A 144179-nucleotide genomic window follows, 5' to 3' on the forward strand; every position below is an offset into this window, starting at 1 on the left:
GGCCCAGGATATGATTCATCCTTGGGAATGTTTCTTGTGCATTTGAGGAAAAGGTGAAATTTTTTGTTTTGGGCCAAAATGCTTTCTAGATACCAGTTGGGTGTAATTGGTCCATTGTATCATTTAAAGCTTGTGTATCCTTGATAATTTTCTTTTTGGTTGATCTATCCATAGGTTCAAGCTGGTTTTACAAAAGTCAGAGCAACCAGAGATCAAATTGCCAACATCCATTGGATCATCAAAAAAAGCAAGAGAGTTCCAGAAAAACATATATTTCTGCTTTGTTGTCTATGCCAAAGCCTTTGACTGTGTGGATCACAATAAACTGTGGAAAATTATGAAAGAAATGGGAATACCAGAGCACTTGATCTGCCTCTCAAGAAACCTATATGCAGGTCAGGAAGCAACAATTAGAACTGAACATGGAACAACATGTTTTGAAATAGGAAAAGCAGTACGTTAAGGCAGTATATTGTCACCCTGCTTATTTAACTTATACGCAGAGTACATCATGAGAAACACTGGGCTGGAAGAAGCACAAGCTGGAATCAAGATTGCCGGGAGAAATATCAATAACCTAAGGTATGCAGATGACATCACCCTTATGGCAGAAAGTGAAGAGGAACTAAAAAGCCTCTTGATGGGAGTGAAAGAGGAGAGTGAAAAAGTTGGCTTAAAGCTCAACATTCAGAAAACTAAGATCATGGCATCTAGTCCCATCACTTCATGGCAAATAGATGGGGAAACAGTGTCAGACTTTATTTTGGGGGGCTCCAAAGTCACTGCAGATGGTGATTGCAGCCATGAAATTAAAAGACGCTTACTCCTTGGAAGAAAAGTTATGACCAACCTAGATAGTATATTCAAAAGCAGAGACATTACTTTGCCAACAAAGGTCCATCTAGTCAAGGCTATGGTTTTTCCTGTGGTCATGTATGGATGTGAGAGTTGGACTGTGAAGAAGCCTGAGCGCCGAAGAATTGATGCTTTTGAACTGTAGTGTTGGAGAAGACTCTTGAGAGTCCCTTGGACTGCAAGGAGATCCAACCAGTCCATTCTGAAGGAGATCAGTTCTGGGATTTCTTTGAAGGGAACAAAGCTGAAGCTAAAGCTCCAGTACTTTGGCCACCTAATGTGAAGGGTTGACTCATTGGAAAAGACTCTGATGCTGGGAGGGATTGGGAGCAGGAGGAAAAGGGGACGACAGAGGATGAGATGGCTGGATGGAATCACTGACTTGATGGACATGAGTCTGAGTGAACTCCGGGAGTTGGTGATGGACAGGGAGGCCTGGCATGCTGTGATTCTTGGGATCAAAAGTTGCACACGACTGAGAGACTGAACTGAACTGAACTGACTGATCCATAGGTGTGAGCAGGGTACTAAAGTCTCCCACTATTATTGTGTTACTATTAATTTCCCCTTTCATACTTGTTAGCATTTGCCTTACATATTGCAGTGCTCCTATGTTGGGTGCATATATATTTATAATTCTTATATCTTCTTCTTGGATTCATCCTTTGATCATTATGTAGTGTCCTTCTTTGTCCCTTTTCACAATCTTTATTTCAAAGTTCATTTTATCTGATATGAAGATTGCTACTCCTGCTTTCTTTTGGTCTCCATTTGCATCAAATAACCTTTTCCTGACCTTCACTTTCAGTCCGTATGTGTCCCTTTGTTTGAGATGGGTCTCTTGTAGACAGAATATATAAGGGTCTTGCTTTTGTGTCCATTCAGCCAGTCTTTGTCTTTTGGTTGGAGAATTCAACACATCTACATTTAACATAATTATTGATAAGAATGATCCCATTGTGGAGAAGACGATGGCACTCCACTCCATACTCTTGCCTGGAAAATCCCATGGACAGAGGAGCCTGGTAGGCTGAGGTCCATGGGGTCGAAGAGTGGGATACGACTGAGTGACTTCCCTTTCACGTTTCACTTTCATGCATTGGAGAAGGAAATGGCAACCCACTTCAGTGTTTTTGCCTGGAGAACCCCAGAGACGAGGGAGCTTGGTGGGCTGCCATCTATGGGTTCACACAGTCGGACATGACTCAAGTGAATTAGCAGCAGCAGCATGACCCATTGCCATTTACTTTGTTGCTTTGGGTTTGATTTTATAAACCTTTTCTGGGTTTCCTGTCTCAGTTCAGTTCAGTTCAGTCACTCAGTCATGTCCGACTCTTTGAGACCCCATGAATCACAGCATGCCAGGCCTCCCTGTCCATCATCAACTCCCAGAGTTCACTCAGACTCACGTCCATCGAGTCCGTGATGCCACCCAGCCATCTCATCCTCTGTCATCCCCTTCTCCTCCTGCCCCCAATCCCTCCCAGCATCAGAGTCTTTTCCAATGAGTCAACTCTTCGCATGAGGCGGCCAAAGTACTGGAGTTTCAGCTTTAGCATCATTCTTTCCAAAGAAATCCCAGGGCTGATCTCCTGTCTAGAGAAAACTTTTTAGCATTTGTTGAAGAGCTGGTTTGGTGGTGCTGAATTGTCTCAGGTTTTGCTTCTCTGTAAAGCTTTTGATTTCTCCTTCATATCTGAATGAGATCCTTGCTAGGTATAGGTTTTTCTGGATTGTAGGTTTTTCTCTTTCATCACTTTAAATATGCCCTGCCATTGTCTTCTTGCCTGAAGAGTTTCTATTGAAAGATCAGCTGTTTTTACCTATGGGGATCTCCATGTAGGTTATTTGTTGCTTTTCCCTTGCTGCTTCTAATATTTGCTGTATCTGTTTAATCTTCACTAGTTTAATTTATATGCATCTTGGGGTGTTTTGCCTTGCGTTTATCCTGTTTTAGACTCTCTGGATTTCTTGGACTTGGGTGGCTATTTCCTTTCCCATTTTAGGGAAGATTTCGACTATTATCCCCACAAGTATTTTCTCATGCCCTTTGTTTTTGTCTTCTTCTGGTACACCTATGATTCAAATGTTGGGGCATGTAATATTGTCCTAGAGGTCTCTTAGGTTGTCCTCATTTCTTTTAATTCTTTTTTACTGTCTGCTTCATTTATTTCCACCATTCTATTTTCTACCTCACTTATCCTCTCTTCTGCCTCAGTTATTCTACTGTTGTTTCACTCCAGAATGCTTTTGATCTCAGTTATTGCATTATTCATTATTAATTTACTCTTCTTTATTTTTTCTAGATTCCTGTTAATCATTTCTTGTATATCCTCAATCTTTGTCTCTAATCTATTCATCTGTAACTCTGTTTTGTTTTCAAGATTTTGGATCATCTTTACTATCATTATTGTCAATTTTTTTTTTTTTTTCAGATAAGTTCCCTATCTCTTCCTCTTTTGTTTGGTTTGGAGGGTATTTATCATGTTTCTTTACCCGTTGAATATTTATCTGCCTTTTCATTTTGTTTAGATTGCTGTGTTTGGGGTGGCCTCTTCTGTAGGCAGGTAGTTCATGGCTCCCCTTTGTTGCAAAATCTGCACCCTGTGGGTGGGGTTGGACTAGTGGCTTATCAAGGTATCCTGGTTGGTGGAGCTTGCATCTGTGTTCTGGTAGATGGAGTTGGATCTATTCTCTCTGGAGTTCAATGAAGGGTAGAGTAGCGAGTTTTGGGGTGTCTGTGGGTTTGTCATGGCTTTGGGTAGCCTGTATTTTAATATTCAGGTGTGTTTTCCTGTTTTTCTGGAGAATTAGCCTGGTATGTCTTAACAGGAATTTGCTGACTCTTGAGTGGAGCTTGGTTTCAGTATAGGTATGAAGACTTTTGGGTGAAGTCTTATCTGTTAATGGTCCCTGGAATCATGAGTTCTTTAATGTTCTCAAGTTTTGAAGTTAGGCCTCCTGCCTCTGGCTTTCAGTCATTCTCTTACAGTAGAATCAAGTCTTCTCCATGCATACACCACAGAGGATAAAACATCTAGGTTAATGGTGAAACAATCCTCCACAGCAGGGGACACCCAAAGAGATTCACAGAGTTACATAGGGAAGAGAAGAAGGAGGAGGAAGATAGAGGTGACCAGGAGGAGAAAATGGGGAGTGAAAAGGGGAGAGACCAATCTAGCCAGTAATCAGTTCCATTAGTGTTCCCCACAGCCTAGAACAACCAGAGACATTCACAGAGTTAAGTGGAGAAGATAAGGGGGAGGAATGAGATAGAAGTGGCCTGTGGGAGAAAAGGGAGTGTCAAAAGGGGAAACAACAATCAAGCCAGTAATCAAACCCTTAAGTGAAAATAAACTGTGAAGATTAGATTATTAAAGGTATAAAATTGATAAGTAATACCAAAAAGCAAAGATTAAAAATCTAGAAGAGAGGTTAGACTCTCAAAATTACACTATAAGAAATACAAAACAAAATCAATCATAAAAATTAATATATATATTTATATGAAATTTGTTTTTAAAATAAGGTGTTTTTTTTTACAAAAAAGTAGTAAGTTATAGAAATAAAAATTAAGAGTAATTAAGAACTTAAAAAAGTTAAAAATTGATAATAAAACCTATATGCAGGTCAGGAAGCAACAGTTAGAACTGAACATGGAGCAACAGACTGGTTCCAAATAGGAAAAGGAGTACATCAAATCTGTATATTGCCACCCTGCTTATTTAACTTATATGCAGAGTACATCATGAGAAACACCGGGCTGGAAGAAGCAAAAGCTGGAATCAAGATTGCTGGGAGAAATATCAATCAGCTCAGATATGCAGATGACATCACCCTTATTGCAAAAAGTGAAGAGGAACTAAAAAGCCTCTTGATGAAAGTGAAAGAGGAGAGTGAAAAAGTTAGCTTTAATCTCAACATTCAGAAAACTAAGATCATGGCATCTGGTCCCATCACTTTATGGGAAATCAATGGGGAAACAGTGGAAACAGTGTCAGATTTTATTTTGGGGGGGCTCCAAAATCACTGCAGATGGTGATTGCAGCCATGAAATTAAAAGACATTTACTCCTTGAAAGGAAAGTTATGACCAATCTGGATAGCATGTTGAAAAGCAGAGACATTACTTAGCCAGCAAAGGTCCATCTAGTCAAGGCTATGGTTTTTCCAGTGGTCATGTATGGATGTGAGAGTTGGACTGTGAAGAAAGGTGAGTGCTAAAGAATTGATGCTTTTGAACTGTGGTGTTGGAGAAGACTCTTGAGAGTCCCTTGGACTGCAAGGAGATCCAACCAGCCCATTCTAAAGGAGATCAGTCCTGGGTGTTCATTGGAAGGACTGATGCTGAAGCTGAAACAACAATACTTTGGCCACCTCATGTGAAGAGTTGACTCATTGGAAAAGACTCTGAAGCTGTGAGGGATTAGGGGCAGGAGGAGAAGTGGATGATAGGATGAGATGGCTGGATGACATCACCGACTTGATGAACATGAGTCTGAGTGAACTCCAGGAGTTGGAGATGGACAGGGAAGCCTGGCATGCTGTGATTCATGGGGCTGGGTGGGCGGGGCGGGGGGGCGGTGGGTACGGTCACAAATATTCAGAAACGACTGAGCAACTGAACTGAACTGAATGGACTGATTATTAAAAATACATCTGAGAATTTCTCTGGAGCTGTTTTGTGCAGTGTAGGGTCAGTTCAGTTTCAGATAATTTCTAGTTCCAGCTTCAACTGGTTCTCGATGTCTATAGGTCCCCTCCAATGCACAGTCAATATTAACTGGAGGGCTTTAATCTGTTGCACCTATCATTTCTTGAGTGATTTCCTCTTCTTTGTTTATTTTGGCTTCCTCTGTTTGCAAGTCTCTACAGCGTCTATTTTCCACCCTGAAACAAGGGGGCGAAGGTGCTCACTTATTTAGGCTCACTTGTTCAGTTGAGTTGTGGAGACAGAGGAACACTACAAATACCCTTGGCATGTGCTGGGAGAGCTCACAGTTTATGGAACACACTGGGTTAGTCACAGATCAAGGCAGTGTGTGCTTCCCAGGTCTACACTGATCATACTGCAGGGTTCTCTGCAAGGGCACTGTCCCAAGTGGGTCCTACGTTTTGTGCACTTCCCAGATGTTGCCTCTCAGGTTTTTGGGTACTCCACAAGGGCACAGATTGGGTTGGGCTGTGTGTTTTGTGCCCTTCCCAAGTCAGAGCAGCTCAGGCGAGCGGATGCTTGGTGAGCACACTGTCCTAGGTGGGCCATGTGTCTTAATCAACTCTCTGTTCCCAGCCAGTTGGTTTCCGGGGTGTACAGCAAGAGCACCATCTCAGGTGTGCTGTGTGTATCCTCTGGAGAGCTGATCTCAGGTTGTGACACTCCTGGCAGATGTCAGCCATTCAGGATCCCAGGGAGAAGTGGCTAGCAACTGGGAGCCTGCTCATAGTTTGGTGGAAGATGCCATCTCTGTGGCCAAGATTGTAGCAGCCCCTCGCCTTCCTGCTCTGGCTGTCACAGGTCTGCCTCTCTGCCTCTGTGGGAGAGGGGCCTATACAAATCCGACTGGCTCTCCTTTGATATTCACTCAGTCCTTTGTTCTGTGAGCATGCCAGGTTGTGCATTAGAGCCTTCCGCAGGACAGGTCTTTTTTCTTTTTTTTTTTTTTTTTTTAGTCTCTCTGGCGATCCCACAGTTTGGGTTGCTATCTCATGTTAGCTCCCTCAGATTGTCCTTAGGACATTCAGGCCTGGTCCTTACCCTGAGGACCGATGATGCACCACACCTCCCTGCCCAGCACCCACTCGCTGGTGGCAGATGCAAGGGTCTGGGATACTTCTCTGCTGGGAGTTGCAGTTAGGCATGTGTTCTATGGTGTTTTGTTTTATTTTCCTCCCAATTATGTTGCTCTCTGAGATGCCAAAACTCCTTACAGACCTAGCTGTGAGAGGGTTTCCCACTGTGTGGGGACCATCTCCTCCTTCACAATTCCCTCCCCAGAACGGGTCTCCATCCCTAAATCTTTTGTCTCTGTTGCTGTCTTTTATGTTTTGTCCTACCTCCTTTTGAAGAGAATGGGCTGTCTTTCTGGGTGCCTAGTGTTCTCTGTCAGCATTCAGAAGTTGTTTTGTAGAAGTTGCTCAACATTCAAACTTTGATGAATTTGTTGGGGAGAAAGTGGTCTACCCATCCTATTCCTCTGCCACTTCGGGACCACTCTCTGTGGAAAATTCTTGAAGAGATGGGAAATCTGGACCACCTTATGTGCCTCCTGAGAACCCTGTATGCAGATCAAGAAGCAACAGTTAGAATTGAACATAGGACAACAGACTAGTTCAAAATTGGGGAAGGAGTACATCAAAACTGTATATTGTCACCCTGTTTATTTAACTAATATGGAGAATATATTATGCAGAATTCTGGGCTGGATGAAACACAAGCTGGATCAAGATTGCCAGGAGAAATATCAATGACTTCATATATGCAGATGATATGACTCTTGTGGCAGAAAGTGAAGAGGAACTAAAGAGCCTCTTGATAAAAGTGAAAGAAGAGAGTGAAAAAGCTGGCTTAAAACTCGACACTCAAAAAATCTAGGATAATAATGTCTTGTTCCATTGCTTCATGGTATACAGATGGTGAAACAATGGAGGCAGTGATAGACTTTATTTTCTTGGGCTCCAAAATCACTGTGGACCATGATTGTAGCCATTAAATTAAAAGATGCTTGCTCCTTGGAAGGAAAGTTATGACCAAACTAGACAGCATGTTAAAAAGCAGAGACATTACTTTGCCAACAAAGGTTCCTATAGTCAAAGCTATAGTTTTTCCAGTAGTCATGTTATGGATGTGAAAGTTGAACCGTAAAGAAGGCTGAGGGCCAAAGAACTGATGATTTCAAACTGTGATGTTGGAGAAGACTCTTAAGAGTCCCTTGGACTGTAAGGAGACCAAACCAGTCAATCCTAAAGGAAATCAATCCTGAATATTCACTGGAAAGAATGATGCTGAAGCTGAAACTCCAATATTTTGGCCATTTGATGTAACGAGCTGACTCATTGGAAAGGTCCCTGATGCTGGGAAAAATAGGAGGCAGGAGAAGGGCATAATAGAGGATGAGATGGTTGAATGGCATCCCCAACACAATGTACATGAGTTTGAGCAAGCTCTGGCAAATGGTGAAAGACAGGGAAGCCTGGTGTGCTACAGTCTATCACTGTCTCCATTGTTTCACCATCTGTCACAAAGAGTGGAACATGACTGAATGACTGAACAATAACAAGTGAATTTTCGATTGCTAGAGATTATGAATATGCATGAGTAATATGTCAAGATATCTCAGGAATTTGGAAGAAACTAGAATTTCCAGTAGCCATAAATTTTTGATCAGATGACTTCTGAGGAAGAACAGGGCCTTTTGTTTCAGAAAATGCAGGAGACCAGAAATCAAGGTCCTAACTTATGACAATACAAGTGAGGTAAATAGATCAGAGCTTTGGCTCATTAGCTGGTTGTGAAGTCAGAAACAAGAGTTGGTTGTTAGATGCTTCAAATCATGGGGATTTCTGAGTTCATGAACTGTGTTAGCTTTGAAAATAATCTAGTCACTTTTTTCACTGCTCTGAATTTGTAATTCAGCTAGAAGTATGAAGTTAGACTCAGTAAGTTAGGACTAGAGGAAGACTTCCTCAAAAATTCTATCACTAACATTATACTAAAATGATGATAAACTCAAAGCTTTCCCACAAAGAACAGAAAAAAAGTAACATATTCTCCCTCACTACTCCTTGTGGTAATTGAAGCTAATACAATAAACACGAAAAGAAAATAAAAGGTTTATATAGATTGGGAAGGAAGAAATAAAACTACTTTTTCACAGATGACATGAACCATCTGTCAATGTGAAGAGTCATTAGTAACAATAACAAAACAACTCCTAGAACTAATAGGCACTATTACAAAGTTGTAGGATATGATTCCTATATAAAAGATAACCACTTGTCTGTATAACAGCAAAGAATAAGTGGAATGTAAAGAGCTTCCCAGGTGGTGCAAGTGGTAGAGAACCCTCCTACCAATGTGGGAGTCATAAGAGTTGCAGATTCAACCCCTGGGTTATATAGATCCCTTGGAGAAGGGGATGGCAACCCACTCCAGTACTCTTGCCTGGAGAATCCCATGGGCAGAGGAGCCTGGTTGGCTACAGTCCATAGGGTTACACAGAGTTGGACATGACTGAAGTGACTTAGCATACATGCAAAGTAGAATAAGTGGAATGTTAAAGATACAATATCATTTACATTAGAACCCTCCAAAACGAAATACTAAAGTATAAATCTAACAAAATATGGACAAGGCCTATGTAAGGAAACATGCAAAGCTCTGATGAACAAAATGAAAGAATTAATGCAGTGATATTTCATGTTCATAGATATGAAGACACAATATTTTAAAGATATTAATTCTTCCCAACTTGTTCAATAGATTCAATGAAATCCTAATCAAAATTCTAGAATTTTGCAGATATTGACAAAATGATTCTAAAGTTTATATAGAGAAGAAAAATTCTCACATTAGCCAAAGGTTGGGCAAATAGGATACTTTGTACCAGCAATACTTTTGGGTACTTGCTCACTCAAAAATATATTTGTGTGTATTTAATGATGACTTTTCCTTTCCCATATTTTTTTTTGTATTTTACCCTTTTAAGAGCAAGAAAAATGCCCCCACACATTGCCTATCAGATATCATCTTCTGTCTCATTGGCCAGAGTTGTGTCACCTACTTTTAATGAAATCATGTAAGTAGTTGTACTTACATCAGTAAAAATATACTTTAAGCCTAAGACTGTATTAAGTGTCAAAGAAGACCACTGATAATGATAAATAGATAAATTCAACAACAATATATAGCATGTGTAAATACGTATATACTTACCATGCTGCTGCTGCTATTTTACCATAGGAGTATATATATATATATATGTATATATATGTATATGTATATGTGTATATGTATATGTATAAAGTAAATATTAACTTATTTGAAGGAATAAATAGATAACAGTACAATACTAGGGAACTTTAATACCTGAGTTTCAAGAATGGATAGATCATCCATATGGAAAATCAGAAAGAAACATTGGACTTAAAACGCACATTAGACAAGATGGCCCTAATAGCTATGTACAGAGCATTTCATTAAATAGAAGTAGAATATTCATTCTTTTCAAGAGCATATTGTACATTTTTCAGGATAGATAACATGCTATGCACAAAACAATTCTTAATAAATTTAAGAAAATTGAAATTGTGCCAAGCTTCTTTTCTGATCACAATAGTATGAAATTTGAAGTCAATTACAAGAAGAAAAAGTGGAAAAATCCCAAATATGTGGATATTAAACAATGTGTTTTAAAACAACCAATAGGTCGAAGAAGAAATCAAAAGAGAGAGAGAGAAAAAAGTATTTTGAGGAAAGTGAATTTGGAAACACAACATAAGAAAAACTTATGGGAATTGGCAGGAAAAAAGTTATAAAGGAAAGTTTATAGCAATAAGTGTCTTTATTCATAAAAAAGAAAAATCCAAAATAAACAACCTACCTTTGCATCTCAAGGGAGTATAAAAAGCACAAATTAAGTATGAAGTCAGTTGTAGGAAAGAGATAACAAAGATCAGAGCAGATCAAAAAAACAATAGAAAAGATTAATGAAACTGAGTTGTTTTTTTTTTTTTCTGAAAGCATAAATAAAATAGAAAAAGTTTTCTGAAGCTTACCATGAAAGGAAGAGAGATGACTTAGATAAATAAGAAAGAGGAGACATTACTACTGATACCACATAAATAGATATGGTCATTTAGACTAGTATGAACAATTTTATTTTAACAAATTGGATGACCTAGAAAAAATGGTTAAATTCCTCAACAGGCCATTTACAAGTTTTTTTTTTTTTTAAAGGAATGTGTAATAATAAAAAGAAAACAAAACTGCCAAAAAAGAAAATCATATAACAAGATACTCTCACAGTTGAATTCTACCAAATACTTAAAGAAAAAATAATATCAATCCTTCTCAAAATTTTTTGTTGTTTTTGTTGTTGTTGTTGTTATAAAAACATTTCAGACAGGAACAGAATATTTTCAAATTGAGTTTACAATGGCAGCAGTCTCCTAATACCAGAACCAGAAATCTATGCTATAGGCATGCCTAAGTGATGTGTGGGTTCCATTTCAGACCACTGCAATAAAGCAAGTCACATGTATTGTTTGGTTTCCCAGGGTGAAATTTCCCAGTGTAAAAATTATGTTTACATTATAGTATAGTCTATTAAGCACAAAATAGCATCTTGTCTAAAAAAATGTACATTAATTGAAAAATACCTTATTGCTAAAATAAATGCTAACCATCATTAGCCTAATCACCATAAGCCTTCAGCAAATCTTAATAGTAATGCAAAAATCAATGATCACAACAGTTGACAGGATGGCAGAGGAGTAGGCGGACATGAAGCATATCTCTCTCTACAGATGTATCAAGAATATATCTTCAGATGTTGAAGATCTCACAGAGCACTGAGTACTGGCAGGAGTCCCTGATGATTGGGAAAGAACATATAGATCCATATAAAGCTCTGTGGGACAAAGGAAATGATGGGGAAGGAGGAGGAGAGCAAGTGGGACTGAACCTGCGTTTGGGAGTGGGGGAGCTGAAGCAAGGGACAGACCTCTGAATTTAGGGCAATTGATTTGGATAGAATGGAGGCAGTAGAGGCTGTCAGAGAGTGAAGCAACTTGTCTGTGACAATCTGAATGGAGTGAGAGTCACAAAGGTGATCTGTGATGTGGCCCCAGGCCTTGGACGGGGACGTGAGACCACCAGAAACTACAGTGACTGGGAGCTGGAGTGTAGGGATGGGAAAGCAATCCCAAAGTGAGGACTTCTATTGACTGTGGAGAGATAATCTGAGGGGAGAGGTAGGAGGAAATCCAAGGTGGTGAATGCTTTTGGAGGAAAGCTGCACAGCCATGAAAGCAGGGCACTATTGCTGAGTCACATACAGGGGATAGAACATCATTGTAGTTTCTTTCCACATATACCAGTGCCAGCAGCTGAAAAATAGAGAAAGATCCCAGAGAAGAGGGTTCTTTGAACACCTCATGCACCTGGCAATAAAGAAGGAACCCAGCCAGGGATGACCTTTGAGAGTCTGCTGCACCAAACAATAGAGAAGTGTCAGTTAGGGAGACCTTTTAAGCACCAGCTACCAGAGGATAAGAAACAATCCTAATAGAATCATATCATCTATACCCATGGCTTCCAGCTTCCCTGTTCACTTGGCACCACTAGGGTCCGTGTAATCTGAGCAGCTGCACCACCTATACTCCTGGTCCTCACTGGAGCAGAGCTGCCAAAGCCTAGAAATGAATCCTAATAGAGCCATATCTCCTGGGTCTATGGCTGATGTCTTCCCTGTGCACCTGGGGCCACCGAGTTTCCCATGAGCCAAGTAATCATAACACTTCCATGCCTGGTTCTCACTGGAACAGACCCTAGTCATCCAGGGTACCCTCAAGAGCAAATTCCTATGGATGATCAACATGCAGTGGTAGGAATATAACCACAATTGAGCTCCAGAGGTGAAGTAACCAAGAAAGGGGATCAAAGTATTTTCCACAAGCTCTACAAGATTCAGATTAAATCCACATGCTAAACTAAGTAGACTCTGTCTATGGAATATATTTAAAAAAAAAAAAAAAAAAACAATGAGTTCTCATGAAAGAAGGTGCTATAGTGCTGGCAGCTGTGGACAGTGGAGGAAACTACACACAGGAATAGGGCCAGATTAGAATCTGAGCTGTTCCTACAGCAGGTCCAGAGACCAGTCCTCCCCAGTATTAGAGGGGTCCTATGGGGTGGAGGTAGGCTCTGGCTCACCATCAGAGAAAAGATACTGAAAGCTGAGATCTGACAAAAAAACATGTATCATTAATCTTAAGTTTTGATTCCTTTTGTGAGGTGGCAAGAAGACACCAAACTATGAAAAACTTCCAAGATGGCTCAAATGGTAAAGAATCTGCCTGCAATGCAGAAAACCTGGGTTCAATTTCTGGGTGAAGAAGATCTCTTGGAGAAGGAAATGGCAATCTACACAAGTATTCTTGTCTGGGAAATCCCATAGACAGAAGAGCCTAGTAGGTGAGAGTCCATGAGGACACATGACTGAATGACTAATGCTTTCATACACTTTCATACAAAAAAAAAAGTACATAATAACACAAATAACTATGATGGTGTGGGCACTAGCCTAGAGCCAGATTACTGGAGTGCGAAGTCAAGTTGGCTTTATTCCTAAGCATCACTACAAACAAAGCTAGTGGAGGTGATGGAATTACAGCTGAGCTCTTTAAAATTCTAAGAGATAATGTTGTTAAAGTGCTGCACTCAATATGCCAGAGAAACTTGGAAAACTTAGCAGTGATCACAGGACTGGAAAAGGTGAGCTTTCATTTCAATCCCAAGGAAAGGCAATGCCAAAGAATGTTCAAATTACCATACACTTGTGCTAATTTCACATGCTAGCAAGGTAATGCTCAAAATCCTTCAAGCTGGTTTCAACTATATGTGAACTGAGAATTTACAGATGTACAGGGCAGATTTAGGAAAAAGTAACAAAACCAGAGATCAAATTGCCAGCAGTCACCAGATCATAGAAAAAGCAAGATAATATCAGAAAAATATCGACTTTTGCTTTATTGATTACACTAAAACTTTTGACTGTGTTGATCACAGAAAATTGTGGAAAATTCTTAGAGATGGGAATAGCAGATCACTTACCTCCCTCCTGAGAAACCTGTATGCAGGTCAAGAACAAAAGTTAGAATCATACCTGGAACAAAGGATGGGTTCACAATTGGGCAAGGAGTGTGTTGAGGTTATATATTGTCACCTGCTTATTTTATACATATGCAGAGTACACAATGTGAAATACTGAGCTGAATGAATCACAAGCTGGAATCAAGATTGCCAGGAGAAACATCAACAACCTCAGATATGCAGATAACACCATTCTAATGGTAGAAATGAAGAGGAACTAAAGAACTTCTTGATAAGGGTGTTAGAGGAGAGTGAAAAAGCTGGCATAAAACTCAACATTCAAAAAACAAAGATTATGGTCTCCTATCCCATCATTTCATGGTAAATAGATGGGGAAAAAATTGAAATAGCAGTGGATTTTACCTTCTTGGGCTCCAAAATCACTGTGAATAGTGACTGCAGTCACAAAATTATGACATTATGACATTTTTTTCTTGGAAGGATAGCTATGACAATCCTAGACAGTGTATTAAAAAGCATAGCCATCACTTTGCCAAAATCTTGAAAATAGAATGAAGAAATGAAATAAACATTTAACACATTTAATAAGGACCTGGAATAAATAAAGAAAAGCAACAACAAGCAACACAATCACTGAAACTGAAAATACTCTGGAAGGAATCAATAAGAGAATAACTGAGGCAGAAGAAGAGATAAATGACCTGGAAGATAAAATGGTGGAAACAACTGCTGAAGAGCTGAATAAAGAAAAAGAATAAAAAGAATTGAGGAGATTCTCAGAGATCTCTGGGACAATATTAAATGTACCAGCATTCAAGTATAGTGGCCCAGACAAAAGAGAAGAATTTGAGAAAATTTTTGTAAAGATTATAGCTGAAAATTCTTAACTAGGGAAAAGAAATAGTCAATCAAGTCCTAGAAATGCAGTTTATACGATACAGTATAAACACAAGGAGAAGCATGTCAAGACACACATTAATCAAACTAGCAAAAAGAAGCACAAAGAAAAAATATTAAAATCAGCAAGGAAAATGTAACGTACAAGGGAAATCCCATAAGGTTACCTGCTGATCTTTCAGCAGAAACTCTGCAAGCCAGAAGAAAGTTGCATGATGCATTTTAACTAATAAAAGGAAAAAACCTACAACCAAGATTATTCTACCCAGCAAGGATCTCATTCAAAACCAAAGAAGAAGTAAAGTTTACAGAAAGCATAAGTTACAAAAAAGTTAAGAAAATTCAGCATCATCAAGCCAGGTTTACATCAAAAGCAAAAGGTACTTGTCTAAGCAGGAAATAATGTTCTTGCTGTTCAGTAGCTCAGTCATGTCCAATTCTTTGTGACCCCATGCCGGATTTCCCTGTCCTTTACCATGTCCTGGAGCTTGTTCAAAGTCATGTCCACTGAGTCAGTGATGCCATCCAACCATCCCATCCTCTGTCACCACTTCTCCTTCTGCCTTGCATCAGGGTCTTTTCTAATGAGTAGGCTCTTGACTCAAGGTAAATTGGACATGGTCAAAAAGGAGACTGCAAGAGGGAACATCAACATTCTATGAATCAGTGAATTAAAATGGACCAGAATGTATACATCTAGGGCTTTCTTGGTGGCTCAGACAGTAAAGCATCTGCCTGCAATATGGGAGACCCAGGTTTGATCTCTGGGTCAGGAAGATCCCCTGGAGAAGGAAATGGCAATCCTCTCCAGTATTGGAAAATCCCATGGATGGAGGAGTCTGGTAGGATACAGTCCATGGAGTTCTAAAGAGTGTGCATTTAAATCAGATGATCATTATATCTACTACTTTGGGCAAGAATCCCTTAGAAGAAATGGAATAGCCTTTATAGTCAACAAAAGAGTCCAAAACACAATACTTGGATGCAGTCTCAAAAATGACAGAATGATCTCTGTTTCTAAGGCAAATCATTCAATATCATAGTAAGTAATCTAAGCTTATGTCCCAACCACTAATGCTGAAGAAGCTGAAGTTGACTGGTTCTATAAAGACCTACACAACTTTCTAGAACTAACACACAAAAAAGATGTCTTTTTCATCATAGGGGACTAGAATGCAATAGTAGGAAGTCAAGAGATACCTGGAGTAACAGGCAAGTTTAGCCTTGAAGTACAAAATGAAGCAGGGCAAAGATTAACAGAGTTTTGCCAAGAGAATGCACTGGCCATAGCAAACACCCTTTTCCAACAACACAAGAAACAACTCTATACATGGACATCACCAGATGGCCAATATTGAAATCAGATTGATTATATTCTTTTCAGTCAAAGATGGAGAAGCTCTCTATAGTCAGAAAAAATAAGTCCTGACTGACTGTGGCTCAGATTATGAACTCCTTTTTGCAAAATTCAGACTTAAATTGAAGAAAGGAGCAAAACCCTCTAGGCCATTCAGATTTGACTTAAATCAAAATCCCTTATGATTATACAGTAGAAGTGACAAATAGATTCAAGGGATTAGATTTGTTAGACAGAGTGTCTTAGAACTATGTATGGAGGCTGAAAATCATCCCTAAGAAAAAGAAATGCAAAAAGACAAAATGATTGTCCCAGAAGGCCTTACAAATAACTGAAAAATAAGAGAAACCAAAGACAAATGCATGGAGATTAAAAAATATGCTTCTAAACAGACAACAGGTTACTGAGGAAGTTAAAGGGAAAACTTAAAAATCACCTAGAAGCCAATGTCAATGAAAAAAATGATGGCCCCAAATCTATGGGGTACATCAAAAGCAATTCTAAGAGGGAAGTTTATGACAATACTATCCTTCAAGAAATGAGAAAAACGTCCAATAAAAAACTTAACCTTACATCTAAATCAACTAGAAAGAAAAGAACAAACATCCTGCAAAGTTAGTAGAAAGAAAGAAATCATATAGATCAGAGTAGACAAACATGGAGAAGAATGAAGGAAACAATTGCAAAGATCAATAAAACTAAAAGCTGGTTCTTGAGATGAAAAACAAAATTGACAAACTATTATGCAAATTTATCCAGAAAAAAGGGAGAAGACTCAAATCAACAAAATTAGAAATATAAAAGGAACCATTATAATAGAAAACATAGAAATGCAAAGGCCCATAAGAGACTACTGTAAATAACTATATGTTAATAGAATGGACAACCTGGAAGAAAAGGACAATTTCTTAGAAAAGTACAGCCTTTCAACACTGAACCAGGAAGAAATAGAAATTGTGAGCAGATAGGTCTCAAGCACTGAAATCAAAACTGTGATAAAAAATTTCCCCCCAAAAAAACCTCCAAAGCCAGAGAGTGTCACAGGCAAATTCTATCAAACATTTAGAGAAGAGCTAATATCTGTTCTTCTCACACTTTGAAAAACTTGCAGAGGGAGGAACATCTTCAAATTCATTCTGTGAAGCCACCATCACCCAAACACAAAACCAGACAAAGACATCACAGAAAGTGCAAATCAAAACCACAATGAGGTACAATTTCATGCCAGTCAGAATGGCTGCTATACAAATGTCTACAAGCAATAAATTCTGGAGAGGGTGTGGAGAAAAGGGAACCCTCTTACACTGTTGGTGGGAATGCAAACTAGTACAGCCACTATGGAGAACAGTGTGGAGATTCCTTAAAAAACTGGAAATAGAACTGCCTTATGACCCAGCAATCCCACTACTGGGCATACACACCGAGGAAACCAGAATTGAAAGAGACACATGTACCCCAATGTTCATCGCAGCACTGTTTATAATAGCCAGGACATGGAAGCAACCTAGATGTCCATCAGCAGATGAATGGATAAGAAAGCTGTGGTATATTTACACAATGGAGTAATTATTCAGCCAGTAAAAAGAATACATTTGAATCAGTTCTAATGAGGTGGATGAAACTGGAGCCTATTATGCGAGTGAAGTAAGCCAGAAAGAAAAACACCAATACAGTATACTATCGCATATATATGGAATTTAGAAAGATGGTAATGATAACCCAGTATGCAAGACAGCAAAAGAGACACAGATGTATAGAACAGTCTTTTGGACTTTGTGGGAGAGGGAGAGGGTGGGATGATTTGGGAGAATGGCATTGAAACATGTATAATATCATATATGAAACGAATCGCCAGTCCAGGTTCATTGCATGATATAGGATGCTTGGGGCTGGTGCACTGGGATGACCCAAAGGGATGGTACAGGGAAAGAGGTGGGAGGGGGATTCAGGATGGGGAACATGTGTATACCTGTGGCAGATTCATGTTGATGTGTGGCAAAACAAATACAATATTGTAAAGCAATTAGCTTCCAATTAAAATAAATAAATTTATATTAAAAAAATAAGAGAGTTACAGGCCAATATCACTTCAAAAATCCTAAACAAAATACTGTTAAACAGAATCCAACAACACATTAAAAAGATCAAGGGGGGTTTATCCCAGGGATGCAAGTTGTTTTTTTTTTTTTTTTTCTCAACATATGCAAATCAATCAATGTTATACACCATATTAACTGAATGAAAGATAAAAATCTCTTGATAATCTCAATAGATGCAGAAAAGCTTTCAAAAGTTCAACAAGCATTTATGATAAAAACTCTTCAGAAGATAGTCATAGATGGAAGCTATCTGATCCTATACAACACAGCCACAGCAAATATTATTCTCAATGATGAAAAACTGAAAGCATTTTCTCTAAGAAACAAGGCAAGGATGCCACTCTAACCACTATATTCAGCTTAGTTTTGGAAGTCTTACCATGGGAATCAAAGAAAGAACTAAAAAAAAAAAAAAAATCCAGATTGTAAAAGAACAAGTACAATTCTCACTGCAGATGACATCATACTATACACAGAAAATCCTAAAGATACCATCAGAAAATTACTAGAGCTAATCAATGAATTTAGTAAAGTCATAGGATACAAACAAAACACAGAAATCCCTTGCATTCCTATACAATAACAATGAAAATTAAGAAAGAAATTAAGCAACAATTCCATGCAACACTGCAACAGAAATAATAAAAATACCTAAGACTAAACCTACCTGGGCTTCCCCCATGGCTCAGCAGTACAGAATCTCCCTGAAATACAGGAGATGCAAGTTTGATCCCTGGGCCCTGAAAATCCCCTGGTAAAAGAATGGAAACCCATTCCAGTACTTTTGTATGGAAATTACCATGGACAAGAGATCCTTATAGGCTACAGTTCATGGGGTCCCAAAAGAGTCAGACACAATTGAGTGATGAAACAACAACAACACAAACCTACCTATGGAGACAAAAGACTTTCATACAGAAAACTATAACACAGTGATGAAAAAGTCAAAAGTTGACACAAAGAGATGGAGAGATGTATCATGTTCTTAGATTGCAAGATCAGTAATGTGAAAATGACTATACTAGGCAAATCAATCTAAAAGATCAATGCAATGCCTATTAAATAGTTAATGGCCTTTTACATGGAACTAGAACAGAAAATTTCACAATTTGTATGGAATCAGTAAAGGCCCTGAATAGCCAAAGCATTGTTGAGAAAGAAACTGGAACTGGAAGAGTCAACCTTCCTGACTTCAGACTATACCATAAACCTATAGTCATCAAGACAGTATACTTCTGGTATGAAAACAGAAATATACCTCAATGGAACAAGATAGAAACAAATCCATGAAGAGATAAACCCATGCAGCTATGGACACCTTATCTTTGATAAAGGAAGCAAGCATATACAATGGAGAAATGACATTCTCTTCAAACATTGGTGCTGGAAAACTGGACAGTTCAGTTGCTCAGTCGCATCCAACTCTTTGTGACCCCATGGACTGCAGTAGGCCAGGCTTCATTGTCTATCACCAACTCCCAAAGCTTGCTTAAGTTCATGTCCATTGAGTCAGTGATGATATCCAATCATCTCATCCTTTGTTGTCCGCTTCTACAGCTTGCTCAAACTCATGTCCAGTGAGTCAGTGAAGGCATAAACCATCTCATCTTCTGCCAGCTCCACCTTCTCCTGCCTTCAATCTTTCCCAGCAACAGAGCCTTTTCTAATGAAGTCAGCTCTTCGCATCAGGTGGCCAAAGTATTGGAACTTCAGCTTCAGCATCAGTCCTTCCAATGAATACTCAGGACTGATAACAATTAGGATTGACTCGTTTGACCTCCTTGCTTTCCAAGGGACTCTCAAGAGTCTTCTCCAACACCACAGTTCAAAGGCATCAATTCTTCAGTGCTCATCATTGTTTATGTTTCAACTCTCACTCATACATGACTCCTGGAAAAACTATAGCTTTAACTAGATGGACTTTGTTGGCAAAGTAATGTCTCTGCTTCTTAACATGCTATCTAGGTTGGTCACAACGTTTTTTCCAAGGAGCAAGTTGTCTTTTAATTTCATGGCTAGAGTCATCATCTGCAGTGATTTTGGAACACAAGAAAATACGTTTTATCACTGTTTTCATTGTTTCCCCATCTATTTGGCATGAAGTGATGGGATCAGATGCCATGATATTAATTGTTTGAAAGTTGATTTTAAGCAAGCTTTTTCACTCTCCTCTTTCAATTTCATCAAGAGGCTCTTTAGTTCTTCTTCACTTTCTGCCATAAGGGTAGTGTTATCTAAATATCTGAGATTATTGATATTTCTCCTGGCAATCTTGATTCTATCTTATACTTCATCCAGTCTGGCGTTTCACATAATGTACTCTGCATAAAAGTTAAATAAGCAGGGTGACAGTATACAATTTTAACGTACTCTTTTCCCAATTTGGAATCAGTCCATTGTTCCATGTCTAGTTCTAGCTGTTGCTTCTTGACCTGCATACAGGTTTCTTAGGAGACAGATAAGGTGGTCTGGTATTCTGATCTCTTTAAGAATTTTCCACAGTTTGTTGTGATCCACACAGTCAATGGCTTTAGCGTAGTCAATGAAGCAGAAGTAGATGTTTTTCTGGAATTCTGTTGCTTTTTCTATGATCCAATGGATGTTGGCAGTTTTGATCTGCTTCCTCTGCCTTTTCTAAATCCAGCTTGAACATCTGGAAGTTCTTGGTTAACATACTGTCAAAGCCTACAAGGCACACAAAAATCACAGAGTAGTAGGATGTGCATTCATCTTCTGTGAGAACTTGTAAATTGCAACTGGCTGCAGAACAACCATTGACAGTAAAATGCTGGATCCCACCAAAAAAGATACTCCACATCCAAGGGTGAAGGAGAAGCCCCAACAAGATGGTAGGTGGGGTAAAATTGTGTTTAGAATTAAACCCCATATCCACCAGAGACACTCAGAGGGCTCAAACAAAACCTTGTGCATGCCAGGACCTAGGGACCCTGCAAGAGACTGAGCCAGACCTGCCTTTGAGTGTTTAAGTGTCTCCTGCATGAGCAGCAGTGGCCTGCTGTGGAGACAGAGGTCCTTGCTGCAGCAGATCTGGGAGATGCAGAATCCTGCATAATTCCTCTTGTAGGAGTTCACCATTGGCCCCACCATAGAGCTATTGTAAAGACAACCCACAAACTGCAGAACAATTATACCAAAGAAGCTCTCACACTCCTGTGAAAGTTCTAGGGCTGATTATTGATTTCCCAACCTGGGGATTCAGTAAAGGGACTGAGAACCCCCAAGGAATTTGACTTTGAAGGCCAGTGGGATTTGATTACTGAACTTCCACATGACTGGGGGCACAAACTCTTGGAGGGCACAAACAAAACGTTGTGCACACCAGGACCAGGAGAAAGGAGTGGTGACACCACAAGAGATTGAGCCAGACTTGCCTGTGAGTGTCCAGGAGTCTCTGGCAGAGGTGTGGACCAACAGTGGCCTGGCACGGGGTCAGAGGCACTGAATACAACAGTCCTGGGAGCCACAGCTTGCTAACATAAGTCCTTTTGAAGGGGGTCAACATTATGGCTATTATCCCTACCACAGTTTGGCCTCAGGCCAAACTACAGGGAGGGAACACAGCCCTACTCACCAACAGAAAATTGGATTAACAATTTTCTGAACATAGCCCCACCCATGTCCATCAGAGCAAAACAAAGATTCCCCCACAGCCAGTCTCTCACATGAGGAAACTTCCACAAGCCTCTTATCCTTATCCATCAGAGGGCAAACAGAATAAAAACCACAATCATAGGAAACTAACCAAACTGATACATGCATCACAGTCTTGTCTAACTCAATGAAACTATGAGCCATGCCATGTAGGGCCACCCAAGACAGATGGGTCATGGTGGAAAGTTCTGACAAAAGGTGGTCCACTGGAGAAGTGAATGGCAAACCACTTCAGTATTCCTGCCTTGGGAACCCCATGAACAGTAGGAAAAGGCAAAAAGATATGACACTGAAAGATGAACTCCCCAGGTTGGTAGGTGCCCAATATGCTACCAGAGAAGAGTGGAAAAATAGTTCCAGAAGTAAAAAAGAGGCTGAGTCAAAGTGAAAACAACACCCAGTTGTGGATGTGACTGATGATGGAAGTAAAGTCCAATGCTGTAAAGAATATTATTGCATAGGAACCTGGAATGATAGGTCCATGAATCATGGTAAATTAGAAGTGGTCAAACAGGTGAAAGCACGAGTGAACTTGGACATTTTAGGAAAACTGGACAGCAACATATAAAATAAGACTTACAGATTCCTTCAAAGAAGATATACAGATTGCCAATGAACACATGAAAAGATGCTCGACATTACTCATAATAGAGAAAAGGAAATCAAAACTACAATGAGGCATCACCTCACACCAGTCAGAATTCCCATCATCAAAAACATACAAACAACAAATGCTGGAGATGATGTAGAGAAAAGGGAACCCTCTTGTACTATTAGTGGGAATATAAATTGAGATAGGGAATGTAAAGGAAACAGTAGTTTCTCATATAGTTTTTTAAATGAAACAATATGGAGATTTCTTAAAAAACTGGGAATAAAATTGACATGTGAACCAGCCATCCTACTACTGGACATATACCTTGAGAAAATCACAACTCAAAAAGACACATATATTCCAATGTTCTTTGCAGCACTACTTACAATAGCTAGGACATGGAAGCAATCTAGACATTTATCAACAGATGAATGGATAAAGAAGTTTGGTTCGTATACACAATGAAACATTACTTAGCCATAAAAAGGAATGAATTTGAGTTAGTACTAGTGAGGTGGATGAGCCTAAGATCAGTTATACAGAATGAAGTAAGTCAGAAAGAGAAAAGCAAATATCATATATTGATGCAGATATATGACATCTAGAAAAATGATACCATTGAACCTATTTGCAGGACAGGAATAGAGATGCAGAGATAGAGAACAGATTTGTGGGCAAAGCAGGGGAAGGAGATGGTAGGGTGAATTGAGAGAGTAGCACTGAAACATATATATTACCCATATGTAAAATAGCTAGTGGGAAGTTGCTATACAACACAGAGAGCCCAACCCAATTCTCTGTGAGAATCTGGAGGTGTGGGCTGGGGTGGAGTGGGAGGTAGGTTTAAGAGAGTGGGGACATATGTATGCTTATGGTTGTTGGAAGAAACCAACAAAACATTATAAAGCAATTATCTTCCAATTAAAAATAAAGTAAAAAAAATCTGGGACTTTTAAAAGAGAAAAAAACAATCGGTGATCACAGATCAGCATAACAATATGATATTATTTTGAGGAAGTTTGAAATATTATGGAAATTACCAAATTTGAGCAAATACTGTTGGAAAAATGATCACTAATGACTCATTCATCATAGGATTCCCACAAACCCTAAAACACAAACTCTGTGAGTCACAATAAGATGAAACACAAGAATATGAGTTATACTTGCACAGAGAAAGAAAAAATGACAGCCAAATGTATGTTAGAGTATTCAGCAAATAGAAAAGTGCTACCAAAATATGAGCTACCATTATTATTATTATTATTACTATATATTCACAGACTCAAAAATATGACCCATATTTTTACATTGCAGAGTGCCACTGAGGATTGTTTGTTACATAAGGCTGTCAAATTATAATCTTCTGAGTGTTTTTATATGTAATTATCACACCTATTCATTTTCCTTCTTGCCTTAACCATCACCATCTCTCAGTTGGGTTACTACTAACCAATAGTGTCCTAACTGGTCCTACCCACTCATGTCTGTTCTGTATGCTGCTGCTAGGCTGCCCCTCTGCCATCAGATTTGATTTTATGATATTTCTGCTTTAAACATGAAAAGTTATCATACTGTGTTGAAGACAGAGATCAAGCATCTTAGCCTGGTCTGTACAGATCGTCCTTATTCTCCTTTTCTAATTCACTTCACTGCCTTCTACTTGCCTCCTCACATTCTCCACCATAGAAATAATGAACTAGTTACACACTTGCAAAAACTTTCAGTATCCTTACAGCTTTTGTTTTTACTTGTTCCTCTGTCTGGACTCTTTTCCAACATCTGGACTACCTAGTGCTAAAGCAGAACAGACCAGATAGTAACATTCCCTTAAGCTTTACCAGTCAAAGCCAACACAACTTCCCATAAACTCCTGAATCTGTCCCCATTATTACACCACATGGTTTACTTGCCCCAACTAAGTGAAAGCTGCTTGAAAACATGGATCATGTCTTTTTTTAATCTTACGTAATCAGAATTTAGCATGTCTGGCACAATTCTGATACACAGCAAACTGCTTCAAATAACATAGTAAATGAGTAAATACATGGATAAATAGAAAGGAGGAAAGGAAAGAAAGGAGGGAGAAAGTAGGAAAAGACTATATAAGGAAGAATGAAAAATTTGTGTTCTCTTACTCAAGAAGAATATAAAAACTTAATAACCTTGGTTTTGGGGGTATGAGGATGGGATCAGAAGCATATGCTTCTGTAAGTTCCAAGTGTTATTTTTAGAGAAAATAAATTATAGTGTGTTTTTGTATAGTAAACTGTAAACCTATCACCTCCTGCTGTAAATCTGACCCTCCATGGAATAAATCTTTCCTGTAATCTCAGTGTTTTCCATAAGATGGTATTCTATTCTTTAGAAGAGTAAAATGATCTAATCTGTAGTTCCAAAACTTCACTTTAAAAAAAAAAAAGGATTATTGAAATTTATAGCTTTGGCCATGGCAAAATGGCATTTATGTTTTTCAGAGTTAAAATGAAATAAAATATATAACTTGTTGGATTTTGCTTTCATGACAAATAGGCACTGACAAATACATACCACATTACCATCCTTGATTGCTCTGATGGAACTCATTTTCATCTTGTGTTCCTCTAATTACATGAAAATTGCATACTTTTTATGCATGACACATTTTGCACAGCTTTAGCAAAAGGTTGTGAAGAGAGGGGAAAAAAAAAAAAAAAACATTTATCAGTTTGTACCCCTTTCACAGTGGCAATTGATCATCTTCCCAGCAATCAATCTTGCTTTATGGGCCTACTTTTCTCCACTATTGTTGTAACCAAGTGGCAGCAGAAAAGCACTGTACACAAAAAAATATGGTGGAAGTTTTTAGATGTTTTTCTTTGCTCTTAATAGATGAGATTTAGGATGCCCTTGCTTTCCAGTGATTTTTCTGAGTTGTTTTCTCTGCTCTTGGTTCCCCTCTCTGCTTGGATTTGAAGCTTTCACCATAGAAAGAGAAGTAGGACTCCTTCCTGTCTAAGAATGCTGCCCCCCTTTACTTTTCATTCAAACTACTTTACATTTACAGAGAATATTAAACATTTGAAAGCACTTTCTTATCAATTTTGTCCATTTTAGTTCCATAATTAAATGGGATATATTTAGAGAGGATCATTTTAATCCTCATTTTAAAGATGGGGAAATTGAATGATTATATGACTTGTGACTTGCCTAAATTGATGTGATTTATTTGTTATGAATCTTGCAGTTAACTCAGAAGTCCTGACTTCCAGTCACAGCTTTTCCCAGAGGATTTGGCTTCTCTTTAATAAAGACTTGGGAAAATAATTTTTCTGCTACCTATCCTTAAAATGCATACAAAGAAGACACAAATAACAAATACCAGAGCAAATTACAGGCAATCAATTGGGTGTTTCTTTTCCCATTCTTTATTTCTATTCTTTCTGAGAAAGAAGGCATTGGCATTCACAGGAAGCTCAGCATCATTGTATTTAACTCGGAAGGGATTGTAGAAGGCACATCTCATTCCTTGATAATAGTGACAAATTATGCAATTTTTGTTTTACCCAACTAGATTGAAAATGCCTGGGGAATAGCCAAGCTGCCTGGCAAAGGGAGGCATTCGATGTTCGGGGCTTTCGAGGGGGGGCAGCGGCACTGCTTTTCAAACAGGTGCAGGCTCCTAAAGCCTCCCTCGATTCCCTTGTTTGGACAGGCTCAGCACCTGAACAACTTCGGGAGAACAAAGCCTCCATCTGGACCGAAGGGAAAGAGAACTGGTCACCAGTGGAGCCGCAGATAACAAGACTCTGATTCCCTTTGAAGCACTGGTGTTCTTCTTAATCACCTGGCAAAGTCTTAATTTAAAGAGGGTCTCTATGACAAGCAGGGGATCTGAAGTATAGTTGACTTTCATATCCAATCTACTTAACTTTCATCAGGTTTATTAAAATTGGTGATGTGTTCATTGTGAATCCCGTTTGTATCTGGATATGAAGTATTGCCTTTAGGGTCTCCCTTGCTACTTGCTTGGTCCTGCAATGCAGTCACATTTCTGCTTTGCCATGGTGTCATTATTTCTGGGGATAAATACTGTGATGTCAGGCATACTGGATTATAATTGTTGCAGGGTAAATGCAAGGGGACTTTAGGTTCTAAGAATGCCTAATTAGATGACAACAAATGTATTGTGTGATAGCTAAAAAACACAAGCCTAGGAAGTATTGCATTTTTCATCATTGGATATATACATGCATTGATGCCCTTCATATCTTTACTTGTATGAAGTAAATATTCTAAAGGAATTATCTAACTTTTTTCAAAAGGTACCTGAATGACTTACTTTGGGGAAATACACACAATTCATAAAACTATAGGCTCAGGATTAATAGTCAGTTTCATACAGTGCATGGAGAATGTGACCGTAATTCAAGTATACACACTTCAGCTAAATGCCCTGTTTTTTCAAAAAAGTGAGGGGATGTGTGATCTCTTAATTTTATACACAGAAAGTAGGCATGTGTTGGGAATACAAGAAACACGAGGAGTTCTTCCCATAAAGAATTTGTATTTTATGTGAGGTAAATATAATCATCTGAGAATGCATCTGTAAAAATAGAATTAAGCATTAAAGAAGACAATGCGAAATCAGAGTAAGACAATTTTAGTCAAAGAAATAGGTAGCAGTATTCAAGGGATTGTAGTTTGAGATCAGCTTTTTTTTTTTTTTTTTAGTTTTTATTTTTTAAATTTTAAAATCTTTAATTCTTACATGCATTCCCAAACATGAACCCCCTCCCACCTCCCTCCCCATAACATCTTTCTGGGTCATCCCCATGCACCAGCCCCAAGCATGCTGCATCCTGCGTCAGACATAGACTGGCGATTCAATTCACATGATAGTATACATGTTAGAATGTCATTCTCCCAAATCATCCCACCCTCTCCTCTCCCTCTGAGTCCAAAAGTCCGTTATACACATCTGTGTCTCTTTCCCTGTCTTGTATACAGATCAGCTTTAAAAGTTCCATAGAATACCAAAGAGAGGGATATGGATGGTGTGTCCTTAGGGTTAATGAACTAAGAGAGAAAATGTGTGTAGGAATAGACCAGCAGTATCTACTGGGGACTCAAACTATGTTACAAGGGAAGTTAAACTCTGGAGAAATGGAAAATTAAATCTAGGCGGTTATCAGATTGGAAGTTAAAGATGACATTTCACTATTAATTCTGAGTAAAGTCTGTGTGTGTGTGTGCCTGTCTATGTGTACATGTACACACATATCAAAGTCCTTGCCCTCTTATCACCTCATTCTACATATTTTCTTGAAGTTCTACGCTCAAATACAACCTGTTGGCCATTGGTCCATATTCCAAAATGTTCCTCTTCCTCCATCATATCAGTCTTTCCCTTCGGGGCTTGTTCCCAGTTGATAGGACAGGAAAAGACCAACAACATGAGTTTACACCAAGTTGTATATTGAAGACTGCAGTAATGCATAGCACTTCTCAGGTCTATGAAAGGGTATTCCTAACTCAAAGAACCAGTGGAATGTCCCTTCAAAGAGTGAGCAACTGAGGAGCACACTTGGGGGTCAAGAGAACATCCCAGTCTCACTCAATTCTCTCCATTTAAATGGCTGTCTCCACACTGAAATTCACGTTAGGACAGAAAAGGACTTATTTTTCAGCCCTACAGACATTTACAGGCCTGTAAACAATGATGCCTGTCACATTGGGGGTTGGGAGTAGAAAGATGAGTGGGGATGTGGTGCTCACAAAATCCCATTTAGTGAATTATTTATTATTCTAGTTTGTAGTTTATGCTTATAGCATCTGTAATAAATAAACACACTCCAGAAGAAAGCACAACTTAACAAGGAGTAGATGAGATTGAATGTGACGACTCCAGCCCTGAACAAGAGTCACTGGCCCATTAAATGAATGTGTACAGTTACTTCTTAATGCTTTCCCTAAGTAATCAATTTCTGAAAATACCAAATAATTTTAAAACAACCCTGTCTGACCTCACTCTCCAGTGATGCTGGACCAGCCCTTGCTGATTTGCCTACCTAGTTTTTAATCAATCAGGTTTGACATTTGTGGTTGTGTGTTTCTTTCCCTTGCCTACTCCTGCACCTTTTCCCTTCCCTTGGCAATATTAAATGGTACCTGCCCTCATTCAAGGTTAGGGCCCTAAAATATAACTTAATATTTATAGGTTTGGGCATCTTTTTGAAATAGCAGTGGAGGAATCTAAATGCCATTGCAAGAGGCTAAACATTCTGATGATGTACTTGGATTTGATTTCTATCCAGGTAAAAAGACCCAGGATGCCCAGAGTCTGAGCACAGATGGAACTTGAAGAAGAGAAACTGTCAGCCTCAAATATTTTCTATCAGACTTTCAACTCAAATGTGATTCAGGGGAAAGGTTTTTTTTAAAAAATATCCTATTTGAGCCTTCTTTCTCTTTTTGACTACTAAGTAAGTTCTCCAGGTCAAAAGTAATATTTGTAGTTTCCTAGCTTGTAGGATATAATATTTTTGAATGAGTTTTATATATTCTCAGTTTTAAATATAAAATGCCTTCCTATTTGATTATTTTTGCTCTCCACTCTCTCTTAGTGTTTTCTTCCTTTCTTTGTTGTTCTCATCCTCTAACTCCCTCTCTTCTTCCTTCCTCTTGTCATCATCTTTGTTTTGAAAATAAGTATATGCATTAGGTTTGAGTTGAATATTTGTGTCCCTCTCCAAAATTCATATGTTGAAACTGAATCTCCAATATAACAGTGTTTGGAGGCCTTTGGTAAGTAATTAGATCATGAGGGTAGTGCCTCCATGAATGAGGTTAGTGCTTCCATGAATGAGGTTAGTGCCCTTATAAGAGGCCCAGAGAGTCCTCTCACCACACTCTGCCATGTAAGAACACAGAGATGATGGCCATCTATGAACCAGAAAGTAGGCCATTTCCAGACACTGTATCTTCCAGTACCTTGACCTTAGACTTACCAGCCTCCAGAATTGTCAGAAATAAAATTATTGTTTGTTAGTGACCCTGTATATGGTATTTTAAAGTAGTAGCCTAAACAGACTAAGTCAGAATAACAATATATCTTAGAAAGTATTCAGACTGAGTCAGAATAATTATGTATCTTACTCCCAGAATAATTGAGTTTTGGGAAAAAGAGTTACCATAGAAAATTATGAGAGTTCATGATTTCATATTGGGGAGGAGGACAATTTAGTAATAGTAATAAGATTAAAAGTGATACTCTGCTAAAAACATTAAAATGCTTTAGATAAAGGAAGAAATTGCTTTGACAAAAAAGGAGATGGCAGTAAATGGTTGTCAAATCCTGGATCATACAAAGGTTCTATATTTGTTCTAAAATTGCTAGAAAGAATGGGCTAAACTTTTTGCCTGTTCAATATACACAGCCTTAACAAGCATTAACAGTTTGGATATAGCTAAAATAACTTCTAGAATAAAGTAATGATGTGGCTGTGATTTATCCAAAATAATGAATTACACCAGGACAACTATCAATGAAAACAATCCACATAAGGTTCGTATAAAATGTCACCCAAATAAGAAGTTGAAATGGGTGATAAACTATAGCAGGAATCAGCTAACTCCATCCTGTGGATTGAATCCAGCTGTCTGAGTAATTTTATGTAGTTTTTGAAGTTATTGGTTCATAGTTTTAAGTGGTTTAAAAATTTTCTTTTGTGACACCAAAAAATTATGTGAAATTTAATCTTCAATGTGCACAAAGATTTATTAGATCATCTCAATGTTGTTTTTTATTTTTAAATCTGTGACTGCTTTCATGATACAGTGGAAGAATTTAGTTGTTGCAACATAGATTATATGGTCTGCAAAGCCTAAAATATTTTCAACTCCTCATCCATGGGTTCTGACTTTTGGGGATATTGGATCCTTGTCCACATATTTAATTCAATCTCAGTTCAGTTCAGTCACTCAGTCATGTCTGACTCTTTGTGACCCCATGAATCATAGCATGCCAGGCCTCCCTGTTCATCACCATCTCCCGGAGTTCACTCAGACTCACGTCCATCGAGTCAGTGATGCCATCGAGCCATCTCATCCTCTGTTGTCCCCTTCTCCTCCTGCCCCAATCCCTCCCAGCATCAGAGTCTTTTCCAATGAGTCAACTCTTCCCATGAGGTGGTCAAAGTACTGCAGTTTCAGTTTTAGCATCATTACTTTCAAAGAAATCCCAGGGTTGATCTCCTTCAGAATGGATTGGTTGGATCTTCTTGCAGTCCAAGGGACTCTCAAGAGTCTTCTCCAACACCACAGTTCAAAAGCATCAATTCTTCGGCCATCAGCCTTCTTCACAGTCCAACTCTCACATCCATACACGACCACAGGAAAAACCATAGCCTTGACGAGATGGACCTTAGTCGGCAAAGTAATGTCTCTGCTTTTGAATATACTATCTAGGTTGGTCATAACTTTCCTTCCAAGGAGTAAGCGTCTTTTAATTTCATGCCTGCATCACCATCTGCAATGATTTTGGAGCCAAAAAAGATAAAGTCTGACACTGTTTCTACTGTTTCCCATCTATTTCCCATGAAGTGATGGGACAAGATGCCATGATCTTTGTTTTCTGAATGTTGAGCTTTAGGCCAACTTTTTCACTCTCCACTTTCACTTTCATTAAGAGGCTTTTAGTTCCTCTTCACTTTCTGCCATAAGGGTGGTGTCATCTGCATATCTGAGGTTATTGATATTTCTCCCGGCAATCTTGATTCCAGCTTGTGCTTCTTCCAGTCCAGCGTTTCTCATGATGTACTCTGCATATAAGTTAAATAAGCAGGGTGACAATATACAACCTTGATGTACTCCTTTTCCTATTTGGAACCAGTTTGTTGTTCCTTGTCCAGCTCTAACTGCTGCTTCCTAACCTGCATACAGATTTCTCAAGAGGCAGGTTAGGTGGTCTGGTATTTCCATCTCTTTCAGAATTTTCCACAATTTATTGTGATGAACACAGTCAAAGGCTTTGGCATAGTCAGTAATGCAGAAATAGATGTTTTTCAGGAACTCTTTTGCTTTTTCCATGATCCAGCGGATGTTGGCAATTTGATCTCTGGTTCCTCTGCCTTTTCTAAAATCAGCTTGAACATCAGGGAGTTCACGGTTCACGTATTGCTGAAACCTGGCTTGGAGAATTTTGAGCATTACTTTACTAGCATGTGAGATGATTGCAATTGTGAGGTAGTTTGAGCATTCTTTTGCATTGCCTTTCTTTGGGATTGGAATGAAAACTGACCTTTTCCTGTCCTGTGGCCACGGCTGAGTTTTCCAAATTTGCTGGCATATTGAGTGCAATTCAATCTAGCAGGTATTTATTGAAAGTCTACTATTTCCAGTAATACTGTAATATTTGAACTTACATTGTTATTGTTCTTTTGTGAATTCATTGATAAATAACAGTTATTGTAAGCCTTTATCATAGATAAATAACAATTATTATAAGCCTTTGGAATGATACAAAGAGTTAAACATTTGGAGTCTATGTAAGTTTTCAGGGTTCAGATAAAGTGAGGGTGTGGTAAAAGAAGTGCATGCTCTGAATTTTGGACAAGAGGTGTCAGAAAACATGGCACCTGCCAGTAGCGAGAACACATTTGATATGATTCAAACATGGATTATGTGCAGACTGGAAAGGCAAAACCAAGGCTAAAAGAAAAAATCGATCTGACCAGATGATGAGGAATTTCAAGTGATACTGAGAATGTGGATTTTGCCTGTGGTGAAAAGATGATTTTTTAAATTTTAGATCCATTGTGAAGGAGAGTAAAATTGATATGTTTTAGAGAAAGGATCAATGACCTTAGCTACAACTTGGTGTTGATGATGAGGAGACAGATACAGGGAGGGTCCTGGATAGGGTAACTGCATGGATGATGGTGAGTCAGTGTGGGGAGAAAGAGGGTGAGGAGAAGAGGTTTACCATGTAGGCTTCCTTGGCCCACAGAACATTCACGGCACAGAATAAAGCGCAGGAAGTGGATAAGTGGATAAGAAGGGTTGAGAATTCTCACTGCATAATGGGAGCTGAAGTCATGGGGGAACGGGACTACCAGGGCAGGCAGATCAGGTTCAAAGAAGGGGGAGTAATTAGGAAAATAATACTATTAAAGAATTCTCAAAGGGATATAACACCAAATCTTCCTTAAGCCTCCTTAAGATTTAAGACCTTGTGGCACTGAGAACACGGCTACGTGCCTAAGTGCACAAGCAAAAGGGAAAAATATTTGTAAATGGCTACATTTGTTGTTGTTTAGTCACTAAGTCATGTCCAACTCTTTTGCAACCCCATGGACTGTCGCCCACTAGAATTCTCTATCCAAGGGATTTTCCAGGCAAAAATACTGGTGTGAGTTGCCATTTCCTTCTCCAGAGGAGCTTCTTGACCCAGGGATTGAACTCATGTCTCCTGCATTGCAGACATTCTTTATCTCTGAGCTACCAGGTAAGCCCTAAATGGGTACATGCATGTCCCCAAAGATGACTCTAGCCACATTCATGGCTTTGGTGAGACTCCTTCCTATACTTCTGATTTCCTAATTATAAGCTTAATTTCCTAAAGCTAAAAATAAAAAGCTTATACAAAACAGGCTAATAGGAACTTGCCCACTCTTCCTGGGACAGCAACCTCTCCTCCAGTCCCAATTAGTTACATTATCCTTTCTTGATTCCTCCCCCAGTTTCAGAAGCTGATCATATTTTGTTTTCCACCATCTCCCTTTATGTCTTCCTTTGCCAGTTGCTAAGCACTCCCTTGTTGCTAAGTGGGATATGAGCACTTAATTTACTCCATTCTTTTTTCTCGTACCAGATTTTAGAAATTGCAGATCCTGTTTAATCAATGTGTAAATGCAATGCTTTTGATGTATTTTTCCTAAGAGCAATATTTTGATCATTCTTAATGATACTTAATGAAGTCACCGCATGATTTCTGATTGTACCTAATTGAAGCTTGTGACTTGCATTTCAATATTATCATCTTACAGCTTTAGGTCTATGAGATGAAATTTTTTCAGGGCCCCAAAATATTAGAAAACATGAAGAATTTATGTTTTATTTTAAATAAAAAATTATTCCAGAATCGATGTATATGCATGTGAATGTGAATGTTTATGCTTAAATAGAAACTGAAATTTCTCAAAATGAGTTTTATATGTTGATGGAAAAGGGAACAACCTCTTTATAAAGATGAAGTTGAACCACTAGTTTTAAGTCTGATAAAGAAATCCAAAGGCCCTTACTAATAATACTTTTATATGAACCCCATTCTGAACTACTCGTGGAATCCAACACACAAACAAATCTGAAACTAAGTTCCTCTGCAAAGTTTATGATTAACTTCTCTATCAAAACTGTTATTTTCTTTCATGTTCAACATCTGTTCCCCTCAAGATTGAGGAGTATTAAAGAAGAGAAGGGATTGAAACTGAGCAGAAACTGGCCTTTTCAGGTATAAAAGCCAAAAGCCTTTTTTCGTGTCCCTCAGTTCTTGTTTGTAGGAAAAATGTTTCAGCCTCCTAAAGCTTCCCTGAGTTTCAAAGCGCAGATCCAAACCTTTACTTATTATAAGAATGAGGGCATGCAGAAACAAAGGAAAGGCATCAAAATAATAGTGCAGCAATGGATTAGGGTCCAGATTCCTCCTCAGGAGATATCTCTGAATTATTCTATGAGAATGAAGACCCCCACCAAGGTAGAGGACAGTAACTTCAGGCGGAGCACAAGTACTTGGGCCTTGGCTGGAAGACAGGATTGAGACTCTGGGAACACTGTCCTGTTACCTCACTACAAACCAATCAGAAGAAGGTCACACACCGTAAAGACCGCCTCCTCACCAATTTTGCCTATAAAAACTCTTTCCACAAAATCATCTAGATTTTAGGTTTCTGAGCTTGAACTACTTTGTTTTCATTGCCTGGTCCTGCAATAAACCTTTCTCGCCTCTAAACTCCACACCAAAGCTTTAGTTTGTTTAGCTACACAACACATACTGACTCTTGAAAAAGATAATGAATTGAGTATTTATCTTTCTTGAAGTCTCTTCTAGAGACCCAATCTCAATGATTAAATGCCCAGAAGCCATGATATCAAAATTTTAACTAGCCTCAGACTTAATCTCATGCTGTTAATTTTGCTTCTCTTTCGTCAAAATTAGTCCATCATATAACCCATTCCCCCAGGGTCCTTTTCTTTGGTATAAGACAGTGGGTGGTAATGGCTTAATCAGAGACAATAACCCCTGCTAATATGTTAACTATATAATATATGAATCCTCCTAGCATAACACATTAGCCTTGACCCAACCTTAAAGAAAGCTCTACTAGATACCCTTAAGGAATAATACCATTACAGAAACTTAACCTCATGGCAAGCCAGTGGGGGAGCTACTTAAGGACAGCTTTTAACATCCTTGATATCATATGGTTTTCTCCATATTGGGTCAATTGTAGAAATAAATAGCAATCATGGTGCTAAAAAATCAATTCTCCTAGTTTCTTCTACTACCTCTCTCAGGAATTTCCATGAAGAATCATAAAGCATACCAAAGCAAAGATTGTGCAAAATATACTTATAAGTATAGAGAGACCACCAGAGTCAAAGGAGGAAAATGCTTATATTATCATCATCACTTTTCTTCTTTGTGCTTTACCTAGAAATTAAAGGTTTACTAAAACATAGCTAATAAATATGCATTTTAAAATCAACTAGGGAGAATGTTGGCAATTCTTCCCATGTTATAAATAAGGTAATTAGACCCAGATAATTTAAATAGAGTAAAGTTGGAAATTTAGTAAATATGAAAGCTGAGACTCAAATTTAAGACTTTTATTTACAAGGCAGGGGCTTCTCTTTATACAAATATTTACCATCTTACTCCTCAGAGAGTTTGGTGGAAACCAGATATAACCATTCCATTTTCATATATGGAATCTGTTAACTGAAAAATAATGACAAAGCCTGAATTTATGAATTGTTTTATTTGGTGGATTACTGAAGACTTAATCCAGATTATAGCCTCTCAGATAGCTCTGCAGACTCTTTTGAAGAGGTAGAGGAGAAGCTAGAATATAGAGGAAAAATTTGTAAAAATAAACTCCTAAGTAGTCAAATACCAAAAGATTGCTGCTAAAGAAAAGCAAACATCTCAAGTTAATGAATTTAACATTTTTTCTGTACATGGGAAAATGCAAGTGTCCGAACTTAATGAAATTATTCATGTGATATTCCCCTTAACTATCCAGGGCCCTTGTCCTGTTTTTTTTTTTTTTTTTCCCTCCATCCTTAATTCTTTCAGGTTGCACCATCCAAGTGACTACATGGCTGATGTCTTGAAAATGCAACATCCTTTGCTTATTTATATGGTGACATTCTTTGTCCACAAATCATCCCAAACAGGCTGTGCTTGATTTCTGGAGCACTGACTCCCACCCTCACCTCCTTCCAGTCTCTGTCTTTCAAACTCCCCAGAGAAAGAGACATTATGTGATATCACTGTAAAAGGTGGTTAGACACTATAGTTTGCCTAGCAATAGTAGTCTAGTGGTCATAGGAGTATAGAATAACTATTAACATCCTTATCATTGCTTGGATATGCATTTGTGGATTAGGTTAAGATTCTACTGAAGAAAGCATTTCAGCTCCAAAACAGTTCCACTTACGGACTTTAAAAAATAGCCTGATTATGCCTTAGGAGATGCCAGCATTAAATAGTATTCTTATTATCAAGGCGCACAGAATATAGATACAAAAAGTCTGTTATGACCCAGAGCAAACACTCTAAATAAAAGCATTGTAAGAATTCAAGAAAGGAAGCAAATATTTACCACATTTAAGGCTTTACAAATGTGTGTGTGTGTATATACACACACACACACACACACACACACACACGGGTTACCTTATTTGATCTTCCCAATAAAGGTAGGAGACTAGTACTATTCAGTTCAGTTCAGTTCAGTCGCTCAGTTGTGTCCGACTCTTTGCCACCCCATGAATCGCAAAATGCCAGGCCTCCCTGTCCATCACCAACTCCCAGAGTTCACTCAGACTCACGTCCATCGAGTCAGTGATGCCATCCAGCCATCTCATCCTCTGTCGTTCCCTTCTCCTCCTGCCCCCAATCCCTCCCGGCATCAGAGTCTTTTCCAATGAGTCAACTCTTCACATGAGATGGACAAATTACTGGAGCTCCAGCTTTAGTTAGCATCATTCATTCCAAAAAAACACCCAGGACTGATCTCCTTTAAAATGGACTGGTTGGATCTCCTAGCAGTCCAAGGGACTCTCAAGAGTCTTCTCCAACACCACAGTTCAAACGCATCAATTCTTCAGCACTCATCTTTCTTCACAGTCCAACTCTTACATCCATACATGACTACTGGAAAAACCATAGCCTTGGCTAGATGGACCTTTGTTGGGAAAGTAATGTCTCTGCTTTTCAATATGCTATCCAGGTTGGTTATAACTTTCCTTTCAAGGAGTAAGCATCTTTTAATTTAATGGCTGCAGCCACTATCTGCAGTGATTTTGGAACCCAGAAAAATAAAGTCTGACACTGTTTCCCCATCTATATCCCATAAAGTGATGGAACCAGATGCCATGATCTTTGTTTTCTGAATGTTGAGCTTTAAGCCAACTTTTTCACTCTCCTCTTTCACTTTCATCAAGAGGCTTTTTAGCTCCTCTTCACTTTCTGCCATAAGGGTGGTGTCATCTGTATATCTGAGGTTATTGATATTTCTCCTGGCAATCTTGATTCCAGCTTGTGCTTCTTCCAGTCCAGCCTTTCTCATGATGTACTCTGCATATAAGTTAAATAAGCAGGGTGACAATATACAGCCTTGACGTGCTCCTTTTCCCATTTGGAACCAGTCTAGTATCATCTTTATTTTACAAATGAGGAGACTGGCACTTCTAAGATAAGCAAACAGCTCAAGTCAACTGGGAGTTAAGTGATCAGGGCAAGATTTGAAGGCAAGTATCAAACTTCTGAACACGGACTGCATTCATCCTCCCTAGCCTTGCCTCACATTCACTCAAATTAAGAGCTGGAATCCGACTGGGAAGAAATAAAAAGGAACATTTGTTAAAAATTCTTATAATCTACTACAAGAGAGGGGTGGAACATTGTTTAAAGCACAGTAGGATTAGGTGTTCCTATATTGTGCAAATGCAGAGACTTTATTAACTGGTCATTACTGATTTGGAAGCAATTCTCCAATGTGTTTTATTGATTAATATTTTGCTCAGCTCTGCAAATAATGATTTAGAACCTCTCAAACTTCAATTTGCCTCACTTTGGTAATCTGCTAAAAACAAATTCTGGTTCAGTAGATCTGAGATGGAGCCTGTGAAGTGACTGAAACTCATTCAGTCAGTCACGTGTGACTCTTTGTGAGCCAATGGACTATAGCCTGCCAGGCTCTTCTGTTCATGGAATTCTCCAGATAAGAATACTGGAGTGGGTAGCTGTTCTCTTCCTCCAAGGGATCTCTCCATTCCAGGGATTGAACTAGGGTCTTCTACATTGCAAACAGATTCTTTACAAGCTGAGCTACCAGGGAAGCCCTTCCCTGGTGGCTCAGAGATGCAACCTAAGAGGCTGAATTTCTAACAAGTTTTCAGATGATGCTGATACTGCTGGTTCACAGGTCACACTTTAAGGACCAAGGTTGTAGAAGATAGATTATTCTAACAAGCAGATGATGGAAAATAAGTTGTTGTTGTTCAGTCGTTCAGTCATGTCTAATTCTGCCTCCCCATGGACTGCACCATGCAGGCTTCCCTGTCCTTCACTATCTCCTGGAGCTTGCTCAAACTCATGTCCATCGAGTCAGTGATGCCATCCAACCATCTCATCCTCTGTTGTCCCCTTCTCCTCCTGCCTTCAGTCTTTCCCAGCATCAGAGTCTTTTCCAATGAGTTGGCTATTTACATAATATGGCCAAAGTTTTGGAGTTTCAATTTCAGCATCAGTCCTTCCAATGAATACTCAGGGTTGATTTCCTTTAGGATGGACTAGTTTGATCTCCTTGTTGTCCAAGGAACTCTCATGAGTCTTCTCCTGAGCACCACAGCATCACAGTTTGAAGGCATTTGTTCTTTGGTGCTCAGCCTTTTTTATTGTCCAGCTCTCACATCTGTACATGACTACTGGAAAAACCATAGCTTTGACTAGACAGAACTTTCTAGGGAGAGTAATGTCTCTGCTTTTTAATATGCTGTCTAGGTTTGTCATAATTTTTCTTCTAAGGAGCAAGACTCTTTTAATTTCATTTCTGCAGTCGTGATCCATTTATTTTGGAGCTCAAGAAAATAAAGCCTATCACTTTCCATTGTTTCCTCATCTATTTGCCATGAAGCGAAGGGATCAGATGTCATGATCTTCGTTTTTTGAAAGTTGAGTTTTAAGTCAACTTTTTCACTCTCCTCTTTCACTTTCATCAAGAGGCTCTTTAATTCCTCTTCACTTTCTGCCATCAGAATGGTGCTATCTGCATATCTGAGATTATTGATATTTCTCTCAGCAGTCTTGATTCCAGCTTGTGCTTCATCTAGTCTGGCACTTCCCATAATGTACTTTGCACATAAGTTAAATCAGCAGGCTGACAATATATAGCCTTGACATACTTCTTTCACAATTTTGAAACAGTCTGTTATTCCATGTTCAGTTCAAACTATTGCTTCTTGACCTACATACAAGTTTTGCAGGAGGCAGGTTAGCTGGTCTGGTATTCTCATCTCTTTAAGAATTTTTCTCAGTTTGTTGCCATCTACATAGTCACAGTAGTAGAAAACTAGTAGAAAAGTGAATTCTTGAACTGTTTCAATTACAAGAAGTTTAAATGACTTTAAGATTTTGAAACCACCTTAAATATATGCAGTAATGTGCCCAAACTAAAAAGATAACATTTAATTGAGACGAACACATAAAAAGGTGTTCAGGGCCTTGCTTAAAAACAATGAATTAGTGAAAAAACTGATTTCTTAACAAAGTATCTCAAAATCTCTTAACCTGTGACTGGTCCAGCTGGATTCTAAACCCATTTAGATCTGACTCTAGAGTTAATTATCACACCAACTGTGAAACTCTCTCTAAAAGTTCATAAATTGGGGTATGTGTGTACACTATCCTAGGACATGGAGTTTATTCAAAAGGCTAACAGCATGAGAGAGGAGAAATGAAGTGGCATAATGCCAAGAAAAAATAAACATAAAATAAAAGTCAATAATAGTTATGTTAGCCCTTGCACTCTCACTTACCAGATTGCATCTAGAGTGTTATATTTATTTATGAGTCACTGTTTAGGTAAGATATTCACAACATGAAATATGTTCAGATAAGAAGAAACATCATTTTGGAGGCTGTGGAAATGCCATAAGAGCTATTGAAAGAACCAGTGATATTTGGATTGGAGAAGAACATAGTTACTCAGGAAAGTGAGAACAAACTTACTGATAATACAGTTTAGCAGGAAAGAGTGAAGAAGGAAGAATTATTCTATGTATGTTCAGAGAATATCATTAGAACTAAGGCATAGAGGTTGTAGCAAAATGATTTTTACCTGAGTATGAAATATCAGCATTGAAAGTATTCAACCAGAGCCCCACCGAAGCTCTTCTGATAATCACACAGTTGAGATCCAAATCTTTTGTGATAGGTAGGATTGGATGACCTACAAAGATTCACTTCTAAGTCTTCCTGTTTAAATTTTATGAACTTTAGAATCATATGGCTGAGTCTCTCCACAATATTGTACTTGAGAACCAGTTCAGCTGCCAGAAGGAGTTTAACAAATAATTTTGTTATTTAGTTACACATCTTGAAAGATGTTGAAGGAGGTCTACTTTATGACCCACTGAAAACAAACAAACAGACAAATACTGTAAAACTCACTCCCCTTTTCTCTAATACTTTTATACCTCACAACTATTAAAAATATCCTACATACTGTAACCACAGATATTTCTGCTCCAGATGGGCCACTAATAGCATCTGTTTTCCCTCTCTTCTCATAGCAAGATAAGATAGAATTCTTCCTTTTTAGAAGGAGGAAAAAGAGGAAGTGGATCAGGGAAGGTTTAAAAAAGAAGTTTCCTTTAGCTGGATGAAAGGGAGCAGTTTGGACCCTTCACAGGAGTCCACAGGTGGAAGATTTGGAAAGACTTTCTTCTTGTTTGCTCTGACTGACATCCAGCTTAAACCCCTATGTATTTTTCGGTGGAAGGATAGTGTTGTAGGAGAGATTAGGGGGAGGAGCATGTGGAGAGTTGGTTTGCTCCCTCTCAGATTTATAGGACAAAAATAGTATTATCACTAACAAAACAGAATCCTCATTTCTTTCAACTCTACCACTACACACACACACACACAACAGCAATCTAAAAGCCTGTAACTATCAAGTTGCCTTCCTTTGCTTGAGGACTTAACTCACTTCCTTGAAATTGATCGTCATTTGATGACCAAAGAATTTCTCCTTGACTATAAAACAAAATCTGCAGAGATTGTGACAGCTAAAAAAAAAAAAATCAATATTTCAGTCAATTTGCCGAGTACTACTATGTGTTTTGTCATCTAATTGGTGTCCTGAGAGGATGCAAGAGAAAGAAAAGACCTGGTTTTCTGTGGGCTGTGATTTAAGTTCAATGCTAGTTTTGCAGTTAAATTCTAGTTCCAAGATCTTGAAAATGTGATGTCCCTGAGTTTGTATGTGATCTTGTCTTTATATGTGAGTATGTTTGTGTATATGGAAAGGTAGTAATGAAACAAAGCCAAAATCACACTGCAGGATTCTTTTAATTACCAGCTTGGTATGAGACATCAGTTTAAGGGTTGGAATTAGAGGCCCTACTTCTGGAAATCTATGTGCTTGTTTAGCAAGAAACTTCTGTTTTTTTTTGTTTGTTTGTTTTTGTTTTTTTGTGAGTAAATTGTTGTTGATTTCTATAGCACGTGCAACTATTTGGCAATGTACCAATATATGCATCTCCCCAGAACTTGGGGATAGTGTCTTTTGTAATGGCTCTATTGATAATAGCTAATGGACTATCACCAAAGCATCATATAGACCGTGACAGATACACCTACTGTATACATAATGCTGAATGAGGATTGCACACTGTATGGAAAATGGCTCATAAAAATCCCAGATGTCTTTTTTGTCCTCTAGTCTTTCTTTCTTTCTCCACATGTGTTTGTTCACGGTGTCACTGCTCTATGTAAATAACTGCACGGGGCATGTGATGGATGAATGAACAGATGGATAGACATCCTTGTCATTTTTGTTGATAGTTCTAGAGACAATTCCCTTGAACAATGAAAAGTAGAAGTTTAGATGGTCCAATGAACAAAAATTGTGTGCCAAATTTAAAAGAAAAATGAAGACAATAGAAAACAGATAACATTCCTGAGGTCTAATTTGTTAGGCTCTGTGAGACAGCCCATGATGTAGTGGAGGACGCTGGGCAGAGAGTTTGAACACCTGAGTTTTTGTCCTGGGTGGCTATCAAAGTACTGGTGTGACCTTGGGCAAGCTGCTTAACTTTTGTGAATTTCAAAATCTCTAAATCTACTCTGGTTTTTATAGTCTTCGTTTTGGTTTGTTGATTCTATCAAGAAGTCATTTAGCAAGCATTCGCTGATTTTTTTTTTTTTTAAGTAGTGTCCTTTATGGTATGGAAAGTATTAAAAGTAAAATAAAGGTATTAAAAATAAAGTAAAGTGTTCTTGCCCCACTTGAAATATAATTCATTAGATAAAGTATAAACCCAGAAATCACAAAGTATATAAAAAAGGCTTCTGCTTGAGTCCAGATAATATCATGAGTGAGCAACGAGGCGGCTGTTGTTTAGTTATGTTTAGTCGCCAAGTTATGTCTCTTATGTGAGCCTATGGCCTGCAGTTTGTCAGTCTTCTCTGTTCACGGAATTTCCCAGGAGAGAATACTGGAGTGGGTGGCCATTTCCTTCTCCATGGGATCTCCCTGACGCAGGGATGGAACCCTTGTCTCCTGAATTGGCAGGCGAATTCTTTACCACTGAGACACCTGGGAAGCCTGGGCATTGAGGTACCAGACAGTGATAAACATGGTAGAGACCTGTGTGGAGGAGGCTGATTAGAATAATTCAGGCATTCCAAGTGTATGAGAATAATTCAGGCATTCCAAGTTTATAACTTCCTCTAGTGAGCACTGTAGAGGGAGCCTGTGAGAAGTTCCTTGCCTCTGATCTCGATGTCCAACTTTTCTGTGAAATCTCTCTTCTCCACAAAGTAATTTTCTCTCTTACTTTCTTCCATACCATGTATCTTGGTCATCAAAACACTTGCCTGATATTAGTCATTTATACGTTGTCATGGAGGAACATGTTAGGAACACTATTCCTAGCCCTATTTTTAGTACTCTTATGTTTTAGAGAAGTTGATGCTGTGAAAGTGCTGCACTCAATATGCCAGCAAGTTTGGAAAACTCAGCAGTGGCCACAGGACTGGAAAATGTCAGTTTTCATTCCAATCCCAAAGAAAGGCAATGCAAAAGAATGCTCAAACTACCTCACAATTGCACTCATCTCACATGCTAGTAAAGTCATGCTCAAAATTCTCCAAGCCAGACTTCAGCAATACATGAACCATGAACACCCTGATGTTCAAGCTGGTTTCAGAAAAGGCAGAGGAACCAGAGATCAGATTGCCAACATCCGCTGGATCATGGAAAAAGCAAGAGAGTTCCTGAAAAACATCTATTTCTGCTTTATTGACTATGCCAAAGCCTTTGACTGTGTGGATCACAATAAACTGTGGAAAAATCTGAAAGAGATGGGAATACAGACCACCTAACCTGCCTCTTGAGAAATCTGTATGCAGGTTAGGAAGCAACACTTAGAACTCAACATGGAACAACAGACTGGTTCCAAATAGGAAAAGGAGTACGTCAAGGCTGTATATTGTCACCCAGCTTATTTAACTTCTATGCAAAGTACATCATGAGAAATGCTGGACTGGAAGAAGCACAAGCTGGAATCAAGAATGCCGGGAGAAATATCAATAACCTCAGATATGCAGATGACACCACCCTTATGGCAGAAAGTGAAGAGGAGCTAAAAAGCCTCTTAATGAAAGTGAAAGTGGAGAGTGAAAAAGTTGGCCTAAAGCTCAACATTCAGAAAACGAAGATCATGGCATCTGGTCCCATCACTTCATGGGAAATAGATGGGGAAACAGTAGAAATAGTATCAGATTTTATTTTTGGGGGCTCCGAAATCACTGCAGATGGTGACTGCAGCCATGAAATTAAAAGACGCTTAACCCTTGGAAGAAATGTTATGACCAACCTAGATAGTATATTCAAAAGCAGAGACATTACTTTGCCGACTAAGGTCCATCTCGTCAAGGCTGTGGTTTTCCTGTGGTCGTGTATGGATGTGAGAGTTGGACTGTGAAGAAGGCTGATGGCCGAAGAATTGATGCTTTTGAACTGTGGTGTTGGAGAAGACTCTTGAGAGTCCCTTGGACTGCAAGGAGATCCAACCAGTCCATTCTGAAGGAGATCAGCCCTGGGATTTCTTTGGAAGGAATGATGCTAAAGCTGAAACTGCAGTACTTTGGCCACCTCATGTGAAGAGTTGACTCATTGGAAAAAACTCTGATGCTGGGAGAGTTTGGGGGCAGGAGTAGAAGGGGACAACCCAGGATGAGATGGCTGGATGGCATCAGGGACTCGATGGACGTGAGTCTGAGTGAACTCTGGGAGATGGTAATGGACAGGGAGGCCTGGCGTGCTGCGATTCATGGGGTCACAAAGAGTTGGACACAACTGAGCGAATGAAATTAACTGAACTGAACTGAACGTTCACAACAAAATTGTGGGGAAGGTGCAAAGATTTCTCATATCCTCGCTGCTCCTACACTTGCACAACCTCACCCAATATCAACATCATTCAAGACAATGGTATCCCTTTTACTGAGGAGCTCACACTGATACATCACAATCATTCAAAGTTTATAGCTTGTCTTAATGGTGCTGGACACTCTCTGGGTTGGGAAAATGTATGAAGACATACATCCATCATCATATCATACAGAGTATGCTCACTGTCCTAAAAGTCCTCTATGCTGTACTGACCCATGTCTTTCCCTGCACTCCCACTATGTGAAAAGTGAAAGTGAATGTGAAAGTCATTCAGTCTTGTGTGACTCTTTGCAATCCCATGGACTATAGCGTCAATGGAATTCCCCAGGCCAGAATACTGGAGTAGGTAGCCTTTCCCTTTTCCAGGGGATCTTCCCAACCCAGGGATCAAAGTCCCACATTGCAGGCAGAATCTTTACCAGCTGAGCCACAAGGGAAGCCTAGGCAGCCATGGGTGTTTATATTGTCTCCATCCTTATGTTGTTTCGATGGTTTTGCCTTTTCTGGAAAGTCATATAGTTGGGAACATACAGTATGTAGCTAGACTGTTTTTTTTTACTTATTATTACCCAGCTAAGTTTTCTCCCTGTCTTCTCATGATTTTATAGCTCATTTCCTTTTATTACTGAATAATATACCATTGTCTGGATGCACCAGTGTATTTATCCATTCACCTATTGACATCATGCTTATCTAGCATTATTTTACTGTGTGAAAATTTAGACATTAGCAAAGGATTAGTGATGTGACTTGGGAGCAATAAACCACTGAAACTCTAGAAATCACACAATGGAATCAACAGGCTACATATATATACATATATATACATATATATATGTATATATATATATATATATATATATATATATATATATATATATATATATCCCTACTAGTAGGATACAATTTTTTGGATTGCAAGTTAATGGGTGTAAAATTAAATCCAGATATTCAGTTCTCTCCTGGGGTAAACTGCTTATAAACAGAGGCTTCTACCTTACACAAATTTTATGTGATAGAGTTTAAGAAGGCTGATCCTGTGAACCAGAACTATTGTGAGGCCTTCAGCACAGGCCTAGAAGACTTATTATGGTTATTATTATATTATGATTGTGGTTCCCTCTTGGTCAAAATCTTATGGATACTCTCCCAGGACCTGTCAGAATATTAAGGAACTGTGGGGGCTGCAGCAGTCACTTAATAAAGCTATATTGTTGCTGCTAATTTTTACTCACTTCCTTTCTCCTCTTGGCTGGGAAAGTCACCTAAATTCCAACTCTTCTAGCATGTTACTCTTGAATAAGAGTATATTCGTTTCTTCTCTTCTATTTCAGAATTATGCTAAGCATGGTTAAGAGAGAATGTTTACTCATAACATCCTTTTCTTGTGGTGAACTTTTATATATATATATACCTTTCTAAATTAAGTTTCTCTCAGTTCTTTATTAAGCTTTTGTCTCTGTCTCTTCCTCCTTTCTCTCTCTCCACACACATACACACATCACAAAGACTCAATGCTTTTGCTTTTAATCAAGGCCAATCCCTTGCTTTGGGTTGCCTTTATGGCATATTTTACCTGCTTTTGCTACTCTGTCTCTCTTCTAATTATTCTCATTCATGCCATGAAAACTTATTCAATCTGTAATTTTGTTAATTAATGTATCTATTCAATATACCAATTTAACAATCAGGAGATATTAAGTGGGTATCTCTTCAGTACAAACTATTTTGCTAGGCTCTGTAGTATTCTAAATATGTACCATTTCATTTATTCAAGACTATATATTTAATTTAGAAAAACCAGAGCACATAAATGAAGAGTAAATCATTTCCTGGTTATCAAGAGCTCTCATAGACCTTCCCTCTGTAGATCCTCAAAACTCTGAGAGAGTTATTATTATTCTCATCTTTATATTATAGATCAGTATAATTCAGCCAATGATAAATGAGGTACTTGAAGATGATAGACCAACAGACAGTACAATCTGTTGTCTATTAATACCAAAGTTTAAGTTTATTTCACTGTTCTGCCTAGAAAATAATAAACAACAAAAATCATACCAGCCAGTAGTTTACAATTAAGCTGCAACAGAGGGGCTATTGATAATTCTGTGCATTCAGAGAAGAGAGACACCTCTATATGTTTGAAGGGTCAGGGAAAGCCTCTTGAACCCAAAGGAAATCAAATGAAGCATGTGCTATCAATATTATAAGGTAGGAGAGCTTTTCAAAAGAAAAGAGAATGTAATAAAAACAATGAGGCAGGAATATATGATTAAGTAATAAAGAATGCCTAATGTCAATTGATAGAGAAGGCAATGGCACCCCACTCCAGTACTCTTGCCTGGAAAATTCCATGGACAGAGTCTAGTAGGCAGCAGTCCATGAGGTCGTTAAGAGTCAGACACGACTGAGCAACTTCACTTTGACGTTTCAATTGAGCCCTACTTTGTTCAGGTTGCATTCCAAAAGTCCTTCTGGAATGATCACTTTTCTACAGATAAGGGATCTAAGGAATAAGAACTCAATGTTTCACAGCAGAGTGAGAGTTTCAATTCAGGGAGTCTGGATCCAGAGCTGGTGCAAGTGTCAGCTACAGCCATTCCACACCACTTCTCCAACAGTTGATGAGGTAGAATACATCTTCATCTGAAAAAGAATCTAAAACATTGCCTCAGTTTACATACTCTTACTTTTGTTCTCCTGAATTTATCAATGGCTTTTAGATATCTATACTAGCATTTTTTTTGATGTAAGTGGTTAGATGACTTAAACATTTTACTAGCCATATTCATACATTGCAGTGCATTTATTTCTTACTAGAATCCTATAATATAGAAAACTCAGCTACTATTCCAATTGTAATGGCAAGTAGAATAGATGATATACCCAAGGGTCATGCAGTACGTACTTTGCTCTCTGATCTTCACTGTCTCTCACACATTGTCAGCTGGCTGAATCACACTCTGCTAGGAAATGCCATCATCTCAGTCTTTCCGTCTCACTTTTCTCTTCTGTCTCCATATCTGTCTCTAATGTGGTCCTCTCAAGATACAGCATATCTGAGAGAGGATTGGAATGCATTCACTTAAATTGTAACTCTGAGTGAGGCAAAACAGGAAAAGATGAGGAAAAAGCAAAAGATGGGGAAAGTGTTTATTTCCAGAGGGCCCATTTGCAAGCACCTATTGGACCTGAGAGATTCAATGGCCCAAAAATTCTTCTAGAAGGCTGAACCACTGCATCCCAGACAGTCATTCCACTGACCAGGGGATGGACCCTGCAGGAAACTGCAGAAAAAAAAGCTATTACTTATGAACAAAATAAGCTGCACATCTAAGCTTTTGACTCGTTATCGACTCAATTGGCTATATCCCCTACAGAATTTCGTGTTTCAATTAAAAGCTGAGAGGAAGAGAGAGAAGGGGGATAAAAAGTATGAAACCTTAGGAGATTTCAAGCAATAATAGACTTTCACCCTATTAGCAGGTCTAATTTTCAGGAGCTTTATCACCTCCACAATCTGTCAGGGCTGTTTTTCTTTCCTTTCTTCTCTTGGAACAATTATAGGAAAGCAGTCCGGAAGGGTAGTCACGCCTGGCTGAATGGCATCTGGAGGCCAAGGCTCCATGTTCAGGGCAAGATCTGGGTATTCACAACTAAGCAAAGGTTTCCATCTTCATACTCATTACCACACAGTCCCCTTTAAAGCAGAATTGCCAGCCAAGCCCCAAGTACACACATCCCATAATGAAGACAAATGTCCCCTGGAACTAAGCTCAAGCTGGAATTTGTTTTGCCATGGAATTTTATTGCCTTCTAATTAGAGTGACATTTGGTCATTCTTGTTATATCTGGAATCAAATCAGACTTGGAGGTAAAAGCCCCTCTATCTCTGGCCCTTTCCAGAACTGATTTGTTGAGTAGGGGTGAATAGCATACCTTGTTGATAAGTTCTCATCTTCATGGTCTGACTGTTACTGAGGTTGTTACTGTTAAGATTATAGAACTGAAAGCACTTCCGTTATTCTGATCTGTCTCTTAAAATGTGGTGAGTCTTGACTCAGCTTTCCACCCACATTCCCAAGCCAATTTAGGGGTGCATCTTCGGCGAGGCTCTTTCCTTGCCTGCCTTCCACAAGGAGTGTAGCTATGAGGTAGCAGTGACAGAAGTCAAACAACAAGGGGCACATTTTCCTTTGATAAGCAAGTAGCAGGAGGAAAGAACACAGGGCATTTTCTTTGGCTATTTGTCTTCTGGAGAATTCAGATTGCAGCACTTAAGTTAGGTGGAAAAAAAAGCACTTAGGGTGTTCTTGCACGTGGAATCCTAGATTTTTGTAGGATTCCAGTTCTGGAGGGTTAAGGGAGTAGATCTTCAAATATTCCTAGGAAACTTACTTAAAGAGAAAGGGAGAGAACTATCCAAGGACAGGGTTGGGGAAGGGGGAGGCGCACATTTCCTTTCCTGTGAGTGGCAATTTGGTGCCTTGGTTCTCAGGTTCCTTATGGTTCTTGGGTAAATTTCACCTCCAGACTCACCTTGCATTTAGTAGGATCACTTTGGCATCAAGCTCACCTGTGAAGTCAGCTTGGCCTCAGAGTCCTCACACTCTAGGATAATTTTGTGGATTTCCGCCTTCGAATGGCTCTCCTCTTCTTAAGACCTTCCTTTCTCTACCCAATGATTGGGATTCTTTGGTCCAAGTTCAGTCAAAAATTTACAGTGGTCAGTATATAAGACAATAAGATTACCATGGACATGACTCAGAGAGGTGACTGAACAACAACAACCTAGGATTACCTATCCAATTGATAAATTTCCAGACTATCAAGAAACATCCCTTTACGCTAGTGTCCTTAACATATTCATCATAATTACTTTAAATTCCTAGGCTAATAATTTCAACACTGCTGCCATGTTTGAATCTGGTTCTGGTAGTTAGCGCCGTCTCTCCAAACTGTTTTTGTTTTTGTTTTTTTGGCATTCCAGCAAGATCTGTAATTTTTTTGTTGAAAGTTGGATGTGGCATACTGGTTAAAAGGACGTGTTGTAAATGGGTCTTCAGTGATGTGCTGTTGACGTGTTGCGGGAGGTACTGTAGAGTGGAGAGAAGTATCGTATAGTCTTACATCTAGGACTCAGTTTTTCACTGAGTTTGTGTCCCTGGACTGTGAATTTCACAAATGCTTCTCAGTTTTGTTCTGTTTTGCTTTCACTCTTTTCAGTGGAACAGGATGACTAGAGTGAGTTGTGTAATTCCCTTCTGCCCAGTTGGTTAAGCTCCAATAAAACCTTTTAAGTTAGGCTCAGGTAAATGAGGACAGGCCTTGTGAAGAAAGGATGCTCTGATCAATGTCAACATGGTTGCTGTTTCCCTTCACCTGTGGGCAGAATGAGGGACTTTTTTCTCCAGTCATTACTGAGAGAACCGGTTAGAGCTCCTTGGAGTAAACAAAAGCCCTTCTTGAGGGCTCACAAATGTGTGTCTCTAGCCCAAGGGAGGCCCCTGAAGGCTTCAACTCTCAGACTTGTCAATACTGAACCTCCAGGAATTAATCAACCCCTGTTTAGTTTTTCCTACCTTGGTCCTATTTCCCATGGAACTTGTGACTCATGGGTTCCTACTTAGTTTCTTTCAGTCACTCAGTCCTGTCCGAATCTTTGCGACCCCATGAATTGCAGCATGCCAGGACTCCCTGTCCATCACCAACTCCTGGAGTTCACTCATATTCATGTCCATTGAGCTGGTGATGCCATCCAGCCATCTCATCCTCTGTCATCGCCTTCTCCTGCCCCCAATTCCTCCCAGTATCAGTCTTTTCCAATGAGTCAACTCTTCACATAAGGTGGCCAAAATATTGGAGTTTCAGCTTTAGCATCAGTTCTTCCAAAGAACACCCAGGAGTGATCGCCTTTAAAATGGATTGGTTGGATGTCCTTGCAGTCCAAGGGACTCTCAAGAGTCTTCTCCAACACCACAGTTCAAAAGCATCAATTCTTCAGTGCTCAGCTTTCTTCACAGTCCAACTTTCACATCCATACATGACCACTGGAAAAACCATAGCCTTGACTAGATGGACCTTTGTTGGCAAAGTAATGTCTCTGCTTTTCAATATGCTATCTAGGTTGGTCATAACTTTCCTTCCAAGTAGTAAGCATCTTTTAATTTCATGGCTGCAGTCATCATGTTCAGTGATTTTGGAACCCAAAAATATAAAGTCTGACTCTGTTTCCACTGTTTCCCCATCTATATCCCATGAAGTGATGGACTGGATGCCATGATCTTCGTTTTCTGAATGTTGAGCTTTAAGCCAACTTTTTCACTCTCCTCTTTCACTTTCATCAAGAGGCTTTTTAGTTCCTCTTCACTTTCTGCCATAAGGGTGGTGTCATCTACATATCTGAGATTATTGATATTTCTCCCAGCAATCTTGATTCCAGCTTGTGCTTCTTCCAGCCCAGCGTTTCTCATGATGTACTCTGCATATAAGTTAATAAGCAGGGTGACAATATACAGCCTTGACGTACTCCTTTTCCTATTTGAAACCAGTCTATTGTTCCATGTTCCTACTCTGGTAAGTTATAGTGCTCTGTATCTGCCTGTCTGTTTCTATAATTTTGGGGAAAGCTGCTTGTCCTGTGACCTCAGTTCTCTGACATATCTGAGAAGAGCTGTTCATTTTCACTTCGTTAAGCTTTTTACTTGTTATTAGGTGGAGTGACAAGTTCTAATCTCATTACATGCTGAAACAGAAACTGAAGGTATGACATCTTTTAATGTTCTTGTTGATTTAATCCTCCAGTATTGCTACATTGTTTTGCTAAAATATGTTTAAAATTTTCCATCATATATGGGTTGCACTAGACTCCCCTATAATAAAGCACTTGTATTCATTCCTCACTTTTTTCTGTATTGCCAGTTCCAGAAGTTTTCACTCATGGTCTGGAAATGATACCAGTTGTCTGTATGACTGAGTAAAGCCAAGTGTATTCTAAGGTGTTGGGAAAAGAGAAGATGCCCACTGGGGCCCATACTGCTCTTATGTAACATGAGCAATTTATATATCTTAGCATTACTATCTCAGTAATCATTGCCATTATTGGAGCACTCATCCTGTAGGGTGTTACACTTTTGATTCTAAGGCTCTCTGTGGGTCTAAATACTTGAGTTCATGTATAGAAAATTTAAATATCCAACTAATCCAAGCAGATAAGTATTTAAGCCTTTCAGGGTACCTCTGGGAGAAGTCTGGCACTCATATTCTTGCCTGAAGACAGCAGTACTACTTAGCTTCAAGGCTCATTGTTTTGAAAGAAGTGAGTCCAACTCTTTCTATATCATCAGGTATAGACCTTAGTGGGGTCCCCTTTGTGCATCCCTGTTTAAAGGCAGTACAGTAAAACTGCGGATACTTTCCCCACTTTAATGCTTTTTACACAATAATTTAATTCTCCACGTTGAAAATAATTAAATTGATAACCATTTATTCTCAAGTGCTGGACTTGAGAGTAGGTCTTCTTTAAACGATCTGCAATCACATTGACAAAGAATAGTGTCAGTTATTCATAGAACCAGTTATTCATTCTGTGTAGCTCAGCAAATGGTTATTGAACTCCTATGAGGCAATCATTGTACTCTGTATAGCAGGTTTAAGATTAGAAATAAAATGTGCCCCTTTATTAAGTGGGCTTCCCTGGTGGCTCAGAGGTTAAAGCGTCTGCCTGCAATGTGGGAGACCTGGGTTCGACCCCTGGATCAGAAGATCCCCTGGAGAAGGAAATGGCAACCCACTCCATTATTCTTGCCTGGGAAATCCCATGGATGCAGGAGCCTGGTAGCCTACAGTCCACGGTGTCGCAAAAAGTTGGACATGACTAAGCAACTTCACTTTCACTTTTTTTTATTAAATGCTTTATGCATATGTATAGAGTAGAATATTATACAGCTGTTGAAAAATGAGATTTTTATATATCCTAATATGGAACAATTTCCAAGATACAATATCAAATGGGGGAAAAAGCAAAAGATGCATATATGTTACCATTTTCATTAAAATGGAAAAGGAATATATATTTTCAGTTTTTGTAAACATTAAAAATCACTTAAAAAGTACAGAAATTGATAAAACTAGTGCCCTGGAAAGGAGAATTGGGAAAGTAAGGGACAGCATAGGGAAAAGTATTTTTACAAATTCTACAAATGTTATCCCTTAGTTTGATTTATTTTATTGTGAATTATGTTAATAAAATGGCCAAGATAAGATATCCTTTTTATAAAAAAAGCTCCATCAGGGATTATTCTGATCACTGACTTAGATAACTTGAAGGAAAACACAGAAAGACATACTGGAAGCACTTTCCCTCTGACCCCAACAAGCTCGTATGTTTCTAAAACTCAATAAGTAAATAGAAAATTAGCAGTATGCAAATATATTTCAAAAGAAAGGCTCTCTGTGGCACGGGCAGCTTTTATTTGTAAGAAGCAAGCATCATAAACTGTGACGCAAATCCCAAATTGAATTTTCTTGGTCCCCAAAATGTATTCTGGCTGACCTGCTGGTGAGAGACCAGGGGAGCCACAACAGAAATCTCTTAGCTATTCATAAGTTCTTTTTTTAAAAGAATTGTTGTTGCTGTTGTTATAAACACAAGAGTGGAGATGAACTCCAGAGCTCAGAAACCATTTTCATGCAAAACCAGGCAGCTCAGTATACAAATAAAGACCTAGATGGGAACCCTGAACAGAGCAACATAAATGCTCACATCTGGTATAAATAAACAACAAGATACATTGTTTTACGATTAATGCCCAGCTCATGAATAAGTACACACAATGGAGATAGAAATATTTAATTTGTGTTGTAGAACATAATTAGAAATTATTAAACAAAGTCAGAACACAGTAGAGATTTCTCAAAATGCATAGGCCCTGTGTGAAGTCTGTGTTTGGAATCAGTTTTGTCCAACATCAGGGTTTTGCTTTTTTTTTTTTTTTAAGGATAAACAATCAAGAAAAGCGTCAACCGAAGTGTTTCTTTAAATAGTTCAGAGATTCTCTCTCTCTCTCTCTCCTTTCCTGCTTCCTTCTGGGAGTTTAATGCACTGTGATAAGATAAATATCTGCCTTTTAATGATGATCATACCGTATTAAAATGTCTCACCCTGTTACCGCTAATGCATGAGATTATGAAAGATGAAAAAAAGTAGAAGTCCCATTTTGTCTCCCCTGCTGATGCTGTTTGTTTACCTTTTGCATTTCTCTAGTTCAGACAGTGAAACAACAGTAGCTAATTTTACTGGATTTCTATTTGTTCCACTCTGATTTTTCACATAGATGAAACCCATATCAGTTTTATTTTTTATTTTCTTCTTAGATCAGGGATCATAATTTTGTTTCATTAACCTTGACTGGACATATCACTTTAGCCTGCTTTAATCAACCAGGATAACATTGGGTAGAAAACAGGACAAATTACCAGGGTTCATTAAAATAACAGAGATGACCCCGTCTTAAGACGTGGAGAAGGACAGATCAACCACTACTGTTCTGAGACATATACAATTCTGTGTGATTACCAACACACATGGACAGCTTTGCTCACAGAATCAATGGAGTGATTTTTCTTTTGATTCTAATTGTTAAGAAGTGCTCTGAATCAAGAGGGTGGAAATTTCACTCAGACTGTATTTTTAACTTTTAGGAGTAAACAAGTCAAGAAGAAGCAAAGCTGAAGAATAACCAAGGAGACAAGTAGAAAGAGCTCTGTGGTGAGATAAAATAAGCCCAAACAGCGTGATTCTCACCTTTGCTTTGCCAGATGATGGAAAGCAAAAATAGGGTTTTTTTTTGTCCTCAGAGAGAACTGTCTCTTGCTCTGACTTTCTGTCTGAATAACCTTTCTAGCTGATTTATCACTTTCTTAGAGACCAAAATGATAAGGATACTGAATCTCTTCCTCCTGGCCTTTTCTCTACTCCCCTGCTAGCAACTTAACTCTTATTTGTTTTGAAAATTAGCCATTTAACAGGGCATTGCCTTTACTGGCTATTTGTTCTGCTGACCTATGGGAGAAGCTGGAATCTACTGCAAATGGGCTCCTCTAACAGGTCTGTTATTGCGTTATTCCTTTATGGGGGCCTCTGTGTAATTACACCAAATGTTGTTATAAATCCCACCGGAAGCCACCTCTCGCCTGAAGTCTAGAGGACACTTTCAGTGTATATCTCCCTCATCTGCCATTAGCGTGGCTCCACATTCTTCCCAGTGTATTAGAGGACATGCTGAATGGGGACAAGGACTACATGATCCAAATGGAGAGTGAGCGATTTGACAAGAAGCCAACTAGCACTTGGAGCAAAACTAACTGCCATTGAAACATTGCCTCCACAACAAAGGTTGAATCAAAACCCTATTCCCCTAGCATATGAATTAGAAGAACAATTGTCTGATTATGATTAAAAAAAGAGCATTACATTTTATGTTCAGCCATAATTGGTATTTATGACAATTTATGTAAACAGTAATGAAGCCTATGTGATTTTTGTGGGGAAATTGCATTATGACACCAATGATCGTTACTGTTAATTTTCCTGAAGATGATGGCAATCAGCAGGCATAGTTTCATTGTAAATAGGTTAATTTAAAATTCAAACACTGCTGGTATTTCAAAATGAGTTCACATTTGATATCTGAAAGCTTTGGCCCAGTCTTTTTCTGTGTCAAGATAAAAATGCATGGATCACGTATATCAACATGCAAAACTTTTTTCTTCAGGATTGTGTTTATAAATGTGTGAGATATACATGAATATATATATGTGTGTGTATATATACATACATAAATATATATAAGAATGTGAGTCTTGAATACAATACATCCTTTTAAACATTATTGTTTTTGTGCTATAGGAATGAATATCAAAAATTTACTACTAATATAATCAAGAAATAATTTTCTAGCTTTATAGAGAAGTAAGGAGTAACATATCAGTATATTCTATTATTTCTATTGTGTATTTGAAGATTACATAATCAAATTTTTAACAAGATATTTAAATGTAAATGTATCTCTCTTTATTGACCTTGGGTTTCTGGCTAGTTACTGAGCTAAACTGATATTCTGTCAGCACATATTTCAGACCACATCAACCAGTTAATTTTTTTTTTTTCTTTCTAAGATATATGCTTCTGAGTATTTAGATCAATTCCTGCCAACTTGGCCAAGCAAAGTGAAAGTGTCTAATTTTCACTTTTGACACTTCTAAAAAATGGTAACTATCTTAATTTTCTTATTTGTATATATATACATATATAACTGTGTGTGTGTGTGTGTGTGTGTGTGTGTGTGTGTGTGTGTGTGTGTGTGTACTTAGTTGCTCAGTAGTGTCTGACTCTTGCAACCCCATAGACCATAGCCTGCCAGGCTCCTCTGTTCATGGGATTCTCCAGGCAAGAATACTGGAGTGGGTTGCCATTCCCTTCTGCAGGGGACCTTCCCAACCCAGCAGTCGAACCCAGGTCTCCTACATTTGCAGACAGACTCTTTACCAACTGAGCTATGAGAGAAGCCCCATAGATATATATATATAAAATTTTGTTTTATCTTTATATATATATATATATACACAAAAATGCTTGTATATATATGTATAAATACGCATATATATATAAACAGAATAAATGTCATCACAAAAGGCATTTGGAATTATAAGAAAATTATAAGAAAAAAAGAAAAGACGCATTTTAAATGGTGGCCTGTTGTCTGCTTTTTAAATCAATATTTAAGTAACTACAAAATGTATTTTCACAGATTTTGTAAGTATGATAATATAAAAACTATATTAATGTAAGCTACTAATTTTTCTTAAAAAATAAAATATTGTCGACTATGTACATTATCAGGATATATTTTATTGACAATAGAAATGAACCTTTTCTCCAAATGGCTTCTCTCTCTCTTTCTGTCTCTCTTTCTCCTTCTTTTTAAAGAATTTCTGGGTGGTCAACCAATTGCTCATAGCTCGTTAATCTAATGAGTGAAAATGTAATTATGAATATTCAAAATGTAATTTTGATTAATTCTACCAGTTTGATCTTGAAAATTTCTTTTTTTTTTTTTTTAGAAATGTTGTATGCCTATGCCCATATATCACAGTTCTAATTAAAATGGTATTTCAAAAATAGTACTCAAATAGTTTTGGCCTGGAACACTTATTTAAAAGAATAAGAATTGGAAAACATAGTTTAGATAAGCACATACCTAGAAAACTGGAGCAAGTGTTTTCAAATTAGATGTTTGTAGCCCTAAGTTCATTTTGTTTTGTATTGAACATAATAAAAAATCAAAAAATTTTATATGGATTTAAATTAATTTATTGAAAAAGAAAATATACATATGGCCCTATATTAATGTATCTACTTTATCACCTCATCCAGTTATGTATGCTTCCCTCAAGAGAGTAAAATGCAATATGTTTAACAGGCTTCAGGTGCAGTCAATTCTAACATTTTCAGGGGGAAATTAAGGAAAGAAATGTTAAAATTAAGAAAAAATTGTATTTATTAAATATTCTGAGAATTGGGTGAAGGTCATTTTTACATTATTTCCTGTAGCAAGTATCCCTTCCATGGGCATTTATATTGAGTATTACCACCCTAAAATATCATCAAAATAACCTCAGTCTGTTACTGAATAGATTTTTTAAAAACAATTTCAAATTTCATCAGCAATTCTTGGATGAAGCTAGATTCCTCTCTGGTTCCTGGGTGCCTCTTATTAACTGTGCTTCCATTCCAACACAGGATTACTCCTAAATCCAGAAAAGGACAAGTTCCTTAGTCAGAAACAGTGAAATGCTTAATACAAACCCATCAACATATTTTAAAAACAGAATTGATACAAGAAAATAAACAGAAACATATATACTGTTACTGAGAATTCACTAGCACTGAGTCTTTTTTTTGTTTTTGTTTTTGTTTTTTTTCATATGAACAGTAAGGGCCTGTAGTTTCCCCATCACAGAACAGTTTTGCAATAAAATTTCAAGACTCTTCAACTTTTCAAACTTTCTGTAACTCCGCATCTCCTAGGGATTTACTATTAATAAAACTTAGTTGGATTATTGCTAAAGGAAAATGGGTTCAGCCTTACTGACCTGTCTGTTAAGCATCTCGTTTATTAAGTAAATAGGAATTAATTTGGAGTAGGACTATTCACTTCAAATTGATTATCAAATAACAAAAGAAATAGGTAAAAGAAAAGAGGAACAAGAAAGGAAACATCACCTAATGCGAAATGTCACTGTGAACTAACTCTAGAAAGTGATCACTGTATCCTTTAACATGTTTTCTTTGTGTATACCTATGACTGAGTATCCAGCTTGCTTTTAGGATACCATAAATGGGTTCTGAATCTTAGTTTAATATCTATGCAGGTTGTTATAATTCATCTTATAGACTATCTCTCTAGTTTCAGTGAAAATATATTTCTAAGTTTAAAAATGCACTGTGCCTATAAAACTGGCCTTAACTAGGTCTGCAATCTCACAGAAAGGTATGGGTCAATAAAAGAAGAAAATATGGTATCAGTATATAGCCATTCTTTCAATTAAAGAAGGAAAATCAAAACAAAAGTGGGGGAAACAAACAAACAAAAAAAAAACTCTCACTACCTGTACTATAGAGAATATGAAGAAATAGATATCCTATGTGAATTTGCTTGTGCAAGATGTTACTGTTCAGCTCTTTGTGGATATTTAACCAGCTTCCTGTACCTGTGTGAACAGAGTTGAGATCGGCAGCATCTGGGATATATGGCACAATTGGTAGAAACAAAAATATCTATGAAGGTTTTCTTCAGATATGAGTCTCTTGATGATTTGTCCATTAGCAGGGCTTCTCTTGTGGCTCAGCTGGTAAAGAATCCCACCTACAGTGTGGAAAACCTGGGTTTGATCCCTGTGTTGGGAAGATCCCTTGGAGAAGGGAAAGACTACCCACTCCAGTATTCTGGTCTAGAGAATTCCAGGGACTGTACAGTCCATGCGGTCTAAAAGAGCTGGACACGACTGAATGACTTTCACTTTCAACTTTTCAGGATTTCAAAAATGTTTACTGGATACAGTTGATGAATTATTACCTTTAAAAGTTGTTACACATGATAGACCTTTTTAAATTCTGTATTTTGATGAAAAGAAAATAACATGCCACCAGGTACCCATGCACTTGTCCTATTGAAAAAGATTATGTAAATATATTGGATATAGCATGCAGGTAGGATTACTGATATGTTCCACAAATCACGTCCACACTGATCAGCTGGTTATTCATAACCCTAATTACTAATATGTTGAGGTGACAGTTTATTTATTCCAATTAGGTAAAATCAGCTCTCTGTTCTAAGGGGGAAAAGTGGCTTACAAACTGATTTAGTTCTGGAATTTTTGATCTAAGGATAGGCAGAGGGAGTCTAATTCCATTTGTTAATATCTATCATCATTTGTGGCTGATGAGAAAGAAAGAAATCGCATTCAAAAAGTATTCTTTATTTTGAAAAGGAAAAAAGAATTTGTCTACAAAGATGACAGTTATAATACTTTATCTTTAAGGGGCAACCTTTGCAAGATGACTCGTTCATTCTGAAAATGCAGGCATTACTTTTTTCTTTTGTTCTCTATTAAGAATTGTGCACGAAACCACTCAGAGTAGATGGGGACTAAGGGTCAACAGAACAGTTAGAAAGGTGACAAACAGCAATTCATTTCACTGTTTATTTTCTAGATGATGGCTGCCTTTTTCTCCTGGTGCTCCATGTTTCTGGGGTGCTACACAATGAGTTCTATGTCCTTTTAAATAGGGGCAGAGCTGCCACAGTGTAAACTAATAAATAGCACAATTGAAGTTTTCCTGGTCATGAAATACAATGGATTCCTCTCAGTTACTTTATTCTTTTTTACAATTATCTTTTAAATAGAGAAAAAAAAAAGAATTTATTTTGTGACTTTATTCTTTACATTTATGGATTAATTTTTTAAGATAGTGCTGTTTTTCTATGTCTTTCAGGAAGCACAAATTTGTATTGCTTCAGTGGCCAATAGCTCATCTATCCTTAGGACCCTGCAACAAAAGAGTTCACATGTTCACTGTGAGGCTGGAGTGGCTGTGTTTCACAATATCTTTACTCAGTTAACTCACTAGTATCTGTCTGTGACATTGCTTGGTTTATGACCAAGGAAAAAGTGAGTACAACAATAAATATATATAATTTCAGTTTCCATTAACTGGCCAAAAGACAATTTGGAGGGAAACTAAAATAAAATATAACCATTATCACAGAAAAGTCAGCAAATATTGAAACTGGTAAGTAATTTAGTGCAGGGTATTATGGAAAAAAAGACCAGTGCGGAATTATGATGATAGAACCTGGACTTTAAGTTGAGTAAGAAGGGATGTAAAGCTATCAGTGAATGACATCTTAAATCAATGTATTAAGAACTATATTTGTCCTAAAAAACCACCAGGTTTTATAATAGGGCTATTTGAGAAAAGGAGCTAGAAGACACAAGAAAATTTGATTAGGAAAAGAAAAAAAGGATGATTAGCATTTTTGGAAGAAATATCCCAAATCATAATGTCATTTTCTTAGATTTGGCATTCTAATATTCATCACTATCTCAGAAATTGTGGTGTTTAGAGTATGCCAACATGAGCACAATTAATACACACTGGAATGCTGTTATTCCTTAGTGGTTTTCAAAAAAGCTTAACAATCAATACAGACCTCTAAATGTGTATATGATAGACTGACAGATATTAATTGTAAATACAACTGAAATTAGTGTATTGATTAAATAGAATTCTTTTTTTGTGTGTGTGTTTGGAGATAAATTTGGTATCCAGATTGGGTTAATCTTACAGAAATCTCTAGAATGTATTCAGATTGGCTATTTGTTTTTTGCTCAGTTGTCTCTTTAAAAATATGAATAAAAGTAAAATGTGAAGGCCATTCACCAGAAATAATCTAATCACTAAATCAACGACCCCAAAAAAATAAATAATAAAAAAAATAAATAAATCAACGACCCATTTCAGTTCAGTTCAGTTGCTCAGTCGTGTCCAACTCTTTGCAACCCCATGGAATACAGCATACCAGGCCTCCCTGTCCATCACCAAATCCCAGAGTCTACTCACACCCATGTCCATTGAGCCGGTGATGACATCCAAACATCTTATCCTCTGTCATCCCCTTCTCCTCCTGCCTTCAATCTTTCAAAGCATCAGGGTCTTTTCTAGTGTGTCAGCTCTTCCCATTAGGTGGCCAAAGTATTGGAGTTTAAACTTCAGCATCAGTCCTTCCAATGAACACTCAGGACTGATTTCCTTTAGGATAGACAAACAGCTGTGAAAAGAAGAGAGGCGAAAAGCAAAGGAGAAAAGGAAAGATATAAGCATCTGAATGCAGAGTTCCAAAGAATAGCAAGAAGAGATAAGCAAGCCTTCTTCAGCAATCAATCCAAAGAAATAGAGGAAAACAACAGAATGAGAAAGACTAGAGATCTCTTCAAGAAAATTAGAGATACCAAGGGAACATTTCATGCAAAGACGGGCTTGATAAAGGACAGAAATGGTATGGACCTAACAGAAGCAGAAGATATTAAGAAAAGGTGGCAAGAATACCCAGAAGAACTGTACAAAAGAGATCTTCAAGACCCAGATAATCATGATGATGTGATCACTAATCTAGAGCCAGACATCCTGGAATGTGAAGTCAAGTGGGCCTTAGAAAGCATCATTATGAACAAAGCTAGTGGAGGTGATGTAATTCCAGTTGAGCTATTTCAAATCCTAAAAGATGATGCTGTGAAAGTGCTGCACTCAATATGCCAGTAAATGTCGAAAACTCAGCAGTGGCCACAGGACTGGAAAAGGTCAGTTTTCATTTCCAATCCCAAAGAAAGGCAATGCAAAAGAATGCTCAAACTACCTCACAATTGCACTCATCTCACATGCTAGTAAAGTTATGCTCAAAATTCTCCAAGCCAAGCTTCAGCAATACATGAACCATGAACTCCCTGATGTTCAAGCTGGTTTCAGAAAAGGCAGAGGAACCAGAGATCAAATTGAGAACATCTGCTGGATCATGGAAAAAGTAAGAGAGTTCCAGAAAAACATCTATTTCTGCTTTATTGACTATGCCAAAGCCTCTGACTGTGTGGATCACAATAAACTGTGGAAAATTCTGAAAGAGATGGGAATACCAGACCACCTGACTTGCCTCTTGAGAAATCTGTATGCAGTTCAGGAAGCAACAGTTAGAACTAGACATAGAACACCAGACTGGTTCCAAATAGGAAAAGGAGTACGTCAAGGCTGTATATTGTCACCCTGCTTATTTAACTTCTATGCAGAGTACATCATGAGAAACACTGGGCTGGAAGAAACACTAGCTGGAATCAAGATTGCCGGGAGAAATATCAATAACCTCAGATATGCAGATGACACCACCCTTATGGCAGAAAGTGAAGAGGAGCTAAAAAGCCTCTTAATGAGAGTGAAAGAGAAGAGTGAAAAAGTTGGCTTAAAGCTCAACATTCAGAAAACGAAGATCATGGCATCTGGTCCCATCACTTCATGGGATATAGATGGGGAAACAGTGGAAACAGTGTCAGACTGTTTTTGGGGGCTCCAAAATCACTGCAGATGGTGACTGCAACCATGAAATTAAAAGACACTTACTCCTTGGAAGAAAAGTTATGACCAACATAGATAGTATATTCAAAAGCAGAGACATTACTTTGCCAACTAAAGTCCATCTAGTCAAGGCTGTGGTTTTTCCTGTGGTCATGTATGGATGTGAGAGTTGGACTGTGAAGAAGGCAGCGCTACTAAGAATTGATGCTTTTGAACTGTGGTGCTGGAGAAGACTCTTGAGAGTCCCTTGGACTGCAAGGAGATCCCACCAGTCCATTCTGAAGGAGATCAACCCTGGAATTTCTTTGGAAGGAATGATGCTAAAGCTGAAAAAAGTGCTCTAGTATTTTTGACACCTCATGGCAAGAGTTGACTCATTGGAAAAGACTCTGATGCTGGGAGGTTTTGGGAGCAGGAGAAGAATGGGACGACCAAGGATGAGATGGCTGGATGACATCACTGACTCGATGGATGTGATTCTGAGTGAACTCTGGGAGTTGGTGATGCACAGGGAGGCCTGGCATGCTGGGATTCATGGGGTCGCAAAGAGTCAGAGACTACTGAGCGACTGACCTGAACTGAATTGAGACTGGCTGGATCTCCTTGCAGTCCAAGTAACTATCACGAGCCTTCTCCAACATCACAGTTGAAAAGCATCGATTCTTTGGGGTTCGGCTTTGTTTATAGTCCAATTCTCACATCCATACATGACTACTGGAAAAGTGATAGCTTTGACTAAATGGACCCTTGTTGGCAAAGTAATGTCTCTGCTTTTTAATATACTATCTATGTTGCTCATAACTTTTCTTCCAAGCAGCAAGCGTCATTTAATTTCATGGCTGCAGTCACCATCTGCAGTGATTTTGGAACCAAGAAAAATAAAGTCAGCCACTGTTTCCACTGTTTCCCATCTATTTGCCATGAAGTGATGGGACCAGATGCCACGGGCTTAGTTTTTTGAATGTTGAGTTTTAAGCCATCTCCTCTTCCACTTTTATCAAGAGGCTCTTTAGTTCTTCTTTGCTTTTTGCCATAAGTGTGGTGTCATCTGCATATTTGAGGTTATTGATATTTCTCTCTGAAATCTTGATTCCAGCTTGTGCTTCATCCAGCCCAGTGTTTCTCATGATGTACACATGAAACTATCACAACATTGTTAACCAGCTATTCTTCAGTATAAAATAAAAAGTTTAAAAAAAAAAATGACCACTGGATTCTCTGACCTTCTAAATGCAAGAGTCAAGATGAGAGAACTTCTCAGTCAGCAATAAGGATGTATTCCCCAAAGAAAAATGGAATGGGGAGAGATTTTTCAGGCATTAAAGGCAGCTATTTAGGGATACCCTAAAAGCCCTGTTATAATTCTGCTCTTCAGAATGTCGGGGCTACTATAGAACAGTGACACTGCATGTCTCTACCCTCATTCTCCAGATGGGGGTGTTTATTGCAGTTGTTGCATCATGATTCAACAATGCATATGAGGAACTAGATAACTTGACTTTTGGAATCATAAATTTCTGGAGCTGAAAAATCTAATGTAGATACCATTCTAAGATCTTGGACTTGAGTCTGAAGCCTTGGTAAGATCGGATGGTTGTGGTTTCTTTTTGAGATAGGGCAAAAACTAGTTGTTTTTTTTGTTTTTTTTTTTTAAGGGAAGATTGGGTTTAAACACTTTGTGTCCTGAACTGCAATTATTTATATATTCCTGTCACATTGGCATTATATTTGCCAATATAACTTGTGATACTCTTGCCTATGAGTTTATATTTATCCTTATCTTTGGTATCAGGCTTTTTCAGATGACTTGCTTTGGCAAATACCATGAGAGAAAAAGCCACTTGTGAATGAAAACTTTAAGAGTACACACCAAAAGTCTGTCTTTACTTCTGTCCAAAACACTAGAAATATCGGCAGTGGTAGATGCTCCATTAGCCTGATATTAGAGTATCTCCCAGTTGCTATGTTATCATAAGCCCCTGATTTATCCCCCTTAGAAGCCCTCATTCTGAATTTATGAAATCATTGTCCTTCTCTTTGCCAGTTTCCAATCTATTTTTTGTACTAGGGAAAAAAAAAAACCTGTAATTTACCATCACTGTAAAATTAATAAACTCCAACCTAAACGGGGTGATCAGCACTACAAAAAAAATATCTTACTATGGGATTCTACTCTTTAGAGCAGCTGCCATTCTGTGTATTTTTTTGTGTACTTTAACAAATATTTTTATTAAGTATAATTGACATAAACTCAACTGTAAATAGCATGCACAATTGAATAAGTTTTGACATGTGTGCATAATTTGAAAACATCACCACACCAAAATAATAAACACATTCACAACCCACAATTGTTTCCTTGTGCTCATTTATAATCCTTCCTTCCTGTTCCTCTTCCAATTCAAATGAATCACTTTTCCTGCTTTCTATCACTACAGATTAATTTGCGTTCTCTAAAACTCACAGAAATATAATCATATTACACAGTATGGACCCTCTCAATTTTTTTGGTCTCATTTCTTTTACTTACTTATTTTGAGATTCACTTATGTTGCATATATAGTAAAGCATTTTTGTTACAGAATAGTATTTCATTTATAGACATTCCATTCTTTATCTATTAATCTGTTTATAGACATCTGTGTTCTTCTGTTTTTATCTATTAAAATTAATACTATTAAAACATTCATACTTCACTCTGTATAATAGGTTCTAGATTCATCCATCTTATTAGAACTGACTCAAAAGTGTTCCTTTTTATGGCTGAGTAATATTCCATTGTGTATATGCACCACAACTTCTTCATTCATTAATCTGTTGATGGACATCTAGGCTGCTTCCATCTTCTAGCTATTGTAAATAATGCTGCAATGAACAATGGGATATATGTGTCTTTTTCAATTTTGTTTTCCTCAGGGTATATACCTAGGAATGGGATTGGTAGGTCGAATGGTGATTCTATTCCTAGTTTTTTAAAGAGTCTCCATACCATCTTCCATACTGGCTGTGTCAATTTACATTCTCACCAGCAGTCAGAGTGGTCCCTTTTCTCCACACCCTCTCCAGAATTTTTTGTTTATAGACATTCTGATGACGGCTGTTCTGACTGGTGTGAGGTGATATCTCATTGTAGTTTTGGTTTGCATTTCTCTGATAATGAGTGATGTTGAGCATCTTTTCATGTGTTTGTTAGCCATCTGTATATCTTCTTTGGAGAAATATCTGTTGAGGTGTTTTTCACACTTTTTGATAGGGTTGTTTGTTTTTCTAGTATTGAGTTGCATGAGCTGCTTATATGTTTTGGAAATTAATCCTTTGTCAGTTGTTTCATTTGCTATTATTTTCTCCCATTCTGACAGTTGTCTTTGAAGTAAGTCAGAAAGAGAAAGATAAATGTCATATTCTAATGCATATACACGGAATCTAGAAAAATGGTACTGAAGAATTTACTTACAGGACAGCAATAGAGAAACAGATATTAGAGAATATAGAGAATATTGTGGACATGGGGAGAGTGGAGGAGAAAGTGAGCTGTATGGAAAGAATAACATGGAAGTTTACATTGCCTTATGTAAAATAGATAGCCAATGGGAATTTGTATGGCTAAGAAACTCAAACCGGGGCTCTGTATCAACCTGGAGGGGTGAGATGAGGAGGAAGATGAGAGGGAGTTTCAAAAAGAAAATTCATGTTGAGGTTTGACCAAAAACAGCAAAATTATATAAAGCAATTATCCTTCAATAAAAAATAAATTTAAAAAAGTCATACTTAGGGTGTGTGTGTGTGTGTGTGTATACACATACTCTTGAGTAAATACCTTATATATATATATATATGTATAATATGTATATATATATATATATATATATATATATATATTTACTCTTGAGTAAATCCCTAAGAGTAGAACAGTCTGAATCATATGATGGTTATATGTTTTGTTAAGAAACTATCAACTATTTTTAGAGTGTTTATAGTAGTCTTATCATTTTACGTTCCCACCAGGAGAATGTGACAGTACCATTTCGTCAACATTCTCTTCAATAGTTGATTTTAAGCATTTATTTTAGCATTTAATTTCAGTTATTCTAGTAAGTATGTAGTGCTATTTAATTGTGGTGTTAATTGTACTATTAGTGTAATGGCTAATGATGTTGAGCATATATATTCTTTGAGTGGGGTTTATTCAAATCATTTGAGCATTTATTTATTGGATTATTTGTATTCTTGTTTTTCAGTTTTGAGATACCTTGTATAATGAATACAAGTCTTTATTTTCTCTCAGATTTATGCTTATATGTATTGTCTCTCCATCTGGGGCTGGTCTTTTCATTATTCTCTCTGGATTGTCAAAGAGCAGAGGTTTATCTTTTCGATGAATCCCAATTGATCAGTATTTTCTTTTGTGTATCATGCTTTTGGTGTCAAAGCTGAGAATCTTTCCCTAACCCATGGGTAAATCTTCCTTTCTATGAACTTTACAGTTTAATTTTATTTTTAGATCTATGATTGAGACTGAGTTATTTTTCAGTATATGATGCAAGATATGGATTAAAGTTTATTAGTTTGTATAACAATACTCAATTTTTCAATATCATTTGTTGAAAGAAGCGTCCATTCTTTACTGAGCTGCTTTTGTAGTTTGGTCAAAATTCAGTTATATATGTGTGACTCCATTGTAAACTCTGTTTTGTTCAATTGTTTTATTTTTCTGTATTGCTACCAATAACACATTGTATTTATTACTGTAGCTTTATTATAAGCCATGCAATAAGATCCTGTTGGCCTTTTAATCTTGTTTTTCTTTATTAAATTCGCTTTGGTTACTCTACCTTTTTAATTTTTATGTATTTTAGAAATAGCTTAACAGTTACCTTAAAAAAAAAAATAAGTTGCTGAGGGAAAAAAAAAAAAAAAGTTGTGTTTGGCTTTGCACTGATCGGTTTGGGAAGACTGACATTAAACCAGTATCAGTGATCAGTGAAAGTCGCTTAGTCTTGTCCAACTCTTTGACCCCTTGGACTATACAGTCCACGGAGTTCTCCAGGCCAGAATACTGGAGTGGTAGCCTTTCGCTTCTCTAGGGCACTTCCCCAATCCAATGACTGAACCCACATCTCCCACTTTGCAGGCAAATTCTTTACCAGCTGAGCCACAATATAGAGCCTTGCAATCCATGAACAAAGGTGTGTTTCTAATGATTTTGGACTTTTTAAATTTTTGTTAGTAAAGTTTTGAAATCTTCAATGTATAGTTTTGTACAGTTTTTATCAGGTTTATTACTACTATTTAGCATGTTTGATGCTATTGTAAATGGTAGCTTTATTTTAATTTGTTTCTTCATTGCTATCAGGCAGAAATAATATTAAATTTTACACATTCATTTTAGTTCCTGTAATTTTGCTAATAGCAGTATTAGTTCTGTTAATTTTTATGTATGTAGTGATATCAGATTTTCTATGTAGATAAGTAGCATTCTGCAAGTTAAGACAATTTTTATTTCTTTGTCTCTAATCTGGATGCCTTTTATTTCTTTTTCTTTCCTTATTGAACTGAGTAGAACTTCTGCTACATGTAGAGTAGATGGTGAAAGTATACATCTTCTTTTGTTCTTTTTTAAAATCAATCAGTTCATTTTTATTGAAGCATAGTTGATTTAAAATGTGTTAGTTTCAGATGTACAGCAAAGTGATTCAGTCATATCACATTTCAGATTATTTTCCCATATAGGTTATTACAAAATATTCAGTTTAGTTCCCTGTGCTATACAGTAAATTTTGCTGTATCTTTTTCTTGTTCTTAATCATCAAAGGAAACATTAGTCTTTAACAAAACATTACACCTTAAAAGGCACATACATTTTCAAATATTAGGTACAATGTTAGATATTGGCTTCCCTGGTAGCTCAGTGTGCAAAGGATCTGCCTGCAATGCAGGAGACTGGGGTTTCCATCTCTCAGTCTGGAAGATCCCCTTGAGAAGAAAATGGCAACCCACTCCAGTATTCTTGCCTGAAAAATCTCATGGACAGGCTCGATGCATAATACAGGGTGCTCAGGGCTGGTGCACTGGGATGACCCAGAGGGATGGGATGGGGAGAGAGGTGGGAGGTTCAGGATGGGGAACACGTGTACACCCATGGTGGGTTCATGTCAATATATGGCAAAACCAATACAATATTGTAAATTAAAAAAATAAATTAATTAATTAAACTAAAAAAAAAAATCTCATGGACAGTGGAACCTGACTGGCTAGTCTTTGGGGATGCAAGAGTCAGATAATACTTAGCAACTAAAACAACACATAATGTTAGATGTAGGTTTTCATTGTCAAATTGAGAATAGCTTCTTCAGTTCTTACGAAACAGAGTTTGTTTGTTTGTTTTTTAATCATTAATGAATGTTGAATTGTATTCTTTTCCTCTTTTTATTTTTTAATTCCATGGATTAAGTTGAATAATTTTCAGGTTAAATTCTGAACCTCTGGAATAAATCTTACTTGTTCATGTTATATTAATATTTTTATGTAATTTTTGGCTTTCACTTTCTAAAACTTTGTAAATAATTTTTTTCATCTGTTTTTATGAGGGATGTTGGTCTGTAATTTTATTTTATTTGTAATGTCTGTGCCTAGTTTCACTACCAGGGTAATGATAATCTTATAGAATAAGTTGAGAAGTATTCCCTTCTCTTTATTTTTGTGGTAGTTTGTGTAGAATTGATATTGTGCCTTCCTTAAATATTTAGTAGAGATTGTCAATAAAAATTAAGTTTAGAGTGTCTCTGTGGCATAGTTTTAAACTATAAACTCAGTCTATTTTATGGAAACAGAGGTATTCAGTTTTAGCCTCCTTTTTTTTTTTTTTTTAGTTCGGTTGGTATTATATGTCTCTTAAGATATTTATTCATTTCACCCTTATTATTAAATATTGACAAATTTGTTCATCATATTTCCGTTCCTTTTAATAAAGGTATAATGATCACCTTATTTTTGTCCACAAGAAACACGAATGATTATTGATGTTCCATCTCTCACCCTCAATATTGTTAATCTGTGTCTTTTCTAATTTTTTACTGATTAGGCTGACTAGAGCTGTATCACTTTTATTGATTCTTTTCATAGAATTGGCCTTTGGTTTCATTGATTTTTCTCTATTATTTTACTGCTTTCTATTTTATATTTTGGTTCTGATTTTTATTATTTCCTTCACTCTGTTTATTTTTTATTTTATTCTCTTTTTTTATTTTTTAAGGGGTAAGCTGAGCTTATTAATTTGAGACCATGATTTTGCTCTAATATAGGCTTTTAGTGTTAGTGCTGTACATTTTTACCCTTTTTAAAAGACATATTTGCTGATTATAGAATTTTAGGCCTAGAGTGTTTCTTTTGGTACTTTAAAGAAGCTTTCCATGTTTTCTTAGTTGCTTTGTTTCTGATGAGAAATCTTTATCATCCTTTTACTTTTTTCCTTTTGGCAAGAAATAACATGGTTTTTGGTTTGTTTGCTTTAAGCTACTTTTAACATTTGTTTTTTGTAAGTGGTTTAGAAGAATTTGATTAGCATATTTCTTAATGTAGTTTTTCCATGTATCTTTTGCTTGCTGTTAATTGAACTTCCTGAATTTTTGGCTTTATATTTTTCAACAAATAGGGGAAATCTTGGCCATTATTGCTTCAAATATGTTTTTTAAATCTTCTCCTTTCTCTTGTTTGCTATGTGTGTGCTCAGTTGTGTCTGACCGTTTATGACCCCATGGATGATAGCCTGCCAGGCTCCTCTGTCCATGGGATTCTCCAGGCAAGAATACTGGAGTGGGTTGCTATTCCCTTCTCCAGAGGATCTTCTCCACCCAGAGAAGGAATATGCCTCTCTTGTATCTCCTGCATTGGCAGGGGAATCTTTATCACTGTGCCTCCTGGGAACCTTCTTTCTCTTCTTCAAGGACCCCAGTTGTGTACTGTAGTCACTTGAAAATATTCTAGAGCTCAGTTATTCTTCTTTCTGTTTTTGATTATTTTTCATCTCTGTGTTTGTTTTTACTGCAGTATATTTAATCAGCTTAAGTAATTTTATCTCTTCATCTTGCTAAATCCTACTCACCTTTCTCAGATCAAAAAGGACTATTAGCTCAGTTGGTAAAGAATCTGCCTGCAGTGCAGGAGATCCCGGTTCAATCCCTGGGTCTGGATGATCCCCTGGAGAAGGAAATGGCAACCCACTCCAGTATCCTTGCCTGGAAAATCTCATGGACAGAAGAGCCTGGTGAGCTGCAATCCACGGGGTCGCAAAGAGTCAGGCACAACTGGGCGACTAACACTTACTTACTTTCTCAGATCAGGGCTTTTTCAAAGGAACAGCATTTGATCCCTTGATTTCAGTCATTTTCCACAATTATATCTCACCTCAATTTCTCTGTTTATGACATAATATTTATCAGTTAAGTTGTAATATAAGTTGTTTCTCCACAAAGAAACCTTCAAAATATAATAGTTAAAAAGATAGAGATACTTTCTAATTAGACTCTGATTTTGTTTCATGGGGGAGCTCTTTATGCCTCTTATTTATATACTCTGGGAATTAAACAGTTCTTCAATGATTTCTATAGCCATATCAGAAGTACAAATTTTGCTAAAGTCCTCCTAGGATCTCCACAGAGCTTTCATACTTCATAAGTTTGATGACCTAAGGTTTGTTGTTATTTGTTTTATTTGCTTTTACCTAATGCCTTTTCTTAATTTCCTAATAATTAATATAATTTATCAAAAAGTTGGTAGACTTTGATTTCTTGCTCTTAGAGACTGGCATGTACTATTACATGTTGAAAAGTCATTCTCTATGAGAATATAATAATTCTACACATCTTGCAACCAGAGTCATGGACTGCTTTTACCCTTAGTCTTTTTCAACATAGCAAAGAGTCATGACAGTTGAAGATAGCATCTAGATCTGAAGCAAAGAACAGACTTATCTGTAGCCTTAAGATATGGTATCTACTCCCAGACAGGACTGGCATGTTTACTGTTGCTGCTGCTGCTGCTGCTGCTGCTGCTGCTACTGCCAAGTCCCTTCAGTCATGTCTGACTCTGTGAGACCCCATAGACAACAGCTCACCAGGCTCCCCCGTTCTTGGGATTCTCCAGGCAAGAACACAGGAGTGTATTGCCACTGCTTTATCCCAGCATGCTTACTATCCAGTACAAAATATTTGGATTCCCAAAGATCAAGTTCACGTGTTGCAGTGAAACCCAGTTTGCATGCAGTTGTCTTCTCATTGTCTTGTAGGAAATGAGACATAAGGAAACGGTGGAAAAAAATAAAAACTCAAATCTTTAGCTATAGCTATTGCTATAAGTAAATGTTTGTCTTTGACTCAACATTCTTGCATCTTCTACCAGCATCCATTAACTGACCAAACTGTTCAGTTCAGTTCAGTCTCTCAGTTGTGTCCTACTTTTTGCGACTCCATGAATTGCAGCACGCCAGGCCTCCCTGTCCATCACCAACACCGGAGTTCATTCAGACTGACGCCCATCGAGTCAGTGATGCCATCCAGCCATCTCATCCTTTGTTGGCCACTTCTTCTCCTGCCCCCAATCCCTCTCAGAATCAGAGTCTTTTCCAATGAGTCAACTCTTCACATGAGGTGGCCAAAGTACTGGAGTTTCAGCGTTAGCATCGTTACTTCCAAAGAAATCCCAGGGCTGATCTCCTTCAGAATGGACTGGTTGGATCTCCTTGTAGTCCAAGGGACCCTCAAGAGTCTTCTAAACACCACAGTTCAAAAACACCAATTCTTCAGCACTCAGCTTTCTTCACAGTCCAACTCTCACATCCATACATGACTACTGGAAAAACCATAGCCTTGACTAGATGGACCTTAGTCGGCAAAGTAATGTCTCTGCTTTTGAATATGCTATCTAAGTTGCTCATAATTTTTCTTCCAAGGAGTAAGCATCTTTTAATTTCATGGCTGCAGTCACCATCTGCAGTGATTTTGGAACCCAAAAATATAAAGTCTGACTCTGTTTCCACTGTTTCCCCATCTATTTCCCATGAAGTGATGGGACAGGATGCCATGATCTTCATTTTCTGAATGTTGAGCTTTAAGCCAACTTTTTCAATATCCTCTTTCACTTTCATCAAAAAGCTTTTTACTTCCTCTTCACTTTCTGCCAAGAGGGTGGTGTCATCTGCATGTCTGAAGTTATTGATATTTCTTCCAGCAATCTTGAGTCCATCTTGTGTTTCTTCCAGTCCAGCGTTTCTCGTGATGTACTCTGCATAGAAGTTAAATAAGCAGGGTGACAGTATACAGCCTTGACGCACTCCTTTTCCTATTTGGAACCAATCTGTTGTTCCATGTCCAGTTCTAACTTTTGCTTCCTGACCTGCATACAGATTTCTCAAGAGACAAGTCAGGTGGTCTGGTATTCCCATCTCTTTCAGAATTTTCCACAGTTTATTGTGATCCACACAGTCAAAGGCTTTGGCATGGTCAATAAAGCAGAAATAGATGTTTTTTTCTGGAACTCTCTTGCTTTTTCCATGATCCAGCAGATGTTGGCAATTTGATCTCTGGTTCCTCTGCCTTTTCTAAAACCAGCTTGAACATCAGGGAGTTCACGGTTCACGTATTGCAGAAGCCTGCCTTAGAGAATTTTGAGCATTTCTTTACTAGCCTGTGAGATGAGTGTAATTGTGTGGTAGTTTGAGCATTCTTTGGCATGGCCTTTCTTTGGGATTGGAATGAAAACTGACCTTTTCCAGTCCTGTGGCCACTGCCGAGTTTTCCATATTTGCTGGCATATTGAGTGCAGTATTTTCACAGCATCATCTTTCAGGATTTGAAATAGCTCAATTGGAATTCCATCACCTCCACTAGCTTTGTTCGTAATGATGCTTTCTAAGGCCCACTTGACGTCACATTCCAGGATGCTTGGCTCTAGATTAGTGATCACACCATCGGGATTATCCAGGTCATGAAGATCTTTTTTGTACAGTTCTCCTGTGTATTCTTGCACCTCTTCTTAATATCTTCTGCTTCAAGTCCAGACCATTTCTGTCCTTTATAGAGCCCATCTTTGCATGAAATGTTCCCTTGGTATCTCTAACTTTCTTGAAGAGATCTCTAGTGTTTCTCATTCTGTTGTTTTCCTCTATTTCTTTGGATTGATTGCTGAAGAAGGCTTTCTTATCTCTTCTTGCTATTCTTTGGAATTTTGCATTCAGATGCTTATATCGTTCCTTTTCTCCTTTGCTTTTCACTTCTCTTCTTTTCACAACTATTTGTAAGCCCTCCTCAGACAGCCATTTTCCTTTTTTGCATTTCTTTTCCATGGGGATGGTCTTGATCTCTCTCTCCTGTACAATGTCATGAACCTCATTCCATAGTTCATCAGGCACTCTATCTATCAGATCTAGGCCCTTAAATCTATTTCTCACTTCCACTGTATAATCATAAGGGATTTGATTTAGGTCATACCTGAATGGTCTAGCAGTTTTCCTACTTTCTTCAATTTAAGTCTGAATTTGGTAATAAGGAGTTCATGATCTGAGCCACAGTCAGCTCCTGATCTTATTTTTGTTGACTATATAAAGCTTCTCCATCTTTGGCTGCAAAGAATATAATCAATCTGATTTCAATGTTGACCATCTGGTGATGTCCATGTGTAGAGTCTTCTCTTGTGTTGTTGGAAGAGGGTGTTTGCTATGACCAGTATATTTTCTTGGCAAAACTCTATTAGTCTTTGCCCTGCTTCATTCTGCATTCTAAGGCCAAATTTGCCTGTTATTCCAGGTGTTTATTGACTTCCTACTTTTGCATTCCAGGCCACTATAATGAAAAGGATATCTTTTTTAGGTGTTAGTTCTAAAAGGCCTTGTACATCTTCATAGAATCACAAAACTTCAGCTTCTTCAGCGTTACTGGTTGGGGCATAAACTTAGATTACCGTGATGTTTAACGGTTTGCCTTGGAGACGAACAGAGATCATTCTGTCGTTTTTGAGATTGCATCCAAGCACTGCATTTTGGACTCTTTTGTTGACCATGATGGCTACTCCATTTCTTCTGAGGAATTCCTGCCCGCAGTAGTAGATATAATGGTCATCAGAATTAAATTCACCCATTTCATTCCATTTTAGTTTGCAGATTCCTAGAATGTTGACGTTCATTCTTGCCATCTCTTGTTTGACCACTTCCAATTTGCCTTGATTCATAGACCTGACATTCCAGATTCCTATGCAATATCGCTCTTTACAACATCGGACCTTGCTTCTATCATCAGTCACATCCACAGCTAGGTATTGTTTTTGCTTTGGCTACATCCTTTCATTCTTTTAGTTATTTCTCCACTGATCTCCAGTAGCATATTGGGCACCTACTGACCTGGGGAGTTCCTTATTCAGTATCATATGATTTTGCCTTTTTATACTGTTCATGGGATTCTCAAGGCAAGAATACTGAAGTGGTTTGCCATTCTCTTCTCCAGTGGACCACATTCTGTCAGAACTCTCCACCATGACCTGCCCATCTTGGATTGCCCCACGGGCATGGCTTAGTTTCATTGATTTAGACAAGGCTGTGGTCCTAGAGTGATTACATTGACTAGTTTTCTGTGAGTATGGTTTCAGTGTGTCTGCCCTCTGATGCCCTCTTGCAACACCTACCATCTTACTTGGATTTCTCTTACCTTCAGCGTGGGGTATCTCTTCACGGCTACTTCAGCAAGGCTCATCTGCTGCTCCTTACCTTGAATGAGGCGTATCTCTTCACCGCCGCCCTTCCTGACCTTCAACGTGGGATGGCTCCTCTAGGCCCTCCTGCTCCCACGCAGCCACCATTCCTTGGATGTGGGGTTGCTCCTTCTGGCCACCGCCCCTGGCCTCGGATGCGGGGTGGCTCCTCCCCACCACCGGCCCTTGGCTCAGATGCGGCGTGGTTCCTCTCGGCTGTTCCTGTGCCATCGCAGCCTGGCAATTTAGGCCACTGCCCCTGACTTCAGATGTGGGGTAGCTCCTCTTGGCCGTGCTTAGTCCACTGGCCACAGCCGCCTGTGCTTAGTGGGCTGGCCAGAGCCGCCTTCAGTTAATCTTTGGCACATATTTTTTCTAGAGCATTCCTCATGTTTGATTAATTTATTTGCTTTCTCATTCCTTTGCACTTCCTCTCAGTTCAATGGTGATGTAGACTATCTGAAATAAAAGGATTTTTATGAAAATAATACTCTTATTTTGATCTTTGATCCAGAGATGAGTCTTTTATTTCAGTTGAAAAGTCTTATAGTGACTTCTTCACTTTCAATCTTTCTTCTCTTTGGAGTCCAGAAGTTGTTGGTTTTTCCAATATGTAGAAAATTCTTAAAGAGAGGGAATACCAGACCACCTAAGCTGCCCTTGAGAAATCTGTGTGCAAATCAAAATGTAACAGTTACAACTGGGTGTGGAACAATAGACTGGTTCCAAATTGGGAAAGCAGTACTCAAGGCTGTATATTGTCACCCTGCTTATTTAACTTATATACAGAGTGTATCACGTGAAATGCCTGGCGTGATGAAGCACAAGCTAGAATCAAGATTGCCAGGAAAAACATCAATAACCTCAGATACACAGATGACACCACCCTTATGGCAGACAGGGAAAAGGACCTGAAGAGCTTCTTGATGAAAGTGAAAGCAGTGAGTGAAAAAGTTGGCTTAAAATTCAGCATTTGGAAAACTAAGATCATGGCATCCAGTCCCATCATTTCATGGCAAATAGATGGGGAACCAATGGAAACAGTGAGAGACTTTATTTTATTCAGCTCCAAAATCACTGCAGATGGTAACTGCAGCTGTGAAATTAAAAGATACTTGCTCCTTGGAATAAAAGCTATGAGCAACATAGACAGCATATTAAAAAGCAGAGACATTACTTTGCCAACAAAGGTCCATCTAGTCAAAACTATGGTTTTTCTAGTAGTCATGTATGGATGTGAGATTTGAACTTAAAGAAAGCTGAGCCCCAAAGATCTGATGCTTTTGAACTGTGGTTTTGGAGAAGACGTGTGACAGTCCCTTGGACTGTAAGGAGATCCAACCAGTCCATCCTAAAGGAAAAAAGTTTTGAATATTCATTGGAAGGACTATTTGATGCTGAAGCTGGAGCTCCAATACTTTGGCCACCTGATGCCAAGAGCTGACTCATTTGAAAAGACCCTGATGCTGGGAAAGAATGAAGGTGGGAAGAGTAGGGGACGACAGAGGATGAGATAGTTGGATGGCATCTTTGACTCAGTGGACATGAGTTTGAGCAAGTCCCAGGAGTTGATGATGGCCAGAGAAGCCTGGCATGCCACAGTCCATGATGTAAAGAGTCAGACATGAGTGAGTGACTGAACTGAACTGAAGGAGGGTAATATCTGCATTCTTTCCTAATTCTGTTGCAAAATTAGTGAACTTTTGCCTGAAACTCATTTTTATTATAACGTCTTACTGAAGGCAGGTAATAATCACTATGCCACGCCAGCTCTCAGGCTCTTTTTAGCCACTTACCTTATAGCTTCAGTCTTAATACAGCATAATCTTTCTTCCAAGTCATTTTGGAGAGAGATTTATCTACTATTTTGATACTATATAGCGTGGAGTTTCATCCTTTTAGCTTTTGGAACATGTTTTTTCACTGCCCACTACTTAAGTGCTCAGCTACTAAGCTAGTGTCACACATCTTAACATTCTTATTTTTATTTTATGGCAGCCACTTATTTGAAGGTAAAAGCTTCTGTATTTTGCTAGATAGTATGCTGATTATTGAATATAGCTACAGAATCAATCTAACTAAAAATTATAATTGTATATGTATGTGTTCATTCCCTCAGTCGTGTCCAACTCTTTGAGACCCCATGGATTGCCGCATGCTGGGTTACTCTGTCCATGGAATTTTCCCAAGCAAGGATTCTGGAGTGTGTTGCCATTTCTTCCTCCAGGAGAGCTTCCTGATCCAGGAATCGAACCTGCCTCTCCTGCATCTCCTGCATTGGCAAGTGGATTTTGTACCACTGAGCCACCTGGGAAGCCCATACATATTGTGTCATGCGAAGTGGCTTCAAACGTGTCTTACTGTTTGCGACCCTTTGTGAGCCTAGTCTGCCAAGCGCCTCTGTCCATGTGATTCTCCAAGTAAGAAAACTGGAGTGGGTTGCCATGCCCCTCCTGACCCGGGATCCAAATTGCATCTCTTACGTCTCCTGCATTGGCAGGCGAGTTCCTTACTGCTAGTGTCACCTGGGAAGCCCAAGCCCATACATACACGTATGCAATATAAATATGGAGGTAAGTGATTAATATCTCAGTAATATGATGTCCAAAGTAGATATTTCTAGCCACAGGCAGCTTTTTTCCAGACAGCAATTTAAAGACCTAAGATTATTTTATTTTGTGATCTTCTATTTTCCTACATATGATTCCAAAATCACTATATCATTTAAGTCAACATAATAAACATTAAGAGGCCATCAAAAATCATAATTATATCCACACTTTTATGCAAGGAGAATCTTACAGGTTAGGATCAGAAATTGTGTAGAGTGGCCACCTAACTGCAAGGTAATAAGGACATAGTCTAACTGTTGGTCCAGTAAGAATAGAAAATTTCTTGGTGAACAGTTTTCCAATCTCTGCAATAATGTATGTATATATTTATAGGTATGATTGTTAAATATTTTGCTTCATCATTAGATTACAAACTCCATGAAAAGAAACATTATGCATATTTATTTTTAAATTATGCTCAGTTTTGTGTACAATGCAATATTTATTAAAGAATTGAGTGAAAGAATTAAGGAGATTTAGTATGACCACACAATTTTAGTGATAAAACAGAAGTCACAGTATAGATTGCTTTTTCAATTCACATAATTCTAAAGTTTAGAAAAGGTTCTAAAACCAAGATTTACAGAGTTTTATTTCAATGTTCTAGGTAACTTTATAAATATCCATCAAGCAGTTTCAGTGGCCAAAACTGTAAATACATTCATGGGTCTTTAGACTTATAACAACTTGAAAATAGTTAACATGTTAAGAAGACATTTCATAGTTCTGTTTATAGAGGATTTAGTCTTCAAGCTGGATAGATTATGCCTCAGATTCAGATTACCTAATATGGACTAGGATGTGTGTTTCCCAGATACTTCAACGACAGTCAGGAAAAGTCTGTTGACAATTTTCTTTCCCAGATGGTCCACTTGTTCATCTCAAGCATGTTGACCATCTTATTTTTTTTTTCTTCCACATACCTTTCTCTTTAACCTCAGACTGGATTTACATATAAATGTATGTTTATTTTCCTTCATAATATAATCCTGTAACATATTCAAGGGATTTTCTATAGATGGAGGTAGTTTGTTTATTTTGGTCATTGAGCAAAATACTCCTCCCTGGCCTTTGTAGCCACAGTAATTCTCTTGGTAAGAAAAACTGTATGTGCTGGTATGTTTAGAACATTAGCTAAAAGCAGTGATGCATTTCCACATTGGGTGAAGAATGATGAGAAAGTCTCGAAGATAGGTCAGATTGAAGATTATGGAGCACTGTCTACATTTCTTTCTGACAAGGTCGACTTCAAGGGTGACATTAACAACTTGTTCTCAGTCTAATGACACATTTAGATTAGAGTTTCCAATGTACACAGCCTCCATTTTTTCTTCAATTCATTGCCAGATAAGATGCTTGATAGGTATCTCCACAGTAACCTTTCAGAATCTATTTATTTAGATGAATCAAAATAATGAAATGCCAAATGAATTAAGAATGATATTTTTATTTCAACTGAAAACAGTTTAAATAGTCCATATGCATAAGCTCTGTGGCATGAATGATCTTTTCATTTCATACTTCTAAAAAATGAAGAATGCGTTAGTTACTGCTGCTTTGTTTATCTGTGAGGAAGGGAGGAAATGATGGCACACTGGGACTTTGCAGCTATCCTTTTCCTACAAGTCTCGCTAGACCTACCGAGGCCAGGAACACAATAAGAATACACAACAGGAAGTGTTATTTAAATTTACAATCTTTAAAAAAGTACTATTACAGAAAGTTATATTTTCTTTTGTTTTCTTTCTTTTTGAAAACTTATAGCTTGGATATCAGGCACATGTAAAGTAAAAACAAGGTCAATTTTTAAATTGCTGTATTTGTGTTATTTTGCAAAACTATCATTATTTGCATTTTTTTGGTTTATATACTGTTCTTCCCTAGTCCTCGTTCCTTCATGAACTCTACCTGCCTAGGATGGAGAACTCAGCAGCTTCCTGCTCTGAGGTTTCTAGCAGAGTGTTCTCTGTGAAAGTGCTAACAAAATTATTTTGCATGCACCGCCCCATGGGGAAATCCCAGTGAGTGTCCCATGGATTCAAACACCTTGGCTAATCCTCAAATTTCTTCACATGAATGTATGTTTAAAATCCCGCATAGATTTCCATGGTAGAAACTATGTCTTATCTTTCTTCCAAATCTCTTTCTAATGGTGGTTAATGTAATGTGGCATGTATGACAAACAGTCAGTAAATAGATATTGTATTGAATCATTAAAATAGAGTTGCTACTTATGACCCTGAAATTGTCTGCATTATTGACAAGAAGAAACTAGCATAAATGAAACCTGATATTTCTTGAAAGGTTGCTGAATGCCATTTTGTCTAACTTTTCCATTTATTCAAGATGGCTCCCAGCATTCTTTCGTGTTCAGTGGATAACTAACGTGCGACTACAACAGAGAAGCATGGGCAGATGAAATGCCATACTCATTATCATGTGTAAATGTCAACAGAGTTCATGTTTTTTTTAAAAAAAAACACCTTTTAATGTGAGAATAGGCATTGGGCCATGCTTCCTCATGTACCATCTGTCACATCACCTTTGAAGTCTTACTGAATTCTCATCCTTTGAAGTCAGACACTCATCCTTCTACACAAAGGAAGCTGCTGCATGCAGCAGCAGCAGAGAGATGAAAGCCTGTGTGCCTCAGCTATGTTGAATATACTGTCGCTGCTTTTAATTTAAAGAGCTAATATTCACCTTTGACATAGAAAATTAGCCTTTGACTACAGTTTTTCTGGAAGTGTGTTTGGGGGCACAGAGATGCAACCATTACAGATAGTTTCTCCCTGTGTAATGGTTTCAACTGTAAATTTTTCTCCTAGATGCTTGTGATAATATGATAGCAATTATAATAAGCAACATTAAGAAAAATCAGTAAATTTGAAAAAGAGCCTTTCTCTGATCAAACCTTAGAAACACTCCTCTAAATCTTCTTTCTGACCAGGTCTTATCCTTGGATCCTGTCTTCAGCCTGCTGAGAACAGTTTTAGAAAGAATCCTGATAAGTAAGTTTAACAGGAATACCCCACCCTTGATATCTGATCAGATGCTTACCACCCACCCCAGATATCTGTTTATTGTTGTTGTTCAGTCTCTAAGTCATGTCTAATTCTTTGTGACCCCATGGATTGCAGCATAGCAGCCTTCCGGTGCTTCGCTGTCTCCTGGAGTTTGCTCCAACTCATGTCCATTGACTCAGGGCTGTCATCCAGCAATCTCATCCTCTGTTGCCCCCTTCTCCCCATGCCCTCAATCTTTTCCAGCATCAGAGTCTTTTCCAGTGAACTGGCTCTTCCCGTTAGGTGGCCAAAGTATTGGTGCTTCAGCTTCAACATCAGTCTTTCCAATGAATATTCAGGGTTGATATCATTTGATATCAAGAGGCTCCTACAGAACCATTTTGAAAGCATCAATTCTCCAGTGCTCAGTCTTCTTTATGGTCCAGCTACCAACATATGTACATGGCTACTGGAAAAATCATAGTTTTGATTATGTGCACCTTTGTAGGAAAAATGATATCTCTGCTGTTTAATACACTACAAAGCTATGACAAACTTAGACAGTATATTAAAAAGCAGAGACATTACTTTGCAAAGGTTTGTATAGTCAAAGCTATGTCTTATCCAGTAGTCATGTGTAGATGTGAGAGTTGGACAATACAAAAGGCTGTATGCCAAAGAATCGATGCTTTTCAATTGTGGTTCTGGAGAGGGCTTTAGAGAGTCCCTTGGAAAGTAAGGAGATCCAACTAGTTAATCCTAAAGGAAATCAACCCTGAAAGTTCACTGGGAGGACTGATGATGAAGTGCCAATATTTTGGCCACCTAATATAAAGAGCTGACTCATTGCAAAAGACACTGATGCTGGGAAAGTTTGAGGACATGAGGGGAAGAGGGCAACAGAGGACGAATTGATTCAGTTCGGTTCAGTTCAGTTAGTTGCTCAGTCATGTCCGACTCTTTGTGACCCCATGAATAGCCGCATGCCAGGCCTCCCTGTCCATCACCAACTCCCAGAGTTCACTCAGACTAACGTCCATTGAGTCAGTGATGCCATCCAGCCATCTCATCCTCTGTCATCCCCTTCTCCTCCTGCCCCCAATCCCTCCCAGCATCAAAGTCTTTTCCAATGAGTCAACTCTTCTCATGAGGTGGCCAAAGTACTGGAGTTTCAGCTTTAGCATCATTCCTTTCAAAGAAATCCCAGAGCTGATCTCATTCAGAATGGACTGGTTAGATATCATCAACTCAATCAGTATGAGTTTGAGCAAACTCTAGGAGATGGTAAGAACAAGGAAGCCTGGCATGCTACAGTCCATTGGCTCCAGTTACTGTTCACAGTGATTTTGAAGCCTAAGAAAAGAAAATCTGTCACTGTTTCCATTGCTTTCCCATCTACTTGCCATGAAGTTACGGGAATGAATGCCATGATCTTAGTTCTTTGAATGTTGAGTTTTAGGCAAGCTTTTTCACTCTCCTCTTTCACCCTCACCAAGAGGCCCTTTGATTCCTCTTCCCTATCTGCCATTAGAATGTTATCATTCTTGTATCTGAGGTTACTGATATTTCCCCAGCGATATTGATTCTAGCTTGTGAGTAATCCAGCCTGGTATTTCACATGATATACTTTGCAAGTTAAATAAGCAAGGTGACAATATATAGCCTTGATATACTCCTTTCCCAATTTGGAACCACTCCATTCTATGTCCGATTCTAAGTGTTGATTCTTGACCTGCATATAGGTTTCTCAGGAGGCAACTCAGGTGGTCTTATATTCCCTTCTCTTTAAGAATTTTCCACAGTTTGTTGTGATCCACAGTCTAAGGCATTAGCATAGTCAATGAAGCAGAAGTGGACGGTTTTCTGGAATTATCTTGCTTTTTCTATGATCCAACGGATTTTGGCAATTTGATCTCTGGTTCCTCTGCCTTTGTAATCCAGCTTGTATATCTGGAAGTCATACTAATTAAGCCTACCTTGAAGGATCTTGAGTGTTACCTCACTAGCTTGTGAAATTAGTGCATTTGTACAGTAGTTTGAACATTCTTTGGCATTTCTCTTCTTTGGAATTAGAATGAAAACTGAACTTTTCCAGTCCTGTGGCCATTGCTACATTTTCCATATTTGCTGTCATTTTGAGTGCAGTGCTTTAATTGTATCATCTTTTAGGATTTGAAATACCTAAGCTGAAATTCCCTGGAGAAGGAAATGGCAACCCACTCTAGTACTCTTGCATGCAAAATTTGATGGACAGAGAAGCCTGGTAGGCTACAGTCCAAGGGGTCACAAAGAGTCAGACATGACTGAACAACATCACTTCATTCACTAAGCTGGAATCCCATCATCTCCACTAGCTTTGTTAATAATGCTTCCTAAGGCCCACTTGAATTCACACCCCAGAACTTATGGCTTTAGGTGAGTAGCCACACCATCATGGTTATTTGGGTCATGAAGACTGTTTAGCACAGTTCTTCCTGTGTTCATGCCACCTCTTCTTAATTCCTTCTGTTTTTGTTAGGTCCTTGCCATTTCTGTCATTTATCATGCCCATATTTGATGTAACATTCCCTGTGTGTCTCCAATTTTCTTGAAGAAACCTCAGTCTTTCCCATTTCATTGTTTTCCTCTTTTTGTTTGCACTGTTCACTTAAAATGGCTTTTTTTTTTTTTTTTTAATCTCTCTTTGCTATTTTCTGGAACTCTACATTCGGTTGGGTATATCTTACCCTTCCTCTAAGCCATTCATTTCTCTTCTTTTCTCAGCTATCTGTAAGTCCTTCTCAGACAACTGTTTTACCTTCTTGCTATCTGATAACCCTAGCTTATCTTCAGAAAACCTTATTAATTTTTTTTAGCAAAAATCCCCCTATCCTAGATGTCTCCTCTTAGTAACCTTCCAACTACTGACCCCCTCATTTTGTAGTTGGCTAAATCCCACAAACCCTTGCTGCATTCAGAATTAAGCCTTGTTTTACAGAGGTCTCTGTTTTCTGCTATTACTGTAGTTTTTAATGAAATCAGGTGACCAAAGACAGATATAGTGTACTCCTTTCATTGATTATACAAAATATTAGGATCTCTTATAGGTATGTCTCTGACATTAAAACTGCTTCAATTTTTTAGGATGGAATTAAGTTTTCAAATAAAGCATTCTGTGTGTTTTATCCTTCTGTCAAAAGAAGTGTTGACAATCAGAATATATTTATTGAATGTCTGCAATGCATTGTGCAATCTGCTAAGTCTGGGTATAAGAAATCAATATCAATACAAGAAAATACAATTGTCTATGAACACTTTGCTTGGTGATGGACCCAGTGTATAAACTTATAAATAAAGTATATAATGCAGATATGTAGCAGTGAGGTGCTATGGACATTAATGTCACCTTTGGAAGGGGTTGAAAGAAAGCATTCTGGAGTTGGTGGGTGATACTAGAGGTGAGGTATCAGGTAAGTAGAATTATCTATGAAAGATGGAGTGATGAGTTAGGAGGAACAACAAAGAAATGAGGAGGTGAAATTGAGGGTATTTTAGGTAACGAAACATTGAAAGATCCCAGGTGTGAGCAAGTATATGCTGGTGGCTCTCAAGGAGTGATCTTTCAAAGAACTGTGGATCAGAATCACCTGTGTTGATGAAAAATACACATTTTGAAATTGTCTTTAAAAGTATTTAATGTGTCTCTCTCACTAGTACTCAAGAATCAGAATTCTAAAGGTACTGTCTTTTTTATTTGTATGCAAATAAAGTTTGAGATTTTAGCTTAAGACACAGAAAGCACACTCTTGCCCCTCAATATAATTCAAAATAAACAAACATTTTCCCCAGTCATCACTAATTTGGCACACAAAAGGAGTCAGCATCTTTCAAGGACCAGGTGATTAAGACTACTTAGGGACTTTTTTTTTTCCAAAGGAAGAACAATGAATCTGTACTCATGTATGGCAGAAACATGGAAGACTAAGATGAAAATTCTTGCAAACATAATTCAGAAACTGTTGCTGAGCTCACAAGAAAGCAAAAGGAATCTCTTAGGAAAAATAAGTACATTTTAAAACTAACTAGATAAATAAATGATAGTGACTCGAAGCAAAAAGGACTTGTACTCAAAGAAATGATAATCTGAAGGTAAGCAGCACCAGTTCTGGAAGCAGCAGAAAAAGTCTGTTTTCTGTGATGTTAAGGAGCTGAATTTGAGATGAAAAATTAAGCTGGTTTACTCAAACAGAATAAAAGCTGTGGTATGGTAGGTCCAGAGTCACCGCTTCCTTCCAACAGAACCCAAAACAAAAATTTTTTGGAGTAAAATGTATGGCATTCCACAGGTTAATTTTAATAAAATATAATTCCTAATTCAAAATCACCAAATGTACAAGTTACCAGCTGCTGCTGCTCTGCTGCCCAGTTGCTTCAGTCGTGTTCGACTCTGTGCGACACCATAGACGGCAGCCCACCAGGCTCCCCCATCCCTGGGATTCTCCAGGCAAGAACACTGGAGTGGGTTGCCATTTCCTTCTCCAATGCATGAAAATGAAAAGTGAAAGTGAAGTCGCTCAGTCGTGTCTGACTCTTAGCAACCCTATAGACTGCAGCCCACCAGGCTCCTCCATCCATGGGATTTTCCAGGCAAGAGTACTGGAGTGGGATGCCATTGCCTTCTCTGTTATAAGAGTAATAATAATAATAACAGAACCAATGTAGAGTCTAAAGATTTCAAGTATTAAGATATTAGAATAAATTATGAATTAATTTTGCACAGACTATTTATAGAAAAATATGAAATTTAAAAATCTGCCAAATATTACATCTATTAAACATCGTGCTACTGTTGCAAATCAAAATAACTCAAATATATTGATAACCATTAGAAGCATATTTAATGAAACAAGTCAGAGATAGTAGAGGTTCAACAGGTTTAATCACATGATATAAAGATTTGTTACTGATGAGAGTCTTTCAATGTTTCTATTTAATTGAATTCAGAAAAGAGTTGTGAAGTATGGGCTTTGTGCAAAGCTTAATTCTTGATTCTCAAGCACATTGGCATGTTCGTTCCTCCCTCCATGATTTGCTGAGACCTGGTCAGCACAGGTTTTCTGACAAATAATTTCCCTTAAAAGCAAAGACCAAAAATAGCAAGTGTAACATGGACAGAACTGAATGCTCTCACCAGATAATGATCTCCTATGGTTAGTGAAAATAAGTATCAAGGTGAAGCGGACACATTTATTTTCAAAGCAGGAGACTATTTTTCAGTCACAATGTCCAATTTAATTTTCATTAATGTTATTAAGAGAAAACAATTTACTGCAATAAATGAAAAGTAAACAAACAAAATTAATAAAAAGCCAGTGCTGCTGAGCTCTGTGGAGTGTTTCTGATTTAGGGGTTAAGTATCGCATGCTAATAGTCCCTCTATTTAGCAAAAGTAAAATTAGAGAAGTCTAAGTTTACATGAAATTTTACATTTAGATTTTTATAACTTTGTGCTTCAATACTGCTTTTCTTTAGGATTTATTTTAGTAAGTTTTAATGGCTCGCTGATGCCAATGACTAGTAATGGTGAATTTTCATTTGTGCATAATTGGAGAGACAAAATCAACTTGCTCATTGAGAGACAGCCAGACCATCCAAGGTGACTGGACGTCAATCCAAAAATTTTTTTTTTAAACTCTGTTTCAAGTTTGCTGTCCTTTCTTTTGTCTCAAATACTGGGCAATTGCTCCAAGTCTTTACTTCACTGTTTGTGTAGTTATAGCTCTTAGATAGCAGATGCCCAGAAATGTTGAACAATTCTGAGATACAAGAACAAAAGAACAATGAGATGTGTATTCTTTCCCTAACACAGATAGATGTCGTTCTGAGAGGCATTTTTATTTTAATATCTATATGTCACTAATATTTATCCATTGTTAGCACAGGTTGTGAAATTTGGAAATTAAGCCTGGGGTTTCTAAGAGCCTAAATCAAAATGCCACAGTTCTCAACAGTTTATTGTGAGGTGTGTGAAGAAAAAAACAAGTGATACTTTCCATCCTCCAAAAAGATTTCACGTGTCATCAGCCCCTTTTTGAAAAGATATAATTATCCAACTTTTATACTCCACTGCTAATTGCACAATTGAAAGAAACAGTTCATATTGAATCACTATATTCTTAACTTATTAATTTCTTTTCAGGTCTCTACATCTTTTTATACACCTTTCAAAAAGTGCTTAATTTGTCTTTCATTAATACATGAAACTTTGTTGTGCAATGGTGTTGGTATTTAAGCTTACTTAATATTAATAACTCATCTTCACTGTATTTCACTCTTATCCCTGCTTCTGATTTATTTACCTTTGGCTATATTCTCCCAATTCACTTCATCTTTCAAGTCAAATTCATCCTTCAAAGTCAACTTGAGGTCTACCTTCTCCATGTTATTCCACTCATTGCTCTGCCCTTGGCACTTCTCTCCTGGTCTATACTGTTGACTTCACATTGTTGAGTAGATAGTTGCTGTGCTTGTTCCTGATCCCACTAATTAAATTAGCACTTCTTCAAAAGTAAGTGTTAGCTGAGTAATTCTTCTTTGGCCCTCACAGCATCTAACACAAGTATGGTCATATGTTGTGATATACATAGTTTAAAAAATGAACTGAATGAAACCGAGTGAAATATAATTGAATTGAATGGAGATATTTATTTTCCAGAGTATTTTTAAGTTGTGTCTTTGCAGATTTGAATTTCTAGAGTAAGTGATTTTCCTACCAGTAGGTATGATGTATAATTTTTTTTAACAATTCTTTAACCATAAGATTAAAGTCCCTAGAGAAACTTGTAGCCAGAAAATAAAGTAACATGAGAAAATATTTACACTGAGTGAAAAATCCCCTTTAGCTCAAACTTCTGTGCACATACGAGATTTAAAAGTCCTCTAGTCTGTCTGTTTCTCTGATACTGACCTGAGGTGACCTTTCATAGGATGTTAATAAAACAGTGGCTACTTGATGATCTCCATCTCCCTTTAGCCCCTGATCATTCAACCTTGAGTACACTGAAAGCCAAAGGAGACACTTCAGCCCTTAGAAGCTTTCAGTAGTAAATTTCAAATATTATGATCATAAAGTTCTTACTCACAGTCCGTTTCATCTGAGACTTTTTCAAATGCAGTATACCCAATTACTGATTACAAACAGATCAGGCACCATGCCATAATGTATTATTTGTTCACCCTTTTCTTTCTCTGTCCATCTCTCTCCTTTTTATTGCTCTTACTTCTTTCTTTCTGTCTGTCTCTCATTATATTTATGTTTTGTAACTCTGAAAAAAAAAAAAAACCTTGTAAATCAAGTGATGGACAGGGATGAGTAGGAGGACCAGAGAAGTATTAGGGTCCCCTTTTCTTTAGAATAAGTATCTATGCCAGTACTATGAAGAGTTAATTTACCATGTCAGTGTCTTAGGTTCTTCTGTAATTACAGTTGAATTTCATGGCTTCCAATATCATATTTTATGCTTAATGATCCATGAGTCTAAATTTCCACACATCTAAGTATCCTCTAGGATAGGTCTTAAAGAATGATTTGGCCTTGGGAAAACCTGAAAACTAGATGGAATTTATTTTTAGGGCTACTTTTCCCATTTCTGTTATTGGCTCTTCTTCTGAAATCATGGTCCTGGAAGCAATGTCTCCTTGCTCTAATTCTGCCCAAGGACCCATATATTACCACTAAATCAGGACTCACTGTCTCTCAATCACTTTCCATGTTTTCCCTCTTGAGTAATCTCTATCATAATATCCCCATCTTTTATTTCTTGACATCAGGGAGGAGACAAAAACTTGCTAATCTAAAAATTAAATTTATAATAAAGTGATAGATTGCAAATTCCCATGGGAGAAGTTACAATGAAAATATTACCAACCAGGCAGAGGGGAATGCTGCAGACAGCATGTATTTCCCTAAGAACCCAAACCCAGCTGGTGAATTTTCAAGTATTGTGTCAGACCAGTAGGGGAGCTAGTTGTGCTAACAAGCATCTTCCCCTGAGGCCACTGACCTCTTCTACTCCCAACAGATCAAATGGGTACATTTCTACTGTAGTCACTCCCTAAAATGCTTTAGGATCTTTAATGCATGCAGGGAAGACTGAAGGGCACTGTTCTCTCAGAAGACTGAGAGCCTCTGAAAGGAGACATTGGAGTCAACTTTCCCCAATAGAGAGATGTGCTTTTATCAGAAATATGTGTAGGAGAGTTAAGTGCATGAGCTTTGTAGACAGATCTGGGTATAAACCAAGCAGCAATGGCTCCAGGGGTGGCTTGGAGCTTTGAAAATTCCCAAATCTCTATCAGTTCTTTTCTCATAATCAAAACAAACCAAATAAAAATAAAAAGTGAAAACAGTATGATTGTTATGCCAATACACTTTTATGATACATGTAGCAATACAGTACATCAACAAGATTATCATTGTCCTAGAAAAATCATGTGGCCACTGTCAAAATCTATATTGTAATTGTCTGCAATGCCAATTGAAAGTATGGGGACCCATTTACTTGCAGACTTGCCATTTCAGTGCCAAGAAGATTGGCAGCTAAGTACCAGGATCTACATCATTTGTTTAGAGGCTTCCTCTGGAGTAGAAAAAGGTTACTTTGACTAAACATGGGGAATTGTCATTCCTCCCAGCAGCCCTTAAGAAATAACTGAGTGCTATTGATGTACACGTATTTCAGCTCCCATCCACTGGACTGGGATAAGGCTGAGGAAAGTAGTCTGCTGTTTCCAAGCGTGTCCACACAAGATAAAGCTCTAGTCAGAAATAATGATATCCTATTACTTACTATGACTACCTTCCCTTCAACTCCTTAATTCCCTTCTCCTGTAATGTCATTTCCTTCACTTCTCAGTTGACTACTTTTGCTCAAATCTTTGAGTAGAGTCTCTTTCTAAGGGAACCAAAACTAAGACAGCCAGGACTTGTCAGTTATCAGGAACGTACCCTTGGGAGAGTTACTTACTCTCTTTTAACCTCCATTTATTTATCTTTTAATGGAAGGAACAAAAATATCTACCTAATAAATTATTTTGGGAGGATTTAGTAAAATAATACTTGTAAAGAATTTGGCTTATTTATACAGAGTATAACATGTGAAATGCTGGGCTGGATGAATCACAAGCTGGAATCAGGATTTCTGGGAGAAGTAGCAACAGCCTGAGGTATTCAGATGATAACACTATAATGGCATAAAGTGTAGAGGAACTAAAGAGCATCTTGATGAGGGTGAAATAGGAGAGTGGGCCAAGGTAGCTTAAAACTCAACATTCAGAAAACTAAGATCATGGCATCTGGTCCCATCATTAAATGGCAAATAGAAGGGGAAAAAGTAGAAACAGCAGCAGATTTTATTTTTGTGGGCTCCAAAATATCTGTGGATGGCAATTGCAGCTTCAAAATTAAAAGATGCTTTCTCCTTGGAAGAAAAGTTATGACAAACCTAGACAGCATATTCAAAAGCGGAGACATAACTTTGCTGACAAATGTCCATATAATCAAACCTATGGCTTTTCTAATAGTAAAGTATAAATGTGAGAGTTGGACCATCGAGAAGGCTAAGCACCAAAGGACTGATACTCTCAAATTGTGCTAGAAAAGACTCTTGAGAGTCCCTTGTACTGTCCTTGAGATTGCAAGATCAAATAAGTCAATCCTAAAATAAATCACCTTGAATATTCATTGGAAAAATTGTTGCTGAAGCTAAAGCTGAAGCTCCAACACTTTGGCCACCTGATGTGAAGAGCCAACTCATTGAAAAAAGACCCTGATGCTGAGAAAGATTGAGGGCAAGAGGAGAAGCTGGCAACATAGAATGAGATGGTTGGATGACATCACTGATTCAATGGACATGAGTTCGAACATACTCAGGGAGATAGTGAAGGACAGGGATGCCTGTTATGCTACAGTCCATAAGATCTCAAAGAATCAGGCATGACTTAGCAACTGAATAATAATAACAACAAAGCATTTGGCATAATGAATAACAAATACATGCTAAGAGTTCAGTGAGTATTAAATCTTCAGTTATTCTTACTTCTCTCACAATTTGTAATTGGGCAAACACAGGTGGCACAATGGTAAAGAATCCACCTGCCATTGTAGGAGATGCAAGAGATATGGGTTTGATCCTGGGTCAGAAACATCCTTTGAAGTAGGAAATGGCAATCCATTCCAGTACTCTGGCTTGGGAAATCATATGGCCAGAGGAGCCTGGTGGGCTACAGTACATGGGGTCATAAAAGACTCAGATATAACTGAGAACACAAACACAAGAACAGATAAAGCTTACTAAGGGAATGCAGAAGTACATTTAAAATATATGTATGTATGGAAACATTAACCACTGCTACACCATCTACAACCACAGGTTTTTGTAGATTTTTATGTGCACTCTATAGTATTTATGTCCACTGTATTATGGACATTTTTAAGACAAGAATTTTCATTTGTGCATTCAATTCTACTGATTAGGATATCAACCTCTGGTTTTCTTTGAGGCTGTATAGGAAACAAGTACTGCAATGTATCCCAAACTCTAAGGTGTAAAGTTCCATAAGTTTATGGAGACAAATAAGGATGTCATGCTGGTTTTATCAAAGATGAACAACAGACATTGACAAGCCTATGAGTTCCTTTTGTGTACTGGCTAACTCCCCTTGATTTAAAGGCCAGGATATGTTCAAATTGATGACCCTACATGGAGTACAGGAAAAAAAAAAAAAAAAGAAAAGCCTCATTTCTGGTAAATTTATCCTGTTAACCAGTCTATTGTAAAATTTCATTCAATACAATATAGTAGCAAAACAATGGAAATGGTATTGAATTATTAAAATATTCAACAAATTTAAGAACTTTGAGTCAATGTGGATAGCCCAAAGGTATGTTTGTGTGTATTTACCAGTGAGAAAGTCATAATGTATTTATATAAATTAACTATCTCATTCAAATCTTTGTTACAAACCTACTATTGGCTGAGATACTATTGTTGTGATTGTGCTTATTGTTATAATTTTCTAGAATATTCTTCTCCTAGAGATGTACCTATTAAATGTCAATCAGAGAATATTTGTAGTTGCATACAATTAAACTTATGTAAAAGTGAATGGAACATTCTCTTCAGAAAGCAAAATGATAGAAAATTAAGTTTTCAACACGCATGCAAGTGTGCTTAGTCAGTCATGTCTGATTTTTTGTGACCCCATGTACTATAGCCTGCCAGGCTTCTCTGCCCATGGGATTCTCCAGGCAAGTGGAGTGGAGTGGGTTGCATTTTCTCCTCTAAGGGATCTTCCTGACCCAGGGATGGAACTCTTGTCTTCTGTGTCTCCTGTATGGGCATGCAGTTCTTTACCATTGAGTCACCTGGGATTCTTTTTTTTTTTTTTTTTTAATAAACTGTATTTTAAAATGGTGAACATGTATTCAGAGAAAAGTTTTAAGAGTCAGGCAATATATTATTTTGAATCAAATTTAACTTATTTGGTCAGTATTTCTGTCTATATGATTTTTAAAAACATGAGTAAACCATAAAGCAACAATGTCAAACTTTTGTTTTGTAACAAAAGCAAATCTTCCCCATTGTTTTCTAGAGGGCAGCATTAATCTACATCAATTTACCTGGTACCCTCCTCACACCATATAGTAATCTGATTGCTTTATACTCTCACACTGTTAAGAAAATTGACCTATTATTCTTTTAATAAAAAATACTGGAGAACTAACATATCCACATACACACGTTTCTTGTGAAGCATGGTACAAGGAGGGGTGTGTGTATGGCGGTTTGACAGAAATGGACAGAGATAAATCAGATAATATTTTGTACCATGATGTATACACACAATGAAACACTAAAAGAAGGTGGTAGAAAAGTACTGATGATGTGTGGTGTATATAGCTCATTTAGATGGCCCAGTGCAAAATCAAAGAGAAATATGAAGCCAGCTTCCAAATATAAATACACTTCCACCTCTAGCTTCCAGGTAAAAGGAATGATTTCATTTGAAATCATTGAAATGAAGGATTTCATTTGAAAACTAAAAATAATAGTGTGGATTCTAATCACTACATACAGGGCCTTAACAGGGCCTATGTGGGTAGATAGGAATTTCTAGGGATTATATATATATATAAATATAAACAATGAATGTGAGGTGAATTTTTGTGTGTCTGTAAAGCAGCCAGTTCTTTGGGTTTACACAGTCTTCATTATTGTGTTTTCATTTGCATGAGTTGGCTGATGTGTGTGAATGTATTTTATGGGGATGAGGGCAACAGAGTCGTTACAAAAGAAACGCATATGTTTGTGGGTGATTAGATGAATAATAGTTTTAATACTATCAGTTAGAGAGAGTTCTCTGCCTTGTCCCCCTAAGGTGTGAGTGGGAATTAAAGCGAGTTGGCAATTACAAAGCTCCCGCTGCTGAATGTGAGAACAGGCACTGCAGTTATTGGCAGAGACTCCCCACCCCTCCTTCCTTCTATCTTGAGGCTTAAGACAAGTTTGGAGGCCAGTCGTTTCTCCTCTGCACTCTACTGGCTGTTGCAGCCTGAAGCTAGCTTGTTATAACCTACTTAGGCAGTGGGGAACTGTCACTCACCACTTCAGAATCAATGGTTGCAGATGGAAGGTTGGATGCAGTGCCTTTTCCCCCTGCAGTAACAAGCAGTTAATAGATTTTATTATAATTATTTTAACTGTACAGGCTCAGAAGGAAACTTAGATTAGGTATGCAGGTTTGCTAATCAAAATCACATACACTTGCACACAACAAAGGATAGTGGAATCTTTTGAAGGCATCGTTCTCAGAGCTGAGTAACATTAATGACGATACAAATAATAAATTCATTCCATGGGGAATTTGTTTGCATGAACCTGCAACATCGGTTCATCAGAATTTTGCTAAAGAAAAGAAATATTCACCAAGCTGTCATCAAGGGAGTGACGTTTTGTTGATATGTATGTACATAGGACTATGTCTCTATGGATATGTGCATACACGCATATATAGTTGCTTTCATATAGCTCAGTTTTTTCTTAATTCTTCCAGGGAGCACAGAATGTTTAAATATTTTCAAAAACTGAGGATCACATCTAAAATCAAAGGAAGAAAACACATAGTTTCTTCTTCTCTGTTTATCAGTTATAATTATTGATCTGGAATTTGCCTTAATCCGAAGACTGTTCTGTTACAGGAGGCAAGAATGTTTTTTGTTTTTTGTTTTTTGCCATAGTTTTTAAGTCTATATACTGAAATTTCATAATCGTATTCCATCTCCTTTACTTTTCAACTTTTATGCTAGGAATTATGAAACACTCAGAGAAAAATTAATGAAATGAAAATCAGAAATAGAATGAGAAGGATCCATTGAAAGACTAATGTGACAGATAATTTTAGGGTTACTAGGAAATCCTCCTTATTAAAAAAAATGTTTCCCTTGTCTTTGAACTTGAAATTCTACCAGTAGCTACTTCATTCTTATAGGTAAGAGACCTGACACATTCTTTTGTTGTAAGAAACAAGACACAGTCTTATACTACTGGCCAGTTTTGTGGCATCGTTTCCTTGTCTTTTCTTCTCAGTCTGCCTCCCAGGATGGAGGCTGAAAATGCCAGATGCTCAATTTCCCAGCTCTTTCTTTCTGAAGCAATGACAATTTGAACCAATTCTAGCCAATAAGACATGGGACACAACCTACTAGAGACTTCTGGAGAAAGTTTACCTCAACTATAAAGCACGAGGAATCCTCACCCATGCCCCTTTCTTTGGACATTTTCACATGGACACAATAAGAGTTGCTATAGAAGCTGTCTAGTGACCAAGAGAAATTATCACTCAGTCAGTTATGAAGACAAAACAGAAATATGGGAAAAGATCCTAGCAAACTTACTGGTTAACCAGTAAATCTCTGTAGCTATCCATATACAGGGAAATTTTTGTGGCAAAAGTTTCCAGAAAGCATTTCTTCCCAGACGTTTTTTCTCAAAATTGGATCAATAAGAATTATGATGTTTTGCAGATACCAGTCAAAAATATAACATATATATTCTTGATAACATTGTCATTTAATTAAAATTAATTTAATGTATGCAAATCAATGAATCTTTGTATATTATATTAAATTGTAGCTACGTCTGGCTTTATTTAACCTTTAGTGTGCCTCTCTCTCCCACTTTTTCTGGACCTAGGGTGATGCAGGCTATTTTACAATCAAATGTTTGTAAAAAATCTTGGGTAAGATAAATCAAGTTGAGTATCAAAAAATTTCCTGCTTACTGTTATAATGTCATTAAATATTAACTATTATATGATTTCCCAGTTTTTATATTCCTTTTGGGTTTGAAAAAGAGAAAGGAGTGTTAACGAAAGAAACCAACTTTGACTTAATTGGCAAATATAAGGTGACTCGTTTTCCTTTCCTAACACAACCTGACAACTCAATTAGTTTCTTTTCAACATAGTTCTGGAAGTTTTGGCCACAGCAATCAGAGCAGAAAAAGAAATAAAAGGAATCCAAATTGGAAAAGAAGAACTAAAACTCTCACTGTTTGCAGATGACATGATCCTCTACATGGAAAACCCTAAAGACTCCACCAGAAAATTACTAGAGCTCATCAATGAATATAGTAAAGTTGCAGGATATAAAATCAACACACAGAAATCCCTTGTATTCCTATACACTAATAATGAGAAAGTAGAAAAAGAAATTAAGGAAACAATTCCATTCACCATTGCAACAAAAAGAATAAAATACTTAGGAATATATCTACCTAAAGAAACTAAAGACCTGTATATAGAAAACTATGAAACACTGATGAAAGAAATCAAAGAGGACACTAATAGATGGAGAAATATACCATGTTCATGGATCGGAAGAATCAATATAGTGAAAATGAGTATACTACCCAAAGCAATTTACAAATTCAATGCAATCCCTATCAAGCTACCAGCCATATTTTTCACAGAACTAGAACAAATAATTTCAAGATTTGTATGGAAATACAAAAACCTCGAATTGCCAAAGCAATCTTGAGAAATAAGAATGGAACTGGAGGAATCAACTTGCCTGACTTCAGGCTCTACTACAAAGCCACAGTCATCAAAACAGTATGGTACTGGCAAAAAGACAGAAATATAGATCAATGGAACAAAATAGAAAGCCCAGAGATAAATCCACACACATATGGACACCTTATCTTTGACAAAGGAGGCAAGAATATACAATGGAGTAAAGACAATCTCTTTAACCAGTGGTGCTGGGAAAACTGGTCAACCACTTGTAAAAGAATGAAACTAGATCACTTTCTAACACCCCACACTAAAATAAACTCACAATGGATTAAAGATCTAAATGTAAGACCAGAAACTATAAAACTCCTAGAGGAGAACATAGGCAAAACACTCTCAGACATAAATCACAGCAGGATCCTCTATGATCCACCTCCCAGAATTCTGGAAATAAAAGCAAAAATAAACAAATGGGATCTAATTAAAATTAAAAGCTTCTGCACAACAAAGGAAAATATAAGCAAGGTGAAAAGACAGCCTTCTGAATGGGAGAAAATAATAGCAAATGAAGCAACTGACAAACAACTAATCTCAAAAATATACAAGCAACTTATGCAGCTCAGTTCCAGAAAAATAAACTACCCAATCAAAAAATGGGCCAAAGAACTAAATAGACATTTCTCCAAAGAAGACATACGGATGGCTAACAAACACATGAAAAGATGCTCAACATCACTCATTATTAGAGAAATGCAAATCAAAACCACAATGAGGTACCACTGCACACCAGTCAGAATGGCTGCGATCCAAAAGTCTGCAAGCAATAAATGCTGGAGAGGGTGTGGAGGAAAGGGAACCCTCCTACACTGTTGGTGGGAATGCAAACTAGTACAGCCACTATGGAGAACAGTGTGGAGATTCCTTAAAAAATTGCAAACAGAACTACCGTATGACCCAGCAATCCCACTTCTGGGCATACACACCGAGGAAACCAGAATTGAAAGAGACACATGTACCCCAATGTTCATCGCAGCACTGTTTATAATAGCCAGGACATGGAAACAACCTAGATGTCCATCAGCAGATGAATGGATAAGAAAGCTGTGGTACATATACACAATGGAATATTACTCAGCCGTAAAAAACAATTCCTTTGAATCAGTTCTGATGAGATGGATGAAACTGGAGCCGATTATACAGAGTGAAGTAAGCCAGAAAGAAAACACCAATACAGTATACTAACACATATATATGGAATTTAGAAGATGGCAATGATGACCCTGTATGCAGGACAGCAAAGGAGATACAGATGTGTATAACGGACTTTTGGACTCAGAGGGAGAGGGAGAGGGTGGGATGATTTGGGAGAATGGCATTCTAACATGTATACTGTCATGTAAGAATTGAATCGCCAGTCTATGTCTGATGCAAGATACAGCATGCTTGGGGCTGGTGCATGGGGATGACCCAGAGAGATGTTATGGGGAGGGAGGTGGGAGGGGGTTCATGTTTGGGAACGCATGTAAGAATTAAAGATTTTAAAATTATAAAATAAATAAATAAATAAATAATAAAAGTGAAGGAAGAACCAGGGTACAGACAAATTAGGATAATGTTATGGTTGAGTGGCAAAATTTTTCTTAGTAATAATTCCATTTTATTCTTCCTTTTAAGAAAGGAAGCGTGTGTGCTAAGTTACTTCAGTCATGTCCAACTCTTTGCGACCCTCTGCAACATTAACCTGCTAAGCTCCTCTGTCTGCAGGTTTCTCCTGGCAAGAATACTAGAATGGGTTGCTATGCCCTCTCAGTGTGACATTCCCAACCCAGGGATCAAACTTGTGTTTCTTATATCTCCTGCATTGGCAAGCAGGTTGTTTTTTTTTTTTGTTTGTTTGTTTGTTTGTTTGTTTTTACCACTAGTACTACCTAGGAAATCCTCAAAAACATATAGGTATTACATTAGAAATGAATTATTTACTTTTTAAACATTAATAGATATAGTCTTATTGATAGTTTGAGCTTGATTTTTTTTTCTTTTTGGTTATCTGTTTTATTTTTTATTTTATTTTATTGTATTTTTTTAGTTTTTTATTTTTTAAATTTTAAAATCTTTAATTCTTACATGCGTTCCCAAACATGAACCCCCCTCCCACCTCCCTCCCCATAACATCTCTCTGGGTCATCCCCATGCACCAGCCCCAAGCATGCTGTATCCTGCGTCAGACATAGACTGGCGATTCAATTCTTACATGATAGTATACATGTTAGAATGCCATTCTCCCAAATCAGCCCACCCTCTCCCTCTCCGAGTCCAAAAGTCCGTTATACACATCTGTGTCTTTTTTCCTGTCTTGCATACAGGGTCGTCATTGCCATCTTCCTAAATTCCATATATATGTGTTAGTATACTGTATTGGTGTTTTTCTTTCTGGCTTACTTCACTCTGTATAATCGGCTCCAGTTTCATCCATCTCATCAGAACTGATTCAAATGAATTCTTTTTAACGGCTGAGAGCTTGATTTCTTAAAAGTAGTTTTGATTCAATTAAAATTACAGTAAATAATTTAAGTTTTATATTAAAAGAAGAAAGCTATAAGCAATCCTTTTCTTGACCAACAGGACCCAACTTGTATGTGACAGACTTTGGGTTTCAGAGTCTCCCAAAATAGTAGGATCTCTGATCCACCTCTAAGTGGTCATACCCTCTTCTTCACTTTAGATCCTCTCAAGCAGGTGACACACCGTCTGGAAGGAGGAGTAAGAGCAACATTCCAAAGCATATGGTTTCTGATTTATCACTAGTAGAGTAAGCTCTTAAGCTGACATTACCAGGTGTTATGCATTTATTCATATTTTAGCTATTCTTCCTGATAGATCTACTTAGTGGGGGGTTTTCTTTATTTCCTAAGAGGCTGATAAGTTCTAACTCAGAAATCCATCACTCACATGCAGGCATACTTATTTACTTACTCACTTATTAAATAATTACATTGTTAATTTCACAGATTATCTGCTCTTTTTGTTTAATCGCTAAGTCGTATCTGACCCTTTGCAAACCCATGGACTGTAGCCTGCTGGGCTACTCTGTTCATGGGATTTCCCAAGCAAGAATACTGGACTGGAGTGCCATTTCCTACTCCAGGGGATCTCCCTGACACAGTAATCAAACTCAGGTCTCTTGTGTCTCCTGCACTTTATAACTGCACCACCAGGGAAACCCCTATACATGATCTACTCTGAGTCTTATGCTCAACAGAATACAATGATGATATAGCCACAACATTTTGTCATCAGTCTATAATTCCAAATGGAGAAACTAGCATTTGAAGTTAATACCCTGAGAGTGGCATAGGTTAAGGAAAGATAAAAAAAGACATGTGGATCAGGCCTTGCTAATTTTCTTACAGTTTTAGGAACTTCTCCCATTATAAAATTGAAAGCTCTGAATGATAACTGAAATAGAGTAAAGAAAGCTCTAATAGCTTCTATTTATCAATGGTTCTCAAACTTTAGGATGTATCAGAATCCTTGGAGCTTATATACAGATTTCCACTCCCATGATTTAGTAGGTCTAGGATAAGGTTGGAGAGTAACTTTACTAATATATTTCATAGCTGCTGCTGCTGGCTTTGGTACCACATTTTGAGAAGCACATTCATGTTATCGCTTGCCGTGGTTGTTCTGATGTCAATTTAGGATATTGGGGAAATGTGAATAGAGATGTAGGAGAGTGAGATCTGTGGGAAGGTATTCTTCGTAGGTTCCTCTGTCTAAGCTGTGTTGGTGCATTCCTTCTGTTTCTGAGAAGCTTCCCAGGAGATAGGTTGGATCATAAGCAATCCAATGGGACAGTGAAATGGGGAAGAGAATGAATTATTAATGGAATTAATTGCCTGGTGCTATCCCTAAAAAAGAGTAATTCAAATATGTCAAAAGATATTTATCTTTCAGAATTAACAAACACTGCATTGTCTGAATTTTCCATGTTATTATGCTCTCAGCGGGGGAGCATCATCCACTCTTATGTTACCTAGTTTGCTGCAAAAGAAAAGGAAGTGGCTTATGTGTCTTTCCTTCAATGGAGCTGTAGCTCTCTAATACATATTGCTTTTCTATATATCCCATACCATTTCATATAGATTCCTTATTGTGAAGATGAATACATGTCTTTGTTAATCTTCTTTCCATTTTTTAAGGGAGTCCAACACGAGGCACACCCTCTTAGTTCCCTGGCCAGGGATCAAACCCATGCTCCCTGAAGTGGAAGCACGGAGTTTTAACCACTGGACCGCCATGTAGTCCCTATTAATTATCTTTTAATCCTCTTGGGTTTCTTTTTCTTTATTTATAAAGTGAAAAATGACAAATTTCATCCTAACGTATTATTGTAAGTATTAAAAGTGCTTATATATGTAAAGCATATAGATACTGATGGGTACATAGTAGTCTATTGAAAGTTAGCTTTTTAAAAGCATGCTACTGCTGCTGCTAAGTCGCTTCAGTCATGTCCGACTCTGTGCGATCCCATAGACGGCAGCCCGCTAGGGTTATCCCCATCCCTGGGATTCTCAAGGAAAGAATACTGGAGTGGGTTGCCATTTCCTTCTCCAATGCATGAAAGTGAAAAGAAAGTGAAGTCACTCAGTTGTGTTCGACTCTTAGTGACCTCATGGACTGCAGCCTACCAGGCTCCTCTGTCTATGGGATTTTCCAAGCAAGAGTACTGGAGTGGGTTGCCATTACTAGTGTACTTAAAAAAGCTAATTTTTCTATACTTTAAACATAGAAAATTTGGAAGAGTTTTACAGTGAATTCCTTATATCAACTATAAAGATTGTTAATGCATTTTAAAGTAAATCTCAATTGCCAATACATTTTCCTCAAGTATTTCATCATTCAAATGATTAATTATAGTTTAAATTTTAAATAGATTTTTCCTTTTGAGCTAAGACATCTAATGAGATCTTCAGTATATATTGACTGGATTTTAATGAATGTAAGCTTCTTTGTAATCCAATCCCTTACTTTATGAAGACACAGAGCATCAGCTGCACCCCTGAAAGTCCCACATGCACTTCTTAGTCAATCCCTGCCTATATCCCAACCATCCCATGTGCCCACCTCTAAACTCATGAGTTCTAGATGTTCCGTATCTTTACCAACATTTGCTGCTGACCTTCGTTTTAATGATGGTGCATAGGTACTGGTGTCTCATTATGATTTTAATTTATCTGATGATTAATTTGTGCTGAGCACTGTTACATATACTTATAAATCATTTTCATATCTTTTCAAATATTTTGCTATCTAACAAATTGTTGGGTGTCTTTATTTTGGATTGTAGAAGTTCTTTATCTCTTCTTGATACCGGTAATTTGACAAATATCTTTCTAGTGAATATTTTGCCCCAGTTTGTGACTTGCTGATTTATTTTGACAGTGTATTTTGATTAATAGAAGTATAAGACTTCATGAACCATGAATTCAAAGTAATATTTTTTTTAAAATTTTATCATTATTGGCATGTGCCCTGCTTAAGAAAACTTTGCTTGCTTACAAATTCTTGGTTCCTTTCTTTTTCCATGTCAATTTTCTGGTAATTTTTTCAATTCTTTCATTCCTATTAGAATATTTATTAGAACTGTGTTAAATTTACATTCAAATAGGACAGAAATATTATCTGAACAATACTGAGTCTTGTGTTCTTGAATGTAATGTGTGATACCATTTCTTTAGACTTTCATAATTTATTTCATAATATATTGTAGCTCTCAGTAAAGAGGTTTTGTACAACTTTTGTTAAATTTATGCATACATGGTTGATATATTTTGATGGCATTATAAATGAAAAGCTTTTATGAGCATATTTTTATGTTTTAACACTAATATAAAAATATTCATTTCCTTTTTGTAAATTAAGCTTATATTTTATAGCACTGATAAAACCATTTGCTAGTTCTAGTGATTGTTTTATGGATTTTCCTTTGATTATCTGTATCAATAAGTATGTTATCTGCAAACAAGTGGTTCTAATCTTTCTTTTTAAAAATGTATGCCTTTTATATATTTTTCTTATCTTATAGCAAAAACTAAGACCTCCACTGCAGCAAAGAGTAGAAGGATTAAGGAGATATGTTCTTGCCTTGTTCTAGATGTTGGGAAAACTGCATCTATTGTTTCAAAAAGCATGCTATTAACTATAGTATTTTTTTTTTACATATGTTTTTATTCTGGTAGAGAGAACTACATTTTAGTGTTTAGTTTACTCAGAAGTTTTACCATGATTTAGTGTTAAATTTTATCAAAATTTGCTGATGAAGTTTCTAGAGTTTAATCCCTTTGTCCAAGGTTTGAATTCTATAGCTTTCTGCCTTGCTCTTTGTACTCACACATTTTCAAAAATGTAACTCTTATCTGTTTTCCTACTGAAGACAGTTGTCAGAATTGTAGGAAAATCAGAAATGGAAGAGGACCTATTATCACTGAAACTATATATATATATATATATATAAAATATCATGAGATTATTATTTACAACTATATACCAATAAGTTAAGGGATTTAAAATAAATAGATTCCTAGAAACATACAATGTACTAAGACTGATCAAGAAAAAAATTATAAAACAAATGAATAGACCAATAAAAACTAAAGATATTGAATGAATAATAAAAAAATGTACCAACACAGAAAACTCCAGAGCCAGATGGCTTCACTAATAAATTCTGCCAGACATTTGAAGAAAAAGTATTCATAGCAACTCTTCTTAAACTCTTCCAAAAAATATAAGAGGGAATACTTCAAACCTATTTTATAACACCAACATAACCCTGATACCAAAAATAAAGAAAGAGAGAAAAGGATACCACAAGAAAAGAAAACTATAAGCCAATGTTCCTGATGAACATGGATGTAAACATTCTCAACAAAATATTAACAGACCAAATTCAATAGCACATTAAAAGATCATATACCATGATCAAACGAGATTTATCCATAGGGAAGCAATAATGCTTCAACATAAGTAAAACCAATATAACATAAATTAACAGAAAAAAAGGATGAAAATCACAAGATCACCTAACAGATACAGTAAAAACAGTTGGTAGCATTCAAAACCCTTTCATGATAAAAACTGTCACAAATTAGATATAGAAGGAACTTATCTCAATAAAATAAAGTCCATGTATGAAAAACTTAAAGCAAACATATTTAAGGATAAAAAAATGAATTTTTTTCTTTTATTATCTGAAACAAGGTAAGGATGCCCACTTTCACCACTTCTATTCACATAGCACATCTTCTGTAAATCCCACCCAGAATAATTAGATTTAATACAGGAAAGGACATCAAAATCAGAAAGCAAGAATTAAAATTGTATGTTTTCAAATGACCTGACCCTAAAGGTAAAACACTATAAAGACTTCACACAAACATAACAATGAAACTGTTAAAACTAATAAATGAATTCAATAACATTGTAGGATACAAAATCAAAACAAAAAATCCAGTGCATTTTATACAGTAACCACAGACTATTTGTAAAGTAAATTAGGAAGACAATTCCATTTACAATAGCATAAAATTAATAACAGAAATAAACTTAGTCAAGGAGTTTAAAAAAGTGTGCATTGAGAACAACAAAGCACTGATAAATGTAGGTACAAATAAATGAAAATCCATCCCATGTTCATAAATTGGAAGAATTCATATTATTGAAAAGACCATATTACCCAAAGTAATTTATAGATTCAATTTAATTCCTATCAAATTTCCATAGGGAATTTATACAAAAATTAGTGAAAACAATTATAAAATTGATATGAAACTATAAAGGACTCCAGATGGTCAACCCAATCTTGAAAAGGAATAGTAATTCTGAAGCTATCATGTTTCTTGATTTCAAACTACTCTACAAAGCTACAGTAATCAAAACGAAAAGGTACTAGCTTAAGAACACACATAAGCACAAATGGAATAGAATATAGAACATGGAAATAAAGCAACATATGTACAGTTAATATAATCATAAGGGATTTGATTTAGGTCATAACTGAATGGTCTAGTGGTTTTCCTACTTTCTTCAATTTGAGTCTGAATTTGGTAATAAGGAGTTCATGATCTGACCCATATTCAGCTCCTGGTCTTGTTTTTGTTGACTGTATAGAGCTTCTCCATCTTTGGCTGCAAAGAATATAATCAATTTGATTTTGATGTTGACTATCTGGTGATGTCCATGTGTAGAGTCTTCTTTTGTGTTGTTGGAAGAGGGTGTTTGCTTGACCAGTGCATTTTCTTGGCAAAACTCCTATTAGTCTTTGCCCTGCTTCATTCCACATTCCAAGGACAAATTTGCCTGTTACTCCAGGTGTTTCTTGACTTCCTACTTTTGCATTCCAGTACCCTTTAATGAAAAGGACATATTTTTGGGGTGTTAGTTCTAAAAGGTCTTGTAGGTCTTCACAGAACCATTCAACTTCAGCTACTTCAGCATTACTGGTTATACAGTGGAAGTGAAAAATAGATTTAAGGGCCTAGATCTGATAGATAGAGTTTCTGATGAATTATGGAATGAGGTTCATGACATTGTACAGGAGACAGGGATCAAGACCATCCCCATGGAAAAGAAATGCAAAAAAAGCAAAATGGTTGTCTGGAGAGGCCTTACAAATAGCTGGGAAAAGAAGAGAAGCGAAAAGCAAAGGAGACAAGGAAAGATATAAGCATCTGAATGCAGAGTTCCAAAGAATAGCAAGAAGAGATAAGAAAGACTTCTTCAGCTATCAATGCAAAGAAATAGAGGAAAACAACAGAATGGAAAAGACTAGAGATCTCTTCAAGAAAATTAGAGATACCAAGGGAACATTTCATGCAAAGATGGGCTCGATAAAGGACAGAAATGGTCTGGACCTAACAGAAGCAGAAGATATTAAGAAGAAGTGGCAAGAATACACAGAAGAACTGTACAAAAAAGATCTTCATGACCTGGATAATCACGATGGTGTGATCACTAATCTAGAGCCAGACATCCTGGAATGTGAAGTCAAGTGGGCCTTGGAAAGCATCATTATGAACAAAACTAGTGGAGGTAATGGAATTCCAGTTTAGTTCAGTTCAGTTCAGTTCAGTCCCTCAGTCGTGTCCGATCTCTGCAACCCCATGAATCGCAGCAAGCCAGGCCTCCCTGTCCATCACCATCTCCCGGAGTTCACTCAGACTCACGTCCATTGAGTCCGTGATGCCATCCAGCCATCTCACCCTCGGTTGGTCCATTCTCTTGAGCGTTCTTTTGCAGTGGAGCTATTTCAAATCCTGAAAGATGATGCCGTGAAAGTGCTGCACTCAATATGCCAGCAAATTTGGAAAACTCATCAGTGGCCACAGGACTGGAAAAGGTCAGTTTTCATTCCCATTCCAAAGAAAGGCAATGCAGAAGAATGCTCAAACTACCACACAATTGCGCTCTTCTCACATGCTAGTAAAGGAAAGCTCAAAATTCTCCAAGCCAGACCTCAGCAATATGTGAACCATGAACTTCCTGATGTTCAAGCTGGTTTTAGAAAAGGCAGAGGAACCAGAGATCAAATTGCCAACATCTGCTGGATCAGGGAAAAAGCAAGAGAGTTCCAGAAAAACATCTATTTCTGCTTTCTTGACTATGCCAAAGCCTTTGACTGTGTGGATCACAATAAACTGTGGAAAATTCTGAAAGAGATGGAAATACAGACCACCTGACCTGCCTCTTGAGAAATCTGTATGCAGGTCAGGAAGCAACACTTAGAACTCAACATGGAACACCAGACTGGTTCCAAATAGGAAAAGGAGTACGTCAAGGCTGTATATTGTCACCCTGCTTATTTAACTTCTATGCAGAATACATCGTGAGAAACACTGGACTGGAACAAACACAAGCTGGAATCAAGATTGCTGGGAGAAATATCAATAACCTCAGATATGCAGATGACACCACCCTTATGGCAGAAAGTGAAGAGGAGGTAAAAGCCTCTTGATGAAAGTGAAAGTGGAGAGTTTAAAAGTTGGCTTAAAGCTCAACATTCAGAAAATGAAGATCATGGCATCTGGTCCCATCACTTCATGGGTAATAGATGGGGAAACACTGGGAACAGTGTCAGACTTTATTTTTGGGGGCTCCAAAATCACTGCAGATGGTGACTGCAGCCATGAAATTAAAAGACACTTACTCCTTGGAAGAAAAGTTATGACCAATCTAGATAGCATATTCAAAAGCAGAGACATTACTTTGCTGACTATGGTCCACCTAGTCAAGGCTATGGTTTTTCCAGTAGTCATGTATGGATGTGAGAGTTGGACTGTGAAGAAGGCTGAGTGCTGAATAATTGATGGTTTTGAACTGTGGTGTTGGAGAAGACTCTTGAGAGTCCCTTGGACTGCAAGGAGATTCAACCATTCCATTCTGAAAGAGATCAGCCCTGGGATTTCTTTGGAGGGAATGATGCTAAAGCTGAAACTCCAGTACTTTGGCCACCTTATGTGAAGAGTTGACTCATTGGAAAAGACTTTGATGCTGGAAGGGATTGGGGGCAGGAGAAGGGGCCAACAGAGGGTGAGATGGCTGGATGGCATCACTGACTGATGGACGTGAATCTGAGTGAACTCCGGGAGATGGTGATGGACAGGGAGGCCTGGCATGCTGCGATTCATGAGGTCTCAAATAGTCGAACATGACTGAGCGACTGAACTGAACTGAACTGAACAGTCAATATAGTCAACTGATCCTCAGCAAACATATCATGACAAGATGGTGGGAAATGATCACCTCTTTAATAGTGTTGGGAAAACAACATAGCCACATGAATGAAAAAGAACCTTATCTTACATCATCCAATAAGGTTGACTCAAATGAATGAAGGTATTAAGCATGAGACCTGAAACCACAAACTTTCTAGAAGAAAATATCCGAAAATCTGTTTTAGAAATTTATTTATTTTGGGCTCTGGCAGGTCTCTGCTGTGGTTCACGTGTAGTGCTTCTCATTGTGGTTACTTTGCTTGTTGCAGAGCACAGGCTCTAGGCATGTGGGCTGCAGTAGTTGCAGCATATAGGCTTAGTGGTTGTGGCTCACGTGCTCTAGAGTGTGGGCTTAGTGGTTGTCGTGCTCCAGCTTATTGCTCTATGGCATGTGGAATCTTCCCAAGCCAGGGTTCAACCTTGTGTCCCTTGCATTGCAAGGCAGATTCTTATCCCCTGGACCACCAGAGAAGCTCCAGGAAAGCTTTTTGATATTATCCTTTGCAATGATTTTGTGAATAGTATGTCAAAAATACAAAAGCAAAGAAAGCAAAAATAGACAGATATGACTACCTCAAGCTGAAAACAAACAAATAAACAAACTTCTGCATAGCAAAAGAAAAATCAACAACATGAAAACACAACCTACAGAATGTGAGAAAATATTTATCTGAAAAAAGTTTAATGTCTAAAATATGTAAAGAATTCATACAATTCAACAACTGAAAAAAAAAAAAACCAAGCCAACTGAAAAAATGTACTGATTAAAAAATGGGACAAGGAATAAACAGATTTCTCAAAGGAACACATACAAATAGTCAGGTCCATGATTTCACTCATTATCTGAGAAATGCAAATCAAATTCACAATGATATACCACCTCCTCAAACCTGTTAGAATGGTTTTTTAAGAAAAATTAAAAATTAAACTTTGGCAAATATGTAAGGAAAAAGACACCTTACACATTATTGATGGGTTTGTAAATCAATATGTTCATTCTGGAAAACAATATTGAAGCTCCTCAAAATATTAAAAACAGCTACTATATGATCCAGCAATTCTGAGTATAGAGATATGCACATTGTCATGTTCATTGCAACGTTATTATTCACAATAACCAGGACATGGAAGCAGATTAAAAAGTTACCAGAAGAATGAATCAAAAATATGGTATTTACATACACTGAAATATTATTCAATCATAAAAAATAAGGAAATCCTGACAGTTATGATGACATGGTTAAACCTGGAAGACACTATTTTAAGTAAGCCAGACACAGAAAGAAAAATATTGCATGATATTACTTATATAAGGAATTTAAAATAGTTCAACTCAGAAGTAGAAAGCATAAGGAATTTGAAATATTTCAACTCAGAAGTAGAGAGCAGAATGGTGACTTCTGGGTAGAGGTGGAAATGAGGAGGTATTAGTAAAAAGCTACAAAATTTCAATTATATGAGGTGAATAAGAACTAGAAATCTACTGTGCTGCATAATGTCCATAGTTAGCATTGTATAAAGAGTGTGATAAAAAGATAGATCTTATGTTAAAAATTATTATCATCATTATCATCATAATAAAAGGGGCAGTAGAATATTTTTCAAGATGATGGATTTGTTTATGGCATAGATTGTGATGATGGTTTAACAGATATATACTTATCTCTAAACTCATTAAGTTCTATATATTAAATATGCACTGTATTTTGTATGTGAATAATACCTAAGTAAAGTGATAAAAAAAAATACCTAGGGAGAAAAAGGATGAACTTGGAGATCTAGCATTCCTTAATGACAAAAATATGAAAAAAGGATAAATTTCTCTCCATCTTTGGTACTTGCTTAGTAAATATCAATACTTCCCCACTCTCCAATAACCACATAGAAACTACTGCTGATTTACACATATAAAATGGTCTTTCTCTTTATTCAGTTATGACAATGATGGTTAGAGCTATGAAATAATATGAAATTAACACTGACACCTAATGTATTTAAATTCTTGATTATGGAAAATAACACTTTCTCTTCAATAATTATTTAACTGACTTCTAACTACAACTGCTAAAAACTTCATGCATTTTTGTATAAGACTGTATTTTCAAATATTTTATTCCTCTACTTTGTATAGAAATAATGTCTTTACTTTCTCCTCTTGCCCCCAGAAACAATCTCATATTTCCCTGGAACTGAACATGATCAGAGCTTCCCTGGTGGCTCAAAAGGTAATGAATCCACCTGCAATGCAGGAGATGTGGGTTTGATCCCTGGGTCAGAAAGTATGAAATTACAACCCACTCCAGTATTCTACCTGGAGAATTTCATGGGCAAAGGGGCTTGGTGGGCTATAGTCCATGAGGTTGCAAAGAATCAGTACGACTGAGTGACTAACACTTTTACTTTCCAAGTGAGGAGGTTAACCCTCTGCATGATTATTTTTTGGATTATATTTTTCCCAGAATAGAAAATACTTGTATTTGAATGATTTTCCATTTATCAAAGTTTAGATTCAGTTCTTATTGATATTTACAGCATTGAGATATTAAAAGTAAATGTCTATTTTTGAGATGTTTAAATTTTGTCATTCATCATTAGCATATTCCAAGGCAAAATTTATTAAATGGAAGTTGCATTTTAAACTGGTGTATATCTTCTCTACTCTGCATAAGAAGATATTTTAGTTGATGTTAGAATGTTTTCCAAATGATTGAAGTTCTCTTTCTTCCTGTACACATAATAGAATTGTGCTTTTGGCATCATGGATCATTGCGGCCATGTAACTAGCTCTGGCCATTGAGTAATAAAGGCCAAAGAACTCAATTATACACCTGAGACCCTACAGAGCTTCACTATATCATAGAGATAGCAATGTTTCAAATCATGGCTTCTCCATCAGGCTGTTTTTAAGTTGGGATGTCTCTCAGGAGAGCTTCCAATCATCCTGTGGAAGATGAGCAACTAATATATCATTATACCTGTGTTGTTTTTATCCACTGAGATTTGAGTGCTGTTTTCTGTCGTGCAACGATGTGTGCTAAGTCATTTCAGTCATATCCTACTCTTTGTGACTCTATGGACAGTAATGCCAGGCTCCTCAGTCCATGGGAATTCTCCTGACAAGAATACTGAACTAGGTTGCCATGCCCTTCTCCCAGGATCTACCTGACACAAGGATAGAACCTGCATCTCCTGTGTCTCCCACATTGGTAGGTGAGTCCTTTGCCTCTAGCACTACCTGGGAAGTCCTTAAAGTCTGATATACTGGAGTGGGTAGCCATTCCTTTCTCCAGGGGATATTCCCAACCCAGTTATCAAACCCAGGTCTCTTGAACTGCAGGAGGATTCCTTACTGTCTGAGCCACCAGGTTAAATTTCAGAATTTGCCGTGTCTACACAGACTAATGATATCATTACAAAACTTCCGTCTAGTTATAACATTTAATAATAATAATAATAAAAACTGTTATATAGACATTATGTTAGAATTTTGAAACAGAGTAATGAACAAAAAAAAGTATGGTCTCTGACCCTAAAGAAATTTCAGTCTGATTGAGGAAATAGGCATTAAATGACATTATATAGTCTTAATTTATGTATCCCTTTATATTTGAGCTGTGTTTCAGTTGAATCAGAACAAGGAGAGGACATTAAGTCCACTCATATTTACTTTGTATTGATAGGGGTATGCCTTGAGACAGGAAATTTCATATTCATAGAGAGACAATTCACATGGTATGATATTTAAATAAGTAGACAAAGTTCTACTTCTAGATGATGAGTCTATATTTAAACTAAAACAGTGATGGTAGCAATTATAAGAAGCCAACTCAGATGCTAAGGGGTGAGTCAAATAAACTGGGTTTCTGCACAGGTAGGCATCTCCAATGGAAAACTATGAGTTTTATAAAAAAATTCAGGTAAGGGCCAACATGGCACAAACTACCATGATCAGAGCTGATGACACATTCAAGGCTGCAAGACTAATTCAGTTAATCATTATTTTTTAAACCATGTTTGCTAACATGCTTTCTGAAATATTGAAAACAATCTGAGCCTCCTACAACGTACATCAGAAACTACACCTCAGTAATGATCAGAGACAAAGAACAACATTTCAGAAGCAGAATTCTCCTAAAGACTACTGTACAGAATCACTCTTCACCAAAAGTTTCTGTTCCATATATACATGCATATTAATTGAAAGAGTAAGTTAAAAATTGAAAAGTGGAGTCAAGTCTATCCAAAATCCATGAATGGGATTGCTGTTCAGTTGCTAAGTTGTATCTTAAACTCATGTCCATCGAGTCAGTGATGCCATCAAATCATCCAATCTTCTGTTACACTCTTCTCCTATTCTCAATCTTTCTCAGCATCAGGATCTTTTCCAATGAATCGGCTCTTCGCATCAGGTGGCCAAAATATTAGAGCTTCAGTTTCAGCATCAGTCCTTCCAATGAGTATTCAGGGTTGACTTTCTCTAGGACTGGCTGGTTTGATCTCCTTTCAGTCCAAGGGACTTTCAAGAGTCTTCTCCAGCACTAAAATTAAAAAGCATCAGGTTTTTGGAACTCAGCCTTCTTCATGATTGAATTCTCACATATGTACGTGACTATGGGAAAAACCATAGGTTTGATTATATGGACCTTTGTTGGCAAAGTGAAGTCTCCTCTTTTTAATACACTAATTTTGTCATAGTTCTTCTTCCAAGGAGCAAGCATCTTTCAATTTAATGGCTGCAGTCACCATCTCCAGAGTGATTTTGGAGCAAGAAAATAAAATTTGTCACTCTTTCCACCTTTTCTCCATCTATTTGCCATGAAATGATGACTGGATGCCATGATCTTAGTGTTTCGAATGTTGAGTTTTAAGCCATTTTTTTCACTCTCCTCTTTCACAATATAAAAAAGGCTGTGTTTTCAAATAATTTATTTTGAATGACTGACTTATCATCTGCATATCTCTAGACTCTGATGCTGGGAGGGATTGGGGGCAGGAGGAGAAGGGGATGGCAGAGGATGAGATGGCTGGATGGCATCACTGACTTGATGGACGTGAGTCTGAGTGAACTCCGGGAGTTGGTGATGGACAGGGAGGCCTGGCGTGCTGCGATTCATGGGGTCACAAAGAGTCGGACATGACTGAGCGACTGAACTGAACTGAACTGATATGCACAAATTTTAAAGTAATTTCTAAATATTTGTTATCTTATGCAAAAATACGAGAAATTCTATCATAAAACCTAAGGAAAAATGAAGGGATATTTTCAGAATCATTGTGAGCAATATTTTTAAAAAGAATAATTGCAGTACAGAACATTAAAAAAAGAATTAAGAGCTTACCAAGGTACACTAACAAATTATCGAAATGAGTTTTATTAATGAGGTTGTCAATCTGATGATCTGGTGAGTGTCTTAGCCAAAGCAAATCTTATTTTTAATGAAGATTTGCCATGATTTCTCATAGCTTTATGCATAAGATGTTAGAAATATTGACATATATATATTTAACTTCTTTAAAAGTAGATGAATAATAATTTATAAACAACACTGACTATGTAAGCAGTAGTGGGGTGATTATTAGGTTCCAAAAGTCACTTGGACATCATGCTAAATATAAAAGAAGTATATGTGTGGAGAAACACATATGAGTCAGGAAAATCGGTAAATTACTGAAAATCAATTCCAAAGAGAGGCAATGCCAAAGAATGCTCAAACTACTGCACAGTTGCACTCATCTCACATGCTAGTAAAGTAATGCTCAAAATTCTCCAAGCCAGACTTCAGCAATATGTGAACCATGAACCTCCTGATGTTCAAGCTGGTTTTAGAAAAGGCAGAGGAACCAGAGATCAAATTGCCAACATCCGCTGGATCATGGAAAAAACAAGAGACTTCCAGAAAAAAAACATCTATTTCTGCTTTCTTGACTATGCCAAAGCCTTTGACTGTGTGGATCACAATAAACTGTGGAAAAATCTGAAAGAGATGGGAATACCAGACCACCTAACCTGCCTCTGGAGAAATCTGTATGCAGGTCAGGAAGCAACAGTTAGAACTGGACATGGAACAACAGACTGGTTCCAAATGGGAAAAGGAGTACGTCAAGGCTGTATATTGTCACCCTGCTTATTTAACTTCTATGCAGAATACATCATGAGAAACGCTGGACTGGAAGAAACACAAGCCAGAATCAAGATTGCCGGGAGAAATATCAATAACCTCAGATGTGCAGATGACACCACCCTTATGGCAGAAAGTGAAGAGGAGATAAAAAGCCTCTTGATGAGAGTGAAAGAGAAGAGTGAAAAAGTTGGCTTAAAGCTCAACATTCAGAAAACGAAGATCATCCAGTCCCATCACTTCTTGGGAAATAGATGGAGAAACAGTGGAAACAGTGTCAGACTTTATTTTTTGGGGCTCCAAAATCACTGCAGATGGTGACTTCAGCCATGAAATTAAAAGACGCTTACTCCTTGGAAGAAAAGTTATGACCAACCTAGACAATATATTCAAAAGCAGAGACATTACTTTGCCGACTAAGGTCTGTCTAGTCAGTGTTATGGTTTTTCCTGTGGTCATGTATGGATGTGAGAGTTGAACTGTGAAGAAGGCTGAGCACCGAAGAATTGATGCTTTTGAACTGTGGTGTTGGAGCAGACTCTTGAGAGTCCCTTGGACTGCAAGGAGATCCAACCAGTCCATTCTGAAGGAGATCAACCCTGGGATTTCTTTGGAAGGAATGGTGCTAAAGCTGAAGCTCCAGTACTTTGGCCACCTCATGTTAGAGTTGACTCATTGGAAAAGACTCTGATGCTGGGAGGGATTGGGGGCACGAGGAGAAGGGGATGACAGAGGATGAGATGGCTGGATGGCATCACGGACTCGATGGACGTGAGTCTGAGTAAACTCCGGGAGATGGTGATGAACAGGGAGGCCTGGCGTGCTGCGATTCATGGGGTCGCAAAGAGTCAAACACGACTGAGCGACTGAACTGAACTGAACTGAAATATCTGGCACACACATCTTTAATAGTCAGTTTACTCTTATGTCTATGTGATTTGAAATCCTTTAGAAGATAAAACGATTCCAGAAGTGGCATAGAAATCATTAAAATTGCCCAATTTCTTGATCTTTTTTCTAGAGTTTCCATTTCAATAGGTCTTGTTAGACAGAAAAAAAAATCTTTGGTTTGAGCAGTGCTTCAGTTAATTTATATATGCAGTGATGTTTGGGAGCTAGTAAGATCATATATTCCTTTATTTGTGCTTGCAGAAAAGTAAAATGAGTTGTCTATAGACAGCACTGAAACTATAAACTGAACTCGGAGTCAAGATCATGTCTTTTTCTTGCTGTGTAAGAACTTACACTAAATTATGTTTTTTCTGATCCTCTGTGACTAGTTAGGTATCATATGGGTAGTCAAATTTTATAAGATTTTATTTAAGGCTCTAGAGGAAGGTCTCCAATCTTACTGTCCAATAATCGGTGGGTTTCAGGAGGAGGTCACATCTTATATCTTTATTAGATAAAAGTTTTAGTTATCTGATAACACTTTGGTTATCAGCAGTACTGTGCTGCCAAATGTGAAACATGGTTTGGCTCCCCTCCCCGCAAAAGCCCAAACCGTGTGTGTATGTTTGTGTCTGAGTGTACTCATACATATTTATCTCATAAATTTTAGAAAGTAAAAATAAATATGTCACATAAATTAGAAATTATAACAAAATAGATATTACTTACTGCAGATTCTATATAGGCAATTGATACTCTCTGGATGGTGTTTTGATTTTTACTGCTTTTGTATCTGAGGTCCATCTATGACTACAAATGACTAATAAGTATAGTTTGGACAGTTGGTTGATATTCCCTGTCTGTTTTCAAGTAAGAAGAAATGAATAATGAAGACATGTACAAGCTTCACGTTCAGAAATGACATCTAAATTTTTGTATAATAGTTTCAAATGCTGGAAAAATGTTTCCTCAGTTTTTGTGCTATTTTCAATATAAAGGCTATATGGCATGACACGTTAAACTTTGAGATATAATATATATATATATCAATAACACCTGCTCCACCATTTTATTACTTCAAGACAATCAACAAAACAATAAGTCAAGGCTTAATTTTTAGTGTTTGCTTATTTCTGTGAATTTCAAGCTATGAATATGATGCAATTAAATGTGGGGTTGGGAAGAGATGAGAAGTAGCAGATCATTGTATGGCTTTCCCAGTCAAGAAGGAATAAACATTTGTTGGCAGTTGTTTAGTTGCTAAGTTGTTTCTGACTCTTTGCAACCCTATGGACTGCGACATGCCAGACTCTCTGTTTTCCACTATCTCGCAGAGTTTGTTCAGATTTATGTCCATTGAGTCGATGATGCTATCTAACCAACTTATCCTGTTTCCCCTTCTCCTTTTGCTTTCAGTATTTCCCAGTATCAGAATATTTTCCAATTAATTGACTCTTTGCAGCAGGCAGTGAAAGTATTGAAGCTTCCGCAACAGTTCTTACAATGGATACTCAGGGTTGATTTCCTTTAGGATTGACTGATTTTCTTGCTGTCCAAGGAACTCTCAAGAGACTTCTCGAGCACCACAATTCAAAAACATCAATTCTTCAATGCTCAGCCTTATATAACTCAACTCTCACATTCATACCTAACTACTGGTAAAACCATAGCTTTGATTATATGGATATTTGTCAGCAAAGTGATGTCTCTGCTTTTTAATATGTTGTCTAGGTTTGTCATAATTTTTCCCCCAAGCAGCAAGCATCTTCTAATTTCAAGGTTGCTGTCACCATCTGCAGTGATTTTGAAGCCCAAGAAAATGAAATCTGACACTGTTTCCACTTTTTCTCCATTTGTTTTACATGAAGTGATGGGAACAGATGCCATGTTCTCAGTTATTTTTAATGCTGAGTCTCAAGCCAGCTTTTTCACTCTCCTCTTTCACCCTCATCAAGAGGCTCTTTAGTTTCTCTTCACTTTCTCTATTACAGAGGCATCATCTACATTTCTAAGGTTGTTGATATTTCTTCTGGAAATCTTGATTCCAGCTTGTGAGTCACACAGCCTGCCAATTTGCATGATGTACTCTGCCTATAGTTTAAGTATACAGCCTTGTCATACTCCTTTCTTAATTTTCAACCAGTCCATTGTTCCATGTCCAGGCCTCTTGACCTGCATACAAATTTCTCAGAAGACAGGTAAGATGGTCTGATGTCCCCATCTCTTTAAGAATTTTCCACAGTTTGTTGCCATCCACATTGGCAAAAGCTTTTGCATAGTCAGTGAAGCAGAAGTAGATGTTTTTCTGTGATTCTCTTGCTTTCTTCATGATTCAGTGGGTACTGGCAACTTGATCTCTGATTTCTCTGTATTTTCTAAATCCACCTTGTATTGTCTGGAAGTTGTCAGTTTATATGCTGATGAAGCCTAGCTTGAAGGATATTGAGCATAACCTTACTAGTATGCGAAATGAGTGCAATTGTATGGTAGTTTGAACATTCTTTGACACTGCCCTTCTTTGGGATTGGAATAAAAAGTGACTTTTCCAGTGGCCACTGCTGAGTTTTACCAATTTTTTGACATATTGAATGAAGCACTTTAACAGTATCATTTTTTAGGATTTTAATTGGCTGGAATCCTGTCACCTCCACCAGTTTTGTTGGTAGTAATCCTTTTTAAGGCCCATTTAACTTCATACTCCAGGTTATCTGGTTCTGACTGAGTGATGACATTGTTGTTTCTAGGTCATTAAGACCTTTCTTGTATAGTTCTTCTGAATGAACATAACTATCCAAAAAACCATGCAATAAAGTGTTTAGGAAGATATGTTGGTGGATATTCTTTATAATTCATTTTTAATGTTTTATTTGTTTTATATTTAAGTGAAGTGAATGTGATTTAATTTTAATACTAACTCTTTTTAATGATTGGCTTTCAATATTCCAGAAAGTTTAAAAATTGATGTTTATGAGCCAGTATGTCCAGTATACCATCAGTTTATTTAACACTTTGGTTGAAAATATAAAGAAACGGGAGCACACTAATATGAAAAGGGAACCCAACTGTAGGAAATAAATGATGTTCCAATTAAAAGCTGCTAACTTTAAGATGATGAAATGCAACTTTGAAGGCAAAATTTCAGCAAAAGAATTTATCTTTTAAGGTCCTGTCATATTTCATGTTAAATTGAGGTCACTTGACTAGATATAGGAAATCATATTTCCTTCTGGAAGAATGATTTCACAGCAAGTCATAGAGTCTGAAAAACTATTTGTAAGAAAGCTGGAGATAAACATGATACAAATAATGCATGACAACCATGACAGGATTAATAGATTGACCACTGTTCTTTCTCCCTGCATTGTTTTGTTCTTGAGATCCTATTCCAGTTTAAAATAGCTTGTGTTGTTTCTTTTTTTTTTTTTGATATTTAATTAAAGGTGAACTTTACCAACACCATCCATTCCCATGTTTTTCTGCCTTGGGTAACTCTTGATGAAAATGGGTACAGATTATGAGATGGCTTTTGTTGTACTTGCTATGAAATACCAAAAGAATTCCTGAGAGTATATTGTCTGCAAATATGATTTTAAAAAGAAGTAGACTATAAAAGAAAGATATATGTTTTTAAAGTTTCCTGGTAGCTATTTGTCTTTACATCAGAAAATTCATTTAGCAACTATCTACACAGTTCAGGAAAGTTCACAATGAAGGTAAACATTTAATCAAGTTATAAACAATGAATTCCTAAAATATGGAGCACTTTAGGTAGAATACCCATGGAAAAGTTAATGATATTTTTTGCTACTACAACCAGAAATATTTGTTTATTCACTCAAAAGTCTGAGCTGTATATTCTTAGAAACATATGGGGGGCTTTTTGTGCTGTGTGCTCAGTCATGTCTGATGCTTTGTGACCCAATGGAAGGCAGCCTGTTAGGTATTTTCCAGGCAATATTATTGAAGCGTGTTGACATTTCCTAATCCAGGGGATCGTCCAGACCCAGGAATCAAATACACATTTTTGGTGTCTCCTGTATTGGTAGACAGATTCTTTACCACTGTGCCACGCGGGAAGCCCATTGTAGCCTTTGGAGGTTACTAAAGTTGACCCAGGAAAAGGGGATATCATATTTCCTGCCACAGAAGAATTTATAATCAAGTTAGCCAACTCAACTGATTCACAAGAAACCACTACAAAGATTTTAGGTTAAGATTTAAGCATATCCTAAATTAAATGCTTAAAGATAAAAATTATGTGACATGAATGATACAGTTTGAAATATATGGCAGCCTTATAGATCTTCATAAAGAGAGAAAATGTGCACATGAGTGAATGAGTCACTGTGTAAGAATTCATAGGTAAAAATTTATAGGTGGAAAATTAAATCTTAAGACGTTCTCTGGGACTTGATATTTTGCCAAACTGTTCTTTGGGATTTTACCAGCTCATTGGAGAAAAATTGAAACAAAGCACATGCACAAAACAGTTAAACAGCAGTAGAAACTGATACCCTTAACTCATATACTAGGAAACAATAATCAGGTGTATATTAGGAAGGGAGGTCATGCTGATCCAGAATCATCTGGAAAGGCCTGGCAGAGAAGTAAGGATTCAGCTCAAACTTACAAGTTAGTTAGTACTTTTCTCTGCTGAGTAGGTCAAATAAATTGCAGGAAAGCTGAACAAGAGAGTCAATAATCTGAACCGAGAATGGGATCTGAGAAGTAGTGATGAGCAACTGAACCAACAGGTCAATAATGGTGATTTAAGAGTCACTGCTCAAGGGGCGTAAAGGATTCTAGTGTAGTAGATTCTGGAAACTGAACTAAGAAGTTGGGACTTCATCCTCAAGCGCAATGAGTGGAAAGATTTATTAATTTCTTCTGGAGAAGGTTTCAGGATTAACAATGTCATGCTAACAATGTCAACATTTTTATTTTTTCAACACGTCCTAGGGTGCTGATGTTTCTTCTGAACTGACCGAGACATCTGGTGCACTCAGTAGTATTTCCAGTTTCTTTTTCAGCAGTATCTGGTTGGCTAAAACCCTTTATGGCTGTACCACCACATAGCATTTGCCCAGATTGAGGACTATAATGAGTTGTTAGATATTTACCTCAAAAAATAAATTTAAAGGGCACAAAAATGTATTAATCAAGATAAATATTTATTTCAGTGGAATATTTAAAAAATAAAAATCAATGCAAAGTTCCATATAAAAAATATCAAAAATTAAAGACAGAATCAATATTTATAGTAAGTATTTGCATGTCCTCCCTATCTCTTTTGCTCCTGTCAGGATATGAGAACACAAGATAGAAATTGTTACTCCCATGTGATTGCTATGAACAGTTGAAACTCAAATAAGTTCACTCACTTGCTTAAAAAATAAAGAACTGCAAACCTAATTAATCCTATACCAAAGGAGTATATTTTCTTCTCCAGCTGACTGGCATGTTCTTTTCTGTATGCTTTCTGAATCGATCTGGGGAAGGGGAAATTCAGAGAGCTCAGAACATTCATGATGCTTACTAACTTAAGCCTAGGAATCTTGTTCTATTATCATGTTGATCCCATGACACATTCTTCCACCTGAGTTTATCTGTTAGGACTTAAGTCACAGGGCGGATGTGGTCAGGGAAGCATAGAAACAGGCAAACAAAATTATCTTCAAAGAAGAAAATTAAAGAAGTTTTTCACTTAAAAAGAGACTGAGCAGGGAAGAAAAAATATTACACTATAGATTATACATAAAATTTACACAAATATCAAAAAATTTACTTCAATTCAAGAAATGTATTTTATGCTGCAAAGCATTTCCCAGCTCACAAGGCCCTCTGTGTGTCTTCCTTTTAAAAATCTGAATCATGACTTAAAAAAAAAAAAAAAGAGACTGAGAACAAACTGCAGTCTAAAGTAAAGCCTGTAAATCACAGGCTAATCACATGCAAATAATGTATGGCTCTTACACTACGTCTTACACCTGCATATGACCCTCAGGGATTAAAACTAGCTGAATCCATTGCCTTTTGGCATAGTCCCTGAATTAAATTTACTAGTAAAACCAACTCAGATAAATTTTTATTATTTAGCCAATGAGGATGGTTCCAAACCCACTAATTAGCACTTTTAATCTCTCTAAACCCCCATCATATTTGCATCCAGGATTCTCATCCACACCTTGTGCTCCCATCTGCATTTGCTTTGATTTGCCACTTGGCCATTCATACTGACCCCATCTGCACAATGGTCTCTGCCAGCCCAGAACCTGGTCAGTGGCATTAGGGGGATGGATGCTGGGCCAGAAGATAGCAATGAGGGTTGTAGGCAGTAGCTTCAGAGCAGAAGAGGCCAAGGCCTGAAGCCAGAGCTGATATTCAGTCTATTGGGCCTAGGAGTTAGGACTGAAGTGCTAGGTGCACGGCAGGTGGACTGATGAGATGGCCGGGCAGCGGCAGTTTGGAGTTGGCAAGGTTCTGCTCACAGTTTGAGTGCAGAGGTCTTATTAGCATGGCTGAAGTAGTGGCTTAATCCACTGAAGTTGCTTGACAAATGCATTGTCCCACTTTCAAAACTCAAATAAAATCTCAACAGGAAAGCAAGCCTCCTGCATGTGAAAAGGTATTGCTCTTGGACCAGGCACTTTTGCTTCTAGTGAGCAAGAGAAGGAGGGAAAGAGCATTACCCCATCCCATCAGGGCAGCAATAAACCTCTATTTATCTCAGTGAACCAATGCACAAGATGCAAATAGGGGCCTTGCCTATACTACAGATATATTGTGAAAATTAAATGAAATAATGTTCATGACACAGATTTAAAAAGAAAAAAGTCTCATACCTTAGAATTTTTGTAATAACATAGCGCTTGTTTTGAATACGCTAGAATGTGCCCCTTATGTTTCTCCTGAGAATGGATTTAGAAGTAGTCTAACTTACTTTTATCTAGGACCATTTGCATTTTGCCCCCAAATTCTAGGTAAGGTTTGATTTTGTCTATTCTGTAATCTTATCTTTGGTGTGTTTTCTTGTTTCTGTGCCGCAATTTATGCTATTTTTTTCTGCTTGAAAAATTTCTTTCCTTATATTTATCTGTCAGAATTTTACTGACTTATTCAAGTTCCACCTTAAATTTAATGTTCTCTGTGAAAAATTTGTCTCCTTTTCTCTACATGAAACTTTGAAAACACAATCTTTGAATTTTGTTATGCTATAATATGCCTTATCCTTATGATATAGTCATTTATGTCCTTGAATTATTTCTTCTCGCAGATTTTAATCTTCCTTTGGAAAAGATCCCTATAAGGCCTAGGGAAGGCTTCTCCTTATAACTCTACAATAGATTTGTTCAGTATGAAACAGAGATTCACCCTGGACTATTCTACTCCAAATTTCCTGTGCAAAATATATCTAAGAAATTCCAAGTGTGTCTTCACTGTTATTAAATAGTGGTAATCTCACTTTTTGTCTTATTTTTTGTGAGTGAAGATGGGAATATAACTGGGGTCATTTCTGAAACAGAAATTTTAGTAAACTTTTCCCTGACTATGAGAAAACTGGCAGAAAGAGTCCTGTAGAGGGTTTTCCATGTAACCTTAGGACCCACACTGAAGTGGGCAGGCTATAAGATGCAAAAACATATTCATCTGAGTCACTGGTAAGATAACGTATTCAAATCTCAAAATATAATAAATAGCAGTGATACATGTGAAATCCCCTTGCATATTTTTGGTACCCAGTAGGTGTTCAGAACATGCTAAACTCAAGGCAAAAGAAACAAAAATAGCACACATGACTTTCATTAACGGTGATAAATAGCGAAACAGGAAAAATGAAGAATGAAGAACCACCTCATTTGATTACTCCTTCCTATATCAGACCCAGAACACACTCATTCTGAACCCAGAGAGCTAGTGAGATAAGTACGTATGTGCAGAAGCTCATCATGCTTTTTGTTAACAAATTGGTCACATCAGAGTGGATCCTGTCAGCTTGGTTTTGTGCCCAAGGGGAAGACATGCTGTCAGAATTCTTTACCATCTTAAGTCTAGTGAGAAGATGGGAGAGTAAAGTTATAACATTAGTTCCATTTATCTTAGGTCAGCAGTTTGGTATTACTCATCTTCAGACGTTGGGCAGGATTATCAATGCCCATTTTCTGATTGTAGCTAATTCAGTTCCAATGAATTCCTAATGAGACACATTGAGCCAGTTTTCCTGTGTTCTGTGACTCTTATAACACATGTGGCTATGCCACTTAACTACCTCATACCTTAGAACTAACCTGACACGTGCCCCTTATTGCTTGCCTTAGTCTCTGCTTAAGTCTGTTGTCAATGCCTAATTGTTAATTACATCAATTTTCATTCTCAAAAGTAACCACTTTTTGATAATAAATGATATAATCATGTCACTTATCAAGTAAGGATCCTGAGCAAATAATCCATGAAGTGTTTTGTTTCCACAGATTTCTATAATTTTAAATAACTGAAGAGCATATACCTGAAATGAGGCACAATTAAGTATATGCTATATATTTGAATGTCATACTTTATCAACATTATTATATTTCATAGGCAATAAATTCACAAACACCTTTGCACAGTTAGACTCAACTCACAGGGCTGGTTGATCTACTCCCTCATCCTCTACCAATGTTCTTTGATAGATAAGACTAGACAGAACAACTTTACAGAATGATATAGAACCTTATTTTGTTCTTTTTTATTTGTTCTTGCCTTTTCTAGGCTAGTAAGAATGGGAAGGCTTTTTCTTCTGAAAGTCTTGTCTTTGAGAGTTCATTGGACTTCAGTCTTCTTGAAGTAATATTTCTCAACAAAATAAAATTTATAACTGCAAGAAATGTAAGTTTAGTTTGTCGATAAGAGTGAGAGCGTTAAAATAAGAAGGGCTGCCATGGATAGAGGCAGGTTGACAAATGCTACTGAATGAAGGAGAGATAAATGTTAAAATATGAGAAAAATGAGAGAATGTATTCAGACCTGCTAGGTCATATCCTTGGCTTTGAATATTTGTCAGATGTTGTGACAGCTTCATGGTATGACTTTTAGAAATAGGCTTTTGTATTTGTTTAAAAAGAAAATCTTATACTTAGTCAATGAACTGGTGGTAGATATATTAAGAAACAGTTAATAAAAAGCAAAGAAATTGAAGGAGATGATAAGGATGAGTTTGTGAGTACAACCCCCCCACCACCCTATATACACCCTGTAGCATCCTCTTGGGCACGTGTTTGGATGGGCAACAGGTTTTAGTAAGTTGAGAGGAAAACTACAGCTAAGACAAGGATGTATGATGTCTTTAAAATTGCTTTGACTTTAGCCTGTGTCTTTGTCTCTTAGATTGCTCTGTTTAATGATGTCAAGTAATCTCAAGCACACTTTGAAGTTGGGTAACCCACAAAGTTCTTCTTTTGAATAGCTTTGAAGTTAGATTCTGCAAAGCCTTAAATTGAAGTATGATTCAAGAGTCTTGAATGTGGTATATATCTTCAGTCTCTGTGATATGGAAAGTGGTCAGACAGAGGCTGCATATGAAAAGCACAGTCAAATGGGCAGTTGAAAAGTTTTCCTGTGGAGATGACCACAGGTTTAATTTGTCAGATTAATATGTTTCATATTCTATGCATTGCTAAAAATCAAGAGTGAAGTGAAGTAAATTGAAGTCACTCAGTCATGTTGAACTCTTTGTGACACCGTGGACTGTAGCCCACCAGGCTTCGCTGTCCATGGGATTCTCCAGGCAAGAATACTGGAGTGGGTTACCATTTCCTTCTGCATGGGATCTTCCCAACCCAGGGATCGAACCCAAGTCTCCTGCATTGCAGTCGGATGCTATATCCTCTGAGCCACCAGGGAAGCCCCTGTATTGCTAAAAATCAAAAGTATTATCAATATGTTTAAAAATAGATGTTAATATGGTCTCAATTTCTTGAGGGTTATAAATAAAAATTACAATACACTACCACTTTGGGCAGGATAAAACAAAACATGAAAGTGAAAAGTAAACTGGCAGATGATAAGCCAGATGATGAGGACTTAGATGAACATGACTGTTTATTCAAAATTTCAAGTTTCTAAAAAACAGGAATTAGAGAACACTGTGTTTGCTTTGTGCCCAGCACCAGCATCACATAAATTCTAGCTCTTCGTATAGGCTTTTCTACTGGGGAAATGCAAGAAGTCACTCATAGAAGCCGTTCATCTTATAGTGGAAACTGCTGCCAACAAGACAAGATTATGGACACTGCTTGGGAAAATCCAAAGAAATGAAAATGAGTTTGTAAGCCAGACTGAATATACTAAGAGAGAGCAGTAGATCTAACAATAATTTGGCATATCCACTAAAAAATAGGTAGAGTGAGGAAACACATATAACCATGAAATTTATGAAAGAGGTATTCAAATGCAAATATAACAAAGCAGGATATTTAGAGCCATTTGATTGATTAAAATTAATGTCTACATTACCAAATGTTGAAAGATCAGTAGGATCTCTTAGTGCTGGTGATAGTAAAAACATATGACGACTTTGAAACACAAATTGATATTATTCTGTAAAATTGGGCACTCATAAAAGCTATAAGCCCAGTAACCTGAAATTTTTGTTCATAACCTGGGACAAAATGCTCGTACATATTCACCAGAATGTATAAAGAAGAATGTTCATAGCAGCACCATCTATAAAAAGAGAAAACCTGTGGAAACACACACACACTCACACACATATGTGCACAAGTTCTCAGGAGAATGTAATAACACAGTAAAATAGTATATACTTGTGAAAATGAACTACAGTTGCATGCAACAATTTGAGTGAGAGTACTTAATTCAGATATTGACTGAAAAAATAAGTTTCTGAAAATTATATGTTAAGAAGTTAAGAAATAGCTAATACTATCAAACACACTCTCTGGGATCTGGCATTTCTCCATTCAAATGTTACTCTTTTGTGTCTTATGAAAGTTTCTACAGAGAATACATTTTTCATGTGCACTTGCCCTGGTAACAAAGAGTGTCCAATACTTTTAGAAGGAAGTGGCATTAAGACAACCCAGAGAAGGTAATGTCTGGCTGAAATAAGGCAAGTGGTCATTTATGAAGGTGTCCAGGCTTGAGAATTGGGAAAGGCCAATGGAAACAAAATTTGAAAGGCCTCCAAGTCAACCATTCCCTCCATTTTTATTCTCCCAAGAGCTGAATGGAAACATGGCTTTAAGAGGTGAATTTGGATATACTTCAGCAGTCTCTGAATCTTTTCCCGCCAGGATGGGCCAGGCCACTTCCCTATTTTGGTGCTTAACCTAATTTGGAATCCTCTTTTGCAAAATGCCTTTACCACCTGCCTGAGGTGAAAGGAACGAAGCTCATGCCAAGTGACAGAAATGTTTTCTGCAAGGCTGAGTTAACAGGGCAACCTTACATTATCTTTTGCTGAATAAGGAGATTATTTTTTCCAACAGAGAAGGCTGAGAATGTACTTTTCTTTTTTCTCTCAATTGAAACTCAGGTTAAGTGGAGAGCAGCCAAAGCAGCAGATTTCACATATTGGGGGTGATACTGATGTACTTCTACCTTGAGGAATTCATGGGAAAGGAAAGTGTGTTTTCTCATAGACCATCACTAGAAGACAATACAATTCCTTCAGTGGCATATCTTCTCTGGATCAAATAATTTCCATGTGCTAACATCCAGGCCATTACTTCCTATTATTAAATAGTAAATAAAACCCCAATGCTCTTCTGGATAATTGCAAGAATCTTTAGTTTTCTATATCTAAAGCATTTGTGCATGTGTGCTGTCATTTCAGTGAAGTCTGACTCTTCGTGACCCTATGGACTGTCACCTGCCAGGCTTCTGTGTCCATGAGATTCTCCAGGCAAAAATACTGGAGTGATTTGTCATGCCCTCTGAAGCATAACCTTCACTCTATCACTAAGTTCATCATCTCCTCCATCATCTACATCATCTTCCTCCAGGGATCAAATACTTCCAGGGCCTCTCCACTATCTACAGGAAAATCTTTGAAGTTAACTTGACATTGAAAGTCTTCCACATGCAGGCCCTGGTTTATCTTTACAAACCAACACCCTGCTTTTGTCATTAAACAAGTTCTGTGCCCTCTCTGTGGCCCATCAGTTCTACTGATGGTTACTCCTTTGACAACTCAGCTGTTTTATCGTGTAGTTCCCCCAACTGACCTGGCGAAGGAAATGGCAACCCACTCCAGTATTCTTGCCTGGAGAATTCCCCCATAGACAGAGGATCCTGACAGGCTACAGTCCATGGAGTCGCAAAGAGTCAGACATGACTGAGTGAGGATCACTCACTCACTCACTCCTCCAACTGAATATAATAAACTTTTATAAATTCCTATCTACCCTATGTCTTCTCTGTCTTCTCTAAAATCTTTCTAATTACTTCAGCATGTCTCACGCTTCCTCTCTCCACAGCTTTTACATCATTTTTGGTCCCAAGAGAACCCCAAACTATGCATTATATCATAATACATCTTGACTTATTGTGTGTATCAACTGTGTTCATTTCATTCATTAAATCAACTAGTGTGACTATATTATTACCTTCTCAAGTTAAATTTCTGGGTCGTAGGCTTTTTTCTCTCCTCCTACCAAACATCAATGCAATGACCATGTTCATGCTGACATTTGAAAACGATTTTGCATTAATTTAAGCCATCAAGAAAAATAATTAAATGAAAACCATCTCCATTAGCAACACTATAAAATTCACATTGACTGCAAGAAATATCAATTAGGGGTGCAATTTAAAAAAGAAAATCATTGATGTACTCAGACTCTGAACAAGTAACACAGAGGATGCCTTAATATATTGAACAGTATCCTCAAAAAATCTGTGTCTACTTAGAACCTCAAAATATGACCTTATTTGTAAGTAGAGTCTTTGCAGTTGCAATTAGTTAAGTTAGGATGAACTCGCACTGCATTAGGATGGGTCCTAAATCCAATGATTGGTGTCTTTGTAAGGAGAGATGAAGACACACTAAGACACATTCAAGGAGGAAAGCCAAGTGACAATGGAGGCAGAAACTGGAGTAATACAGCCATAAGACAGGGAAGCCAAAGACTGCTGAGAGTCACCAGAAGCTAGGAAGAGGCAAGAAAGGACTTTCTGCTAGAGCTTTCAGAAGGGCCATACCCTGCTGACATCTTGATTTCAGACTTCTAGCCTCCAGAAATGTGAGAAAATAAGCTTCTGTGTTTAAAGTTATCCAATTCATGGCAGCCCTAGCTGAGTGTTATATTAAGGGTCCTGAATGTGAGTGAGGCATATCTTTCAGAATAGAGATTTTAACATGAGCTGAAAAGCAGTTCTGTCAGAGAGAATCTTTTTCTACAGAAAGCTTTAAAAATAGAATAACTTCTCATTTTTCTGGGATGGTTTTGATGTGATCCTACTTGAAAGGAGGTGAATGAACCAAGTGACCTTTGAAGATCTTCCTCAATCCTTTGATGCTAGGATTTTATGAACTCTGCTTACTTGATAATCTGGGCCAGCTTTACTTATGCACTTATATTTCCAGAACAGTTCTCCATCTCAAAATTTCTCTTACAGGCAAACAGATTTCTTCATGGCTTCCACTCCTCTCCTTCACCACACATACACTAAAACACTGCCATATGTTTATTCATGATATATTTGTTCTCACTAATATTTCTTGAAGGATGTCCCTGTTAAGAGTCCTCTATGCTGTTTTATTCACTATTTTAGGTGACATTGCTTGATAAAGGTGTTTTTCTTTTTCTTTTTTTTCTTTTTTTCTTTTAGGTAGTGGGGAATAAACTATGCCAACAGAGTCAATATTGGCAGTCTTAGTATGAGTTGCTCTAACAAATAGCCATAGACTAGGTTGCTATCATAACACACGTATGTCTTACATCTCCAGAGAATGGAAGTCTGTGATCATGGTGCCAGCATGGATGAGTTGTGATGAGAATCAGCTTCCTGGTTTCTAAATAGTTGACAATAGAAAGAGTGGAAGCAAGACCTCATATCTCTTCTTATAAGGGAAGTAATCCCATTCATGAAGATTCCATCCTCATGACCTCATCAATGTCCAAAAGTCCCATCACATAAACCATCACATTGGGGTTCAGATGTCAACATATGACTTTTACAAGAATATGCACATTCAGTCCATAACAGTGGCATTTCTTAAAATTTCTGTTTTAGTCATAAATGGGTAATTACAGTGGCTTATAGCAAAAATGTTTCCTGGTCACTTAACCAACATGTCCATCTTGGGTCAATGGGAGAGTCTGATCCACATACTGCTCATTTGAAAACATAGATCAATAGAGCTCCAACATTCAGAACATTTTGGAAGTTTGAAGGAAATATGAGGATCATGAGCTAGCTCTAAAGGCTTCCACTTCAATATGAAACATTCATCCTATGTCATATTTCACTGACCAGAGAAAGTAACACAACTTTAAAGGGACAGGGAAATGCAGTCCTACTGTGTCTTCATAAATGTTGTCTTTTATATACAACATAAATCAGGACCAATATTCCAGACCGCAATTCAGATTATTTGTTATTTGACTTTATATCTAGCATAAGAAGTATTCAGCTATGGCAACTTCCTAGTTGTAAAGGAATTTATATTTCAGCCAACAATTCTCTCTGATAAAGGAATCACAGATGTGGACAAGCATTTAAGCTGAACCTTTAAGAGGAGTAGGAGTCTCAGAGTGGAGACAGGGATACAGAATTTTCTGAGTAGTTTAAGCATAAAAAATAGAGTCTCAAGGCCAAACTCATGCAAACACTTGAAATGTTTGGAGCCAGGGAGGAGGATATAGGAATTTCATGTGACTAGAATATCAGTAATACTGAGGCAGTTAAAAGAATTCTTCCATTTCCTCATATTCTTATGTTTGCATTTTTTCCTTTTCATTTTTTTTTTATTGGCAGATAATTGCTTTACAATATTGTGTTGGCCTCTGCCATCCATCAACATGAATCAGCCACAGCTGCATTTTTCTATAGAGTGCCACATCCTACCCGTAAAAGACTGGGATGCTGAGTTTGCACCTAGAATGCCTCTATTAGATCCACTTCTACTTGAAACTGTGTGAAAACTTTTCACCCCAGAAGACATAGACAATGATGAAACAAGTGAGGCATATATGGTGCAAAATTTAAAGGGACACCCCGACTCAAATGCTGACCTTGTAACTGTGCAAACAAGACAATACCCTTAAAGGGAAGCATCCAGACCAAGGTGTAAATTAAAAATTTTTTTTTTAAGTTTGAAATATTTAAAACATAAATGGAAACTCATTATTTCTGAGTTTCTTTTTTATGTAGACAAAAGGAATTTGTCTAGGGGACTCCTAGCCATGGATCCATTTCTTCTGTGTTAGCTTTTCTCCATTTGCATCCACTCCCACCCCTCAAAGCAGATTGCGGGAGTGTATTGTCTCCTCTATACTTGTCTGTCCTACCATGTGCTCCTACAGTGTATCCTGTCTTCCGTATTTCCATTGGCCAGACCCTGAAGACCTTTGACTCCAACGAAGGACTGCAGTTTCTATGTGTAATTGTTGCAGTTCCCAACAACGGTGCCTCACTATCTTCTTTTTGTTCCCGTAAACCTGCCCATTGGAGAAGGCAATGATACCCGACTCCAGTACTCTTGCCTAGAAAATCCCATGGACGGAGAAGCCTGGTGGGCTGCAGTCCATGGGGTCTCACAGAGTCGGACACGACTGAAGCGACTTAGCAACAGTAGCAGCAAACCTGCGCATGGAGCTTTTCTAGTGGTTCAGTGGTAAAGAATCCACCTATCAGTGCAGGAGATAAGGGTTTGCTCCTTGGGTCGGGAAGATCCCCTGGAGAAGGATATGGCAACCCACTCCAGTATTCTTGCTTGTAAAATTTCATGGACAAAGGAAACTGGAGGCTGCAGTCCATGCGGTCACAGAGTCAGACACAACTGAGCAACTAAAACAACAGATCTGCTCATAACTCTGTAAAAATTCCCTTCATTAATTACATTTAAAGCTATAAATTCTGTTTCCTCATAAGACTCTGACTAATGCAGTCCATCTGATTGGAAGCTTTCCTCATAATACAGAGTTGATGAATTTGTCTATTTTCCCATAGGTGAAAGGTAAGGAAAAGGACAGGTTCCTGCTGTACTTCTCCAACTTGATTCATGCTGATTTGCCTGAGGCAAGTTTCCAGGTAGATCATATTTGTGTCATCAATTATTACAATGTTCTCCTGATCTCAGTGATATGAAGAGGCCCATCTTTCATCTTATCCTTTAAAATACCATACAAACTCAGGATTTAAAATAAGAAAAAAATTAAGAAGCTCATGCTTTTCTCAGTATCACCCAGAAGTTTCTCATGAGAGAGAGAATGGCTGTTTCCACGGTGATGAGAACTCGCCAAAAAGTTTATAAAGGAAACAAATTCCCCTTGGGCAGTAATCAGTGGTCAGACAGTATCTGACAAGCACAGCAGAAATTTAGCTATCGCTCTAGGGCTGTTCTTAGTTCTGGTCAATTCCTTTGCTAACTGGGATATGAAAGGAACCCAACTGAAAATAGTCCAGAGGAAAAAAACAAGCAAGATAATGTATAACAAACTCATTATATCTGGAATGTTTAAGGCTTTTCCCTAGAAGATTTTCTTCTTTTTGCCCTAGAGCACTTGAAACTTGTGAAGATTCATTTAATGTAAAGGCAAAATAACATCAAAATAATATTTTGCATAACACTTATTTTAAGTTTAAAGTGTTGCTACAATGAAACTGAAACTATAGTGAACTTAAAACAGCAAAGTAAACTGCAAATGTCCCATAAAAATATATAGGCAGCAGCCAACTGATGCAAGCAAATAAGCTGTATGTTACGAAACGATGGACTTGCATTAGCACCTAAATTCTTTGCCTCATTCTGGCGTTCTCATGCAGTAGTAACATCTCTTCCTAGACTTTTTCCTCAATAAGAAACAGCAGTCCTACTTCCTGACTAATTAGAATGGTTTATAATTAGAGTCTGGCCTGTAGGAAGGGATTAATTTCTCTAAGAGATATGGGAGATTCAGCAGCTTCTGTTAGTGAGGGTTTTCATGCCAACGTTCATTATTTATTTATTTTTATTGTGAGTTTCACTTAATAAGGAGGTTTCATTCCACAGATTTCCTTTTGATATCAGGATTAAAGTAAATTTTTAAATTCTCTCTCCTCTACATAGAAAGCTTTAGGTTTGGAATAGCCATTGAATGCTGCAAGATTAAGAATCTGCTGATTTTTACATCTTCACCCAAAAGCAAGTAATTCTGATTGCTCCTCCCTTCACCCCCAAACCACCACCTCCTGCTACCCATCTCAGCCTATTCTTCAAGTGCCATGATGGGCAAGAGATTCAGGTAGATGCTGCTGCTGCTGCTGCTGCTGCTTAGTCATTTCATTTGTCTCTATCTCTGTGCCACCCTATGGACTGTAATCCACAAAGCTCCTTTGTCCATGGGATTCCCCAGGCAAGAATACTGGAGTGGGTTGCTATGCCCACTCCAGAGGATCTTCCCAATCCAGAGATTGAACCTGGGTCTCCTGCATTGCAGGTAGATTCTTTATCACTGAGCCAACAGGGAAGCCCTTGATAAATGCTATGGGGTATGAAAAGAGCCAGATAGAGCCTTTCTAAAAGTTTACAGATCACTGAATACTGTGTTATTAGGTTAAAGTGGACAAGTCATGAATGATTAAGTGATATATGAGCTCTACATACAGTATGAAATATAATTTCAGAAGAAATTTTTCCAATCATGCACCAGCCACCAACTAGATCTATGATTTGGAGAAGTCATTTCCCTCATTAACATAATAAATAATACCATCCCAGTGATTTCTTTCTGGTCTAAAAGTTTGTGGCTCTGTGACTATTTTACACCAGGTATCTTGAAAATGAGGTGGACTCTGGAATTCTTACTGGGCAATGTGGCCTTACTCTCCATAAAGAGGGTAAAGTAAAGGAAGTTAATTTTTTAACATAGAAAGCACATTCTAGTACATATCTCCTCTCCTGTCGCCTTCTGTAGTTGGTAAAGTACAGAAGCAACAATTCTTTTTGAGACCTTTTCTTCATTTTGTATTTTAAAAATAGGAAAGTGACAATTTTAGGTAAATCGTGTATTACTGAAATCGTATAAGATAGAAACAAAAGGTATAGAGGCTGTGGTTTTTCATATTCCAATTCCCCTGGACTCAATCCCTTCCCCCAGGATGGCAGGGAGAGGATATAAGCTTTCACACCTATCTCTCATGCCCAACCTACAGCAGCAAAAATCATACCTCATGACACAGAGCTTCATTCTGCGGTTGTGATGAGATGTTAACTCAGAACTGAAGTAAGATGGATATGTGTAAAGGGCTTCCCAGGTGACTCCGTAGATAAAGAATCCACCTGCAATGCAGGAGACATAGAAGATGTGGATTTGATCCATGACAACCCACTCTAGTATTCTTGCTGCAGAATCCCATGGACAGAGGAGTCCTACAGTCCATAGGGCCACAAAGAATCAGAAACAACTGAAGTATTTCACAAACACACAGAGATGTGAAATGAGGATAGCAGAGGATGGACAGTCAGATTTCAAAACAATGAATTCCTGACAATTTTTCCTGTATCCTGACAATTTTTATTAATGTCCTTTCTCTCCTTCTACTGTGTATTATAGCATATTTTATTCATGTTTAAATTTTCAGTATAAATTCTTCCTTTTCAAAGTAATTTAGGGAGTTCACTGGGACATCATACTCCTGGCTTTAAAGCAGGCAGTCGTGGTCTTCCCCCATGTGTAAAGTGGTTAAAAAGCATACACTTTTCAATAAAACCTCCTGGCCTCACACCCTAGCAAGCCTGTTCTCTAGTTGTGTAACCTTAGATAAACTGTTGCTGTTCAGTAGTTCAGTCATGTCCAACTCTGAGATCACATGGACTGCAGCACATCAGGCTTCCCTATTCTTCACCAACTCCTGGAACTTGCTCAATTTCATGTTCATGGAGTCCATGATGCTGACAGACTATGTTTCAGTTTCTCCATTTGTAAAGTGGGACAATAATACACCTGTCTCGTAAGACTGTGGTAAAAATTGATGCATCATTGGTACTTACAACTCACACCAAATAGCACTGGGAACTTAATAAGCATTAAACATTCAGTGATGTCAGCTATTTATATCTGACATTAATATTCCAAGGTGTAGGTCATTTTGCATAGTTTGACTATAAGCTCCTTGAAATTCATTTTTATGTCCATTTCCTGGCACTGGTAGAGCATCCTGCAGATCAGATACTAAACAAGTATTATCCAACCAGTGCTTAGCAGGGGTGATTCATACCAACAAGATTTAAGAAGTGGCCAAAGGAGGTAACTTTTTACATTTTTTGAAAAGGAAACAATATATTTATGGAGGTGACAAGACAAAGGAACTTAGGTTTGGGTGTTTTGTGAGAAATTGAAGCAAACTTGGGGCTTGGGTAATAAATTAGTAACACAACATGATTTCTTTCTATAGGTTTTTCATTTCTGAATTCTGAATAACAATGTTGTTGTTCTACCTCCTTGTGCAGGGAGTGTACCCTTCACATGGGAGATTTATTTCCTGTGTTTAGGGAGACAGTGAGGAGAGTTAAAATGTCCCTCTTGTATTAGCTATTTCTTAAGTATCTTTAATTCAAAATAATCAACATTACATTGAGGTATATATTGGGGCAGCATGTCCTGTGATCCAATAATTTAAAAAATGGGACCAGAATCAGACAGTTTAGAAGAGTATGATATAGAAAATTTATACCTTTCTATTATAGGACAAGTTATGTTTTGTTGTTCCTACAATCTCATCTTTTGTTTAAAAATAATCTCAAATAATTCCCTTGATTACAAAATAAGACTGGTCTCTTTAGATTTGGCCTGGTTATTGACTTAGGGCTTCCCTGGTGGCTCAGAGGTTAAAGGGTCTGCCTCCAATGCGGGATACCTGGGTTCAATCCCTGGGTCAGGAAGATCCCTTGGAGAAGGAAATGGCAACCCACTCCAGTATTCTTGCCTGGAGAATCCCATGGACGGAGGAGCCTGGTAAGCTACAGTCCACGGGGTCGCAAAGAGTCAGACACAACTGAGCAACTTCACCTCATTGACTTAGGTACATCAAAATTATTACTTCAACACTTAGACTTCTTTACATTTGCTCTGCTAGAAGTTTTCATGAAGGATCTCAGACTGGATTTATTTATTGAAGCATAATTGCCTCCCAGTGTTGTGTTAGTTGTTTCAGGTATTTAGCAAAGTGATTCAGTTATGCACGTGTGTGTGTGTGTGTGTGTGTGTGTGTGTGTGTGCATATATATATATTTTCTTTTTCAGATTCTTTTCCATTATAAGTTATTATAAGATATAAAATATAGTTCCCTGAGCTATACAGTAAGTTCTTGTTGTTATCTATTTTATACATAGCAATGTGTATCTATTAACCCTAAACTCCTAATTTACCCCTCCTCCCCTTTCCCCTTTGGTAACTATAATTTTTTTTTCTATGTCTATGTGTCCCAGTGCATTTATAAAGTGATCCCCAAATATTTTGGCATCAGGGACTGGGATTGTGGAAGACAATTTTTCCAGATTGAGTTGGAGGGAATAATTTCAGATGATTCAAGCTCATTGCATTAATTGTGCATTTTATTTCTATTATTACATCCACCTCAGATCATCAGGCATTAGATCCCAGAGGATGGGGACCCCCAATCTGGTGTACCTATAAATTGGGTAAATGCAATACTTTGCAAGGTCCCATTATATTCTAAACTTCCTTGGCCTGCCCAAAAGTGACCTCCTATACTCAATTTTAAGGCTTAGAACTCTAAGAAGCAATATCAAGCCACTTTTCCCAAGAGAGATTCATAAACGTTGATCCTATAGTCAAATATAATTACTTGAGTGGTCAGTGAGAGCTAATTAAATGAGCAACACTTTCAAATATAACATTCTAGACAAAGACTTGGCCATATAACCAACATCTCTAATTACATCATGGAAACGGATGGTAAAGTCTTTATTGAATCTATGCAAATAATTGTACTGTATGAGTAATCAGTAAGAAGTCCAAAGAAACCAGGTATGGAGTCAAAGAAAAAAATATTGCTGCCTAATATCTTAAGGTAAAGTAGCACCAGAACTCTAACAAATAGAAACATGTCTGAAAGAGTTAGAGCATTAACCACCTCTAGGTACATCCCACAGAGGGTATAGTTTCCTTATGTTAAAACAATATACCCTTAAAAATTTAATCTAGGGGAAAAGAGACATCTCTTTAGATTTGACAACTCTCATAAAAATTAATATTGACATATCAAATAAATCTAATTATTTTTGACACTTGTCTTTTATAAGTTTTAACAAATCTTTGTGATTTTTAGAAAACCTCAGGGAATTTTTTTGTGCAAAAAAGGTCATGACAGTTTTACTTTATTTCAATTTACATTAGCATTCAATTTGGGGAATGTGAAAAAATAGAGTTGTCATGAGATTTGAACATTTAAGATAGAAATAATATTTGTTTACTAATTTGAGAGTGATAATAAAATATTTAAAAATAAACATAAAAAGTTACACAATTGGAAAGAACTTTAGCTCTTTCATTAGTAAGAAGCTTCTGTTGTTGTTGTTGTTGTTGTTTTAAACAATTAAGGTCCAAACAAATTGAAGGCAAAGCACAAAATATTATTCTGATAAACTACAAAATCTGTACACAGATTGAAATAACACAGGCCAAGGCAAGACACAGCAAATCAAAGAACACAAGCCCATGAAATCTGAATATACTTTGCTAAGATTTTATCATATGTCATAGCTTTTTCACACTCATTATTTGCATACACTGTTATCCAAAGTAAATAAAGTTCCCTTTCTATGAACCTTCTACAAATTACTATATACATTCAGATTTTTGTCCATCTTCATCATACTTCTTATTGTGGAACAATCACATTACTCTGGAACAAAACTATTGTCACTTAAAAAAAACACATTTTGTCACTTTACATACAACATTGTCTGTTTCTGTCACTATTAATCCTAGTCCACTCCCAGTTACTTATAGTAACTAGAACTTTTAACTAAAGTAACTTCTATTTCACTGAAAAAAAACTGGAGGTAGATGATTGTAAACTGTCAGACAGCAGCAATTTACAGTGGAGTACCAGAGACCATCCTATACCACCCCCTCCCCTCCATACACACAGAAGATAGCTTCCTGAAGACACATGCATCCCTCAGAAAGCAACTATTCAAAGTGGCAAAAATATACACAGCCGTCAACAAATCCAAAGTTCTGTTGAGCATCTAGGTAACATAAAAATAAACAAAAGCACATAAACTTAAACTCATGTTTAGTAATCAATGTTTCAGCTCTCTGTCTTACCCAGAAATGATCCACATATCTAGTGAATGTGCACTAATTAACTTGATCTAGTATCAGTCCAAGGATGTAAGTCACCCAAAGATCTTGGAAATTTTCTTCAAGCTGACAACTACAAAGCACAATTACTGTTGAAATAAAATTAATTTGAAGAGAGATTCAAAATACAGATTTGCATTTTTCATAATGTCAAACATTAAATAGAAATAATGCTAGTTTATTTGATGAGTAAATTGTATTTCTTCAAGTAAAAGCATATACATAAAAAAGAAAAATTCACACTTGCATTATGTTTAACACTGATAAATCAAGGGAACATAGAGTTGTTTTCATTTAAACAAAAATATTTAAGTAGTCTCATTTTCCAGACTTATCTAAATTATATTCTCTTTAATCCTTAAAATATTTCTAAACCGGTTTTTTTTATTTTGCAAAAATTCATTTTTCCCATTAAAGTACAATTTCCCTATTTTCTGGAAATATTAAGAATATTCAATTTATATAAGTGCTTATTCATCTCTATAAGAGAAGCAGAACAACTTCCTTTAAAATACTTTATAGTCTAATTTATCAGCATCATCTAGAAGTAGCAAAACATTACAAATTTATACAATCAGAGGTAAGGACCTATCTGAATAGAATTGTAGACAATGGAGCACATAGACAAATATAGAGAGCGTCAATTCTAAGATCATCTAAGGACCAAGAATAAATAAAGTAAATAAATAAAATCTTACTGGTCTACCATAGAACTGACCCCCTTCCCAGCAAGAAAAAAAAAAAAAGTATAGTTGATTGCAGCTCAAAATAGACAAGCAGAAAAGATTTACAAATGAGATTTCCTATCATCGCTCATCTAATATGGACAAGAAATTGCCAAATGGTCAGATCATGAAGTTCAACTCCTAATTGCAAAGATTTGTAAACTGGAATCTCTATTATCTCTTATCCAACAGATAATATATTTCTGAAATAACTGAACTTTGTACAGAGATCATCAAGCAATCAGACTATAAAACAAACAACAACAACAAAATTCCCAAATATAGCTGCCAGTATTGGGGAATAACTTATTTCCCAAAAATTAAAAAAAAATAAAAGAAACTTAAAACCACTAATTTAAGAGTAATATTAATATTAGAGAAAGAGAAAGTTATCATTAAAGTTCCATTACCTGTTTAGAATCAACCTGAGAGCTAAGAAAAAATGTATCTGAATATAAACTACCCCCCATTTGCCCTCTTCTGGTGAAGATTACCTGGCCACAGTAGGTGAATCCATTAGGCACCTCAGTGGAAGATCTTTGAAACTGTAAAAGTTTTCTGAGGAAGATAAAATCATGACTCTTACATATATAAATATAAAAAGGGAACAATATTAAAGCTTTGGTATTTCTCCTATGAGAGAGTCAAGTAGATATTATTACTGTTCAAAGAAAACACAAATTTCTAAGGAATAGCAAAGAGAAGGATTCCCCCCCCTCCACCCCCTACAATGGGGAAGCAAGTCAATGGAAACTCTACTGGAAAATTTGTCGTTGTTCAATTGTTGGAAGTTGGGTCCGACTTTTTGCTACCCCGTGGACTACAGCAGGCCAGGCTTCTCTGTCCACCACTATCTCCCAGAGTTTGCTCAAATTCATGCCCATTGAGTTGATGGTGCCATCCAACCATGTCATCCTCAGCTAACCCCTTCTACTTTTGCCTTTGATCTTTCCCAGCATCAGAGTCTTTTCCAACAAGCTGACTATTCACATCAAAGGACCAAAGTATTGGTGCTTCAGCTTCAGCATCAGTCTTCCAATAAGTATTCAGGGTTGATTTCCTTTAGGATTGACTGGTTTGATCTCCTTCAAGTTCAGGGCACTCTTTAGAGTCTTCTCCAGCAACACAATTTGAAAGCATCAATTCTTCAATGCTCAGCCTTCTGTATGGTCCAACTCTCACATCCATACATGACTACTGGAAAAAGCATAGCTTTGACTAGATGGACCTTTGTCAGCAAAGTAATGTCTCTGCTTTTCAATATGCTGTCTAGGTTGGTCAAAGCTTTCTTTCCAAAGAGTATGCTTCTTTCAATTTCATACTACTGAAAAAAAGAGTTTGCTTATTTAGCAGTTATCTACATTTACAAAAAGATATAAAATATTAATAACAAACAAGGCTAACATCTGAGAGATCAGAGGGGCATGCTGTAACCAATCATAAGTTTGAACTGAAGTAAAAGCTTACAGGTATTATTGTATTAGATCCTCAGCTACTCAGCCAGGTCTGAGGAATAGTCACTGTTATTTCCATTTTATAGGTGGCAGAATAGAGTAAAGGGCTTTCCTTCTGGCTCAACTGGTAAAGAATCCAGCGGCAGTGCAGGAGACCTGGGTTTGATCCCTGGGATTGGAAGATCCCCTGGAGAAGGGAAAGGCTACCCACTCTAGCATTCTGGCCTGGAAAATTCCATGGACTATATGAGTCCATGGGGGTCTCAAAGAGTTGGACATGACTGAGCAACTTTCACTCACTCACTCAGAATAGAGTAAATAAGGCAAGAATTCATAAGTATTAGAAAAGCATTTTACATTCAGGTGTTCAAACAAAAGGGTAAACGATTTATTTTTTTTCATCTGCACTAGACATATGTCTGTACTAAGCACTTTGGAGGGCATAAGAGAAGTGAAAACTCCCAACTGATGAACTTTGCAAGAGTAAATAATCCAAGTCATACAAATGTGCAAGAGGTGATACAAATAAGTATCAATTAGTGTTAAAGGACTCAGACAATGATATGATCACTTAAAATCTAAATGCACATTTAAATTATTTAATTCATTTAATTTCATAACAGAAATAGAAAACCAGCACAATGTCTTTGTGTATACATATATATATATATATATCAGTTCAGTTCAGTTGTTCAGTCGTGTCCAACTCAGCGACACCATGAATCGCAGCACGCCAAGCCTCCCTGTCCATCACCATCTCCCTGAGTTCACGCACACTCACATCCATCGATCCATGATGCCATTCAGCCATCTCATCCTATGTCATCCCCTTCTCCTCCTGCCCCCAATCCTTCCCTGCATCAGAGTCTTTTCCAATAAGTCAACTCTTCGCATGAGGTGGCCAAAGTACAGGAGTTTCAGCTTTAGCATTATTCTTTCCAAAGAAATCCCAGGGCTGATCTCCTTCACAATGGACTGGTTGGATCTCCTTGCAGTCCAAAGGACTCTCAAGAGTCTTCTCCAACACCACAGTTCAAAAGCAACAATTCTTCAGCGCTCAGCCATCTTCACAGTCCAACTCTTACATCCATACATGACTACTGGAGAAAACAGCCTTGACTAGACACACATTTGTTGGCAAAGTAATGATTCTGCCTTTGACTATATCATCTAGGCTGGCCATAACTTTCCCTAAAGGAGTAAGCGTCTTTTAATTTCATGGCTGCAATCACCATCTGCAGTGATTTTGGAGCCCAAAAAAATAAAGTCTGATACTGTTTCTACTGTTTCCCATCTATTTCCCATGAAGTGATGGGACCAGATGCCATGATCTTCGTTTTCTGAATGTTGAGCTTTAAGCCAACTTTTTCACTCCCACTTTCACTTTCATCAAGAGGCTTTTAGTTCCTCTTCACTTCCTGCCGTAAGGATGGTGTCATCTACATATCTAGTTTATTGATATTTCTACCGACAATCTTGATTCCAGATTGTGCTTCTTCCAGCCCAGCGTTACTCAAGATGTACTCTGCATAGAAGTTAAATAAGCAGGGTGACAATATACAGCCTTGACATACTCCTTTTTCTATTTGGAAAAAGTCTGTTGTTCCATGTCCAATTCTAATTGTTGCTTCCTGACCTGCATATAGGTTTCTCAAGAGGCAGGTCAGGTGGTCTGTATTCCCATCTCTTTTAGAATTTTCCACAGTTTATTCTGATCCATTGTACAGGAGACAGGGATCAAGACCATCTCTTCATGGAAAAGAAAAGCAAAAAAGCAAAATGGCTGTCTGCGGAGGCCTTACAAACAGCTGAGAAAAGAAGAGAGGCTAAAAGCAAAGGAGAAAAGGAAAGATATAAGCATCTGAATGCAGAGTACCAAAGAATAGCAAGAAGAGATAAGAAAGACTTCTTCAGCAGTCAATCCAAAGAAATAGAGGAAAACAACAGAATGGGAAAGACTAGAGATCTCTTCAAGAAAATTAGAGATACCAAGGGAACATTTCATGCAAAGTTGGGCTCGACAAAGGACAGAAATGGTCTGGACCTAACAGAAGCAGAAGATATTAAGAAGAGGTGGCAAGAATACACGGAAGAACTGTACAAAAAATATCTTCATGGCCCAGATAATCATGATGATGTGATTACTCATCTAGAGCCAGATATCTTGGAATGTGAAGTCTAGTGGGCCTTAGAAAGTATCACTATGAACAAAGCTAGTGGAGGTGATGGCATTCCAGTTGAGCTGTTTCAAATCCTGAAAGATGATGCTGTGAAAGTGCTGCACTCAATATGCTAGCAAATTTGGAAAGCTCAGCAGTGGCCACAGGACTGGAAAAGGTCAGCTTTCATTCCAATCTAAAGAAAGGGAATGCCACAGAATGCTCAAACTACTGAACAATTGCACTCATCTCACATGCTAGTAAAGTAATGCTCAAAATTCTCCAAGCCAGGCTTCAGCAATACGTGAACCATGAACTTCCTGATGTTCAAGCTGGTTTTATAAAAGGCAGAGGAACCAGAGGAAATCAAAATGCCAACATCGTTGGATCATGGAAAAAGCAAGAGAGTTCCAGAAAAACATCTATTTCTGCTTTACTGACTATGCCAAAGCCTTTGACTGTGTGGATCACAATAAACTGTGGAAAATTCTGAAAGAGATGGGAATAGCAGACCACTGACCTGCCTCTTGAGAAACCTGTATGCAGGTCAGGAAGCAACAGTTAGAATTGGACATGGAATAACAGACTGGTTCCAAATAGGAAAAGGAGTACGTCAAGGCTGTATATTGTCACCCTGCTTATTTAACTTCTATGCAGAGTACATCATGAGAAACACTGGACTGGAAGAAACACAAGCCAGAATCAAGATTGCCGGGAGAAATATCAATAACCTCAGATATGCAGATGACTCCACCCTTACGGCAGAAAGTGAAGAGGAACTAAAAAGTCTCTTGATGAAAGTGAAAGAGGAGAGTGAAAAAGCTGGCTTAAAGCTCAACATTCAGAAAATGAAGATCATGGCATCCAGTCCCATCACTTCATGGGAAATAGATGGGGAAACAGTAGAAACAGTGACAGACTTTATTTTTATTGGCTCCAAAATCACTACAGATGATGACTGCAGCCATGAAATTAAAAGATGCTTACTCCTTGGAAGAAAAGTTATGACCAACCTAGATAGCATATTCAAAAGCAGAGACATTACTTTGCCAACTAAGGTCCATCTAGTCAAGGCTGTGGTTTTTCCTGTGTCATATGGATGTGAGAGTTGGACTGTGAAGAAGGCTGAGCACCGAAGAATTGATGCTTTTGAACCGTGGTGTTGGAGAAGACTCTTGAGAGTCCCTTGGACTGCAAGGAGATCCAACCAGTCCATTCTGAAGGAGATCAGCCCTGGGATTTCTTTGGAAGGAATGATGCTAAAGCTAAAACTCCAGTACTTTGGCCACCTCTTGAGAAGAGCTGAGTCATTGGAAAAGACTCTGAAACTGGGAGGGATTGGGGACAGGAGGAGAAGGGGATGACAGAGGATGAGATGGCTGAATGGCATTACAGACTCGATGGACATGAGTCTGAGTGAACTCCGGGAGATGGTGATGGACAGGCAGGCCTGCCGTGCTGCGATTCATGGGGTCGCAAAGTGTCAGACACGACTGAGTGACTGAACTGAACTGAACTGATTGTGATCCACACAGTCAAAGGCTTTGGCATAGTCAATAAAGCAGAAATAGATGTTTTTCTGGAATTCTCTTGCTTTTCCCATGATCCAGTGGATGTTGGCAATTTGATCTCTGGTTCCTCTGCCTTTTCTTTCTTTCTTTCTTCTTTTTTATTTTTTTAATTTTTTTTACTTTACAATACTATATTGGTTTTGCCATACATTGACATGAATCCACCACAGGTGTACATGAGTTCCCAACCCTGAACCCCTCTCCCACTCACCCTCCCCATATCATCTCTCTGGATCATCCCAGTGCACCAGCCCCAAGCATCCTGTCTCCTGTATCAAACCTAGACTAGTGATTCATTTCTTACATGATAGTATACATGTTTCAGTGTCATTCTCCCAAATCATCCCACCCTCTCCCTCTCCTGCAGAGTCCAAAAGTCTGTTCTTTACATCTGTGTCTCTTTTACTGTCTCACATACAGTGTTATCATTACCATCTTTCTAAATTCCATATATATGTGTTAGTATACTGTATTTCTTTCTGGCTTACTTCACTCTGTATAATCAGCTCCAGTTTCATCCATCTCATTAGAACTGATTCAAATGTATTCTTTTTAATGGCTGAGTAATACTCCATTGTGTATATGTATTAAACATCTGGAAGTTCATTGTTCACATATTGCTGAAGCCTGGCATGGTGAATTTTGAGCATTACTTTACCAGCATATGTGATGAGTGCAATTATGCGGTAGTTTGAAGATTCTTTGGCATTGCCTTTCTTTGGATTGGAATGAAAACTGACCTATTCCAGTCCTGTGGCCATTGCTGAGTTTTCTAAATTTGCTGGCATATTGAGTGCAGCACTTTCACAGCATCATCTTTCAGGATTTGAAACAGCTCAACTGAAATTCCATCACCTCCACTAGTTCAGAGTGATGGTTTCTAAGGCCCACTTGACTTCACATTCCAGAATGTCTAGCTCTAGATGAGTGATCACACCATCATGATTATCTTGGTTGTGAAGATCTTTTTTGTACAGTTCTTCTGAGTATTCTTGCCACCTCTTCTTACTATCTTCTGCTTCTGTTAGGTCCATACAATTTCTGTCCTTTATCAAGCCCATCTTTGCATGAAATGTTCCCTTGGTATCTCTAATTTTCTTGAAGAGATCTCTAGTCTTTCCCATTCTGTTGTCTTCCTCTATTTCTTTGCATTGATCACTGAGGAATGATTATATATATATGAGCTTATTTTCAACATTAATCCTAATTTTTGTTTTTGTCCTGGGCATTTATCTCATCAAATAAGAGGAGTACTAGACTGCAAGTCCCCCTAGAAATATGGCTTCATATTTAGTTATTTCCATGATCAACAGCAATTTCCTGTGTCTAACTCAAGCATCTTCAGTTTTCCCTAAGTCATTTCCTTCTATACTAGGTCACACAGTAATAGGGGATGGTTGAGTGAGAGGTCATTGAAATTGGCATCAGCCAGGAAGCAATCCTTGAAGAGGAAGAAACTGTAATCTGGAGAAAGACATTAAAACAGATTGTGCTGTATGGTAAGGTCAACTTGAATTGTTGATAAGCTAACCGTGTCTCTAGTTGTCCTGTAAAAATGAAATCTGTTTCTTTGTTCTATAAGCAATACTGTTTTCCATGCTTCTTTTAGATTTTTGTATTCGGGTATTCAGAGGTTATCATCACAAAGATGGAAAATAAAAAAAGTAAACTGAAATAGAATTATAAATTACATTTAAAGAAGCCTCAAATTAGAAAAGGCATAAACTTGTGGTGAGAGTGAGTGTGAAGATGATCCAAAAAAAATTAAGGTGAACATGTCCAACATCAAGTCAGGTCTTATACATTGGGAATGATACTTGGTTTCTCTCTTTACATTTCTCACCTCTAATTCTTTTGTCTCCCTTTCACTGTCTGCAGATTTTCTATTATGTATTCAATATGGCTACTTATATGCAGAGTACATCATGAGAATCACTGGGCTGGAACAAACACAAGCTGGAATCAAGATTGCCAGGAGAAATATCAATAACCTCAGATATGCAGATGACACCACCCTTATGGCAAAAAGTGAAGAGGAACTAAAAGCCTCTTAATGAAAGTGAAAGAGGTTAGTTAAAAGTTGACTTAAAGCTCAACATTCAGAAAATGAAGATCATGGCATCTGGTCCTATCACTTCATGGGAAATAGATGGGGAAACAGTGTCAGACTTTATTTTTTTTTTTTTTTAAGGCTCCAAAATCACTGCAGGTGGTGACTGCAGCCATGAAATTAAAAGATGCTTACTCCTTGGAAGAAAAGTTATGACCAACATAGATAGCATATTCAAAAGCAGAGACATTACTTTGCCAACAAAGATCTGTCTAGTCAAGGCTATGGTTTTTCCTGTGGTCATGTATGGATGTGAGAATTGGACTGTGAAGAAAGCTGAGCGCCGAAGAATTGATGCTTTTGAACTGTGGTATTGGAGAAGATTCTTGAGAGTCCCTTGGACTGCAAGGAGATCCAACCAGTCCATTCTAAAGGAGATCGGTCCTGGGTGTTCTTTGGAAGGAATTATGCTAAAGCTGAAACTCCTGTACTTTGGCCACCTCATGAGAAGAGTTGACGCATTGGAAATGTCTGTGATGCTGGGAGGGACTGGGGGC

The sequence above is a fragment of the Ovis aries genome, chromosome 23 (genome assembly GCF_016772045.2).
Source record: "Ovis aries strain OAR_USU_Benz2616 breed Rambouillet chromosome 23, ARS-UI_Ramb_v3.0, whole genome shotgun sequence".
Lineage (NCBI taxonomy): Eukaryota > Metazoa > Chordata > Mammalia > Artiodactyla > Bovidae > Ovis > Ovis aries.